The sequence below is a fragment of the Staurois parvus genome, unplaced genomic scaffold, assembly GCF_062004578.1.
Source record: "Staurois parvus isolate SC_StPar_1 unplaced genomic scaffold, SC_StPar_1.0 ptg000927l, whole genome shotgun sequence".
Taxonomy (NCBI): Eukaryota; Metazoa; Chordata; class Amphibia; order Anura; family Ranidae; genus Staurois; species Staurois parvus.
Window position 1 is genome coordinate 748,246 of NW_028318723.1, and position 144,179 is coordinate 892,424.

A 144,179-nucleotide genomic window follows, 5' to 3' on the forward strand; every position below is an offset into this window, starting at 1 on the left:
CCTTTTTCATAGGCTTTTTTGAGTTTGGGCTAGGACACAGGGGCCCCATGATCTGATATTGCCCGGGGGCCCCGTGAGTTGTCAGTCCGCCCCTGCTCCAAATCCCCCCTCCTAGCACAATACCCATCACCTCTCCAAATCCCCCCTCCTAGCACAATACCCATCACCTCTCCAAATCCCCCCTCCTAGCACAATACCCATCACCTCTCCAAATCCCCCCTCCTAGCACAATACCCATCACCTCTCCAAATCCCCCCTCCTAGCACAATACCCATCACCTCTCCAAATCCCCCCTCCTAGCACAATACATATCACCTCTCTAAATCCCCCCTCCTAGCACCATACCCATCACCTCTCCAAATCCCCCCTCCACAACACCACCAATCACAGAATGCTTTGTATTTCTTTGTATTTTTTCACTGAATGCAAGGTGTTGTCTGATTGGACAAGGTGGACAGGAGGACTCGGAAGATTGATGCTTTGGCCGTAGTATTGCTTGGACCTCACAAGAAGGGGGTGTACCCCAAAAGGCTCTTCCGAAGGCCTCGTGCACACGGGACATTTTCTATCTCTCTTAGTCGTCTTTCCTCTTCTCAGCAGCATTTTTGCAGAAAAACCGCTTGACGTTTGTAGACGTGTGTAAGGCGTTTTGCACATGACGGCACATCAAGCTCTTGAGCTTTAATTCAATTCATTGCACAGAATAATTTATCCTGGCCATGGAAATGAATTAACCCTCAAACACTGAATGCGACTAACGTTAACGCTCATTTAGACGCATTTACTCGCATCAAGCATTTTTTTTCCAAAACGCCGCTGCTCCTGATTGTGCTGGCAGTGGGGATTTTTCCTGCCTCTAAACGCATTTCTTCTTTTCATTGGCCATAATAATAATTTATTCTGGTCATTGAAATGAATTAATGATGAGGGCACCTAGACGGGTTTACATGCGTTTACAAGCATCAAGCATTGTTTTCTGCCAAAACGCCGCTGCTCCTGGACACGCTGGCAGTGGGTTTTTTTCTGCCTCTAAACGCCTATGTGTGCAAGGACACATAGGCTAACATGCAGGGTGTTTAGAGGCAGAAAAAAAAACGCCAGAGGCTCCTAAGGCTCCATGCACACTAGCGTTTTTTTAAGCTCCTAGAAGCTATTATCAGCAGATTATTTTCTGCTCCTAGAAGTTAAATAATGTTCTCCTATGTGTCCATGCACACTACTTTAGGCTGGTAGCGTTTTTTGAGCTTCAGCATCTAGGAGCAGGAAAAAAAGGTTTTTGGTGTGATTTTCCAGCAGAGAAAAAAAACGCTAAATGCTGCTAAACTCTGCTAAAAGGCTCCTAACAGATTTTTTCTAGCTTTTTTTTTTTTGTTCACTCTACATGTACTGTTAAAATGCTAAAAATAAAAAAAGAATAAATAAATAGTGCTGCGCTATTCATTAAACCTAACCATAAAGCAAAAAGTAAACACCTGACAGAGCCTTTTCTTTATTTAAAAATGCGAATAAAACGCTTCTGAACGCTACTAAAATGCTACTAAAAAATGCTATTACCAGCATTGTTTATCCAGCGTTTATCCCAGTGTTTTTTTAGCTTAAAAAAAGAAAAGCGCTAGTGTTCATGTTAACCAATACACGCCCGGCCAATAGCCAAAAGGCAGCGGGAAAAATGTATTGGATTTCCGGGTGGACGCCAAATGGCGTCCTCCCGCACATGCGCAGTTTTCGCTCTTGCAGAGCCGCGCGATCTGTCACTGGCCGTGTACCTCGGACACGGCCGATGACAGATCTGAGTATCGGCCCCGTTGCCGGTACCATGTGACCTGCTGTGACCAATCACAGCAGGTCACATGACAGTTGTATACAATGGATGGCTTCATTCATGCCATCCATTGTATACTAGTGTCTAGCTGTGAAGTCACAGCGATCACATGCACATGTCATGTGATTAGCTGTGGCCAAATCACAGCTAAGCACCAAAAAAAAAAAAAAACCTGAATGAATCGATGTCATTCAGGTAAATGCTTGCTTATAGCAAAGTAATTCTTTGCTATAAGCAAATTGTGTAAAAAAAAAAAAAAAAAATACTGATCACTTCCCCAAAGTAGTACAATGTTACTATGGTAACATTGTACTACTTTGGACATAGTGAAATATTAAAAAAAAATCTTAAAAAAAAGAAAAAAATAATAAAAAATTAAAAATAATAAAAAAATAAAATGTTTTTTTCATACTGTCACCAGTCAGTGTCCGTGATTACCGCCATGCCAGTTATATGATGACGCTGTACTGCACTGGTGACGGTATGTAAAAAAAAAATAGTGAAAATAATTTTTTGCATTTTTTCATTTTCCGAAATATTTTGACAAAAAAAATACAACTTCAAAAAACTCGCCATTCCTCTTATGAAGTACGTCGGACTGTCTACTCTACAAAAAGGGGTCATTTGGGGGATATCTGTACTGTCCTGACATTTGGGGGATATCTGTACTGTTCTGACATTTGGGGGATATCTGTACTGTTCTGACATTTGGGGGATATCTGTACTGTTCTGACATTTGGGGGGTATCTGTACTGTTCTGACATTTGGGGGATATCTGTACCGTTCTGACATTTGGGGGATATCTGTACCGTCCTGACATTTGGGGGATATCTGTACTGTCCTGACATTTGGGGGATATCTGTACTGTTCTGACATTCTTGGACCTCAAGAAATTAGATTGGCCGTTGGTACTTCAGGATTGATCAATTTTCAGATCTATCCCATAGTTTGTGAACTCTATAACTTTCCTACAAAATAAATAATACATCCTAATTTGGGTTATTTTCACCAAAGACATGTAGCAGAATACATCTCGGCCTAAATTTATGAAGAACAATTATGCAAACTTTTATAACAGAAACAAAGAAAAATTTGTTTTTTTTTCAAAATTTTCAGTCTTTTTCTGATAATTTAGCAAAAAATTAAATCCCCAGCGGTGATTAAATACCACCAAACGAAAGCTCTAGTTGTGTGAAGAAAATGATAACATTTTAGTTTGGGTACAGTGTTGTATGACCGCGCAATTGTCATTCAAAGTGTGAGAGCGCTGAAACCTGAAAAATGGCCTGGGCAGGAAGGTGTAAAATTGCCCGGTATTGAAATGGTTAAAAATGTCCGGTGTGCACTAACACCCCGGTCACACCGGGTGCGATCTGGCATGCGAATTGCACACCCTGCGACTTGCAAATCACATGGAAAGTCGCACCTATTGTCCGCAATTGGAGCGGTCATATCGGTGCGGTTCCAACTTGGTCGGAGCCGCACTGATTTCAAAAGTCTTACATGCACTACTTTTGGTGCGTTTTGCATAGACATCTGTATCAGATGTCTTGCTAATCGCACCTGAAATCGGCAGTTCACCCGACTTTGAAATTGTGCGACTTCGCTGTAAGTTGCACGATTTCAAAGTCGGGCTTGATGTGAAATTTTGCTGGTAGTGCAGATTAAAAAAGCAGCACAGACAGAACTCAGTTGTGTTCAGGGGCGGACTGACCATTTGGAAACTCGGGCACTGCCCGAGGGCCCGGGGTCAGTAGGGGGCCCCATGAGATGCCCCTGGTACCTTTTTCATAGGCTTTTTTGAGTTTGGTCAAGGACACAGGGGCCCCATGATCCCCTATTGCCTGGGGGCCCCATGAGTTGTCAGTCCGCTCCTGGTTGTGTTGTTGCATGTGCACTAAGTCTAGGTTCATACCTATGCGCATTCTACTGCATTTTGCAGAAACGCACTGCAGTCCACTTAACATGATTTCCTATGGGAAAGGTTCACACCTCTGCGTTTTCATTAAAAATGCACTACATGCTTTTCTGCAGTATCTCCATTGAAGTCTATAGAACCAAAAACGCAACATTTTGCATTTAAAAAAGTCCCTGACCCTTTCCAAAAAACGCACCAGGTGAAAACACGGTGATGTGAACGTGTCCCATAGGAAATCATGTTAAATGGACTGTACTGGGTTTCTGCAAAACACAAAACGCTGCGGAAAACACTTAGGTGTGAACCTAGACTGAAGCAGCACTATGTAGCAAAACAAAAGCGAGTTGCTGGGAGAAATTTACTTAACTTTTCTGCCCAGATTGAGGTGTATACAGGGGTGGACTGACAACTCATGGGGCCCCCTGGGCAATAGGGATCATGGGGCCCCTGTGTCCTTGCCCAAACTCAAAAAAGCCTATGAAAAAGGTACCAGGGGAATCTCATGGGGCCCCCTACTGACCCCGGGCCCTCGGGCAGTGCCCGAGTTTCCAAATGGTCAGTCCGCCCCTGGGTGTAAATTCAGTACTCTAGCTGTAAGGCTCTACACACACGGGGCGTTTTAGTAACGCTGGTAGCAATAGCTGTGTAAAGTCGCGTTAAAAATTTGAGTTTTGCTACATTTTTTAGCAATTTTGCATTAGCGTTCAGCTGCGTTTTTTTGCATTTCTGTTTTTAGCGTTTTTTTGCACAAAAACAAATTTTGCTCCAGAAATGCCATTTTGCTGCGTTTTTCAGTGTTAGTCCTCATGCACACGGGACGTTTTTACAGCGGCTGTTTTTGGCTTTTGACGTTTTTTTCTACAGCCAGTAAACCCCCCTGCATGTTATCCTATGTGTCCATCCCCGGCATGTTCTCCTGTGTGTCCATCCCCGGCATGTTATCCTATGTGTCCATCCCCGGCATGTTATCCTATGTGTCCATCCCCGGCATGTTATCCTATGTGTCCATCCCCGGCATGTTATCCTATGTGTCCATCCCCGGCATGTTATCCTATGTGTCCATCCCCGGCATGTTATCCTATGTGTCCATCCCCGGCATGTTATCCTATGTCCCAGCCAAAAAACGCTGATTCCAGTCTATGTGTATATGGACACATAGGATAACATGCCGGGGATGGACACGTAGGATAACATGCCGGGGATGGACACGTAGGATAACATGCCGGGGATGGACACGTAGGATAACATGCCGGGGATGGACACGTAGGATAACATGCCGGGGATGGACACGTAGGAGAACATGCCGGGGATGGACACGTAGGAGAACATGCCGGGGATGCACACGTAGGACAACACGCCGGGGATGGACACGTAGGACAACACGCCGGGGATGGACACGTAGGACAACACGCCGGGGATGGACACGTAGGACAACACGCCGGGGATGGACACGTAGGACAACACGCCGGGGATGGACACGTAGGACAACACGCCGGGGATGGACACGTAGGACAACACGCCGGGGATGGACACGTAGGACAACACGCCGGGGATGGACAGGTCGGAGAACACGCCGGGGATGGACAGGTCGGAGAACACGCCGGGGATGGACAGGTAGGAGAACACGCCGGGGATGGACAGGTCGGAGAACACGCCGGGGATGGACAGGTCGGAGAACACGCCGGGGATGGACAGGTCGGAGAACACGCCGGGGATGGACAGGTAGGAGAACACGCCGGGGATGGACAGGTAGGAGAACACGCCGGGGATGGACAGGTAGGAGAACACGCCGGCGATGGACACGTAGGAGAACACGCCGGGGATGGACACGTAGGAGAACACGCCGGGGATGGATACATAGGAGAACATGCTGGGGGGTTTACTGGCTGTAGAAAAAAAATGTCAAAAGCCAAAAACAGCCGCTGTAAAAATGTCAAGTGTGCAGGAGGACCGAAAAATGCAGCAAAACACGGTAAAATGCGGACTTTGGATTTTGTTTTGGAGCATAAAAATTTTTTTTTTGGTAACAAATGCAAATGTGAAAAAATGTGGAAAAACGCTAATGCAAAAAATGCTAAAAAAATGCGTTTTTAACGCGGCTTTACACAGCTACCAGTGTTATAAAGACGCCCGGTGTGCATGGAGCCTTATTGCTGCAGCCTTGCCGTCTCCTGACAGCGCATACGCTGTGCCTCCTGTGCCGCTGTCGATTATATTGTTGGCGCACTGCTAGGAGGGGACAGGGGGCGCTATTGCTGAGCTGTACCGACAACGCACAGGATGAGGGATGGCTAAACCTTCCTGTCACAGATCATAGATCGTCATACTTCAGTGTCACAACAACCAGCACATTTTAAAGAGAAATTGCAAAAAAAAAAACCCCCCAGAATGGGTTCATTGACTCAGGTCATGCTCTTCATTTACAAGAAACTCATTTACATCGGATGCTCGGATAAGCTCAACAAAACATTTTCTTTGCATCTGTACTGTATTACTATTATTGCTTTGGGCAGTTTTATTGTACTTCCTAGGATTGTGATTGGTCACCCAGAGGTGTGGTCAGGCTATAAATACACATAGTTCTGCAAGTTTGAAATTTCGTATAATAAATATAAAGAACACGTGGAACGGCATTAATGGGTGAAATAAAGAGCTGCGAGCACTCCATTGGATATCAATGGCCTTTAACCTCCCTGGCGGTATTCCCGAGCAGGGGCGGACTGACCATTTGGAAACTCGGGCACTGCCGGAGGGCTCAGGGTCAGTAGGGGGCCCCATGAGATGCCCCTGGTACCTTTTTCATAGGCTTTTTTGAGTTTGGACAACGACACAGGGGCCCCATAATCCCCTATTGCCCGGGGGCCCCATGAGCTGTCAGTCCGCCCCTGTTCCCGAGTGTAGCTCGGGGTAAAGTTTTTAGCACCACAAGCAGGAACCACGAGCTACACTCGGGAATACTCTGCAGCGTTGCTCCGGGATCCCTTCTACACTTACCTTGTCCTGCGCTCCCGCGATGTCCCCCCTGCAGTGTCCCCGGCAATGTCCTCCAGCCGATGTCGGCATCTGTTTTCCGGGTTCCGTTCCCTGCAACGTCAGGACGTACGGGGGACAGAACCGGCGGGAAATTCTAAAAATTTTAAAAGTGACATTCACTAAATACACTAAAATCACATAGTATAACATTCCTGTATCAAACCATTTCACATACATTTTGTCCCGAGCAGAGGCGGACTGACCATTTGGAAACTCGGGCGCTGCCCGAGGGCCCGGGGTCAGTAGGGGGCCCCATGAGATGCCCCTGGTACCTATTTCATAGGCTTTTTTGAGTTTGGGTAAAGACACAGGGGTCCCATGATCCCCTATTGCCCGGGGGCCCCATGAGTTGTCAGTCCCCCTCTGGTCCCGAGTGCTTTGTCCGGTGCCCTGCCTGCATTTTTACTGTTCTTTCTGCTTGGAAACTGAGAAACGTCCATGGCGTCCAAAAAGTGTCCCTTTAGGTCAAAAGCGGTTTTAGACCGGCTAGAGAACAGCGATAGTAAATCAGAACCACTTGCAGAATTGAGTGATAATGATTCGTGGGGGAAATTCCTCATCAGACACTGAAAACGATTCTGCGACTTTGCTCAGCGATGTGCGAACTTGGCGCTATATTTCACATTTCAGTGTTTTTGGTTTGATTATATTATTGAATTACATTTATTATTATTATTATTATTATTTATGATTATTATATTATAATTTATGATTTCGTGTTTCAAGTTTTATCCTACCCGGGATGTTTACTAGACTCTTGTTCGGACAGATTTCAGTGAGTTATTCCTGAGAATTACAGGCCTACAATAAAAAAACAACATTTCCATGCAAAAAAATGTACCGCTTTGAGCACAGAAATATGGACATAATCAGACTGCTGGGAAGGTTAATGTGCACATAAGGTTGTAAAGTGCTGCACTGCTAACAAAATGAAAAAAAAAAAAAGAAATGCTAAACTGTGTCAAATATAGCAAAAACACAAATAAACAAAAATGCTTAAAGAATAGCCGGGCGGGCTATTTAAATGGGCCACTGCTGGATCCAAATTGCCATATGGTCTTATTCCTCTGCCTGTGTTTCCTGAGTTGTTTCCTGTTGCCGAACTCAGCCTGCTCCTGACTATCGTGACCTTCTCCTGCCCTGACCCCTGGCTTGTCTCTGGATATTCTTCTGCCTGCTCCTGATCATTCTGACCTCCTGTTGCTGAACCTGGCCTGTGACCCGACTATCCCTCTGCCTGCTGCTCTGGTCCGCTCTGCCTTCTCAGATATCGAACCTGGCCCGCCTGACTCCGCTACCTGCCGCACGGATCCATCCGCATCCTGCTCTGGTCTGCTCTGCCTCTTCACGTCAGGCTCACTGCTAAAGTACGTGACACTAGCGGTCTCCTCTACCGCAGCTGGGCATGCCTGGGGGCCGCGACCTGGTCTCAGCCTGCTCCAAGTCCATCCCCACCATCAGGGGCTCTGGTGAACAAGCAGACTGGGACTTAGACCCTGGGGAAACCCCAAACTCTGGACATATAAAGCTACTGCTAGAGTCCTGACAGGAAGGCCAAAAAACCAAGTGCACTACATAGAGCAAAACCACTCGGCAAGTCTTTATTAAAATCAATAAAACTACTCACATAAGAATAAAACACAACACTGATTGTACAAGCCAGTCCCAAAGTGGAGAAGTCTTCTTCTCGGTTCATGGTGACTTCACGAATGCCAACTCTTTCCTACGCGTTTCGTCATTGATGACATCATTGGGAACACATATGCAATGCACATTTTGAAGAGGTTTATTACATTCATGCACCTTTTCACAAGTGGGATATTTAAAAGAAGACCTGTTTGTTTTTGTGGACTTATTTTTTTTAAATTTTTTGTTTGTGTGTGTTTTTGTTGTATTTGACGCATATTGACATTTCTTTGTTTTTTAATTTTAATTTTGTTAGTAGTACAGAACTTTATTTATACCTTACTTGGTATAATAGTCAAGGTTGCCAAAGGAAAAATCTGTATATACTCATATTCTATAGCAGGGTTGTACCTGGGCCCCCTGAACAACCACCAAACCCTAGGCTCCTACCAAGATTGCTTTGTAGATGATTTGGCTCTGTCTGTACCAATCACAATTTGTAATTGTTTGACTAGAGGCTGTCCTTTGCCTTTTGCACACAGTTCTGTACAGGCTCGTTTATGTAAGCATTGGCCTCTGAAGAGCTATATATGGTAGATCCTTTTTAGGGGGTGTTTGACAGGCAGTGAGGAGGAGATAAGTTGCCTCCTAACCTCCTTTTTAACCCCTAAAAATCTGCACCATCGCCCTGCAATTGTGTACATTGCCAACAGCTGCAGCATGGCCTCAATCACTTGAACAGGTTGTGGATGCAGCAAATATAGAACCCTGCCTTTGCAGCCTAAGGTGGCGTGGTTGGGGGGCAGTAAAAAAAATTAGCATAGACATCTGTGGAGCCAGCAAGTAGTTTTGACCTACTGCAGAGTGGCATGCAGTGGACAGAAGTAGCATGCAGGTAGGTGTAATGAAGCCAAACTCAACCAGGGTTCTGTGGAACTCCATGGTTGCTCCAGAGGTTGCTAGAGGTTTCTTGAGCTGTGGCTGTTTGACTTCTCATTTGATAGAGCCTACATAGTTCTGGGGCCAAATCCAGTTGGCAAAGCCAGCATCCAACTGGCCACCAATTTAAGGGTCATTTTTCCCATTGACCCCGATGAATTGGTTTTGGTAAGGGTTCCTCAAGACCTATGTAATTTTGGAGCCAATGCCAGTTGGCAAAGCCAACATCCAACTGACCATTAATATAAGGGGCATTTTTCCCATTGACCCTCGTGAATTGGTAATGGTTCCCCAAGACCTACATAGTTTTGGGGCAACATCCGTTGGCAAAAGCCAACATCCAACTGGCTACCAATTTAAGGGGCATTTTTCCCATTGACGCCGAGGAATTGGTTTTGGTAAGGGTTCCTCAAGACCTATGTAATTTTGGAGCCAATGCTAGTTGGCAAAGCCAACATCCAACTGACCATTAATATAAGGGGCATTTTTCCCATTGACCCTCGTGAATTGGTTTTGGTTAAGGTTCCCCAAGACCTATATAGTTTTGGGGCCAACGCCAGTTGGCAAAGGCAACACTCAACTAGCCACCACTGTAAGGGGCATTTTTCCCATTGACCCCGATAAATTGGTTTTGGTAAGGGTAACCTACATAGTTTTAGGGCAACATCTGTTGGCAAACCAACACCCAGCTAACCACTAATAAAAGAGGCATTTTCCCATTAACCCCAATGAATTGGTTTTGGTAAGAGTTCCCCAAGACCTATATAGTTTTGAGGCCAACGCCAGTTGGCAAAGGCAACACTCAACTAGCCAACACTGTAAGGGGCATTTTTCCCATTGACACCGATAAATTGGTTTTGGTAAGGGTTCCTCAAGACCTATGTAGTTTTGGGGCCAACGACAGTTGGCAAAGCCAACATACAACTAACCACCAATGTAAGGGGCATTTTCCCCATTGACCCCGATTAATTGGTTTTGGTAAGGATTCCCCAAGACCTAAGTAGTTTTGGGGCCAACATGAGTTGGTGAAGCCAACATCCAACTGACCACTAATGTAAGGGTAATTTTTCCCATTGACCCTGATGAATTGGTTTTGGTAAGGGTTCCTCAAGACCCAAGTAGTTTTGGGGCCAACGCAAGTTGCAAAAAGCCAACATCCAACTTACCAATGTAAGGGGCATTTTTCCCATTCAGCCCAACAAATTTGTAGGCGTTCCTCTGGGGTAAAAAGCTTGGGAAAGGCCTTCAACTGGCCTTAAGCTTTGCTGTAACCACTGCTGCTCTTTGATTCAGCCCAGTGTGCCTAACTGTACCTTACTATTGATAAATGTATACAGAGAGACCAAGAGAGGCACAGAGAGGTTTTGAAGTATTCAGTCTCTATCATGCGCTAGCATATTCAATTAGTGGCAGCAGTATGATGTCGTTCAGATGTTCCATTCCACCTGTTATTCTGCAGCTGAATGTACAGCAGTGAACAGCACCAGATCTTGTTCTTGGAACTGTATTTAAAGACAGAATTTGCTTCTGGGATAAAATGTCTGAATGGAATCTACAGTTTATTGACAAACTTGTCTTCCAGCCACCATGAAATATGAAGATATGGCAACTGAAGTATTTGGCAAGTTCAGTAGACTGCATTGGACTCAGTTTCTTCCAAGTATAGCCTTATGTTTTTTTGCAAGCCTTCATAGCTCAAGCAGAAAACTTGCATTATTAAGAAAGGGGTTAGTATACCCATACAGGTTATGGTGAAAAGAGACTAAAGAAATCAAGAACATGGGGGCATGACCTGAAACTAACTGGAGGAAAGTTCAAAACTAATCTCAGAAAGTACTATTTTTCTGAACAGGATTTAGTTATGTTTTGTCAGATTTTATTTAGTTATATGGAACTCTGATGCTGGAAAGCAGAAAATTACAAACTCAGATTTATGTTATTATTATCCTGTCACTTCTGATTTTTGTACCAAGATTGGAAACTTGCTGAACTGGAAAGAACTGCTGGGGTTCAGGAATACTTAGAAGACCAGAGGAGTCCCATGCATCATAATATTTGTGAAAGGCATCTCATAGATAGTCTGAATTGCATTACAGTAACCGATTACATTCAACCTTTGCATTAAAGCAGAATTATATGGAGAAACTAAGGAGTTGCTCTAGAAAATCAAAGCTTATCTGAGACAATTATTCATTACCCGGCGAGGCGCGGCGTTCACTAGACCCCTCAAGGTATGCTGTGGTATCTGCCTCCACCAGCTTGCCTTCTTCCCATACTGCATTCTGGTGCCATCTCTTTCCCAGGTAAAATGAGGATAGGTAGGTCTAAAAACTTGCACACACTTCTTACTGCACCAACCACCCCCAAAATGCCACCCAATCTGTGTGTTTGTAGCCAATGAGGTAGGATGGGCTGTTGCCTCCCTTGCTGTCAATACCCACCAGGACACCTGCACACCCCACCGTACCTGCATGGCATGCCTCACTCTGACCACTGAGCCTGACCCCCATCCCCTCAATGACCTTGGTTGAAAGGGTTCCCGCCATTGTCACCATCACACCTGCCACAACACCATCACCCATTGACTTAACCTCCATCCTTCAGAAAAAGGTATACACATACATCCCAGTGCTCAAGAGGCATAGACATCTGGACAGTGCCAACTGTGATTATGATGATCTCCAGAAGAGTCTTCAACTGATATGCCCCACAGATGCAGCCCTCCTCAGACAGGAAATCTTGACAGAAAACTGTAAAACCAAACAGTTTGCGCAAACGCTTAGTACATTGCCAAAAACATTATTGTAAAACACCCAACACCAAAAACATACGGGTGTGCCAAGAGGCAAGTGATGTATACTACTGTAGAGTGATCCAGTAGTGAGGAGGTGTCACCAGGGCCAAACTGTCACTCGAATTGGCAGACTTACGTGTTTTGGGGATGCACCTCCTTCCTCAGTGTTCTGAGGAAGGGGGTGTGTCCCCCTGAAACACATGAGTCTGCCTGGTGAAGGAGCACACTTTTGCTATTCTGAATCTCCAGCTTGGAATGGGAGTCCTCCATACAAGGTTTCAGCGTATACGGAAACATACAAGAATATCTACAATTGGCTTTTCTACGCACAGGAAAAAAGGATTCAGGAACAACCCCCCCCCCCTCTAAGAATTAATAAATTCATAAATCAAAGTGCAGCGCTAAAACAATCAAAGAAGTATCCGTATTATATGACCCAATAATATGTAATTCTGATATAATGAATAAAGTTAGAATGAAATGATAAAAGTTCATAAAGTGACAATAAAATATATGATAAAAGTTCATAAGGTGACAATTTGTGCTTTAAAGTGCCAACTGCAACGTTACTTCAGTGCTTGTAGGTGTAGTAAAATTACGCACTCACCAGATGCGCAATGGAAATGCGCATATAAATATATAATTCGAGGTCCTCTTAAGGAAAGCAAGGTAAGCCTTGTAACGGATTATCCTCCCTCTAGGTGGCGGGCAGCACAGCAAATACTCTTGGGTTATACAACAATCCAATTAGCCAAAGGTCCCCTTTAACCCCTTTTCGCCGCCGCCTCCCAGCCCTTTAAGAGTTTCAGACGCCGGGAGGCGGGGCGGGTGGGGTGTGGTTTAGGGATCATGTGACCGCCATGACGCGTCGGCACAGCGGTCACATGATCAGGAAAGGTCCCGATCGAAAGAGCAGACCGGGACCTTTCCATGAGTACCGGACATGTGTGCTGGGAGCGCACAGGGCGCGCGCTCTCAGCACATATGTTTTTTTTTTACATGAACGCAAATGTGCGGCTGCTCGGCGTCTAGGCCCAGATGCTGGGAAGCTGCACATTTGTGTGCGGCCGGCGTAAAGGGGTTAAGCTGCTTAAACTGTGAAACCTAAGTGGTTAATCCTCCGCATTGGACATTATCATGCTTCTTGCTACCATGACTTGAAATGCTGAAAGACTTACGTTAAGTAAGGTATGGTCCTGCTTACTCTTTGAATACATGGCTTCTCAAGTATTTTAGGTATGACCAGTAATAGGCAAGGGGTGACTGTTTATAATAGGGTGCAATTGTCTCTATAGCAAGCATTTGCTGAAACTACTTTAAGCAGCATTAACCAAACAAGAGTATTGCGGTGAAGAATGCCCTTTTCAATTCAAAATCTCGCAAGTCTAATGTGAAAGGGTTTGTTAGATGTCCATGAGGCTGTAATCGATTTGTGGACAGGATACATACATACAGCTTTCCTCAATAATACGTAACAAGTATTTTAGGACCATTGCTACATCATTGACCCAACTGTAGTTGAGTGGTGGACATGATAGATACATAATGCTTTACTATAATCATTGACTACTCCAGGAGAGTCATTTCCCTAGTACAAATTACTGTCACAACCCTCTCCTCTTCTAGGAGTGTCTATTTACTGTCTGTGCTGACCCAGCATCTCCACCCCTCACCTCCCTACATAACCTTTGCATTAAGGCAGGAATGAAAGTAAATACTATAGAGCAGGGGTCCCCAAACTTTCTGAACAGGCGGTCAGTTTACTGTCCTTCAGACTTTAGGGGGGCTGAAGAGTGGCCAGTGGAAGGAATGGTGTCCCACTGTTGGTGTCAGTGGGAGGTATAGTGCCTCATATCAGTGGGAGGAACAGTGGAAAAAAGCAAAGGGCCACACCAGGCACATAGGTCACAGTTTGGTGACTGCTATTGAGTGTCACTTGGGTGATATCTCTGAGTCTTCTGGGCTGCTGGTTTTAAATCCAAGATGGCGGTGCCCTGCAGCAGTCTTTGTAATGGGAGAAGCAGCTGTAATGGGAAAATAAAGCCACCAGTGGGCTTATAGCATGTGTGTATGGCCACACACGTATACACCCATGCATATAACCCAGTCTGACACTTGGAATTGCTGTTCCAAAACAAGTAAGAGGTATAGCATGTGGCTAGAAGTAGCTTTCATTGTCTCATTTCTCTTTCTACCAGTCCTGACCAATCACTGGGAAGGCAGACAGATATCTGGGCAGAAGAAGAGATGTTCAGGTTGTGCTCCCTAGGTTGGAAGGGTACAATAAGATCCATACTGGTTTTCCAACCTTTACTTTCATGCAAAAGCCTGCCTGACCCCATAGACTTAAAGTTGTCACCCAATTCAGACAATTATGAGCTGCTTAGGTGTGCAAAATGGACATAATTTTCAACAGTCCCAGTATATACACAGACATAACCTTACCTAATACTGAGCAGGTCCCCCTTTTGCTGCCAAAACAGCCCTGAGCCGTCAAGGCATGGAGTTCACTAGACCTCTGAAGGCAAGCCTCCACCGGCTTCCCTTATTCCCATACTGCATCCTAGTACCATCCCTTCCCCAGGTAAGTGACGCACACACCCGACCATCCAAATGATGTACTGTAAAAGACAATGTCATTCATCAGACCAGGCCACCTTCTTCCATTGCTCTGTGGTCCATTTCTGATGCTCACATGCCCATTGTAGGTGCTTTTTGCTATGGACACAGGTGGGCATGCTGACTGGTCTGTGACTACGCAGCCCCATACACAACAAACTGCGATACCGTGTGTTTTCTGACACCTTTCTATCAGAACTGACATTCACTTTTCAGCAATTTGAGCTACAGTAGCGCTTCTTTCAGATCAGACTATACCAGACAGCCTTCATTACCCCACTGGTATCAATGAGCATTGGCCGTCCCTAACCCTGTAGCTGATTCAACGGTTTTCATTCCTTGGACCACCTTTGGTTGGTCTTGACATCCCACAAGAGCTGCAGTTTTGGAGTTGCTTTGACCCAGTCATCTAGACATTACAATTTAGCCCTTGTCAAAGTCGCTCAGATCCCTACACGTCATACACATCAACTTTAGGGACAACATGTTCACTTGCTCCCTAATATATCTCAGCCACTTTCAGGTGCTATTTTAACAAAATAATTGTGTATTGTCTTAAAACAGCCTTTCTCAACTTTTTCAACACAGAGGAACCCTTGAAATAACTTTGCAGTCTCAGGGAACCCCTACTAAAAATTACTATATCTTCAGCTCCTGATACAGTACATTAGTGTGATGACCAGGAAGGAGAATGCTCCTTACACTTGTGGACATTGGGAAGAATTACCCCCTTACAGAAAGATAAAAAAAAACGATGATGTCCATGGGAATTTATCTGAGAGGCAGAAATTGCTTAAGGAACCCCTAGCAACATTTGAAGGAACTCTAGGGTTCCATGGAACCCTGGTTGAGAAACCCTGGCTTAATGGGTACCTACAACAAATCTTTTTTTTTTCTAGCTAGGATAGAGTGTGGAAGGTGTAGAACCCCAGTCATATTTTTCCACTGGGGAGATTTAACCTATTTGTCCTGGTGGCCATTGTCATCATCGGGACAAACAGTGAGAGAAATCTAATACATTACAATTGTCACTTGAACAGGAAGTGAGTAGAAATCTTCTAGTGTGCAATCCTGTTCTAGTGAAACCTGTCTAAGAGGAGATTTTCCTTCACTTGGGAGAGATTTTCTTTGGACGAGAAGTATGGGGTTGTTTTTTTCCCCCCATTATACTTACCTAGATGCAGGGGCGGACTGATTATTCGAGCACTCGGGCACTGCCCCATAGTAGGGGGCCCCTTGAGATGCCCCTGGTACCTTTCATTGTCTTTTTTCATAGGCTTTTTTGGTATGGGCGAGGACACAGGGGCCCCATGATCCCCTATTGCCCGGGGGCCCCATGAGTTGTCAGTTCGCCCCTGCCTAGGTGGATGAAGCATTGGTCTGATGCTTCATCTGTCCACCACCGGCTCTAAGGGTGAGAACTCAGCAATCACATGACCACTGATCACTGAGTTCTGTCCGCTCTGAGCAGAGAGTGGGACTGTCAGTCACTGCTCTCTGCTCATCCCCCCCCCAGTGCTTACTGGAGCCCTGGGCTGTGGAGGGGGAGGAAGCGGCTGGCTTAGGCTCTCAGCGCTTTGCTGAGAAGCTAAACTAGGTGCCGTTCCAGATTCTAGAGTGGATACTGACTGTGAAGTCAGCATCTTTCCCCAGAGTGACGTCAACCGACAGTAGACTTCAGTCCACTGTCAGCTGCGAATGGGTCACAGGAGTGCAGAACGAACTTCACTCCTATGATCCACATGAGAAGCAAAGCCAAAAGAGCTTTGGCTGTACTTCTCCTTTAATACCCTTTTCTGTTTTTGGAATGGACATTTCCCCAATGAGACACAAACTGCAAAAAAGCCGGACAGTTCCTGTCTATCCAAAATTTAAAAACCGGCTATAAATAATTTTATGTTTTGTGATTACCAATAGTTTTATTGTTTTTTTTTTTTACATAAACATGGAATCTTTAGGCACTAACAAGCTTCTGAAATAAGGCTCAAATATAGTAACCCACAGGAAGAAATCAGATTTCAGATTTTGCTGATCTATTCCAAGTAGACTGAAATAATTGTTATTGATGGCTACACTTTGCACATCATCATAGCTCTTTGAGCTGTTTTCTTCAGCAGGCCTGAGGGTGTTTTTCTATATACAGTATATTTACATTTATTTATTTCAAGTTTCTTTTTATCTTGGCTTTTGCATTCTAGTCCCTCAGAGTCTTCAGAAGATCTCATAATATACAGTAAAAAACATAACAGATTTCTTTACTGCAAAAATATTGGATTTACAGGAACTTTAGCTAGTTTGGTCCTCAAGCTGTGACAGCAGGATCTTAAAGAGTAAAGTGCTAAAGCAGTTTGCATTTCATTATATCTTCATTTTTTCAACTTTTCTAAACATTTACTAAAATGGAACACTTCTCCTTTGCAGTGCCAATAGTTCTTTATTCTTTTCTTTCTGGTTTTCAGTCCCTACATCTGATGTGTTTGAGATATTTCTAGGCTCCTTCTCCTTTATCTCTTGAAGAACCTCAGAAGCTTCTTGAAGTTGGGTCATCAGATCATTTAGAATGGTTTCTGGATTAAACTCTACCCCATTCTCTTCTGCAGTCTTTCCAAGTTGTCCTTTCAAAATCTGGTTTAGCAGAGTCTTTGTTCTCTCCTTTCCACAGGCTAGCTTCAACTCCACTTGATCTAAGTGGTCTTTAGTTAGATGTAGCACAGTGCTGTCCTTATCTGGTGTTGGAGATAAGAGGTCTCCCATGGAAGATGCTTTCATTTGACTTTTAATGTGATGTGTTTGCATTGTCACATGGCCAGTTTTCTTTTTATGTTTTATGTATCGGAACTTCTTCTCATCAATTGGTTGTGTAGTATTCTGTTCTTGGACATCACTTGTTGGTAAATCGTTCTTCTCCAACTCATTGTTGTCTTTATCCTTATTGCTGTTACATATACCATCTGCAGATGTCCCCTGAAGAGCTCCTTCATCTGTGTCCTCGTCATTCAGATATTGGGACACCCTCTTACATTCATCTTGAAGGCTATTTGAGCGACTTCTTAATCCCTCTGTTCGTAAGTCTTCTAATGACTCTACTTGATGTGGGACTGATGGGTTTTCCAGATCATCAGACTCAAACTCAACTAAGTTCTCTTTGCTTCCTCTCTCGTCCGCCATGATGTCCTCTTTCTCCTCCAAGTCTGATGCTGAACCGACCCACTTAATCCTCATTTTGTCAGAAAGAATTTTAGGAGGTGGTTTGGGAGGAGAGCTCATCACTTCATTTAGATTTTCTGTGCTCTCGCTTTGAAGAACATTAAATGCTGGATTTTCTTCCATGCTAGTCTGTTCATTTTCAGACATTAGCTTCTCACGAGCATAAACATTTTCTTTAAGATTTTTTGGAGGAGGAGCTGGTGCTTTAGGTGCTTGAACTTCACCGTCTACAGTGTCAGGAGCGGTAGTCTCTGTAGTTGGTGGAGGATTTGGCTTTGTGGGTGGCATAGGGATCTTTACAGGTTCCTTTTGCGGTTCTGGTTCTGGTTCTGCTGCCTTAGGCTTGGGTGCTGGGGGAACTATTGTTAATATTCCAGTGTCCAACGCCTCCAGACCCAACCTTAGAGAGTCATCAGTTGCCGCCTCTGCCACCTGAATAAGTTAAAATTAAAATCTATGTTAAAAATAATAAAGGCAAAATATCAACAACTACATGCATGTCTGAAAATGGAAATAAACTGTATATATATATATATATATATATATATATATATATACAGTCAGGTCCATAAATATTGGGACATCGACACAATTCTAACATTTTTAGCTCTATACACCACCACAATGAATTTGAAATGAAACGAACAAGATGTGCTTTAACTGCAGACTGTCAGCTTTAATTTGAGGGTATTTACATCCAAATCAGGTGAACGGTGTAGGAATTACAACAGTTGACATATGTGCCTCCCACTTGTTAAGGGACCAAAAGTAATGGGACAGAATAATAATCATAAATCAAACTTGCACTGTTTTAATACTTGGTTGCAAATCCTTTGCAGTCAATTACAGCCTGAAGTCTGGAACGCATAGACATCACCAGACGCTGGGTTTCATCCCTGGTGATGCTCTGCCAGGCCTCTACTGCAACTGTCTTCAGTTCCTGCTTGTTCTTGGGGCATTTTCCCTTCAGTTTTGTCTTCAGTAAGTGAAATGCATGCTCAATCGGATTCAGGTCAGATGATTGACTTGGCCATTGCATAACATTCCACTTCTTTCCCTTAAAAAACTCTTTGGTTGCTTTTGCAGTCTGCTTTGGGTCATTGTCCATCTGCACTGTGAAGCGTCCAATGAGTTCTGAAGCATTTGGCTGAATATGAGCAGATAATATTCCTGAAACACTTCACAATTCATCCTGCTGCTTTTGTCAGCAGTCACATCATCAATAAATACAAGAGAACCAGTTCCATTGGCAGCCATACATGCCCACGCCATGACACTACCACCACCATGATCACTGATGAGGTGGTATGCTTAGGATCATGAGCAGTTCCTTTCCTTCTCCATACTCTTCTCTTCCCATCACTCTGGTACAAGTTGATCTCGGTCTCATCTGTCCATAGGATGTTGTTCCAGAACTGTGAAGGCTTTTTTAGATGTCGTTTGGCAAACTCTAATCTGGCCTTCCTGTTTTTGAGGCTCACCAATGGTTTACATCTTGTGGTGAACCCTCTGTATTCACTCTGGTGAAGTCTTCTCTTGATTGTTGACTTTGACACACATACACCTACCTCCTGGAGAGTGTTCTTGATCTGGCCAACTGTTATGAAGGGTGTTTTCTTCACCAGGGAAAGAATTCTTCGGTCATCCACCACAATTGTTTTCCGTGGTCTTCCGGGTCTTTTGGTGTTGCTGAGCTCACGGTACGTTCGTTCTTTTTAAGAATGTTCCAAACAGTTGTTTTGGCCACGCCTAATGTTTTTGCTATCTCTCTGATGGGTTTGTTTTGTTTTTTCAGCCTAATGATGGCTTGCTTCACCGATAGTGACAGCTCTTTGGATCTCATCTTGAGAGTTGACAGTAACAGATTCCAAATGCAAATAGCACACTTGAAATGAACTCTGGACCTTTTATTTGCTCATTGTAATTGGGATAATGAGGGAATAACACACACCTGACCATGGAACAGCTGAGAAGCCAATTGTCCCATTACTTTTGGTCCCTTAACAAGTGGGAGACACATATGCAAACTGTTGTAATTCCTACACCGTTCACCTGATTTGGATGTAAATACCCTCAAATTAAAGCTGACAGTCTGCAGTTAAAGCACATCTTGTTTGTTTCATTTCAAATCCATTGTGGTGGTGTATATAGCCACAAATGTTAGAATTGTGTCGATGTCCCAATATTAATGGACCTGACTGTATACATATATATATATATATACACACACACACACACACACACACACACACACACACACACACACACAGTGTAGGAAATAAATATTTGATTCCCTGCTGATTTTGAATGTTTGCCCACTCACAAAGAAATGATCGGTCTAAAAATCAAATGTTCGGTGTATTGTAACACTGAGAGACAGAATGGCAACAAAAAATTCAAAAGAAGTGCATGTCTAACAAATTATGCACTGATTTGCATGTTTATGGGGGAAATAAGTATTTGATCCCATTCACAAAACATGACTTAGTACTTGGTGGCAAATCCCTTGTTGGCAATCACAGAGGTCAGGCGTTTCCTGTAGTTGGCCACCAGGTTTGCACACATCTCAGAAGGGATTTTGGCCCACTCCTCTTGGCAGATCCTCTCCAAGTCTTTAAGGTTTGGTGGCTGACGTTTGGCAACTCGAACTTTCAGCTCCCTCCATATATTTTCAATTGGATTAAGGTCTGGAGACTGGCTAGGCCACTCCAGGACCTTAATGTGCTTCTTCTTGAGCCACTCCTTTGTTGCCTTGGCCGTGTGTTTTGGGTCATTGTCATGCTGGAACACCCATCCACGACCCATTTTCAATGCCCTGGCTGAGGGAAGAAGGTCCTCACCCAAGATTTGATGGTACATTGCCCCATCCATTGTCCCTTTGATGCGGTGCAGTTGTCCTGTCCCCTTAGCAGTAAAACACCCCCAAAGCAGAATGTTTCCACCACCATGTTTGACAGTTGGGATGGTGTTCTTGGGGTCATAGACAGCATTCCTCCTCCTCCAAACACGGCTAGTTGAGTTGATGCCAAAAAGCTCGATTTTGGTCTCATCTGACCACAACACTTTCAACCAGTCCTCCTCTGCATCATTCAGATGTTCAGTGGCAAACTTCAGACAGGCCTGGACATGTGCTTTCTTGAGCAGAGGGACCTTGCGGGCACTGCAGGATTTCAGTCCTTGTCGGCGTAGTGTGGTATCAATTGTTTTCTTGGTGACTGTGGTCCCAGCTGCCTGGAGATCATTGACAAGATCCTCACGTGTAGTTCTGGGATGATTCCTCACTGTTCTCATGATCATTGACACTCCACGAGGTGAGATCTTGCATGGTGCACCAGACCTAGGGAGACTGACACTTGTTTTGTGTTTCTTCCTTTTGCAAATGATTGCACCAACTGTTGTCACCTTCTCACTAAGCTGCTTGGCGAGAGTTTGGTAGCCCAGTCCAGCCTTGTGTAGGTCTACAATCTTGTCCCTGACATCCTTGGACAGCTCTTTGGTCTTTGCCATGGTGGAGAGTTTGGAATCTGATGGTTTGATTGCTCCTGTGGACAGGTGTCTTTTATACAGGTAACACAATGAGATTAGCAGCACTCCCTTTAAGAGACTGCTTCTAATCTCAGCTTGTTACCTGTATGAAAGACACCTGGTAGCCAGAAATCCTGCTGAATAATAGGGGATCAAATCCTTATTTCCCTCATGAACATGCAAATCAGTGCATCATTTGTTAGACATGCATTTCTTTAGAATTTTTTGTTGCTATTCTGTCTCTCAGTGTTACAATACACCAAACATTTGATTTTTAGACCGATTATTTCTTTGTGAGTGGGCAAACATTCAAAATCAGTAGGGGTCAAATACTTATTTACTTCACTGTATATATATCTCCAGGAATCCATTTTAACTATTTGTCCTCTAAAAGGTTTTACCCCCTGTATGACCAAGCCATGTTATGCTATTCGGCACTCCGCTACTTTAACTGGATTGCTCGGGCATGCAACACTGTATCCAAATAAATTTTTTCCATACAAATAGAGCTTCATTTTGGTGGTATTTGATCACCACTGTCATGAATAATCACTGAACTGTTTCTTATATGCTTATTTTTTTATTATTGTCAGCTCCATCTATTGGCCATAATGCAGTATTTTCCTGAAATACCGCAACCAGGAAAATACCACAATATGGCCACTAGATGGGGCTACCGAGAAAATGATCATATTAGACACTTTATGGGGATTATCTGTGATGGATGTGCAAACACATTCACACAGCAAACCTGAAAAAAACCTAAAAAAAAATAAAAAAAAACCCTAAAATAGAGGGTCATAAGTTATAGAGGGTCCTCATCAGGTATTATTTACTTGCTAACAGCACTCTTTCACAGTCTTATCTTCTGCCTTCTTGCCAATGTAGTGCCCTCCTAGTTAGGTTGCTAGTAGGAACAAGATAAATATAGTTGTTGGCTCCTCTGTAGCCAGGGGAGCAGAGTGAATTCTTTTGGCTGTTCTGGGTTCTGCTGGTAATAGGCTCAACTGCTTCCTTTGCATTCTAGTGTGTTCTATAATGAAGTGGGTTGACCCTGGCCCTGCATAATTGAATAGCTTCAGCCAATCCCTGGGTAAAGAATGACCAGTAGGGGGCTGGGGTGTGTAGAAATAGTCTTGGGTCTGAAACAGCAGGGTCCTTGTCCTGGAGAAGAAGTCCCAGCCTGAAGTGCTGCTGCCTTTCTGGGCACGTTGGCTGAAGACTTCAGGAGTTTCATTGAGGTCCCAGCTCAGGGAGGGCAGGGAGGCCTATCTCTATAGTTGTTGAGAAGAGTTTGGTGGAAGTTCATTGAGGATCTGGCCTGGAGGTTCACGGTACAGGGTCTAGCTGGTACTAGAAGGAGGTATTCTTGTACCCAGGGACACAGTCAGTAGAGGCCTGGGAGAGAGACCCTAGTGACTGTTGGTGTTTAATCCATGGAGAGACTATTCCAGAGTTGCTGGTTTAGGGCTGCTTCTATAATTTGAGTCCCCTGGGTTGTATGTCCATCTACCACTAGTCATAAGGGGATTCACCCTGAAGAGTCTACTTATAATCAGAGTGTCTTTTGTTGTACGTTGCACTAAATTTGAAGCATCCCAAGGATCATCCAACACCGCCACCAACATTAAACTTCAAAAAGACACTCGCTATTTGCTTTTTGTATAGAGTCACTGTGGAGCTGCTGTGTGCCTGACTGCCAAACACCTAATAAGGAATAGAACCTGAGACAAGGTCGGTCTGGGGTATGTGCTACACAGGTCTGGGGTATGTGCTACACAGGTCTGGGGTATGTGCTACACAGGTCGGGGTATGTGCTACACAGGTCTGGGGTATGTGCTACACAGGTCTGGGGTATGTGCTACACCAATAAATTACAAGTCTGTTAATCCTGATACTGGTAGTCTAAGAAAAGCAGTCATAACCATGGCATCCTCAGCCAGGCCCACTTATCTGGCATACGAATAGGCTTTTTTTTCCCCAGCCCCCCCAAGGACTAATGATGCCTTTGAATGCAGCCTTTTTACTGGAAAATGTCTAAATATTTGAAGAATCGATTCCTGGAGAAAATACATTACTTGTTTGGGGGGAACCCCATGCTACCATTACCACTAAGCAATATATTATCTCTAGGAGTGAGATCTCCATACATGCCTGGGTCTGGCTTTATGGCTTCCACATGGGCGCTTGAAGGATATTGGTTCACTTCTGACAGTATGACCAATTGACTACCTCTGCAGATATGGCAACATGGACTCAAAGATCTTTCAGTCTATATTTGCTTTCAATTGCATACCTCTTTGAGGTGGATCCTGGTTGGGGGTCTTCTCTTTGCTGCTCCGACTTTAACTCTGTGCCGGGTCACATGTTCCAAAGAGCATGAAGTGTCTACCGTCACCTACCCAAAAAGATATACAAGTCCGCATTAGGTCATGTTAATGTTGGCCACAGGGGCAGACTGACAACTCATGGGGCCCCCGGGCAATAGGGGATGATGGGGCCCCTGTGTCCTTGCCTAAACTCAAAAAAGCCTATGAAAAAGGTACCAGGGGCATGTCATGGGGCCCCCTACTGACCCCGGGCCCTCAGGCAGTGCCCGAGTTTCCAAATGGTCAGTCCGCCCTTGGTTGGCCACCATCTTTACCGGTTAAACTACTGCTTCAGCTTTTTTTACTGCTGCTCAGTATAATCAATGACTCCACAGACTCTTCTGTGGGCTTCCTACAGACCTGGACCATTTGGATCCTATGTGGTCCTTCCAATAGCTACAAATCCCTCACGAGATTATGAGATCAGTGCAAGACTTTACTACCATACTTCTAATAAAGAGCCAGCACCCTCCCCATGCACTTCTGGCTTTCACTCCCACCATCTGCTCTTTTTTAGCACCTTTATACCCTCCCCAGGACACAGTTGCTGAATTTTAATACATTTCCCTTGGGATTTAACCCTTTTTGTGGTCAGAGCTGTTTTTGCATTTTTTTTGCACATTGTTAAAGTGGACCTTCTGCTATTCCACTGACTTGGCTCTAGACAGGAGCAGAACGAAAAAAATGAGTTTTGTTTCATTGTTTAGATTGTACGCCCCTTGAGGGTTAGGGACCTTAGATTGTACACCCCTTGAGGGTTAGGGACTGATGTGAATGTACAACATATATGTAAAGCGAGGCATAAATTGATGGCGCTATATAAGTACCTGAAATAATAATAATAATAATTGCTTAAATTATTTTGTTTAGTTAAATTCATTTTTGGAATTCGTTTTGTTTGTTTTTTAATTCGATTTACATTTTCAGAATTCGGTCAAATTGTACTCAATTAAACCGAATCAAAAATATTGTATCGACATTCAAACTTATTCTATTTAAAATTTGAATTTCAGAAGACGGTTATATTCTATTTTATTCTATTCTTGTTTTTTATTCTATTCTTTTCTATTCTAATCTTATGTGTTCAGTTTTATTCTATTCGAAATTTTAATTTCTGAAGATGGTTATATTCTCTTTTATTCTATTGTTTTTTCTATTCTAATAATTTCTATTGTATTCTTTTTTTTTTTTCATTTCTATTCCTTTATTTTCTATTCTATTTTATTCTTTTATTTTCTATTCTGTTCTGTTTTACTCTATTCTATTTCTTTATATTCTATTTTATTCTATTCTTGTTTTTGATTTCAGTTCGATTTTGGTTAAAATTTCGGTTCAATTTTGAGTCGAATTAGATTTTGAGTCGAATTAGATTTTGATTAAAATTCAATCCGGGTCAAACTCTATTCGAATTTTGGCCAAAATGTTGTTTTGCCATTTCGGATTCGTTTAAATTCATCACTATTGTAATTTTGGAAATTCGGATACATCCGAATCTCCAAATAAAGAACAATTTGTCTGAATTTCAGTTTGCAACTATACATGTCTACTTTGCTCCTCTGTAAGGAGAAAATATTTGGCACAATGAAGTGACAGCAAAGGTTATAGGTCCACTGGGTAGAATAGTCCTAGATCAGGGGTGGGCAAACTGTGGCACTCCAGCTGCTGAGGTCTGAAGAAGGAGCCTATTGAGCATGCTCTGAAATGCATTACCGCCCCCTTCACCTGCTACATCTGACTCTGCTCTTTAAGCTTCATTTTTGATGCACAGGCACATCCTGGACTCTACTTCCTGATCCTATAGGCATAGTTTGCTGCTGGACGGCTGGATGTCCCACCTGGATCCAATTACCACACAAGTCTTTTTAATCGTTTATCTTGTAAGTGCAAATTTTCCATTGTTTACTGAATAAATTGTCAATACCTGGGGCGGACTGACAACTTATGGGGCCCCCGGGCAATAGAGGATCATGGGGCCCCTGTGTCCTTGCCCAAACTCAAAAAAGCCTATGAAAAAGGTACCAGGGGCATCTCATGGGGCCGCCTACTGACCCCGGGCCCTCGAGCAGTGCCCGAGTTTCCAAATGGTCAGTCCGCCCCTGGTCAATACTGCACATAGAGGCGCTTTCCTCTCTTTTTCATGTATTTCCATGACAGCTGGAGGGCCGCAGTTGCCCACCACTGTCCTAGATGATAATAGTCCAAACAGACCATGTAGGTCAGTGACCAATAGTCCACTCAGACACAGCCTGGTCCACAGAGCAAGAAGCAACTCTGGAAGACAAGGAGAGGAGGAAAAGGGACAAGCGCCACCTAAGTGTAGTAAGTAAGAAAAAAGCTTTAATGGTCGAGGATTAAAATGCACTCAGAAACACAGGTGAAACCAAGCATGTAAGTCCCGGTCCAGATGGAACGGCTGCTATGGTCCTACTGACAGGCCGCTCCGGAGGCTTCCAGGGCTCCTGGTCAGTGTGGAATGCAGAGACAGGTGCATGCGACCTCACGTCGCGAGGTGACGGATGGATGTGACAACGCTTTGCGGAGCGTGCACTCCTTCCTCAGGCAGCCTGTTTGTTTTTTCATTCATGCTGTAAGATATTCTACAGTCAAAGAGACATTTACAAAGAGAAAATACAGTTTAAATGGCCAGTAAATTACATTCATTGCCGGCTTCTTTAAGGGGCGGTTCACACTGTAGAAATGCAGTCCAGATGCGTTCTGGATGCGTTTCCGCATGCGAGTTTTTGATGCGGTCCAGTGCGTTTTTATGCATTCCAGTTCATTTTTCTCCTCTTTTTCCTTCAATTTAAGTAGGGAAATGAGCGTTCCAGTGCATTTTTCATGAGTTCCAGTGTGTTTTTGATGCATTCCAATTCATTTTTTCCCCAATTTTTTTCTCTTCAATTTAAATAGGGACATGTGCGTTCCAGTGTGTTTTTGGTGCATTTTGGTGCGTTCCAGTGCTTTTATATTGCGTTTTACCATGTTCCAGTACAGTTCTGTGCAGCCTGTTCTCCTTTTTTTCTGCAACCAGAATGCACTGGAACTGCAAACACTGATGTGAACTATGACACTTACAACCATATAACCTACTTTCTGTGCGTTTTGGATGCAGAAAAAAAAGCAACTGATCCACATCTAGTGAGAACTGGCCCTGGACATGTGTGTTGCAAACACTGTTTACATATGCGTGCGGGACTTAGTTATGAGTTTTCCTTTGCGCACAGGCAGGGGGGTACGGGGGCTTTTTATTTTTTATTTTATTATTTATATATTTTATTTTATTATTTATTTATTTTTACACTGTCTCTACTTTTTTTTTTATATCACTTTTTAGTGCTATCACAAGGGATATCCCTTGTGATAGCTGGAGCTCATCATGGAGACCCCAGATCTCTATTAGACCCCAGATCTCCCCTCAAAATGATATTCCAGTCTTAATTTATTTTTGTTTTTTTTGTTTTTTATAAATAACAAACACATACTTACCTGCTTTCTGCTGGGGTTTTCTTCACAAAGCAGCTCAGATCTTCCTGTTCTTGGGTCCCCAGCCAGCACTCCTGGCCCCTCCCTCCTGTTGAGTGCCCCCACAGCAAGCGGCTTGCTATGGGGGCACCCGCTGCTCAATGTGTCCATTCACTTGGCTTGGTCCTGCCCCTCTCTTCTCATTGGCTTACTGGCTGTGATTGACAGCATGGCTCCCGCTGCTGTCTCAGCCAATGAGGAGAGGGAGTCCTGGGATAGCCGAGACTCCAGGGCACATTGCTGGATCGAGAGGGGGGCTTAGGTGAGTATTAGGGGGGCTAGTGCACAGAGGTTTTTTTTACCTTCATGCAGAGAATGCATGAAGGTAAAAAACCTTGAGCCTTTAGAACCACTTTAAAAGAATCTGATCAAACCAAGATCAGTTTCATCAGATGCTTTCACAAGCCAGTAATGGCTTGTTTACATGCTGGTGACAAAAACTTTGCCATTTCCATTTTTTTTATACCATATAGATGATTGGGAACGTTCCGCTCCTTGGTCATCTCTATGGTAAGCTGACTGGGACTGCTGGCTTCAGTCCCGGGCTCCCTGTTTCATCAGGATACGGGAAGGCGGTGGGAACCTGGGAAGGCACCACAAGGCCGCATGTAAAAGTGATCCAGTGGCTATTAAGCCGCTAGGTTCGCCTTTACATAAAAGCGCACCTCCGGCCAAAAAGTTTGATACCTGGATGATGCCTGCAGCTGCAGGCATCATTCCGGTATAACCAGGAGCGGACTGACAACTCATGGGGCCCCCGGGCAATAGGGGATCATGGGGCCCCTGTGTCCTTGCCCAAACTCAAAAAAGACTATGAAAAAGGTACCAGGGGCATCTCATGGGGCCCTCTACTGACCCTGGGCCTGAGTTTCCAAATGGTCAGTCCGCCCCTAGGTATAACCACTGAAAGTCCAGGACATCATATGTGGGTGGCAAGTGGTTAAACTGAACCCAGGGCAGTTCTCTACTCTCTACCCAACCAGTGTGAACAGCCCATACCTCATCGAGGACCTTGTTTTTTCCCCGGTTTATGCCGTCGTTCAGGGCTTGCATCCATATGTCTCGTTCCTCAGCACTTTTGGCCTGAAATTTGGCTTCTTGCACCTAGGACATAACAACATGACTGAGCATGTGCATTTATCAAAGGATGAAATGACCGAATGCAGATGGGAGGAAGAAGCTGTTTACAAGCATTAGCTACTGAATTCTTGTGACACGGTTTCCAAAAAAAAAGGCGCAGCTCGCGATTGCTTCACATCTGAATTTCCCCGTCCACTGCTGGCAATGGGCCTTGTTTTGTAGAGTTTATATGACATCACTATCAGTCACACTTTACAATAACAGCATTAATCTGCTTCCTTCATTAGGCGTACTGGAAATGTATACAAGCAGATACAAAGATGACAAAAGGAAATATTTCCTGGCAATGCCACTTGTGCATAATTAAAAAAAAAAAATTATAATCAAAGGAACAAAAATAAATACAAGTAGGGGGTCTTTAACTCCACAATCCCAGCATTCGGTGTACAGCTTCGCTTGTACATTTAGTCCAGGTTCACACCTAAGCGTTTTCCGCAGCATTTTGCAAAAATGCAGTACAGTCCATTTAACATGATTTCCTATCGGACAAGTTCACATCTTCGCGTTTTCACCCGGTGCGTTTTTTTGGAAAGGGTCAGGGACTTTTTTAAACGCAAAAAGTTGCATTTTTGGTTCTATAGACTCCTGCAGAAAAGGCTGTAGTGTGTTTTTGACGTGTTTTGCATTTTAAATCTGCCTAGCAGCAAGAAAAAAAAAGGAAAATAAACACAAAACGCATCAAAAACGTGACAAATAAGGCTAGGTTCACACATATGCAGTTTGTGTTTCACCTGTTTCTGCAGTGCGTTTTTGCTGCGTTTTGATCTGTCTAGCAACAAGAATTTTTTTAAAAATGCATGTGCCAAATGCACTGTAGAAACAGATAAAACACAAACTGCATAGGTGTGAACCTAGCCAAATGCAGGCCATAGATGGGTTGAAAATCGGCCGATTTTTCGGATCGTTTGTGGGTTAATTGTTCGGCCGTTTTTCAGTATTTTGGCAGATTTTTTTTATCTGTAAAGTTGGAAAAAGATCGGCCGATTTTGCCGATCGGCCGATTTTCGCAGCAATTATGGGCAAATCGGCCGATCTTTTTACCGATAAAATATCTGCGCATGGGCAGTGACCTGCAAGAGGAAGACAAAAAGAAGAAGAAAAAGAAGAAGAGGATGAAGAAGAAGAAGAGGATGAAGAAGAAGAAGAGGATGAAGAAGAAGAATAGGATGATGAAGAAGAAGAGGATGATGAAGAAGAAGAGGAAGAAGTTGATGAAGAGGATGAAGAAGAAGAAGAGGAAGAAGAAGAGGATGAAGAAGAGGAAGAAGAAGAAGAGGATGAAGAAGATGAAGAAGAAGAAGAGGATGAAGAAGAGGATGAAGAAGAAGAAGAATTCCATTCCGGCAAAAAGTGTCCCTGCAGAGAGCTCCGCTATTTCTTTGACAGTGCTTTGACATTTATAGCGGTTGCAACAATGTATCTATTTGTTTCCGAATAAAAACATCTGTATCCGAAATGGATACAAATAGATACATTGTTGCAGCCGCTATAAATGTCAAAGCACTGTCAAAGAAATAGCGGAGCTCTCTGCAGGGACACTTTTTGCCGGCTGAAGACGGGATGAAAATCGGCCGATTTTTTTTTTTACCATTCCTGGTAACGTCGACCGCTTAAACGACCGATTTTTCGTTTTTTGAAAGAAAAATCGGCCGGTCTTCTCCCCATCTATGGCCTGCATTATATACACTCACCGGCCACTTTATTAGGTCCACCTGTTCTATTGCTTGGTAACACAAATTGCTAAACAGCCAATCACATTGTAGCAACTCAAGGCATTTAGGCATCTAGACGTGGCAAAGACGACTTGAAGTTCAACTCGAGCATCAGATTGGAGAAGAAAGGGAAACTAATGGATATGTTCACATTTGGGAACATGTTACATATTCCACCCTCTCTAGGGTTTACAGAGAATGGTCCAAAAAAGAGAAAATATCCAGCGAGTGGCAGTTGTGTGGTGGAAAATGCCTTGTTGATGTCAGAGGTCAGAGGAGAATGGACAGACTGGTTGGAGATGATAGAAAGGAAACAGTAACTCAAATAACAACCAAGGTATGCAGAATACCATCTCTGAATGCACCAAACGTCAAAGCTTGAAGCAGATAGGCTACAGCAGCAGAAGACCACAGCGGGTGCCACTCCTGCCAGCTAACAGGAAACGGAGGCTACAATTCGTACAGGTCCACCAAAATTGGACAATAGAAGATTGGAAAAACATCTGGTCTGGTGAGTCTCGATTTCAGCTGCAACATTCAGATGGTAGGGCCAGAATTTGTCGTAAACAACATGAAAGCATGGATCCATCCTGCCTTGTATCTTGTAGGCCCCTTAGTACCAATTGAGCATCATTTAAACACCACGGCCTACCTGAGTATTATTGCCGACCATGTCCATCCCATCAATGTCCCCATCTTCTGATGGCTCCTTCCAACAGGATAATGCCCCGTGTCACCAGGGCCAGTGCTACCACTAGGCAAACTAGGCAGCTGCTGGTTTTCCTACTCTCCACCATGGCCAGATCTAGGGGGGTGATAGGGTGGGCTAAGCCCCCCCCCCAGGCTTCAGTTGTGCCCCCCAGGACGGTCTTTCCATGGACACTGTGCCTGACTGCTAGGTGCCTTCCCCCATTCCTGCACTTATGGCTGGTACAAGGGGACAGCAGCCTGGAGCAGTGAAGCCTGCAAAGGAGAAATGATAGGAGAGAGCTGGGTGGTGCGGGCTGTGCTCTCCTCTCCTGTCAGTGGAGCGATCCCCCATAAGGAAGATGACACAGGATCGCTCTTACATCACCTTCAGTGCTTGATTCATTCACTGGCTCCCAGCTGCCAAGAGATGAGCAATCATTGCAGGAGATAGGATTGGGATGGGTTGTGCTGGGGGGGGGGATTTGTACTGGGAAGGGTAATTTGGAGGGGGTTGTGTTAGGAGGAGGTATTTAGGGGTATTTGTGTTAGGAGGCAGAATTGGGGGGATTTATGTTAGGAGGGGGATCTGGGGGACAGGATTTGTGCTAGGGTAGAAATAGAATGTGTGCTAGGGGAAAGAGTATGTGTGCTAGGAGGGGTGAAGAACTACAGGTGAAGGTTTTTTTTTGGGGGGGGGGGGGGTTGGAGCTGGTCTTGCCTAGGGTGCAAAATAGTCTAGCACTGGCCCTGCATGTCACAAATCTTAAATCATCTCCACCTGGTTTCTTGAATGTGACAATGAGGTCACTGCACTCCAATGGCCTTCACAGTCACCAGATCTCCATCCAATAGAGCACCTTTGGGATGTGCAGAAAACACAAATGCTCCTGCGCTTGGGGATGGACTCGATGCAGGCTACAACCACATTAAGAATGTCCTGGAACATGCACACCTTGCTGCCCTCAAATGGACCGGGGGAATCCAAATATATGATGTGAATCTCCCGTTCCACCACATCCCAAAGGTGAATGAGGAAAGAACAAAGAGAGGGCGCCCAGGCCTAGTGCATTACCATAAAAAATGTTTAATAAGAAATAAAATAGGTGTTGTAATCACAAACAAGAATAAAGTCAAGGCACATCATAAAAGAACAGCTGGGTCAACACCGCGCTGAATAACAGTCCGCAATGGGGAGTGTAGACATCCAATAGGCTGATGCGTTTTGAGGACTTGCCACAGTGGCTCTGAGGAAGAGGCAAGTCCTCGAAACGCGTCAGACTATTGGATGTCTACACTCCCCATTGCTGACTGTTATTCAGCGCGGTGTTGACCCAGCTGTTCTTTTATGATGTGCCTTGACTTTATTGTCGTTTGTGAGTACAACACCCATTTTATTTCTTATTAAACATTTTATGGTAATGCACTAGGCCTGGGCGCCCTCTCTTTGTTCTTTGCTCATTCACCTTTTGGGATGTGGTGGAACGGGAGATTCGCATCATGGAGGTGCAACCGACAAATCTGCCGCAACTGTGTGATGCTATCATGTCAATATGGACCAAAATCTCTGCAAAATGTTTCCAATACCTTGTTGAATCTATTCCATGAAGAATGAAGGCAGTTCTGAAGGCAAAAGGGGGTCCAACCCGGAACTAGCAAGGTGGACCTAATAAAGTGGCCGGTGAGTGTAGACTTGTAATGTGGTTGCGGTGCATTTTGGCAATACTTATGAACTTTTTTTATGGACTAGCAATAAAGTGGAACTTTAGGTATAAAATTAAAAATGGGTGGACAGGCAGAATTTTTAATGCTTTCTCTTTTCTGCATTAAACCTACCTACCTGCCTGTACACCAGGCTCAATGCAGAGGATTAACCCCTTAGGTTCCACAGTGTATAACAAGAATGCTTTACTGCATCTACAGACTGATTTTACTGTTGTTGGTTTAGTAACATTTAATTGCATATTGTTTGATTTTGGGCCATGTTTACACAGTTTTGTGTGTAATATACAGTTGTGGCCAAAATTATTCAACCCCCACTGAAATTGAGTGTTTTGGCCAGTTTGACATTGCTTTTGATCATTCAGTCATCTTGCTTACATTTACATTAAAGAGGCACTTGTAGGTCAGACAAATATAACATAACAGTTATAATGAAATAACCACAAATGTCTTTTCTGTGCTCACAGCATTATCAGTTTTATTCAACCCCCAAGTGACATTCAATCTTAGTACTTAGTACAGCATCCTTTTACAGTTATAACAGCTTTTAAACGTGAAGCATAGCTTGACACAAGTGTCTTGCAGCGATCTACGGGTATCTTCGCCCATTCTTCATGGGCAAAGGCCTCCAGTTCAGTCACATTCTTAGGCTTGCGCACTGCAACTGCTTTCTTTAAGTCCCACCAGAGGTTCTCAATCGGATTTAAGTCTGGTGACTGCGATGGCCACTCCAAAATGTTCCAGCCTTTCCTCTGCAACCATGCTCTAGTGGACTTGGAGGTATGCTTGGGATCATTGTCCTGTTGAAAGGTCCAACGTCTCCCAAGCCTCAGGTGTGTGACGGACTGCATCACGTTTCCATCCAATATCTCCTGGTACTGAAGAGAATTCATGGTACCTTGCACACGCTGAAGCTTCCCTGTACCTGCAGAAGCAAAACAGCCCCAAAGCATGATTGACCCTCCACCATGCTTCACAGTAGGCAAGGTGTTCTTTTCATCATAGGCCTTGTTCTTCCTCCTCCAAACATAGCGTTGATCCATGGGCCCAAACAGTTCTAATTTTGTTTCATCAGTCCACAGAACACTATCCCACAACTTTTGTGGTTTGTCCACATGGCTTTTGGCATACTGCAGTCGACTCTTCTTATTCTTTGGAGACAGCAAGGGGGTACGCCTGGGAGTTCTGGCACGGAGGCCTTCATTACGCAGTGTGCGTCTTATTGTCTGGGCTGAAACTTCTGTACCCACATCTGACAAATCTTTTCTCAGTTCCTCAGCAGTCACACGGGGACTTCTCTCCACTCTACGCTTCAGGTAGCGCACAGCAGTCGAAGTCAGCATCTTCTTTCTGCCACGACCAGGTAGCGTTTCAACAGTGCCCTTTGCCTTGAATTTGCGAATGATGCTTCCTAAGGTGTCTCTTGGTATGTTTAACATCTTTGCAATCTTCTTATAGCCATTGCCCTTCCTGTGAAGAGAAATCACCTCTTCTCTTGTCTTCCTGGACCATTCTCTTGCCTTCACCATGTTTGTAACCACACCAGTAAATGTCTAGAAGGAGCTGAGTATCACAGTCATTTTAAAGCTGCCTAATTGGTGCTTATTATGCTTGATTGCTGCTCGGTGACATCCACAGGTGTTTTCAATACCTGATGGAAAGCACCTGTATGAACCTCTGTTCTTCAGAGTGGTAGTCTTTAAGGGGTTGAATAATTGTGGCAATGAAGAAACCACATAAGAACCATTTACTACTGTATTACATAAACAATTGATGTCATTTTAGTTGCATTTGGGTAGTTACAACGTCCTTGTAGGATTTGATTCTGAATACAATTCCAAATGTACACTATAGTCCCTAAACCCCTTTACAGCATTGGGGGTTGAATAATTTTGGCCACAACTGTACTTAGTCACATATATTTACAGTCACCTTATATGGTAGACTGGGGGGGGGGGGCATGTAATTTAAGTGTAGCACTACCCCCATAGTGATCGCTGAAGTTTTGATTCCCCTGATGAAGAAACAAAAAATAGGGTTTATTAAAATGCTAAAAGTGCATACTCACAAACCAAGGAGATATAAAAACGGAGACAAAGAGCTAGTGGGATCGGTTCCAAATTCCAGGCGACCCTGGATATGGTTAACTGACGCATTTCGGGAGATGTACTCCCTTCTTCAGAGCCCTCTATAGTCCTGCACAGCCAGGCAACACACATTTTCCATGCACACTTGCATCCAGGAGACAGTAACCAGTCCCTGAGCTTGTTTTTTTTTTAGGGAGGGGGGGATTTTATTAGGGGGGTATATATCTTGGATGGTGTAAGGGGTGTATGGGATGCCCAAAGGGAATAGACAGTGAGGACAACCTCCCTGGAACTGTATACAAGTCTCTTCAGACAGCAAAAAATATTTTCTGGAGAACTAGCCAGCATCTCCTGGTGTACCACCCCAGACCCCAGATGAATCCTCTCCTCTTCCAGCTGTACTGGGTGAATCTCTGGGCAGGGGATCCAGTGCCTGCCACTGCAGTGTGAAACCGTCCTGGATATCAGGTAATCCAGATTACCACAAGAGTGCTCCTTCCCCTTACTGGCCTAGGTGGTGCAGGTCTACTCACTCAGTCCTTCTCCTGAGCTGCTGCTGGGTCAGTGGCTGCTTTCAGGCTTTCTGCTGGGCAGCTCCCTCAATGCTACATAGATGGTCCTTGCTCTGGGGGCCAGCAAAATCTCAAGCTTTCTTCCTTCCAAGATCCTCTGCCTGTAGGTGAGCCCCTCTCCATCAGAACCCCTTCCCAAGTTCCTGCTCTCAAGCCTCTCACTTCCTCTCCATCTTCCACCTGAACTCTCCTGCTGCTGAGCAGGCTAAAACACTCTTAAGGGCTGTCCTGACCTCCTGCAAAGCCTCCCATTGGGGATTGGGCAGAATCCCTGCAGACCAGCCAATCCTTACCTCCACCCACTACTTCTTGAACTTTCCTCCAAAGTTCTAGTGCAGGGAGAAGTCTTAGAAAGCTGGTCTGAAGAGCCCCTGACCAAAATTTGACCTCCTGACTATTACACCTGGGCTGTTACTCAGACCTTCTAACTGGGAATAGGAATCTAGCTCCCCCTAGCTACCTAGGAGGGTGCTACATAAGGTTTCATTAGTGCAGCACTAACTACTTTTTTAAAGTTTTCAAAAGTGGAGGCTGCGCTTATCTGCCTTCTCCCCACCTCTGCTGCCATATTTGGTATCTTTTGGGAGGGAGGGGGGAACAGGTACCTGGTTTTGACAGGAACCCGCTCCCACTTCAGTCAGAGTTCACAACCCCCCCGCCCATGCAGCCCTCTGACACTGCACAGGTCCCAGAGGACAGCGGCCCATTTACAAATTGCCGCAGGCTTCGCACATGCGCAGTAGAAAACCGACTGTGAAGCTGCAGGGCTTCACTGCTGGTTTCCCTTAGTTAAAATGGCGGCGCCAGCACCCGGGGTGCTCAGGGTGAGGACATCGCTGGATCCCTGGACAGGTAAGTGCCCTAATATTAAAAGTCAGCAGCTACAGTAATTGTAGCTGCTGACGTTTAATTTTAAATTTTTTTTTGGGGGGGGGGGTGCAGAACTCCGCTTTCAGTACTCATGAAAGACATTCTTTTTTTTTTTAAGAATCTATATTCCATTTACAAACATTTTTGACTGCTATATAAAAAAAGGGAATAACATTAACATCTGTCATGTATATATAGTTTAGTGATTTCCCAGAGAGTATAAACAAGCATAATGAAATGTCAGGAAACGGGCCCTCAGGTTTCATTTTATTACCGCATTTACTTTTGCCTTAAAGTTCACTTGCTGAATATTCATTACCTTTGCGCCCGGGGACGGGATCAATGAGAAATGCCTTTTACGTTTTAGGAGGCCTTTTTGGTCCTGACATCGTTCATAGCTGGCAAGCTCCAATGTCTCCAAACACTTTTGATCTTCCTACGGAGACAGAAAAATTCAAGAGACGTTAAAGGGGGACTTCTGTTTGCTCACCCACCTCCTGGCCCATCTCCTCTTTACCCGCATCACTGGGCTCTCATCAGAAGGCATACTCACCTGCTCAGAGGATCCAACGCTGTCCTGCCATGATCTGCTGGTCAGGTGTCACAGTCTATGTCCCGCGCCACCATCCTGGTGCACTCAGTCACTGCAAACCCAGCTGCTTCTTCCAGGTTCCTCGCTGACGTGGGCCAGCTCAGGTCATCCTCCGCTCTCTGAATGGGTTCCTACCAGGGGCAGACTGACCATTTGGGAACTCGGGCACTGCCGGAGGGCCCGGGTTCAGTAGGGGGCCCCATGAGATGCCCCTGGTGCCTTTCATAGGCTTTTTTGGGTGTGGTTTGAGTGTGGGCGAAGGACACAGGGGCCCCTTGATCCCCTATTGCCCGGGGGCCCCATGAGTTGTCAGTTCGCCCCTGGTTCCTACAGCTTCTAAGGAGGCTACAGGGGTAGGACACGTCATTCTTGCCTAGGCATGATTGGCTTCAGGAGGTGAGACCACAGCAAAAAAAATAAAACATTTTGAACAAGCCACAAAAATATCAGGGGTCTTCAATCCTTTCAGTATAAGGTCCACGTATAATTTTACTATTTACAGGCCAAACAAATATGTTTTATAAAAAGTTCCTTCTTACATCCAGAAGTGCCCATCAGAGTCCCCCTCTACATCCAGGAGTGCCTATCAGTGTCCCCCACATCCAGGAGTGCCATTGGTGTCCCCCACATCCAGGAGTGCCCATCAGAGTCCCACCTACAACAAGGAGCGGCCATAAGAGGCCCTCCTAAATCCAGGAGTGCCCATCAGAGCCCTCCTACATCCAGGAATGCCCATCAGAGCCCACCTACATCCAGGAGTGCCCATCAGAGCCCTCGTACATCCAGGAGTCCCCATCAGAGCTCTCCTACATCCAGGAGTGCCCATCAGAGCCCTCCTACATCCAGGAGTGCCCATCAGAGTCCCGCCTACAACAAGGAGTGCCCATAAGAGGGCCTCCTAAATCCAGGAGTGCCCATCAGAGCCCTCCTACATCCAGGAGTGCCCATCAGAGCCCTCCTACTTCCAGGAGTGCCCATCAGAGCCCTCCTACATCCAGGAGTGCCCATCAGAGCCCTCCTACATCCAGGAGTGCCCATCAGAGCCCTCCTACTTCCAGGAGTGCCCATCAGAGCCCTCCTACATCCAGGAGTGCCCATCAGAGGCCCCTTTACATCAGGAGTGCCCATTAGAGTCCCCTTTATATCCAGGAGTGCCCAACAGATCTCCCTTTACATCAGGAGTGTCCAGCTGAGTCCCCCCTTACATCCTGAAGTGTTCATCAGAGTCCCACCTTAAAACAAGGCATGCCCATTGGAGCCCCTCCTTAAATCCATGAGTGGCCAGCATAGTCCCCCCTTACATCCATATGTAGAAGGGTCATGGCTGGCTGGACGGCAATGGATGCACCAATCTCCATATTATGATACACAGACCAGCACATCCACTGCCAGCCAGCCACCCAGCAAGGGTATTTTACAGGACAGTTACTGTGGGCCAAATAAAATCTCATCACGGGCCTGATGTGGCCCATGGGTTATAGTTTGGAGACCCCCGGTTTGGACAGCGGAGGGCATGGCAGAGACAGGGACTTAGAGCTCCTATCCACGGTGAAGCTCCACTTTAAACAACAAGCATACAATAAGTGGGAGGAAACAGAAGGTATTTTTGTACTTTTAATTGAAAGCTCATCAGCCATTTCCAAGCATGACTGGGCTAATAACACGCCCCCCACAGGTAGATGAGGGGATAAACTAAGTTTCACCTCCATTTACAGTTGTGTCCAAAATTATTCAACCCCCACTGAAATTGAGTGTTTTGGCCAGTTTGACATTGCTTTTGATCATTCAGTCATCTTGCTTACATTTACATTAAAGAGGCACTTGTAGGTCAGACAAATATAACATAACAGTTATAATGAAATAACCACAAATGTCTTTTCTGTGCTCACAGCATTATCAGTTTTATTCAACCCCCAAGTGACATTCAATCTTAGTACTTAGTACAGCATCCTTTTACAGTTATAACAGCTTTTAAACGTGAAGCATAGCTTGACACAAGTGTCTTGCAGCGATCTACGGGTATCTTCGCCCATTCTTCATGGGCAAAGGCCTCCAGTTCAGTCACATTCTTAGGCTTGCGCACTGCAACTGCTTTCTTTAAGTCCCACCAGAGGTTCTCAATCGGATTTAAGTCTGGTGACTGCGATGGCCACTCCAAAATGTTCCAGCCTTTCCTCTGCAACCATGCTCTAGTGGACTTGGAGGTATGCTTGGGATCATTGTCCTGTTGAAAGGTCCAACGTCTCCCAAGCCTCAGGTGTGTGACGGACTGCATCACGTTTCCATCCAATATCTCCTGGTACTGAAGAGAATTCATGGTACCTTGCACACGCTGAAGCTTCCCTGTACCTGCAGAAGCAAAACAGCCCCAAAGCATGATTGACCCTCCACCATGCTTCACAGTAGGCAAGGTGTTCTTTTCATCATAGGCCTTGTTCTTCCTCCTCCAAACATAGCGTTGATCCATGGGCCCAAACAGTTCTAATTTTGTTTCATCAGTCCACAGAACACTATCCCACAACTTTTGTGGTTTGTCCACATGGCTTTTGGCATACTGCAGTCGACTCTTCTTATTCTTTGGAGACAGCAAGGGGGTACGCCTGGGAGTTCTGGCACGGAGGCCTTCATTACGCAGTGTGCGTCTTATTGTCTGGGCTGAAACTTCTGTACCCACATCTGACAAATCTTTTCTCAGTTCCTCAGCAGTCACACGGGGACTTCTCTCCACTCTACGCTTCAGGTAGCGCACAGCAGTCGAAGTCAGCATCTTCTTTCTGCCACGACCAGGTAGCGTTTCAACAGTGCCCTTTGCCTTGAATTTGCGAATGATGCTTCCTAAGGTGTCTCTTGGTATGTTTAACATCTTTGCAATCTTCTTATAGCCATTGCCCTTCCTGTGAAGAGAAATCACCTCTTCTCTTGTCTTCCTGGACCATTCTCTTGCCTTCACCATGTTTGTAACCACACCAGTAAATGTCTAGAAGGAGCTGAGTATCACAGTCATTTTAAAGCTGCCTAATTGGTGCTTATTATGCTTGATTGCTGCTCGGTGACATCCACAGGTGTTTTCAATACCTGATGGAAAGCACCTGTATGAACCTCTGTTCTTCAGAGTGGTAGTCTTTAAGGGGTTGAATAATTGTGGCAATGAAGAAACCACATAAGAACCATTTACTACTGTATTACATAAACAATTGATGTCATTTTAGTTGCATTTGGGTAGTTACAACGTCCTTGTAGGATTTGATTCTGAATACAATTCCAAATGTACACTATAGTCCCTAAACCCCTTTACAGCATTGGGGGTTGAATAATTTTGGACACAACTGTAAGTCTCCCATTATCTTCTTTCTGGGTATATATAGTTCATACATTGCAGTAACAGGATTCAAGTAACAGAAGTCTCTTTTTCGTCTTAAGCTGGATAAGGGGAAATCATATTTTGTAGCTTCCCTGATTATCTTCCCTGAGCACCAATTAGTTGCAGGCAAGAAGATGCTTTCCACATCGGAGTTTATCTTTTTTATCTGCAGGCTCTTCCATGTTTCATTAAGTGCTATATCAGAACTCCGGAGATTAGGTTAAGGAGGAAAAGGGGATGACAGAAAGAGGCAGCAAAGTAGTCGAAGATAATTGTCGTCTTCATAGGTGTCATCAAAGAAAATGCTTAACAAGTATCAATTTCACACAGGCCAGCAAAAATGATTAACAGCCTAGGAGAGTCCTACATCAAGACGCAATGTATAAGCGGCTCCAGCCCTGGATGATGAAAGTGTGGACTTATTAATAATAATATAACATATACAATTGCTGCACAAGCCATATTGTAATGTAACCCATTCCTGCCAAGTGTACATATATATGTGGCCCCACAAAGAAGTGGGTCTTGTTGCTGCATATACAGTACACTATATTACCAAAAGGTATTGGGATCGCTGGCCTTTCCACGCACATGAACTTTAATGGCCTCCCAGTCTTAGTCCGTAGGGTTCAATATTGAATTGGCCCCGCCCTTTCCACGCACATGACCTTTAATGGCCTCCCAGTCTTAGTCCGTAGGGTTCAATATTGAGTTGGCCCCGCCCTTTGCAGCTATAACAGCTTCAACTCTTCTGGGAAGGCCGTCCACAAGGTTTAGGAGGGTGTCTATGGGAAGGTTGGACCATTCTTCCAGAAGCACATTTGTCAGGTCAGGCACTGATGTCGGGGGAGGAGGCCTGTCTCGCAGTCTCCGCTCTAATTCATCCCAAAGGTGTTCTATGGGGTTGAGGTCAGGACTCTGTGCAGGACAGTCAAGTTCCTCCACCCCAAACTGGCTCCTCCATGTCTTTATCGATCTTCCTTGTATTCACTGGTGCTCAGTCATGTTGGAACAGGAAGGGGACATCGCCAAACTCGTCCCACAAAGTTGGGAGCATGAAATTGTCCAAAATGTCTTGGTATGTGTCAAACACAAGCACATTTGTGAGGTCAGGAACTGATTATTATTATTATACAGGATTTATATTGCGCAAACAGTTTGCGCAGCGCTTTACAAAATGAAGGCGGACATTACAGTTACAATACAATTTGGTACAAGAGGAAACAGAGGGCCCGGCTCCTTATAGCTTACAATCTAGGAGGAAGGGTTGAGTGATACAAAAGGTAATAACTGTGGGGGGGTGAGCTGATGGAAGAAATAAATGGCAGTTTACTAGTTAGAAGCAGGATAGACTTCTTTAACCGCTTCTCGTCCACCCTATAGCAGAAATACTGCTACAGGGCGGCAGGACTGGCCTAAAGAGAAATGGCGAAACAATTTGTGGACTGATGAAAGTAAGATTGTTCTTTTTGGGTCTAGTGGGCGGAGACAGGTTGTCAGACGACCCCCAAACACTGAATTCAAGCCACAGAACACTGTGAAGACAGTGAAGCATGGTGGTGCAAGCATCATGATATGGGGATGTTTCTCATACTACGGTGTTGGGCCTATTTATCGCATACCAGGGATCATGGATCAGTTTGAATACATCAGAATACTTGAAGAGGTCATGCTCCCTTATGCTGACGAGGAAATGCCCTTGAAATGGGTGTTCCAACAAGACAACGACCCCAAACACACCAGTAAACGTGCAACATCTTGGTTCCAGACCAACAAGATTGACGTTATGGAGTGGCCAGCCCAATCCCCGGATCTTAATCCAATAGAAAACTTGTGGGGTGACATCAAAAATGCCGTTTCTGAGGCAAAACCAAGAAATAGAGAAGAACTGTGGAATGTGGTCCAATCATCCTGGGCTGGAATACCTGATCACAGGGGCCAGAAGTTGGGTGACTCCATGCAACACAGATGTACAGCAGTTCTCAGAAACAGTGCGACTACAACCAAATATTCATGAAGTCATTCAAAGGAAAGCAAAATCTTCAAACATTTCTCAGTTTATATAGTGAATGTTTGAGTTTGTAAAGAAGAATGCAAACACTGCGATTTTTTTGAACCGTCTAATATTCACTTTTCTTCAATTTTTTTAGAGGAACAACACAAATTTGATCTATTTTTCTTCATGTTTTGATTTGGAATAGAATGTGTCCTGTTCCCAATGCATTTGTGTGGATGGAAATAAAAGCTATTAGAAGGATTTTCAGCTTTTTCACTTTTTTCAACACATTGCTATTATTTTGAACACAACTGTATATACTGGATTCAGTGTAGCTCTGGAACGGACATGTTTTTCTTTTGTTTTATAGGAGTGACAGGTGTCAGCCAAATGAATCCAGCAGATCTGTCCTGTACAGAAAGCAGATTTATTTCCAGCCCGGCACTGCCAAGTTTCCTTTCACAAGAAAAAAAGTCCTTGGCAGCAGGTGCCTGAAATTCCCCGATGAAGAGGAGGCTGATGGTGACAGCCGAGGCCCTGTACCCACCCAGAGTTCCGTCAGTTTCCAGACATTACTGAGCCTTCCACACGTTTCCTGTCTGAGGTTTATGGAGATAAATAAATACTCCGGTTTAAAGCCGACACCGTTTGATGTAACAAGATGCTGATCTGCACTTCAAGCATTTTTTTTAAACCACTAAATAAAAAATCTCAACCATCAGTTTCCCAGCTAGACTGGACCCATCACTGATGTTGAAGTCACAATTTGGTACATCACAGTTCTCTAGTAATAAATGAATGATTAGAATTTTTCCTTGTTTCACTGAATGATTGTTCATATGCACTATGGGCATTCATTCAATAGATTGTAAGCTCCAAGGATCAGGGCCCTCCTTTCCCTCTTGTATTGAACTGTATTGTTGCTGTATTGTCTCCTGTTATATTGTAAAGTGCTGAGCAAACTGTTGGCGCCATAAATCCTGTATAATAATAATAATAATGTATATAAATCCTGTATAATAATAATAATAATAATAATAATGTTGTATATAAATCCTGTATAATAATAATAATGTTGTATATAAATCCTGTATAATAATAATAATAATAATGTTGTATATAAATCCTGTATAATAATAATAATAATAATGTTGTATATAAATCCTGAATAATAATAATAATAATGTATATAAATCCTGTATAATAATAATAATAATGTATATAAATCCTGTATAATAATAATAATAATAATAATAATGTATATAAATCCTGTATAATAATAATAATAATAATAATAATGTTGTATATAAATCCTGTATAATAATAATATTAATAATAATGTTGTATATAAATCCTGTATAATAATAATAATAATAATGTTGTATATAAATCCTGTATAATAATAATAATAATAATAGTAATAATAATGTTGTATATAAATCCTGTATAATAATAATAATAATGTTGTATATAAATCCTGTATTATAATAATAATAATAATAATGTTGTATATAAATCCTGTATAATAATAATATTAATAATAATGTTGTATATAAATCCTGTATAATAATAATAATAATAATGTTGTATATAAATCCTGTATAATAATAATAATAATGTTGTATATAAATCCTGTATAATAATAATAATAATGTTGTATATAAATCCTGTATAATAATAATAATAATGTTGTATATAAATCCTGTATAATAATAATGTTGTATATAAATCCTGTATAATAATAATAATAATAATAATAATAGTACTGTACATGTAAATCCGAACCTTAGAAAACAACCCATTCAATTTAAAATAGAAATGCAAGGCAAACATTTGAATTTGTATATCTAACAAAATTATAAATAAATGTTTTTGTTTCTCTTTTAAGTGATCACATGACCACTGCTCTCACCTGCGTAAGAAGTATGGGTGGAGACTGCAGGAAGGGGGGGGGGTTGTTAACATGAGGTAGAGAAAAAGCAGCACACTGATCTTCCCAGTGAAATGGCTGTGCAGAGGGGTATGTCAGCACAAGTCTTGGTCATTGTAGGACAGACAGGCTGTGCTCCCAGAACACTGATTACACTGGAATAGATGTGCTCTCATGCCTAGCATGGTCAGTTTAAAATAGGAAAGCAGACGGACTGGGATTTCACACAAATACCAGGGAATTTACACAAAGCAAGCAATACAAAGAGCAGTGGCGTTCATAGGCAGGTGCAGGGGGTGTGCGCCACATCGGGTGACTCCTACCTCATGGGGTGACACCAGACCCACTCCACGAAAAGGTAAGTTGTTAGGAAGCCTACGATCCCTGCAGGATGGATCGGATCTGTGGATTCAGCATAATGGATCGGAATCCGATCCATTATGCTCCCCAATAAGCAGATCCGATCCAACCTGCAGGGACTGTCAGCATGAAACCTATATGGGGTGACACCGGACCTGCTCCACGAAAAGGTAAGTCGTATAGCAAGCTGACGATCCCCGCAGAATGGATTGGATCTGTGGATTGAGCATAATTGATTGGAGTCTGATCCATTATGCTCAATCCGCAGATCCGATCCATTCTGCGTGGATTGTCGGAGGGGGTGTCACCAAGTGTTATTGCACCGGGTGACACCAACCCTAGGGATGCCCCTGAATAGGAGACTTTAACACAAGTACAGGAGGCACATATCAGGAATGTGAAATGCAGGGTTCGGGGAGTCCGGATATAGTGAATGCAGGGTCCGGGGAGTCCGGATATAGTGAATGCAGGGTCCGGGGAGTCCGGATATAGTGAATGCAGGGTCGGGGGAGACCAGATACAGTGAATGCGGGGTCCGGGGAGACTGGATATAGTGAATGCGGGCTACTGGGAGAGCGGATAGAGTGAATGCAGGGTCTGGGGAGCGCGGATATAGTGAATGCAGGGTCTGGGGAGAGCGGATATAGTGAATGCAGGGTCTGGGGAGACCAGATATAGTGAATGCAGGGTCCGGGGAGAGTGGATATAGTGAATGTAGGGTCCAGGGAGAGTGAATATAGTGAATGCAGGGTCCGGGAAGAGCGGATATAGTGAATGCAGGGACCGGGGAGACCGGATATAGTGAATGCAGGGTCGGGGGAGACCAGATACAGTGAATGCAGGGTCCTGGGAGACTGGATATAGTGAATGCAGGGTCGGGGAAGACCAGATATAGTGAATGCAGGGTCCGAGGAGCCCGGATATAGTGAATGCAGGGTTGGGGGAGACCAGATACAGTGAAAGCGGGGTCCGGGAAGACCAGATATAGTGAATGCAGGGTCCGGGGAGACCGGATATAGTGAATGCAGGGTCTGGGGAGTCTGGATATAGTGAATGAGGGGTCCGGGGAGTCTGGATATAGTGAATGCAGGGTCTGGGGAGACCAGATATTGCGAATGCAGGGTCAGGGGAGAGCAGATATAGTGAATGCAGAGTATGTGGAGACCAGATATAGTGAATGCAGAGTCTGGGGAGACCAGATATAGTGAATGCAGGGTCCGGGGAGACCAGATATAGTGAATGCAGGGTCCAGGGAACAGCGGATATAGTGAATGCAGGATCCGGGGAGAGCGGATATAGTGAATGCAGGGTCCGGGGAGAGAGGATATAGTTTATGCAGGGTCCGGGGAGACCAGATATAGTGAATGCAGGGTCCGGGGAGAGCGGATATAGTGAATGCAGGGTCCGGGGAGACCGGATATAGTGAATGCAGGGTCCGGGGAGAGCGGATATAGTGAATGCAGGGTCCAGGGTTTAGCAAAACTTTAATACAAGACGTTCTCTGATTGGAGGTGGAGAGACGGGGAAGTGATGTTACAACATCCACCTCGTCCAATCAGAGAACGACTTGCATCCATTAAAAAAAAAATACAACTCATTTTCTGAATGTTGGCTGTGCAGGAAGGGCAGCCACTCGGCAGAGGACCCTAAGATCACTGTAATAGCTCCGACTACTACAGCGATTGTCAGCTTCCATGGAAATAAAGAGGATGATAGGAAACCATTGTAATTACCGACAGTAGATGTTTTCAAAATACATTAAAAAAAATATTAACATTGGAAATGTATCAGTCCAGGTTTCTTGAACCCTGAGAAGACACAATTGTAATTTGTTTCCATTGTTCATCCTCCCACGTGTCCTTGGGATTCCTTACCTCATTGTCACATACAAGGAGCTGTGTCTTCAGTATCTGAATGTAGCGATCCTTCCATAGTCCCAGCAGCCCGCTGCTCTTCTTCAGCCATCCAACCTTGTAGGTCTTCGCAGGTTCTGGCGGGGAGACGCTCTTCCCGTTCACTCCCTGAGTACAAATACAGAAAAAGATGTCCTCATGAGCCAATGAGAAACCCAGAAATGAGAACTCACTATCACCCCGAGGCAGGGGCGGACTGACCATTTGGAAACTCAGGCACTGTCTGAGGGCCCAGGGTCAGTAGGGGGCCCCATGAGATGCCCCTGGTACCTTTTTCATAGGCTTTTTTGAGTTTGGGCAAGGACACAGGGGCCCCATGATCCCCTATTTCCCGGGGGCCCTATGAGTTGTCAGTCCGCCCCTGCCCCAAGGTTTCCTTATTAGTGCAGTATGGCTTAACCCTTTCACTGACAGAGCCTGGTTTGCAATTTTTTTTGCATACATGTTTTAGGCTGGTCATACACTATACAATTTTCTGTCCAATTTCCTTTAGATTTACCTTCAACTATGTAGTGCAAGGGCCTGCTTAATTGGATACAATTGAATGTGTTGTTAGTTTTGACCTCCTATTATATGGTTTTTGGTAAATCTAGACCATAAATCTCAAGAAAATTGTATAATGTATGGCCAGCCTTAGTATTAAAGATTACTTAACCACTTCCTGTCCGGACACTTTCACCCCCTTCCTGTCCAGGCCAATTTTCAGCTTTTAGTGCTATCAGACTTTGAATGGCAATTGCGCGGTCATGCAACACTGTACCCATATGAATTTTTTAGCATTTTTTTTTTTAAACAGATAAAACTTTATTTTGGTGGTATTTATTCACCGCTGGGATTTTTATTTTTTTGCTATATAAATGAAAAAGTCCAAACATTTTGAAAAATAAAGTGTTTTTCCTATAACATTTTGCAAATAAATAATCTTTCTTCATAAATCTAAATCAATATGTATTCAGTTATCTTTTTAGTAAATAATAATCCAAGTTAGTTTATAACTAAAAATTATAATTTTTGAAAACATTTTTTTACTTTTTTAATTTTTTTATATTATTTCTGTTTTTTTGGGTTTTTTTAACATACTGTCACCCTAGTAGTACAGTGTCACCATAGTGACACTGTACTACTTGTGGGGGGTGATGAAGATTTTTTTTTACACTGATTGCTTTTACACCCATAAAGGCTGTAAAATCAATCATTTCTCCTTCTCTCTGGCTGCATTCTTTCAGCCATTAAGAAATACTGTGAGAGCTGTGATTGATCACAGCTTGTCACATGGTACAAGGCTGTTGTGAATAGCCCTGTACCATGTGATCTCTGTGATCATTCAGATTTCACAAGTAGTAAGCAACGATGTCAATGATGTCAGGAAGTGACATCTTGCTTACTACTCTTCATGTGATCACTGATTGGCCAATCATTGATCACATGATCGGGACCTCACACCGAGGTCCTGTACAGCGATCGGTGTTCTGCTGTGTCCTCTGGACACAGCAGGCACTGGATCGCGGTGCTGCGCACTCCCAGGGAGCGCACACAGGCAGGGAAGCGGGAGGACGTTTATAAACAGCCACCTGCTCCTGCACTGCTCCGGTCCGGCCATTTATGCACATGGGCCGGACGGTAAGTGGTTAAAGCCATCCAAACATGATATATTTTCTGAAAGCAAACTAGAAAAGAATATAGATTTTTTTTCCAGATTTTTATGTCACATGCTATTAGCACGATGCAGCATTTCAGTAAAAAATGCACTATGGTTAGTTTTAGTCATGGCCAAAAATATTGGCACCGATAACGCACCACTTGTTGCAATTACAAATGTTTAGGTATTTTCATGTTTTTTTCCTTTTGTTTGTTTTGATATAACACAAAAAAAGTGGAGAAAAAAACCCCACAAAAATGGACTGAACAAAATTATTGGCACCTTCTCAAAATTGTAAGAAACAATTGCATTCTAATGGCAGGAATACACGGTAAGAAAATTGACCAATCGGTCATCCGACGACCAATCGGCGTTCGTTCGTGGTCGAAATCGTGGCCCACATTAACCAATCGCAAAAAAATTGTTCGGCCAGCAATACGTAGTGTTGACGTCTTCCGTGCAAGTGGAAGTGATGCAGTGTGCGTGTGACCTTGTAGCCACGCCCTTCCGCCCAGAAGGAGTGTTCAACACCCTGCCACCCAGAACGAGCGATTGGACATAAATCCTTGGAATAAATTGGATCTACGGATCCTTGGACATAATTGGAATAAATTGGATTTATGGATCCTTGGACATAATTGGAATAAATTGGATCTATGGATCCTTGGACATAGTTGGAATAAATTGGATCTATGGATCCTTGGACATAATTGGAATAAATTGGATTTATGGATCCTTGGACATAATTGGAATAAATTGGATCTATGGATCCTTGGACATAGTTGGAATAAATTGGATCTATGGATCCTTGGACATAATTGGAATAAATTGGATTTATGGATCCTTGGACATAATTGGAATAAATTGGATTTAAGAATCCTTGGACATAATTGGAATAAATTGCAATGCACCAATACAACGATCCTAGATAACTAACTAGATCCCAAAATAAATCTATTCCAGTACGTATTCTTAACCACTTCCAGTCCGGACACTTTCACCCCCTTCCAGTCCAGGCCAATTTTCAGCTTTCAGCGCTATCACACTTTGAATGACAATTACGCGGTCATGCAACACTGTACCCATATGCATTTTTAAGCATTTTTTTGAGACAGATAAAAATGTATTTTGTTGGTATTTATTCACCACTGGGATTTTTATTTTTTTTGCTATATAAATGAAAAAGTCAAAAAAATTTGAAAAAAGTGTTTTTCTTATAAAATTTTGCAAAAAATATTTCATCATAAATCTTGGCCAAAATGTATTCAGTTATCTTTTTAGTAAAAAAAAAAATAACCAAAAATTATATTTTTTTACATTTTATATTATTTTTTTATATTATTAGGTTGTTTTTTTCTACATACTGTCACCCTAGCAGTACAGTGTTACCATAGTGACACTGTACTACTTGTGGGGGGTGATGAAGATTTTTTATTTTTTTTTTTACACTTACATCTTGCTTACTGCTCTGCATGTGATCACTGATTGACCAATCACTGATCACATGATCGGGACCTCGCACAGAGGTCCCATACAACGATCGGTGTTCCACTGTGTCCGGAGGACACAGCGGGCACCGGATTGCAGTGCTGCGCGCTCCCAGGGAGTGCCCACAGTCCTGAATGGCGGGCGCCATTTATGAACGGCAACCCGCCCCTGCACTGCCACCGTCTGGCTGTTTATATACAGCGGCCAGACGGCAAGTGGTTAAGGTGTCACTCTACTTTTGTTGAGAAAAAAAACATTCCCCTCTGGGAGATCTATGTACATTGCAGGGACTTTACCAAACTTTGTGCAGATTCCTATGTTTTTGTTATTCTGAAGAACTAGCGGTTTGTCTGTGGAAAGCAAACGTAATGGGAATGGTTTCAGAATTATCAGTCATCTGCTGCACTTGCAGGGTTCTAAGCAGGAAAGTGGCAGGGTCTGCACCCCTTTACGCCAGGTTCACACCAGCATTTTGCAGAAACTCAGTACCGTCCATTTAACATGATTTCCTATGGGATATGTCCACCGGGTGTGTTTTTTGGAAAGGGTCAAAGACTTTTTTGAAACGCAAAAAAGTTGCATTTTTTGTTTCTATAGACCTCAATGGAAATGCTGCAGAAAAGCATGTATTGTGTTTTTGCTGTGTTTTGTACAGCGTTTTTGAGGCATTTTGCGTTTTAAATCTGCCTAGCAACAAGAAAAATGAAAAAATGAAAAAAAAGCTCACGCAAAACACATCAAAAACGCTGCAAAAATGCAAGTGCAAAAACGCAATGCAAAACGCAATGCAGAAACGGCTCAAACGCAACCTGCAATGCAGAAACGCAGTACCGTCCATTTAACATGATTTCCTATGGGACATGTGCACCCGGTGTGTTTTTTGGAAAGGGTCAAAGACTTTTTTGAATGCAAAAAAGTTGCATTTTTGTTTCTATAGACTTCAATGGATATGCTGCAGAAAAGGATGTATTGCTTTTTTGCTGTGTTTTTACAGCGTTTTTGATGCATTTTGCGTTTTAAATCTGCCTAGAAACAAGAAAAAGAAAAAGAAAACCCCACGCAAAACACATCAAAAACATGACAAAAATGCAAGTGCAAAAACGCAGTGCAAAACGCAATGCAGAAAAAGCGCAAACGCAACCTGCATAGGTGTGCACCTAGCCTTAGCCCGGGTTCACACTCATGCGGTGCGGTATATCGCATGTGATTCACACAGGAACCGCACCTCATTCCTGTGCGAATCACATGCGATTTGTGTGCGGTGCGATTGGAGCCAAACATTTTGTATGGCTCTAATGGCACCGCACTAAAAAGGTGCAGGACCTTTTTTTTTGGGTCCGCACCAGAATCGGATCGCACGGGTATTCACACCTATGTGATCCAATTTTGCACATCGCACCGCGTTTTGCAGACCGCTTTTGGGGTGTTAACATACACACCCGCAGAGGTTCGCATGAACGGGAGGCGATTCTGATGCGGTGCAGATTCCGCACCGGATCAGTGTAAACCAGGGCTGAGACATGATTTCCCTTTGGAAGTATCCCACCAAAAATTACTCTTTTGTTGCAGGGGATTCCCAAAATCTGATTGTATCTTAGTTCAGTAAGCCAATCACACAAGCAGGAAAGTCTGCTTCTGTTCTGTTGATCTCAGCCTCCTCCAAAGCTCCATATTCTTTTTTTCTTCCTGCTGTGATCTGACATCCTGTTAGAGAGTGGCTACGTTCGTGGTCCCACTGTATGTAGGAATGTTGCCACCCTCTCCTGCTCACAAAACAAAAAAAAACAACCCCCCCCCCCAAAAAAAAAATTGGGCAGACTTAATGGACCACTCTTTTTCTGCTGGCACTTTTCTATGTTTCTGCATGACCACACCAACATGGAAGAAAAATATATTTGAAATATATTTTAAAAATATTCTTCCGAAACCTATTGACATATATTTGAAATACTACAATTTTGGCCGTATTCAATATATTTCAAAATATATTTCACTAAAAAAAAAAAAATATATATATATCCTATCCCTCTTACATTGAACTGTATAGTTGCTGTATTGTCTCCCATTATATTGTAAAGTGCTGAGCAAACTGTTGGTGCGATATATAAATCCTGTATAATAATAATATATATATACTGTATATTGAAATGTGTTTTTTATATATTTCAAAATATATGAAATATTTTTTAAAAAATATATATTTTAAGTATATTCGTCAGATTTTTTTACCATTATATTATATTTATTACATTATATATGAAACATATTTTTAAAAATACATTTCAAATATACTTAACAAAAAAATCTGAAGAATATATTTAAAAAAAAATATATTTTTAAAAATATATATTTTTTAAATATACTCTTCAGATTTTTTTTAACATATAAAACAGTAATTTTACATATATATTTTTACATATATTTGTAAATGCATTCCAAAAACGTAGATCTGTATTTTTAAAGACATACAGGATATTTAAAATTTATTTTTAAAAATATTGTTCATATATTTTGTAATAAAAATGCATTTCAACATACAGTATATATATATATATATATATATATATATATATATATTGAAATATATAGAATATGGCCAAAATTGTAGCATTTCAAATATACGTCAATATATTTGGGAAGAATATTCTTAAAATATATTTCAAAATATATTTTTCTTCCATATGGGAGTAAACAGCCATTCGCTGATCTCCCCTACCTAGTAAGAATGTGGGAGCGGCCTGTAAAAATTCCCTTCCGGTTTCTGCTGTCACTTTCTCCAGTTGGTCTGGCTGGGGAAGAAGCTATTGGAATGCTATCTGCATGCTATATTGAAATATATTTTGGAATATATTGAATACGGCCAAAATTTTAGTATTTCAAATGCATGTCAATATATTTGGGAAGAATATTTTTAAAATATATTTCAAATTTATTTTTCTTCCATGTGGGCAACTAACGTGCACTACTCATTCCAAACAAATGGAAGTGAAGGGGGAAAAAAAGAGACTCTCCGGCTCAGGGAGGACAGAATTTCATGTTTGCTCTATGTTCTAACTCGCTGTCCACGATGAATTAGCAGAAGCAGGGGCGGACTGACAACTCATGGGGCCCCTAGGCCAGGGGCGGACTGACAACTCATGGGGCCCCCGGGCAATAGGGGATCATGGGGCCCCTGTGTCCTTGCCCAAACTCATAAAAGCATATGAAAAAGGTACCAGAGGCATCTCATGGGGCCCCCTACTGACCCCGGGCCCTCGGGCAGTGCCCGAGTTTCCAAATGGTCAGTCCGCCCCTGCCCTGGGCAATAGGGGATCATGGGGCCCCTGTGTCCTTGCCCAAACTCAAAAAAGCCTATGAAAAAAAGGTACCAGGGGCATCTCGTGGGGCCCCCTACTGACCCCGGGCCCTCAGGCAGTGCCCGAGTTTCCAAATGGTCAGTCCGCCCCTGCCCTGGGCAATAGGGGATCATGGGGCCCCTGTGTCCTTGCCCAAACTCAAAAAAGCCTATGAAAAAAAAGGTACCAGGGGCATCTCGTGGGGTCCCCTACTGACCCCGGGCCCTCGGGCAGTGCCCGAGTTTCCAAATAGTCAGTCCGCCCCTGAGCAGAAGTGGTAATGCACGTGGTCAGAATAGCACCAGTTGCACAGCTCTTGATATACACAGGGCAATGTCTTTTGGCACACTGACTTATGAAGGTCGGTGCTCCCCGTGACTGTGCATGCAGCTTTGGGTGTGTTACAAAACTAGTCTCAAACCTTTTTTGATACCACCTTGTATTTAGACGACAGTTGCTTATCCCCGAGTTTGTCTTTAAACAAAAATATTCTGTTACAGTTCTTTGTATATTTGATTTTGTTCTCTTAGATGCAGTATTTATAATGGGTGTGTATGTATCACATCAACCATGTATGTTCTCAGGTCGGGGGTGGGTATGAATGGTTGGGGGGGGGGGGACATACAGGCAGATGGAATTTCACGCTGTTGATGGAAAAGTGAGGGGAATATGATGTGGAAATGAGCAGGTAACAAGGACAAAGGGAAATCACTCAGAGGAAGCCGGATAAACAATGAGATATTGCCAAAAATAGCAGTAAGGAGTGGCAGTTAGTGTTGGCCGCATAGAGGGGTTACAGGGAGAGGCAACAGACAGGGATGGAAACTATTTACTGATTCCTCCTCTCTGGACTGACAGGAGTCCACACTTCATGTATCTCTGTGCAGCCATTCTAAGCCCTGTGTTGGGGCTACAAGTAGTATACAATCTCCGACCACTTTATTAACCCCTCGCCCTCCAGAGGATTCCCCCCTCCCCCCTTCCTGACCAGGCCATTTTTTTGGGATACGGCGCTGCGTTACTTTAACTGACAATTGCACAGTCATGCAACGCTGCACCCAAATTAATTTTATGAACTTTTATTCCCACGGGTTGAGCTTTCTTTCGGTGGTAATTAATCGCCTGTGCGGTTTTTATTTTGTGTACTATAGAAAGAAAAAAAAGCGACAATTTTGAAAAATAAAAAATATTTCTGACTTTTTGCTTTTTAACCCCCCTAGCGGTATTCCCGAGTGTAGCTCGGGGTAAAATTTCAATACCAAGAGCGGTAACCCCGAGCTACACTCGGGCTCACCATGCGGCGTTGCTGAGGGAGTCCCTGCAGCGCTTACCTTGTCCTTCGCTCCCACGATGTGTCCCCTGCAGCGTCCCCGGCCATCTCCTCCGGCCGATGCCGGCATCCTCCTCCTGTGTTCCGGTCCCTGTGACGTCGGGACGTACAGGCGGCGGCGGCGGGAAATTTGAGAATTTTAAAAAAATTTCATTTTTTTCAAAACGATTTTCCATAGTAAAACATTGCTGTTTCAACCCATTTCACATACATTTTGTCCCGAGTGCTTTGTCCGGCACCCTGCCTGCATTTTGAATGTTCTTTCTGCCTGGAAACTGAGAAACGTCCATGGCGTCCAAAAAGCGTCCCTTTAGGTCAAAAGCGGTTTTAGACCGGCTAGAGAACAGCGATAGTAAATCAGAACCACTTGCAGAATTGAGTGATAATGATTCGTGGGGGAAATTCCTCATCAGACACTGAAAACGATTCTGCGACTTTGCTCAGTGATGTGCGAACTTGGCGCTATATTTCACATTTCAGTGTTTTTGGTTTGATTATATTATTGAATTAAATTTATTATTATATTATTATTTTTTATGATTATTTATTAAATTATAATTTATGATTTCGTGTTTCAAATTTTATCCTACCCGGGATGTTTAATAGACTTCTTGTTCGGACAGATTTCAGTGAGTTATTCCTAAATATTACAGCCTACAATAAAAAAACAACATATTTCCATGCAAAATAATGTACCGCTTTGAGCACCAAAAATCTGAAATAATCATACCGCCAGGGAGGTTAATTGGTTTATGTGAAAGTTATAGCGTTTACAAATGGCGGTATAAACCGTGGGTGTAGGACTATAACTTTTTTTTTTTTCTATGGTTGAACTGGATGGACTTTTGTCTTTTTCCAGCCAGACTAACTATGTCACTATGTATTGGTATAGATACTGGGATTTTTAGTTTTTTTAACTTTTACTAGTAATGGCAGCAATCAGCGGCTGACTTGGTGTCACTGACATCCCCAGTGACACCAATACAGTGATCAGTGCAAATAAAAAGCACAGACACTGTACTAATGGCACTGGGCAGGAAGGGGTTAACATGAGGGGCGATCAAAGGGTTAACTGTGTGCTGGGTGTGTTTTACTACGGGGCAGTGTCTGTGTGCTTCACTATAAGCACACTGCTGTGGATGGCTGTGCTGTGTAGTGTGCCCAAGCGGACAGGGAGAACTGTTAGTAAACAAAACAGTTCTCTGTGTCTTTGCTAAAACAAAATCCCAATACGTGTAAAATTATTTGGTTTACATGAAAGTTATATCGTCACAAATGATGGTATAGATACTGTTTTTTTTTATTTTTACTAATAATGGCGGCGATCAGCGATTTATAGCGGGACTGCGGCGGGCATTCTGACACTGGGGGGGGGGGGGGGGGACTGAGTTGGTGTACCCGACATCCTCAGTGACACCAATACAGTGGTCAGTGCGAATAAAAAGCACAGACACTGTACTAATGGCAATGGGCAGGAAGGGGTTAACATGAGGGGCGATCAAGGGGTCAACTGTGTGCTGTTTTACATAATGTTCTGTGTTTGTGCTTCACTGTAAGCATGCTGCTATACAGAGCCATACAAAGCAGTGTGCAGGAGCTGACAGGGAGAACTGGTTTGTTTACTAACAGTTCTCCCCCCACCCCCCCGTTGGAGATCCTCGCCAATCTCCGGGCCAATCAAGGGTCCTTCATGTTTTTAGTGCGGGTGCGGTGCGATTTAAGCCATACAAAATGTATGGCTCCAATTGCACCGCACATAAATCTCGCTGCAAATTCCGCATCGCTTCAGGGTGAACCAGGGATTACTTCCACTTTAAGATGATTTCCTATGGATCTAGTTCACATCCGTGCAGGGGTGGACTGACAACTCATGGGGCCCCCGGGCAATAGGAGATCATGGGGCCCCTGTGTTCTTGCCCAAACTCAAAAAAGCCTATGAAAAAGGTACCAGGGGCATCTCATGGGGCCCCCTACTGACCCCGGGCCCTCGGGCAGTGCCCGAGTTTCCAAATGGTCGGTCCACCCCTGCATCCGTACATTTAGAGCCAGTGCGTTTTTTGCAAAGGGTCAGGGACTGTTTTTAAAAAAATATAATCTTTATAATAATTGTGTGTAATAGACTTCAATGGACTCGCAAAAATAAACGCAAGACACACGGCAAAATCGCACAATCTGCATAGATGTGAACGTAGCCATAGAGGCATAAAAAAAACCCACTGCTAGTGTGTCCAGGAGCAGTGTTGGGGCACAATTCCTAGCAATGTTGGGGCACAATTCCTACCAATGTTGGGGTACAATTCCTTCCAATGTTGGGGCACAATTCCTACCAATGTTGGGGCACAATTCCTACCAATGTTGGGAAACAATTCTTTCCAATGTTGGGGCACAATTCCTTCCAATGTTGGGGCACAATTCCTACCAATGTTGGGTCACAATTCCTTCCAATGTTGGGGCACAATTCCTACCAATGTTGGGGCACAATTCCTACCAATGTTGGGGCACAATTCCTACCAATGTTGGGGCACAATTCCTACCAATGTTGGGAAACAATTCTTTCCAATGTTGGGGCACAATTCCTACCAATGTTGGGGCACAATTCCTTCCAATGTTGGGGCACAATTCCTACCAATGTTGGGTCACAATTCCTTCCAATGTTGGGGCACAATTCCTACCAATGTTGGGGCACAATTCCTTCCAATGTTGGGGCACAATTCCTTCCAATGTTGGGGCACAATTCCTACCAATGTTGGGGAACAATTCTTTCCAATGTCGGGGCACAATTCCAACTAATGTTGGGGAACAATTCTTTCCAATGTTGGGGCACAATTCCTACCAATGTTGGGGCACAATTCCTTCCAATGTTGGGGCACAATTCCTACCAATTTTGGGGCACAATTCCTACCAATTTTGGGGCACAATTCCTACCAATGTTGGGTCACAATTCCTTCCAATGTTGGGGCACAATTCCTTCCAATATCGGGGCACAATTCCTACCAATGTCGGGGCACAATTCCTACCAATGTCGGGGCACAATTCCTTCCAACGTCGGGGCACAATTCCTTCCAATGTCGGGGCACAATTCCTACCAACGTTGGGGCACAATTCCTTCCAACGTTGGGGCACAATTCCTACCAAGGTTGGGGCACAATTCCTACCAACGTTGGGGCACAATTCCTACCAACGTTGGGGCACAATTCCTTCCAATGTTGGGGCATAATTCCTACCAATGTTGGGGCACAATTCCTTCCAATGTTGGGGCACAATTCCTACCAATGTTGGGGTACAATTCCTACCAATGTTGGGGCACAATTCCTACCAATGTTGGGGCACAATTCCTACCAATGACACCAACGACGAGGCATTGTTTACTCTAACTGATGCCGGGACATTTTCTACTCCCGCTGGGCACAGTCTGCTCCCCCTAAGGTCTGAAGGACAGTAAACTGGCCCTTTGTTTAGAATGTTTGGAGACACAGTCTTATAGTAACAATATAAGGAAACTTGATTGTAAGGACAGGCAGAAAAAAAACTGCATTTTTATCCTTACAGCAATTTTTTTACAGGTCTGAATGCAGCTGTATAGTTTTCTGTGGGCCCAAATGTGTAAAGAACAGTAAACGTGCTGCATCCGTATCCATAAAAAAAAAAAAGAAAAATCTGTGTCTGAGGTCCTGCATAAGAACAAGCGAATGGATTGAATGAAAAAATCCCAACTTGTACAACCAACATTTCATTCTCCTTCCAATTTTAATAAACATATACAATCATGGCCAAAAAAATCTCGTCCCTCCTGCATTTCTGTTAGATAACACCACTTCACCCAGAAAATTGTTGCAATTACAAATGTTTCGGCATTCTCATGTTTGTTTCTTTTGTTTCTATTGGTATGACACAATAAAGTGGAAAAACAAAAAGCCAAATCTGACACATTCCACCCAAAACCCCCCAAATGGACTGGACAAAATTATTGACACCCTCTATTTAATATTTGGTAGCACACCCCTTGGAAAATATACCTGAAATCAATGGCTGGAATTGTGGAGCGCTCTTCTTTCAGCAACTGCTCCAGGTCTCTCAGATTGGAAGGGTTCCTTTTCCCAACTGCTGTTTTGAGATCTCTCCACAGGAGCTCTATGGGATTGAGATCTGGACTCATTGCTGGCCAGTTCAGTCCTCTCCAGCGCTTTGTCTGAAACCATTTCTGGGGGCTTTTTGACGTGTGCTTTGGGTCATTGTCCTTCTGTAAGACCCATGCCCTCTGATGGAGACCCAACATTCTGACACTGGACCCTACATTGCACCCCAGAATTCTTTGGTAGTCTTCAGATTCCATAATGCCATGCACACGGTCAAGACATCCACTGCCTGAAGCAGCAAAGCAATCCCAAAACATCAGTGACCCCCCACCATGTGTGACTGGAGGGACTGGATTCTTGTCTTTAAAGGCCTCATTGCTTTTTATGAAAACAGTAGAATGATGGGATTTACCAAAAAGCTAGAATTTTGTTTTGTCTGTCCCAAAACGATTTTGGCTTCCTCAATTTTCTGTGTCAGCAGTGGGGTCCTCCTGGGTCTCCTATCATAGCATCCCTTTTCATTCAGATGGAGACATATAGTGCGAGCGGACACACTTGTACCCTGTGCCTGAAGGTCCGCTTGAATTTGAAAACTGATCAAGGTTCTTTATCCACTATTCCAACAATCCTTTGTTGCAATCTTTGATAAATTTTTCTCTTTTGTCCATGTCCAGGGAGATCAGCTACAGTGCCATGGGCTGTAAACTTCTTGACAATGTTGCGCACAGTGGACACAGGAACATTAGGATCTCTGGAGAAGGACTTGTAACCTTGAGATTGTCCACGCTTTTCCACCATTTTTTTTCTCAAATCCTCAGACAATTATTTGCTGCTCTTTCTCTTCTCCATGCTCAATGTGGCACACAGTGAGACACAACAGAATGGTGGAGTAATTTCTCACCATTTTAGCTGGTTGCTGTTGTGATTTTTATATTGTCAGCACTTGTTCATTGATACCGGGGAGTTTAATTACAAATTACAGGAGAATCACAAACTTGGAATGCAATTATTTCTTACAATTTTGAGAAGGTGCCAATAATTTTGTCCGATCCATTTTTGTTTTGCGTGGAATGTGTCAGATTTAGCTTTTTGTTTCTCCACTTTTTTGTGTCATATCAATAAAAAACAAAAGAAATAAACATGAGAATGCCGAAACATTTGTCATCACAACAATTTTCTGGGTGAAGGGGTGCGTTATCTGACAGAAATGCAGGGGGGACAAGACTTTTGGCCATGACTGCAGGACCTTATGTGAGGACACACTTGTATAGATTTCTCTAAAATTCAATAAGAAGTTAAGCCGGCCACATGCGGATCATAATTCATCTGGTTTAGCAGGGACAGGACCAGGGGCGGACTGACAACTCATGGGGCCCCCGGGCAATAGGGGATCATGTGGCCCCTGTGTCCTTGCCCAAACTCAAAAAAGCCTATGAAAAAGGTACCAGGGGCATCTCATGGGGCCGCCTACTGACCCCGGGCCCTTGGGCAGTGCCCGAGTTTCCAAATGGTCAGTCCGCCCCTGGACAAGACACATTTTAATCCATTTATGGGCCTCGATCTATCAATTAACGTCTGTACAACCAGCCTGTCAGGTTTTTCCCAAACAATAAGTGCCACCGGCTTTAGTCAGCAACACCAATCATTGTGTTCTGATGGTGGGGAAGGCTCTCTACTAGGGATGGGCTTCATGTTGGAGTTGATCCTAAGTTTGACTTATGGGCCGTTTGTGTGTTCAGTGAACACAGGAATGGTACGGGCGTTCGGCGGGCTGTTCGCCCACTGTGCTCCACAATGCACTGTGCCCTGACAGTGCATTGTGATTGGGCAAAGCAATGCACCTTACCACAGGTCAAGTGCAATGCTTTGACCAATCATGGCGTGTGATGACATCACAAGGGAGTGGGGTCAATCAGAAGGGGGTGGGGGTCAATCACAAGGGGGTGGGGGTCAATCACAAGTGGGTGGGGTCAATCACAAGTGGGTGGGGTCAATCACAAGGGGGTGGGGGTCAATCACAAGTGGATGGGGTCAATCACAAGGGGGTGGGGTCAACCACAAGGGGGTGGGGTCAATCACAAGGGGGTGGGGGTCAATCACAAGGGGGTGAAGTCAACCCACCCTTGTTACGCCAACCCACCCTTGTTACGCCAACCCACCCTTGTTACGCCAACCCACCCTTGTTACACCAACCCCGCCCCCTTGTGCCATCAACCCCCCCCCTTCTGCCATCGACCCTGTCCCCTTGTGACGTTGACCCTGTCCCCTTGTGACGTCGACCCGTCCCCTTGTGACGTCATCCCCGGCCCCTTGTGACATCGACCCCGCCTCCTTGTGACGTCATGACAGTATGTAAAAAATGTCATCAGGGTGCAGCTGTCAGCTGTCTTTTCTTGGGTCGTGGTGGTGGCGGGCAACGTGAATGACGTTGGATCCACTTCAGGGGACATTCTTTTTATTTTTAATAAAGGACTTGTCAAAGACCGTCAGACCATCTCCTGTCTTTTTTTTACACTAGATTTTTTTTTTTCGTGAATGGGTAACAGTACCATGTACCCCATACTCATTCACATGGAGGGGGGTACCGTCAGACCCCCACAACCACGGGCCACGGTTGCGGGGAAGAGGCCCTTGTCCCCATCAACATGGGGACAAGGTGCTTTGGGGGGTAGCCCCCTGCCCCACAGCACCCTCTCATGTTGAGGGCATGTAGCCTGGTATGGCTCAGGAGGGGGGGCTCATTTATCTCCCCCCTTTCCTGACCTACTGGTCTTGGTTTCCTGGCCCGAAGGGCTTGGTGTGAATGGAAGGGGCACCCAATGCTGTTTTTTTACATAAAATGTCAGCCAATGCCGACAATTTTTTTTACATTCAGCTTACAGCGGGGAACCCCATTGACAGCTGAAACATGAATGAATGTTTCACTACTAAAATACCGCGTGACTTCATAATATAACCCATGCTGGATTTTAGGACTGAGAGGTATCTTACCGTATACTCAGATGCAGTAGTATACCGCTCAGTTCAGTTCGTGTTCGCAGTTCGCTGCCGAGCATGCCATAGGTTCAGAGGTTTGACTGCGAACCGAACAGGGGGGTGTTTGGTCCATCATAACTTCCTACCTAGAGAACACAATAGCACAGGGGGAGCGATTCTCCCATCCACATTAAATGTGTGGATGCGACAGCATCTGGAAATGAAAGAGTTAAAAAAAAATTCCAACCGCTTATAAACGTGGTTAGCCGCGTTTACATACGTTTGAAATGCTGATAAAATCCACTCCTGAACGCAAGTCTGGTGCGTTAAAAAAAAACGACTGTACACTCAAATGTCTGTGAATGACGACATAGGAAAACATTAGGGAGAGTTCAGGGGCTGCTGAAAAAAATGCAGAAAAGCTCCTGAACGTCAGCTTGTCAGCTGCAGTGTACATGGAGCCTAAGAAGGGTCCTGGTTCTGGAAGCTTACAATCTAAAAGGGAGGGGCTGGTGGTACAAAACGTAAACTGATGAAAGAAAAGGATGTAAACTGATGAAAAAAAAGGATGTAAACTGATGAAAAAAAAGGATGTAAACTGATCCGTTTTTACTTGAAAAAAAAAAAAACGTGACTGAATTGATGAGAAAACCAGAATGCCCGTGTGAAAGGGGCCTTAGTAAGAACCAGGAAAATTTAGGGTACCAGAATTTGTTGCTGTTTTCTGGACGCATGCATTTTTAAAGGATTAATTCACGTTTAAAGAAAAATAATAAATACGCACATTTTTGTAAAAAAAAAAGTATTATTTTTGGTATAATTGAGCTTGCAGAGCATTGCACCAGTGAATAGTGAATCGCGGGTGCAATGTCAGGCTCCTGCAGAGGCTGCTGAGAGCTATCTGCCTGTATCCCCATATGGGCAGACAATTACTCAGATGCAGGAACTGTCAGTGCAATACCGGGGCTCTGATCAGCGCTCTGGTTGATCATTGAGAACTACAAGCCATCTGCTGTGATGGCACATGGGACTTGTAGTTCATTCATTCACAGAACTCTGAATGAATGACGCAACCGCGTGGGCGGAGCCCTGCAAGGCCACATGTGTGTTTAAATTGTCACTGGTGTGGAAAGAAGGTTCCCTCCCCACTGTCACGGGGGGGGGGGGGGGGTTTGAGGGGAGTATGAGAGTGCTGTTCTGTAACGACTGTAACATATTACATGTTACACCCCAAATACAGCTGTAAACATGTAACATGTTACAGAAGGTGAACTTATCCTTTAAAGCTTGACATGTTGGGGATCAATTTACTCGCCATAACCTCAGAAACAATTGGGTAATATATTGAATTTGCGCACCCTTAAAGTGTTTCTAATGGTAGAAGAGATTTTTTACCTTAATGCATTCTCCGCATTAAGGTAAAAAAACCTTCTGTGTGCAGCTCCCCCCTCCCCCAGCCTCCTTTATACTTACCTGAGCCCATTCTTGATCCAGCGCTGTGTACGAGAGCAGTGGCTCCCCTCTCTCTCTCTCTTCACGGGAGATTGAGGCAGCACTAGGAGGCATTGGTGCTGTCAATCACAGCCAGTGAGAAGAGTGCAGGGTGTGGGGTTGAGCCTCACTGTGTGTGTCAATAGACACACACAGTGCAGCTTGGGATCAGATGCGCAATATGGAGGCACTGGGCAGGAGGGAGGAGCCAGGAGTGCTGGCAAGGGACCCCAGCAGAGGAGCATAGGGGCTGCTCTGTGCAAAACCAATGTGACATGTTTATTATTATTAACTTTTTTTATTTCCTTTAGAATCACTTTAACTGTAGTGTATTTTTTTTTTACTTAACTTCTTCATTATTGGGCACCTTCACCCCCTTTCCTGACCAGGCCAATTTTCAGCTTTTAGACCTGTCACACTTTGAATGACAATTGCGCGGTCATGCAAAGCAGCACCCATATGAAATTATCACTTTTGTTTTTAGACAACTAGAGCATTCTTTTGGTGGTACTTAATCACCACTGGGGTTTTTATTTTTTCCTAAACAAATAAAAAAAGACTTAAAATTTTGAAAAAAAAAAAACCGAAACATTTTTCTTATTTTCGGTTATAAAATTTTGAAATAAGTAATTTTTCTTCTTTACTGATGTGCACTGATGAGGCTGCGCTGATGGCGCTGATGAGGATGCGCTGATGGGCGCTGATGAGGATGCGCTGATGGGCGCCGATGAGGATGCGCTAATGGGAGCTGATGAGATTTCGCTGATGGGCGCTGATGAGGCTGCGCTGATGGGCACTAACAAGCTGCACTGATGAATCTGCACTTATGAGGCTACATTGATGGGCACTGATGAAGCTGCACTGATGGGCACTGATGAAGCTGAACTGGTGAGTCTGTACTGATGGGCACTGACATGGCATCGATGGGCAATAATGAGGCAGCCCTGATGGGCACTAACAAGCTGCAATGATGAGGAAGCACTGATAGGCGGCACTCAGGCTGGGACAAGGGGTGGGCAGGAGGGGCTGCTGCCCTGGGCGCAGTGGTTTACTGTAGGAATGGGGGCACCTTCCTCCTGTTACAAGTCTAGCAGGAGTAGTGATAGCGGCACTGATTTTGACAAGCGGGTGATTGCTGGGCGCAGGATCCCCTAAGCTTGCACATCATGAATGGGGGGCACAGTTTGGCATCTTTGCCCTGGGCGCTGGATGGCCTTGTACCAGCACTGGCGGCACTGATAGGTGGCACTAATAAGCACTGATAGGTGGCACTGATGAGCACTGATAGGTGGCACTGATGAGCTGCACTGATAATCAGGGCACTAATGATTAGTGCCCTGATTCTCAGTGTAAATGTGCCCTGCCAGCTTTGGTGGTTATTGGCTCTCCTTTCCTCGCACAATCACAGCATGTGAGGAAAGGAATACCGATATCCAGCAAGTTTGTGATCATCTGTGATTGGACAGAGCTGATCACATGATAAAGGGCCGCTGTGATTGGCCCCTTACCCCCATCTATGATCAGCTGTGTTCAAAGGACACAGTGGTCACAGAGCGTGCCCAATAAGTGCCCCAGGAGCCACGCTGTAGCCATCTTTAGTATTGAGGTGGTTAAATTTTGCACTTGATAAACTATTGTGCTAATATCATAAGACATAAAAAATTGGAACGGCAACTATTTTATTCTCCAAGGTTTCTTCATTCAGAAAATATATAATTTGGTTGGGGGTTTAACTAATCTTCAGGCCTAAAATGTACAAAAAAATGCAAAAATGGCTCTGGCAGTGAAGGGCTAGGGCTCTGTTCACACCTATGCATTTTTTTAGTACTTTTGGCAGAAACGCTCTGCAGACCATTTAACATGGTTTCCTATGGAACACGTTCACATCTAGGTTTTTTTGAGATTTTTTGAAAGGGTCGGGGACTTTTTTTAAAAGCAAAAAGAAACATTTTTGCTACAATGGAGTTCAATGGAGAATCCGCTGAAATACATGGTAGTGTGTTTTTGCTGTGTTTTGCCTTTTGCATTGTTATTCTGCCCAGCAACAAAAAAAATTTCATTTTAACAAAAAAAAAACAAAAACTGAACAAAAACTCAAAACGTGGTAAAAGTATGTAGGTTAGATTATGCGTATAAGATTTATTCATTCAACTACTTATATAGTTCTGTCACTTTACACAGCACTTTACATATATATTGTACATTCACATCAGTCCCTAACCCTCAAGGGGTGTACAATCTAAGGTCCCTAACTCACATTCATACATACACATACTAGGGCCAATTTAGACAGGAGCCAATTAACCTTCTAGCATGTCTTGGTGTGAAAGGAAACTGGAGTACCTGGAGGAAACCCACGCAGGCACAGGGAGAACATGCAAACTCCAGGCAGGTGGTGTTGTGGTTGGGATATGAACCAATGACTCTAGTAACTGCCAGGTGGAAGTGCTAACCATTTAGCCACTGTGCTGCCCTGATGGCAAAACTCCGCCATATGGAGGAGGATAAAATGGAGAGATTTCGGGAAAAGTGGGATATCTATTTATCCATTCAGTGGTATCCGACCCTTGGTGATTGCATGGACCGTCACTCGTAAGCGACTTTTCCATGAATTCTCTTAGCAATTATTTTACAGGGTAGGTTGCCAGGTCTTTCCCAAACCCCCACCATGCAGGAGATCCCACATGGCCAGGGATGAAACTAGGACAATTTAGACAGGAGCCAATTAACCTACCAGCATGTCTTTGGAGTGTGGGAGGAAACCGGAGTACCTAGAGGAAACCCACACAAGCACAGGGAGAACATGCAAAATCTAGGCAGGAGGCGCCATGGTTGGGAATTGAACCCATCACCCATTTACTGCAAGGCAGACGCGCTAACCACTAAGCCACTGTGCCAGCCGGGATATGTATAGAAAATCATATAATGGAAGAGACAGAGGAGGAAATTGAGAAATTAAAGAGAGATAGGCGAACTAGGAAGAAGGAGAAGGGAGTCCCGAGAGTAATCTAGAAATGAAGAGGAACGGCCAGCTAGGGAGAAGAGAACATCAAAGTAGATAGGGCTTAGGATGGGTGGGAAAAAGGGTTGGAGGGGGGATCTGGGAGGGGAATTGTTTAAATGAAATGGTCTTTTGTATATGAATAATACGATAATTTATTGATGTTAAGTTGAAATATTAAAAATTAATAAAATATTTATTCAAGAAAAAAAAAACACATGTAGAAAAACAAACAGCAAAAAGCTATAAAAAGCAAAATGCATATACAGTGGGGCAAAAAAGTATTTGGTCAGCCACCAATTGTGCAAGTTCTCCCACTTACAAAGATGAGAGAGGTCTGTAATTGGCATCATAGGTAGACCTCAACTATGAGAGACAAAATGAGAAAACAAATCCAGACAATCACATTGGCTGATCTGGAAAGAATTTATTTGCAAATGATGGTGGAAAATAAGTATTTGGTCACCTACAAACAAGCAAGATTTCTGGCTCTCACAGACCTGTACCTTCTTCTTTAAGAGGCTCCTCTGTCCTGCACTCATTACCTGTATCAATGGCACCTGTTTGAACTTGTTATCAGTATAAAAGACACCTGTCCACAACCTCAAACAGTCACACTCCAAACTCCACTATTGTGAAGACCAAAGAGCGGTCGAAGGACACCAGAAACAAAATTGTAGACCTGCACCAGGCTGGGAAGACTGAATCTGCAATAGGCAAGCAGCTTGGTGTGAACAAATCAACTGTGGGAGCAATAATTAGAAAATGGAAGACATACAAGACCACTGATAATCTCCCTCGATCTGGGGCTCCACACAAGATCTCACCCTGTGGGGTCAAAATGATCACAAGAACAGTGAGCAAAAATCCCAGGACCACACGGGGGGACCTAGGGAATGACCTGCAGAGAGCTGGGACCAACATAACAAAAGCTACCATCAGTAACACACTACGCCGCCAGGGACTCAGATCCTGCAGTGCCAGACGTGTCCCCCTGCTTAAGCCAGTACATGTCCGGGCCCGTCTGAAGTTTGCTAGAGAGCATTTGGATGATCCAGAAGAGGACTGGGAGAATGTCATATGGTCAGATGAAACCAAAATAGAACTGTTTGGTAGAAACACAACTCGTCGTGTTTGGAGGAGAGAGAATGCTGAGTTGCATCCAAAGAACACCATACCTACTGTGAAGCATGGGGGTGGCAACATCATGCTTTGGGGCTGTTTCTCCGCAAAGGGACCAGGACGACTGATCCATGTACAGGACAGAATGAATGGGGCCATGTATTGGGAAATTTTGAGTGCAAACCTCCTTCCATCAGCAAGGGCATTGAAGATGAAACGTGGCTGGGTCTTCCAACATGACAATGATCCCAAACATACCGCCCGGGCAACGAAGGAGTGGCTTCGTAAGAAGCATTTCAAGGTCCTGGAGTGGCCTAGCCAGTCTCCAGATCTAAACCCCATAGAAAACCTTTGGAGGGAGTTGAAAGTCCGTGTTGCCCAGCGACAGCCCCAAAACATCACTGCTCTAGAGGAGATCTGCATGGAGGATGGGCCAACATACCAGCAACAGTGTGTGCCAACCTTGTGAAGACTTACAGGAAACGTCTGACCTCTGTCATTGCCAACAAAGGATATATAACAAAGTATTGAGATGAACTTTTCATATTCACCAAATACTTATTTTCCACCATAATTTGCAAATAAATTCTTTCCAGATCAGCCAATGTGATTGTCTGGATTTGTTTTCTCATTTTGTCTCTCATAGTTGAGGTCTACCTATGATGCCAATTACAGGCCTCTCTCATCTTTGTAAGTGGGAGAACTTGCACAATTGGTGGCTGACTAAATACTTTTTTGCCCCACTGTATGTGAACCGAGCCTAAAATGTGATGTTTCTTATAGGTATTCCTGTTACTTCACAGACGAGAGAAGAAAAGAGCAGCGATTTATTTTTAAAGATGGACATTTCAAATGTCAAGGACCTCTGACTACATAGAACAGGTCTGAGATAACTTTGTTCCACAGATGATGTTCTGCTGCGTCTTTGTCAGATGTAATGTGCTTAGCAAACATTTCCAGGAAAAACAGCTCAGTAAGAGTAAAAGCATCTCCTGGTCTCATTTCCTGTTTCTCTTTAAAAAATATCATTGACTAGCATGAAGATGGGTGAAGGGAAATCACTTTTGTTATAAAATATACATACATTTTTTTTTAATAGGAGCACAAATGTATACTTTTCTTGGTTGTTGTGGGGGCTGACTACAAGGTAGGGGTGACCCATGAAGAACAAACAAACAAACAATCTCTTTTCAGAAAACACTTCTTTATATAATTAACCAATATAGCTTGACCAGAACTGGTTCAACAGGTTCAGATCTTCAGTTATCCCCGAGTAGGGATGAGCTTGGGTTTAGCCCAAATCCAGCAAGCTGCCAATTCTGGGCCAATCACCCCCAAGTTGTGGATTCCACACCCGGCAGCTGCACATAAATATGACATCCTTAATATGTTAGTCGAAGCTGGTCGAGTAACTGGAGAAATGTGTTTTTACCAAGAGTGAAAGAAAATGACAAATTTCGGGTTGTCACCGGAACAAGTATAGAGGGGAACACTTTGTTTTGAAAATGTCAAAGAACTAATATTGGAAAAATAAGGAGTACTTTATCTGCATTTCGACAGTTTCTCGACTGGATGAAGATGGTCGAGTAACTGGTGAAACGTGTTGAGAATAAAGTGCCCTTAAAGTGTTACTAAACCCCGGACCCTGCATTCACTATACCCGCTCTCCCCAGACCCCGCATTCATTAAATCAGCTCTCCCTGGACCCCGCATTCACTATATCTGGTCTCCCCGGACCCTGCATTCACTATATCCGCTCTCCCCGGACCCTGCATTCACCATATCCGCTCTCCCCGGACCCTGCAGTCACTATATCTGCTCTACCGGACCCTGCATTCACTATATCCGCTCTCCCCGGACCCTGCATTCGCTATATCCGCTCTACCCGGACCCTGCATTCACTATATCCGGTCTCCCCGGACACTGCATTCACAATATCTGCTCTCCCCGGACCCTGCATTCACTATATCCGCTCTCCCCGGACCCTGCATTCACTATATCCGCTCTCCCCGGACCCTGCATTCACTATATCCGGTCTCCCCGGACCCTGCATTCACTATATCCGGTCTCCCCGGACCCTGCATTCACTATATCCGCTCTCCCCGGACCCTGCATTCACTATATCCGCTCTCCCCGGACCCTGCATTCACTATATCCGGTCTCCCCGGACCCTGCATTCACTATATCCGGTCTCACCGGACCCTGCATTCACTATATCCGGTCTCCCCGGACCCTGCATTCACTATATCCGGTCTCCCCGGATCCTGCATTCACTATATCCGGTCTCCCCGGACCCTGCATTCACTATATCCGGTCTCCCCGGACCCTGCATTCACTATATCCGCTCTCCCCGGACCCTGCATTCACCATATCCGCTCTCCCCGGACCCTGCATTCACCATATCCGCTCTCCCCGGACACTGTATTCACCATATCCGCTCTCCCCGGACCCTGCATTCACTATATCCGCTCTCCCCGGACCCTGCATTCACCATATCCGCTCTCCCCGGACCCTGCAGTCACTATATCTGCTCTACCGGACCCTGCATTCACTATATCCGGTCTCCCCGGACCCTGCATTCGCTATATCCGCTCTACCCGGACCCTGCATTCACTATATCCGGTCTCCCCGGACACTGCATTCACAATATCTGCTCTCCCCGGACCCTGCATTCACTATATCCGCTCTCCCCGGACCCTGCATTCACTATATCCGCTCTCCCCGGACCCTGCATTCACTATATCCGGTCTCCCCGGACCCTGCATTCACTATATCCGGTCTCCCCGGACCCTGCATTCACTATATCCGCTCTCCCCGGACCCTGCATTCACTATATCCGCTCTCCCCGGACCCTGCCTTCACTATATCCGGTCTCCCCGGACCCTGCATTCACTATATCCGGTCTCACCGGACCCTGCATTCACTATATCCGGTCTCCCCGGACCCTGCATTCACTATATCCGGTCTCCCCGGATCCTGCATTCACTATATCCGGTCTCCCCGGACCCTGCATTCACTATATCCGCTCTCCCCAGACCCTGCATTCACTATATCCGGTCTCCCCGGACCCTGCATTCACTATATCCGGTCTCCCCGGACCCCGCATTCACTATATCCTCTCTCCCCGGACCCTGCATTCACTATATCTGGTCTCCCCGGACCCCGCATTCACTATATCCGCTCTCCCCGGACCCTGCATTCACTATATCCGCTCTCCCCGGACCCTGCATTCACTATATCCCCTCTCCCCAGACCCCGCATTCACTATATCTGGTCTCTCTGCAGCAGCTGAAATCCGGTTTCTTCTCCTCTCCCTCCCGTTGGCAATGCTGCTGCAGAGAGAGCCATACAGGGGATCGTTTCCAGTAATTTCCCCCCATAGCACCCATCACCCTCCCTGTGCACCCTACGTTTCCCCCTGCTGCCCAGGCCCACCAGGAGGGTGATCGGCACAGTGTGGGGGTGATTATGGAATTGAACTGATCCCTTGTATGGCTTCTTCCGTTCTCCTTCCCTCTGGCTTTCAGCTGCTGCAGAGAGAGCCATACAGGGGATCTGTTCCAGTAACTGCCCCCCCCCCCCTGCCACCTCCCACCTTCCAAGTGCTGCCAGGCTCCCTCCTCTCCTTCCCACCAGCAGCTGCAAGCATACAAAATGATCCTTCAGGATAGAGGATAGGGTCCAGTGAACATGTTACATTTACCAGCTCCTTCCTTTCCTGAATGAACACAATGATTGACTGATACTGATCACTCACTGTGTTCATTCATACATGAACCCTAGTAAACTGTTTCTTTTTTTAATTTGGGGCCCTGTCAGGTTGTCTGTATGGGGGCCCATGGTTTCTAACAGCAGCCCTGGCTGCACATATACAAAGAGGCAGGGATGCATGTGACACCATCGACCTCATATGACCACATGACTCTATTGGCTCAATAACATTCACTTATTGCGGTTGGCCAATCGGCTGCTCACTTTGCAAGGAAGGTTGCACTTTGCAAGGAAATGTTCCCCGGAACTTAGTGTATGTGGGGCAAAGAATGCCCAATCCCATGCAAGGAAAAGAAATAAAAACATTTATGTTTTGGGGAAAATTCCCATGCAAAGTGCAACCTATTTCTGAACAGCAGATTTCCCTTTAGTAAATGAACCCCAACACTTCCATGCGGCCATATTGGGTCAGTTGATGTCAGGAGCATCGTCGCCCCTTTGTGTAGATCAGCTTCATAGCAGGGAGTCTCCCGCTCCCAGCCCATTGTCCCAGCTTCCGGGGGTGACCCCACCCAAGCTCGTCATTACTTATCCCTGACCATTCGGGAACTCGGGCACTGCCCGAGGGCCCGAGGTCAGTAGGGGGCCCATGAGATGCCCTTGGTATCTTTCAAAGGCTTTTTTGGGTGTGGTTTGAGTGTGGGCGAGGACACAGGGGCCCCATGATCCCCTATTGCCCGGGGGCCCCATGAGTTGTCAGTCTGCCTCTGTCCCCAAGACCATGTCTCACAAATCTGAATTTTATGAATATGTCGCCACTAACAATGAAAATGTTGCATGAATTTTATGCAAGACTTCCAACTGCTTGCCCAAAAAATGTGTTACAAATGTCGTATTAATTTGCCCCTCCCCCCACCCACCCATTGGTTGTAATAGGTTTACTTTTAGGGCCGGTTCACACTATAGAAACAGTCCACATGCGTTCCCCGATGCGTTTTTGGATACGTTTCCGCATGCGCATTTTTGGCATGTTCCGGTGCATTTTTCCCATGTGCGTTCCAGTGCGGTTTTGGTGCATTTTGGTGAGTTCTGGTGCATTTTTTATGTGTTTTACCGCGTTCCACTACAGTTCTGTGCAGGAAGGATGCAGCCTGTTCTACTTTTTTTTCTGCACCCGGAACGCACTGGAACTGCAAGCACTGATGTGAACTATGACACTGACAACCAGATCACCTACTTTCTGTGCACTTTGGATGCAGAAAAAAAGCGACTGAAACGCATGTCGTGTCACCTGAGCCTTAAAGCAGAACTACACTGTTTCCGGATGCGCTTTTGGCATGTTCCGGTGCATTTTTCCCCTCTCTTTTGAAATAGGGACATGTGCGTTCCAGTGTGGTTTTGGTACATTTTGGTGAGTTCTGGTGCATTTTTTGATGCGTTCAGGTACAGTTCTCTGCAGGATAAATGCAGCCTGCGCTACTTTTATTTCCGCAACCGGAACGCACTGGAACTGCAAACACTGATGTGAACTATGACATTGACCACAATATCACCTACTTTCTGTGCGTTTTGGATGCAGAAAAAAGCAACTGAAATGCATGGAGTGTGAACTGGACCTTAACCACCACATGGTAAAATTGTTGCAGAATGCATGCCAAAAAAAAAAAAAACACATTCCTGTAATACAGGTGAAACTCAAAAAAATTAGAATATGGTGCAAAAGTTCATTTATTTCAGTGCAGCAACTTAAAAGGTGAAACTAATATATGAGACTCATTACATGCAAAGCAAGATAGTTCAAGCCGTGATTTGTCATCATTGTGGTGATTATGGCTTACAGCTCATGAAAACCCCAAATCCACAATCTCAGAAAATGAGAATATTGTGAAAAGGTGGAATATTCTCGGCTCAAAGTGTCCCACTCTAATCAGCTAATTAAGCCATAACACCTGCAAAGGGTTCCTGAGCCTTTAAATGGTCTCTCAGTCTGGTTCAGTAGGAATCACAATCATGGGAAAGACTGCTGACCTGACAGTTGTGCAGAAAACCATCACTGACACCCTCCATAAGGAGGGAAAGCCTCAAAAGGGAATTGAAAAAGAAGTTGGATGTTCCCAAAGTGCTGTATCAAAGCACATTAATAGAAAGTTATGTGGAAGGGAAAAGTGTGGAAGAAAAAGGTGCACAAGCAGCAGGGATGACCGCAGCCTGGAGAAGATTGTCAGGAAAAGGCCATTCAAAAGTGTTGGGGACTTTCACAAGGAGTGGACTGAGGCTGGAGTCAGTGCATCAAGAGCCACCACACACAGATGGATCCTGGACATGGGCTTCAAATGTCGTATTCCTCTTGTCAAGCCGCTCCTGAACAACAAACAACGTCAGAAGCGTCTCACCTGGGCTAAAGAAAAACAGACCTGGGCTGTGGGACCAGTGGTCCAAAGTCCTCTTTTCTGATGAGAGAAACTTTTGCATCTCATTTGGAAACCGAGGACCCTGAGTATGGGGGAAGAATGGAGAGGCACAAGGACCCCGAGTATGGAGGAAGAATGGAGAGGCACAAGGACCCCGAGTATGGAGGAAGAATGGAGAGGCACAAGGACCCCGAGTATGGAGGAAGAATGGAGAGGCACAAGGACCCCGAGTATGGAGGAAGAATGGAGAGGCCCAAGGACCCCGAGTATGGAGGAAGAATGGAGAGGCCCAAGGACCCCGAATATGGAGGAAGAATGGAGAGGCCCAAGGACCCCGAGTATGGAGGAAGAATGGAGAGGCACAAGGACCCAGAGTATGGAGGAAGAATGGAGAGGCACAAGGACCCCGAGTATGGAGGAAGAATGGAGAGGCACAAGGACCCCGAGTATGGAGGAAGAATGGAGAGGCACAAGGACCCCAAGTATGGAGGAAGAATGGAGAAGCACAAGGACCCCGAGTATGGAGGAAGAATGGAGAGGCACAGGACCCCAAGTATGGAGGAAGAATGGAGAGGCACAAGGACCCCGAGTATGGAGGAAGAATGGAGAGGCCCAAGGACCCCGAGTATGGAGGAAGAATGGAGAGGCACAAGGACCCCGAGTATGGAGGAAGAATGGAGAGGCACAAGGACCCCGAGTATGGAGGAAGAATGGAGAGGCACAAGGACCCCGAGTATGGAGGAAGAATGGAGAGGCACACACTGCAAGATGCTTGAAGTCCAGTGTGAAGTTTCCACAGTCTGTGTTGATTTGGGGATCCATGTCATCTGCTGGTGTTGGTCCACTGTGCTTCATTAAGTCCAGGGTCAACGCAGCCGTCTACCAGTAGATTTTGGAGCCCTTCATGCTTCCTTCCACAGACGAGCTTTATGGGGATCCTGACTTCATTTTCCAGCAGGACTTGGCACCGCCCACACTGCCAAAAGCACCAAAACCTGGTTCAATGACCGTGGGATTACTGTGCTTGATTGGCCAGCAAACTCGCCTGACCTGAACCCAATAGAGAATCTATGGGGCATTGCCAAGAGAAATATGAGAGACATGAGACTGAACAATGCAGAAGAGCTGAAGGTCGCTATTGAAGCATCCTGGTCTTCCATAACACCTCAGCAGTGCCACAGGCTGATAGCTTCCATGCCACGCCGCATTGAGGCAGTAATTGCTGCAAAAGGGGCCCAAACCAAGTACTGAGTACATATGCATGCTTCTACTTTTCAGAGGTCCGATATTGTTCTATGTACAATCCTTGTTTTATTGATTGCATGGAATATTCTCATTTTCTGAGATTGTGGATTTGGGGTTTTCATGAGCTGTAAGCCATAATCATCACAATGATGACAAATCACAGCTTGAACTATCTTGCTTTGCATGTAATGAGTCTATCTCATATATTAGTTTCACCTTTTAAGTTGCTGCACTGAAATAAATGAACTTTTGCACAATATTCTAATTTTTCGAGTTTCGGTTTGCGTTCCACCGCGTTCCAGTACAGTTCTGTGCAGCCTGTTCTACTTTTTTTTCCTGCATCCGGAACGCACTGGAATGGCAATCACTGATGTGAACTATGACAATGACAACCATATCACCTACTTCTGTGCATTTTGAATGCAGAAAAAAAAGCAACTGAAACGCATGGCGTATGAACTGGGCCTTAAAGCAGAACTGCACTGTTTCCGCATGCGTGTTTTTGGCATGTTCTGGTGCATTTTTGATGTGTTCCAGTTAAATTTTAACTCTCTTTTGAAATAGGGACATGTGCGTTCCGGTGCGGTTTTGGTGCATTTTGATGAGTTCTGGTGCATTTTTTATGAGTTTTACCACTTTCCATTACAGTTCTCTGCAGGAAAAATGCAGCCAGTTCTACTTTTTTTTTTGCACCCGGAACGCACTGGAACTGCAAGCGCTGATGTGAACTATGACACTGACAACCATATCACCTACTTTCTGTGCGTTTTGGATCCAGGAAAAAAAGCAACTGAAACGCATGGAGTGTGAACTGGGCTGTAAAGCAGAACTACACGGTTTCCGGATGCATTTGCGCATGCGTGTTTTTGGCATGTTCCGGTTAATTTTTTCCCTTCTCTTTTGAAATAGGGACATGTGCGTTCCATTGCGGTTTTGGTGCATTTTACTGCGTTCCAGTACAGTTCTGTGCAGGAAAAATGCAGCCTGTTCTACTTTGTTTCCTGCATCCGGAACGCACCGGAACTGCAAGCACTGATGTGAACTATGACATTGACAACTATATCACCTACTTTCTGTGCGTTTTGGATCCAGGAAAAAAAGCAACTGAAACGCATGGAGTGTGACCTGGGCCTTAAAGCAGAACTACACTGTTTCAGCATACGTGTTTTTGGCATGTCCCGGTGCATTTTTTCCCTCTCTTTTGAAATTAGGACATGTGCGTTCCAGTGCAGTTTTGGTGCATTTGGGTGAGTTCTGGTGCATTTTACCGCGTTCCAGTACAGTTCTGTTCAGGGAAAATGCAGCCAGTTCTACTTTTTTTTCTGCATCCGGAACGCACTGGAACTGCAAGCGCTGATGAGAAATATGACATTGACAACCATATCACCTACTTTCTGTGTATTTTGGATGCAGGAAAAAACTGAAACGCATGGAGTGTGAACTGGCCCTTAAAGCAGAACTACACGGTCTCTGAGCACCGCAAACTGAAAACACTATTTTATTCATTTTTACCCACTTGCCTCCCAGGCACTTTCACCCCCTTCCTGTCCAGGACAATTTTCAGCTTTCAGAGATTATTTTTTGCTAAACAAATGAAAAAAGACGAAAAACTTTGAAACGAACCTATTTCTTCATTTCTGTTATAAAATCTTGCAAATAAGTCATTTGTGCTGATGGGCACTGACGAGGTTACACTGATGGGCACTGACGAGGTTACACTGATGGGCACTGACGAGGTTACACTGATGGGCACTGACGAGGTTACACTGATGGGCACTGACGAGGCTACACTGATGGACACTGATGAGGCTACACTGATGGGTACTGACGAGGCCACACTGATGGGCAGTGACGAGGTTACACTGATGGGCACTGACGAGGCTACACTGATGGGCAGTGACAAGGTTACACTGATGGGCACTGACGAGGCTACACTGATGGGCACTGACGAGGCTACACTGATGGGCACTGACGAGGTTACACTGGTGGGCAGTGACGAGGTTACACTGATGGGCACTGATGAGGCTACACTGATGGGCACTGTGGAAGCTACACTGATGGGCACTGACGAGGCTACACTGATGGGCACTGACGAGACTACACTGATGGGCACTGACGAGGTTGCACTGATGGGCACTGACGAGGTTACACTGATGGGCAGTGACGAGACTACACTGATGGGCACTGACGAGGTTGCACTGATGGGCAGTGACGAGGCTACACTGATGGGCACTGTGGAGGCTACACTGATGGGCACTGACGAGGCTTCACTGATGGGCAGTGACGAGGCTACACTGATGGGCACTGTGGAGGCTACACTGATGGGCACTGACGAGACTACACTGATGGGCACTGACGAGACTACACTGATGGGCACTGACGAGGCTACACTGATGGGCACTGACGAGGCTACACTGATGGGCACTGTGGAGGCTACACTGATGGGCACTGACGAGGCTACACTGATGGGCACTGACGAGGTTACACTGGTGGGCAGTGACGAGGTTACACTGATGGGCACTGACGAGGCTACACTGATGGGCACCGACGAGGCTACACTGATGGGCACTGTGGAGGCTACACTGATGGGCACTGACGAGGCTACACTGATGGGCACTGTGGAGGCTACACTGATGGGCACTGACGAGGCTTCACTGATGGGCAGTGACGAGGCTACACTGATGGGCACTGTGGAGGCTACACTGATGGGCACTGACGAGACTACACTGATGGGCACTGACGAGGCTACACTGATGGGCACTGACGAGGCTACACTGATGGGCACTGTGGAGGCTACACTGATGGGCACTGACGAGACTACACTGATGGGCACTGACGAGGCTACACTGATGGGCACTGACGAGGTTACACTGATGGGCAGTGACGAGGCTGCACTGATGGGCACTGACGAGGCTGCACTGATGGGCACTGGCGAGGATGCACTAATGGGCAGTGACGAGGCTACACTGATGGGCACTGTGGAGGCTACACTGATGGACACTGACGAGGCTACACTGATGGGCACTGTGGAGGCTACACTGATGGGCACTGACGAGGTTACACTGGTGGGCAGTGACGAGGTTACACTGATGGGCACCGACGAGGCTACACTGATGGGCACCGACGAGGCTACACTGATGGGCACCGACGAGGCTACACTGATGGGCACCGACGAGGCTACACTGATGGGCACTAACGAGGCTACACTGATGGGCACTGTGGAGGCTACACTGATGGGCACTGACGAGACTACACTGATGGGCACTGACGAGGCTACACTGATGGGCACTGACGAGGCTACACTGATGGGCACTGTGGAGGCTACACTGATGGGCACTGACGAGGCTTCACTGATGGGCAGTGACGAGGCTACACTGATGGGCACTGTGGAGGCTACACTGATGGGCACTGACGAGACTACACTGATGGGCACTGACGAGGCTACACTGATGGGCACTGACGAGGCTACACTGATGGGCACTGTGGAGGCTACACTGATGGGCACTGTGGAGGCTACACTGATGGGCACTGACGAGACTACACTGATGGGCACTGACGAGGTTACACTGATGGGCACTGACGAGGCTGCACTGATGGGCACTGACGAGGCTGCACTGATGGGCACTGGCGAGGATGCACTAATGGGCAGTGACGAGGCTACACTGATGGGCACTGTGGAGGCTACACTGATGGACACTGACGAGGCTACACTGATGGGCACTGTGGAGGCTACACTGATGGGCACTGACGAGGTTACACTGGTGGGCAGTGACGAGGTTACACTGATGGGCACTGACGAGGCTACACTGATGGGCACCGACGAGGCTACACTGATGGGCACCGACGAGGCTACACTGATGGGCACCGACGAGGCTACACTGATGGGCACTGACGAGGCTACACTGATGGGCACTGTGGAGGCTACACTGATGGGCACTGACGAGACTACACTGATGGGCACTGACGAGGCTACACTGATGGGCACTGACGAGGTTACACTGATGGGCAGTGACGAGGCTGCACTGATGGGCACTGACGAGGCTGCACTGATGGGCACTGGCGAGGTTGCACTGATGGGCAGTGACGAGGCTACACTGATGGGCACTGTGGAGGCTACACTGATGGGCACTGACGAGGCTACACTGATGGGCACTGTGGAGGCTACACTGATGGGCACTGACGAGGTTACACTGGTGGGCAGTGACGAGGTTACACTGATGGGCACTGACGAGGCTACACTGATGGGCACCGACGAGGCTACACTGATGGGCACTGTGGAGGCTACACTGATGGGCACTGACGAGGCTACACTGATGGGCACTGACGAGGCTACACTGATGGGCACTGACGAGGCTACACTGATGGGCACTGACGAGGCTACACTGATGGGCAGTGACGAGGCTACACTGATGGGCAGTGACGAGGCTACACTGATGTGCAGTGATGAGGCTTCACTGATGGGCACTGATGTGGCTGCATTGATAAGGTGCACTGATGGGAACCGATATGTTGCACTGATGGACACTGATAATCTGGGCACTGATTATCAGTGTAAATGTTCCCTGTCACAGAAAAGCCAGTTATCACTGTGATTGGACACAACTGATCACATGGTAAAGAGCCAACATCACTGACTCTACCCTGATCGGTGATGAGCTGTGTCCAACCGATCGCCGCGCTGAGCGCCCCTCTCATATGACGTGCTCCCAGACAAGTCCTATCCGGCTGTCATTGTACAATAGGCCAGGAACCAGTTAAAATTCAAAAGAAACGTCCCCATCCATCCATGTCTCCATGCTTTGTTCTGCTGAGAAACCACTTTGACTCACCCTTAGTATTTCTAGCCGTTTATGTACATTGGCCAATCAGTGATCACATGAATAGTAGTAAGCAATGATGTCACTTCTGACATCATTGCTTACTACTTGTGAAATCTGTGAATGATCACATGGTACAAGGCTATTCACAACAGCCTTGTACCATGTGACAAGCTGTGACCAATCACAGCTCACACAGTATTTCTCAATGGCTGCAGGAATGCAGACAGAGAGAAGGAGAAATGATTCCTCTTACAGCCTTTATGGGTGTAAAAGCAATCAGTGTAACAAAAGGAAAAAAATCTTTGTCACCCCCCCACAAGTAGTACAGTGTCACCATGGTGACAATGTACTGCTAGGGTGACCGTATGTTTAAAAAAAAAACAAATATTTATATATTTTTTAAAAATGTAAACATTTTTTTTTTTTAATTATAATTTGGGTTATTTTAGTTTTTACTAAAAAGATAGATGAATACATTTTGGCCAAGATTGATGAAGAAAGAGATTATTTATTTGCAAAATTCTATAAGAAAAACACTTTTTCTCAAAATTTTTGGACTTTTTCATTTATATAGCAAAAAAAAGAAAAAAAATCCCAGTGGTGAATAAATACCACCAAAATAAAATTTTATATGTCTCAAAAAATGCTAAAAAATTCATATGGGTACAGTGTTGCATGACCGCGCAATTGTCATTCAAAGTGTGATAGCGCTGAAAGCTGAAAATTGGCCTGGACAGGAAGGGGGTGAAAGTGTCCGGACTGGAAGGGGGTGAAAGTGTCCGGACTGGAAGGGGGGGAAAGTGTCCGGACTGGAAGGGGGGGAAAGTGTCCGGACTGGAAGGGGGGAAAGTGTCCGGACTGGAAGGGGGTGAAAGTGTCCGGACTGGAAGGGGGGAAAGTGTCCGGACTGGAAGGGGGGAAAGTGTCCGGACTGGAAGGGGGGGAAAGTGTCCGGACTGGAAGGGGGGGAAAGTGTCCGGACTGGAAGGGGGGGAAAGCGTCCGGACTGGAAGGGGGGGAAAGCGTCCGGACTGGAAGGGGGGAAAGTGTCCGGACTGGAAGGGGGGAAAGTGTCCGGACTGGAAGGGGGGGAAAGCGTCCGGACTGGAAGGGGGGGAAAGCGTCCAGACTGGAAGGGGGTGAAAGTGTCCGGACTGGAAGGGGGGGAAAGCGTCCGGACTGGAAGGGGGGGAAAGCGTCCGGACTGGAAGGGGGGGAAAGCGTCCGGACTGGAAGGGGGGGAAAGCGTCCGGACTGGAAGGGGGGGAAAGCGTCCGGACTGGAAGGGGGGGAAAGTGTCCGGACTGGAAGTGGTTAAAGTGGTTGTAAACTCTCACATATACCCAGTGAAGTGACTGGCCTCAGGTGATACACGGAGATGAAACAAATCCTCCTACATAAGTTGTACCTGTTTACCATAGTCTTCTCTTCTCTACATCTGTTCAAAGTACCAAATTTATACAGCTTGCCCGAGCTTTCAGAAAGCAGGGGGCAGGGAGCTGAGGTGGTACACAGATGAAACAAATCCTCCTACATAAGTTGTACCTGTTTATCTTATGAGTCTTCTCTTCTCTACATCTGTTCAAGGTACCACATTTATACAGCTTGCCTGAGCTTTCAGAAAGCAGGGGACAGGGAGCTGAGGTGATACACAGAGATGACACAAATCCTCCTACATAAGTTGTACCTGTTTGTCTTAGAAGTCTTCTCTTCTCTACATCTGTTCAAGGTACCAAATTTATACAGCTTGCCTGAGCTTTCAGAAAGCAGGGGGCAGGGAGCTGAGGTGATAAATGGAGATGAACCAAATCCTTCTACATAAGTTGTACCTGATTATCCTAAGAGTCTTCTCTTCTCTACATCTGTTCAAAGTACCAAATTTATACAACTTGTCAGAGCTTTCAGAAAGCAGGGGGCAGGGAGCTGAGGTGATACACGGAGATGAAACAAATCCTCCTACATAAGTTGTACCTGTTTATCTAAAGCATCTTCTCTTCTCTACATCTGTTCAAAGTACCAAATTTATACAACTTGTCTGTATAGCTGAGGTGATACACAAAGATGAAACAAATCCTCCTTCATAAGTTGTACCTGATTATCTTAAGAGTCTTCTCTTCTCTACATCTGTTCAAAGTAGCAAATTTATACAGCTTGTCAGAGCTTTCATAAAGCAGGGGGCAGGGAGCTGAGGTGATACACGGAAATGAAACAAATCCTCCTACTTAAGTAGTACCTGTTTATCTTAGGAGTCTTCTCTGCTCTACATCTGTTCAAAGTACCACATTTATACAGCTTGCCTGAGCTTTCACAAAGCAGGGGGCAGGGAGCTGAGGTGATACACAGAGATGAAACAAATCCTCCTACATAAGTTGTACCTGTTTATCTTAGGAGTCTTCTCATCATCTGTTCAAAGTACCACATTTATACAGCTTGCCTGAGCTTTCAGAACGCAGGGGGCAGGGAGCTGAAGTTACATTCTGCAGAGCTCAGTGAGAGCTGATCGGAGGGAAGGGACACCCCTCTCCCTTCACACAGCACACAGGTTAATCACACGCTGTGTGCTGGAGCTCTCTCCCGTCACCTTTTTTTTTTCTTGGTGTCAGGAAAACTTGTCAGAAATAACTGATAGAGGAAGGAGGCAGCAGACAGAAATGACACTTAGTGCTCTGGATTGAGACAAGTACACCCTATAGAGGGATACGCTTTGTTCATGTTTCATGTGTGAGGGTTGCAATCACTTTAAGCAGAGAAAAGGCAAGGTTCGTAAGTGTAACCCAAGTGTGATGTTCCTTGCTCTCCTCGGTGTACAGTCACAGTTTATTTCTTCTACACTGCATTGTATTAGGTGACACATATTCCTAGGCAGTTATGGTGTGACTCAGTGAGCGTGTCCGAGCACCAATCATACCGCAGGCCAAGAGCAGAAAATAGTACCCAACGCTGCACCCGTGTTCTGTATACATCCTGTTTGTACGCAGGCTGTCATTGGTTACACATTGCAAAATTTGCAGCACAGCTCAGTTCAAGCACAACCCTACTGAAATCACAATGTAGCGTCTACCTGCCAGCTGTACACTGAAATCACAATGTAGCGTCCACCTGCCAGCCGTACACTGAAATCACAATGTAGCGTCCACCTGCCAGCCGTACACTGAAATCACAATGTAGCGTCCACCTGCCAGCCGTACACTGAAATCACAATGTAGCATCCACCTGCCAGCCGTACACTGAAATCACAATGTAGCGTCCACCTGCCAGCCGTACACTGAAATCACAATGTAGCGTCCACCTGCCAGCCGTACACTGAAATCACAATGTAGCGTCCACCTGCCAGCCGTACACTGAAATCACAATGTAGCGTCCACCTGCCAGCCGTACACTGAAATCACAATGTAGCGTCCACCTGCCAGCCGTACACTGAAATCACAATGTAGCGTCCACCTGCCAGCCGTACACTGAAATCACAATGTAGCGTCCACCTGCCAGCCGTACACTGAAATCACAATGTAGCGTCCACCTGCCAGCCGTACACTGAAATCACAATGTAGCATCCACCTGCCAGCCGTACACTGAAATCACAATGTAGCGTCCACCTGCCAGCCGTACACTGAAATCACAATGTAGCATCCACCTGCCAGCCGTACACTGAAATCACAATGTAGCGTCCACCTGCCAGCCGTACACTGAAATCACAATGTAGCATCCACCTGCCAGCCGTACACTGAAATCACAATGTAGCGTCCACCTGCCAGCCGTACACTGAAATCACACGCATTCAATGGGCTCAACAAACCAATGTTCAGATTTCCAAATACAGGCGTACCTCGGTTTACAAATTTAATTCATTCTCCGGGGAGTTTTGTATTGCGAAAAATTTGTAAACCGAAACGCGGTTTCCCCTAGGAATGCATTGAAAACCAATTAATCCATTCCGGAGGTCAGAAAAAAAGTCAAAAAAAGTTTTATCTGTTCAAAACTCTTTATAAAGTGCACTTTAACCCCTCGCCTACCGGGCACTTATACCCCCTTCCTGCCTACATGGCACTTCTACCCCCTTCCTGCCTACCGGGCACTTCTACCCCCTTCCTGCTTACATGGCACTTCTACCCCCTTCCTGCCTACCGGGCACTTCTACCCCCTTCCTGCCTACAGGGCACTTCTACCGCCTTCCTGCCTACCGGGCACTTCTACCCCCTTCCTGCCTACAGGGCACTTCTACCCCCTTCCTGCCTACAGGGCACTTCTACCCCCTTCCTGCCTACAGGGCACTTCTACCCCCTTCCTGTCCAGGCCAATTTTCAGCTTTCAGCGCTGTCACACTTTGAGTGACAATTGCGCGGTCATGCAACACTGTACTCATATGAAATTTTTACCATTTTTTTGAGACAGATAGAGCTTTCTTTTAATAGTATTTAATCACCTCTGGGGTTTTTATTTTTTGCTAAACAAACCAAAAAAACTGAAAATTTTGAAAAAATAATGTTTTTTCTTAGTTTTTGTTTTTAAATTTTGTAAATAAGTGATTTTTCTCCTTCACTGATGTGCGCTAATGAGGCTGCAGTGATGGGCACTGATGGGCATTGACAGGCATCACTGATGGGCACTGATAGGCTGCACTGATGGGCACTGATGAGGAGGGACTGGTAGGTGGCACTGATGGGCATTGACAGGCATAATTGATGGGCAGCACTCATATGGCACTGATAGGCGGCACTGACTGGCACTGTTAGATGGCACTGATATGTGGCACTGAAAGGCAGCTCAGATGGGCACTGATATGTGGCACTGCTGGGGCTACACTGATCATCAGGCAAACTGATCATCAGTGTACATGTCCCCTCCAAAGGAATGCCGATTACCGGCTCTCCTCTCCTCTGTCAGTGTGACGGCTCGTGAGGAGAGAAATGCCGATAACCGGCATTTCCTTATTTACATGCGATCAGCATTAATTGGACACAGCTGATCACATGACCGAGCCAACATCTTCGGCTCTTTCTGTTCATTGGTGATCCGCTCTGTCCGAGGGACGCGCGGTTAGAGTGGGAGGACGTCATGTGACGTCCTCCCAGAATGAGAGTACCGCCTTGCGCCCGTCATTTCCTTATATGGGAGGCGGTTAAAAGGCATAAATACTGTACAGGGACATGATTAAAAAAAAATAGTAAATGCATTGAAAACCAATGTAATCCGTTCCGGAGGTCAGAAAAAAAAGTTTTTAAAAAAAGTCTTTTATCTGTTCAAAACTCTTTATAGAGTGCACTTTGAAGGCATAAATACTGTACAGGGACATGATTAAAAAAAATTAATAAATGCATTGAAAACCAATTAATCCAGGGCTTTAAATTTTCAAGTCCTGAGCTACTAGCCAGGCCTTAGAATTACCGTATTTGCCGGCGTATAAGACGACTTTTTGACCCTTGAAAATCTTCTCAAAAGTCGGGGGTCGTCTTATACGCCGGTACACATGTTAGGGGGGCTGCGGCATTAAGTACAGGGGTTTGCAGGGGCTGATGTCTCTTACCTGGATCCAGTCCCACGACGATCCGGTCCAGGAAGCGCGGCGTCTCCTTCAGTTCGGCCACTGGATGTTCGTGCGGCTGCTCGGCTCCGCCTCCTCACCGGTGATTGGCCGCCAGAACTGTAGCTCAGGAAAGGCACACAGGCGGCCAATAACCGGCGAGGGGGCAGAGCCGAGCGGCCCCGGGAAAATTGAGTGCCGGAGCAGCAGGTAAGTGTGCTGTGTAGAGGTGCTGCTGCAACCACATATGCTGGCTGCAGCAGCACCATACGAGAACAGGGTCAGCAAGTCTCAGTGGGAGGAATAGTGCCCCATCATTGGTGTCACTGATACCAACGATGGGGCACTATTCCTCCCACTGACACCAACGATGGGGCACTATTCCTCCCCCCCACTGACACCAACGATGGGGCACTATTCCACCCCCCACTGACACCAATGATGGGGCACTATTCCACCACTCACTGACATCAATGATGGGGCACTATTCCTCCCACTGACACCAATGATGGGGCACTATTCCTGCCACTGATACCAATGATGGGGCACCATTCCTGCCACTGATACCAATGATGGGGCACCATTCCTGCCACTGATACCAATGATGGGGCACTATTCCTCCCACTGATACCAATGATGGAGCACTATTCCCCCCACTGATACCAATGATGGGGCACTATTCCTCCCACTGATACCAATGATGGGGCACTATTCCTGCCACTGTTACCAATGATGGGGCACTATTCCTCCCACTGACACCAATGATGGAGCACTATTCCTCCACTGATACCAATGATGGGGCACTATTCCTGCCACTAATGCCAATGATGGGGCACTATTCCTGCCACTAATACCAATGATGGGGCACTATTCCTCCCACTGACATCAATGATAAGGCACTATTCCTCCCACTGATACCAATGATGGGGCACTATTCCTCCCACTGATACCAATGATGGGGCACTATTCCTCCCACTGATACCAATGATGGGGCACTATTCCTTCCACTGATACCAATGATGGGGCACTATTCCTCCCACTGACACCAATGATGGGGCACTATTCCTCCCACTGACATCAATGATGGGGCACTATTCCTCCCACTGATACCAATAATGGGGCACTATTCCTCCCACTGATACCAATGATGGGGCACTATTCCTCCCACTGACATCAATGATGGGGCACTATTCCTCCTACTGATACCAATGATGGGGCACTATTCCTCCCACTGACATCAATGATGGGGCACTATTCCTCCCACTGACATCAATGATGGGGCACTATTCCTCCCACTGACATCAATGATGGGGCACTATTCCTCCCACTGACACCAATGATGGGGCACTATTCCTCCCACTGGTGTGCATTGGAAGAGGAGTAGTCTTATACGGCGAGTATAGCCCAAACACTACATTTTAGCAGGAAAAGTAGGGGGGTCGTCTTATACGCCCAGTCGTCTTATACGCCGGCAAATACGGTACTCGCCACCAACAAACACACACAAACATAGATACCTGTACACACACACACAGACATGTACATATACACAGAAACATATACACAGACACACATGTACACACACACACATACAGACACATGTATACACACACAGGCACGTACAGACACGCATACACACAAATACATGTACATACACACAGACACATGTACATACATACACAGACACATGTACGTACATACACACAAACACACACATGTACATGCACCCAGACACATGTACACATACATGTACATACACACAGACACATGTACAGATACACACATGTACATACACACACACAGACACATGTACAATTGTACATGCATACACAGACACACACAAACATGGTACACGTACACCCCCCCCCAATAAAAAGTTGCAGTACTTCGTAGTTCACTCACAGAGCTGGGTACTGCACTCTAGGGGGAGGCAGAGAGCACAGCACACACTCCTTGCTTTGCTTTCACTGCGCTCAGCTATTGAGCAGTCTGACGGCTCCCAGTGCTAATGACAGATCCAGCCTGGGCTCCAAGCCTGCTCTGGGGGATACACTCGCCCCCACCATAATTTCCACTCACCATTGGCGAGCAGGCGAGTGGAAATTTCAAGCCCTGAATTAATCCGTTCGTATTGCGAAACAAATTCGTAAACCGAGACATTATTTTCAATGAATTTTCATTCGTAAAACCCAAAATTACGTTACGAGGCGTTCGTAAACCAAGGTAAGCCTGTAATCTCTTATGACTTTTAATAAAATCTTATGACATTTTTGCAATCGAAACAATGAAATTAATAACACGATAGTAACTGTATGCCTCCGGTATACTCTTGGTGGACAGCTTTTTGTGGACACAGCAAACAACCCACACTACCTACATGAGCTCATGGGAAATCTAATGCAAAGGCATCATTGGCCACACATGATCTGCAGCATTTACAGGAACCCTTCTGAGGTCACTGGGTCATTACTAAACTCCTCCATACTATGATGCAAAATTGCTTCCTCATTGTTCAAGAGCTAAAGACAGAACTTTTTGGTTTAAGGAAAATGGTGGAGAGGGGTTAGAACATCAGTTTTTTTTTTTGCCGTTTGTACAGCATAGAGCAGATAGATGAGTGTGATTTGAGATTTGAGTGGAGGAAATGAACACCTTTCCTCTATACACAGTCTCATAGGGAAACATGCACAGCTGAGGCTGCCCCACACACACACACATATATATATATATATATACACACATATATACACATATACAGTTGCAAGAAAAAGTATGTGAACCCCTTGGGATTACGTGGAGTTTTGCATGAATTGGGCATAAAATGTGCTCTGAACTTCATCTAAGTCACAACAATAGAAGAACACAGTCTGCTGAACATAATACTACACAAACATTAGATGTTGCCATGGTTTAATTGCACATAACATGTAAACATTCACAGTGCAGGGAGGAAAAAATATGTGAACCTTTGGACTTAATAACTGGTTGACCCTCCTTTGGCATCAATAACCTCAACCAAACGTTTCCTGTAGTTGCAGATCAGACCTGCACAACGATCTGGAGTAACTTTGGACCACTCCTCTTCACAAAACTGTTTCAGTGTAGCAATATTCTTGGGATGTCTGGTGTGAATCGCTCTCTTAAGGACATGCCACAGCATTTCAATCGGGTTGAGGTCAGGACTCTGACTGGGCCACTCCAGAAGGCGTATTCTGTGCTGTTACAGCCATTGTTTTGTTGAATGACTTGTATGCTTTGGGTCATTGTCCTGTTGCATCACCCATCCTCTGCGGAGCTTCAGTTGGCGGACAGATGGTCGTACGTTTTCCTGCAAAATGTCTTGATAAACTCTGGAATTCATTTTCCCATCAATGACAACAATCCGTCCATGCCCTGAGGCAGCAAAGCAGCCCCAAATCATGATGCTCCCTCCGCCATGTTTCACAGTGGGGATGAGGTTTTGATGTTGGTGTGCTGTGCCTTTTTTTCTCCACACATAGTGTTGTGTGTTCTTCCCAAACAACTCAATCTTGGTTTCATCTGTCCACAGTATATTTTGCCAGTAGTGCTGTGGAACATCCAGGTGCTCTTTTGCAAACTTCAAACGTGCTGCAATATTCTTTTTGGACAGCAATGGCTTCCTCCGTGGTGTCCTCCCATGTACTCCATTCTTGTTTAATGTTTTCCTTATTGTAGATGTGTCAACAAAAATGTTAGCATGTGCCAGAGATTTCTGTAGGTCTTTAGCTGACACTCTGGGATTCTTCTTTACCTCATGCAGCATTCTGCGCTGTGCTCTTGCAGTCATTTTTACAGGACGACCACGCCTAGGGAGAGTAGCAACAGTGCTAAACTTTCTCCATTTGTAGACAGTCTGTCTTACCGTGGACACATGAACATCAAGGCTTTTGGAGATACTTTTGTAACCCTTTCCAGCTTCATGCAAGTCAACAATTCTTGATCGTAGGTCTTCTGAGAGCTCTTTTCTGCAAGGCACGGTTCACATCAGACAGTGCTTCTTGAAACCAGTAAACCCAAAACAGGTGTGTGTTTTTTAAGGGCAGGACAGCTATCAACAACACATCCAATATCATCACACTGATTGGAGTCAAGGTTGGCTCACTCCTGGCTCCAATTAGCTCTGGGAGAAGTCATTAAGCTAGGGCCTCACATACTTTTTCCTCCCTGCACTGTGAATGTTTACATGTTATGTGCAATTAAACCATGGCAACATCTAATGTTTGTGTAGTATTATGTTCAGCAGACTGTGTTCTTCTATTGTTGTGACTTAGATGACATTCAGAGCACATTTTATGCCCAATTCATGCAAAACTCCACGTAATCCCAAGGGGTTCACATACTTTTTCTTGCAACTGTATATATATATATATATATATATATACACATACACACACTGCATGTTGAAATATATATTTATATATTACAAAATATATGAAAAATATATTTTTCTTATATATAAAAAAGTAATTTTAACATATATTTGTAAATGCATTCCAAAGATGTAGGTTTGTATTTTTAATGACATACAGTATATTTAAAATGCATTTTTAAAAATATTTTTCATACATTTTGTAAAAAAAAACACATTTCAACATGCAATATATACAGTGTGTGTGTCTATCTATCTATCTATCTATCTATCTATCTGTCTGTCTGTCTGTCTGTCTGTCTGTCTATCTATTATCTATCTATCTATCTATCTATCTATCTATCTATCTATCTATCTATCCATCTATCTATCCATCTATAAATATATTTATTGAAATATATTGCATATGGCCAAAACTGTAGCATTTCAAATATATTTTTATTCCATGTGGGCTATGTGGCCAAACAAATGTAGACACGGCTCCACATTACTGATTTCACGTGCACAAAGCCAACTACATAAAGAGCATGGCCACGAGTGAACGACTTTGGTGTGGAGGGAACAAAGCCCCGGCCTCAGCCCTATTGAACAGCTCAGCGATTAATTTGAACGCCAATAGCAAACCAGGTCTTCCATTCCAAGATAAGTACCTGACCTCAGATGCTCCTTTGGATGAATGGGCACAAATTCCCACAGGCATACTCCAAAATCTTGTGGAAATCCTTCTGCATCGTTGTGTATACTATAATGGCCAAACGTTGTGGACCATCTCACCTGAATGAGCTTATGGGAAGTCCTTTAAAACCATGGGCATTGGAGTGGAGGCTGTTAAACCATCAAAGAGGATTGGAGGGAAAGTCCAATTCCCTATTAATGCCCAAGGTTTTAAAATAGGATTTCTCACAAGCTCATCCCGGTGAGATGGTCCACAACGTTTGGTCATTATAGTACACATAGTGATAAAACACAATTTAACAAATAGATCCTTAAAGCCCAATTCTAGGAATTAAACAAAATCTACCCTGGTAGTGGAATCCCCCAGCCCCCCAACCCCCCAGCCCTACATTTCAATAGCTCTAGAGCTCTGGTGCCCAACCTGTAGCCTGAGGACCTCCTGCAGCCCTTTGGTATTTGATGTGCAGCTCTTGGACCTCAGCAGTCTATAGTGAAAGCAATGATTAGGGTAATAGCATCGATCTCTTCTAGCCGCATGTAACATGTTCCCGTTTTTGTATTGTTTTCTGCAGCATATCTCCGGCCAAAACTGTTTTCTGACCACACTCTCTGACCCTCATTTCCTCTATTATGTTTGCAGTTTCTGACAGTCCTCCCAAGCGTTACACATATTGTGCAGCCCTTTGGTGATGTTGGGGGCTGTGTTTGAGGCCCCCTTTAGCTCATAGGTTGACAACCACTGCTTTAGAGGGAGCTATAGAGACTGCATTACTTACCTTATCCCCGCTCTGGCCAACTCTAGCACTCTCCCTTCTCCCTTTTGGCGCTCCATTCTGTGGGTGGTCCCGCAATGTCATCACATACAGGGCTGTTAACCCAGTGTTGTACGTTGAGGAGACTGGACAGTGATCAAGGCTGGGAGCGCCACTGAAAGGACTGGCCCCACCACTAGAAGGGACTGGCTGGAGCAAGAAATACGGTAAGTATTTCTCCTTATTCCAGCACCCCTAGTCTGAACTAGCAGTTAACCCTTGCAGTGCAGGCGATGTGGGGGCCCACTACAAGGGTAGATTTGGTCTAACTCCTGGAGTTGAGCTTTAATGAAAAAGAAAGCCTTTTTAATTTACAAATGTATATATAATGCTTCAATATGATTTTACACGGTTATAACAAATGGGAATATTGAGGCTGAGCTTTCATGGACCACTGGGCTGCTATCCATGTTACCCCACCACTGTCTTCACATACAAAGGAATGTAGACCGAAAAAAATAAGCAAATGTCAAACCACCACTAAATGGACCACCATGGAAGATCCAATATAAACACCAAATTACCTATATCACAATATACCCAACTCCCAGCCATAAAGTCAAAAACACCTCTTTATTACATCTGCCAATTTGGATAAAAGCATACCATGGTATTAATTGGTCCCTCTAAAACATAACCCAGCATGCCATGTGTGGGACCCTGCCAGGGGCGGACTGACCATTTGTAAACTCAGGCACTGCCCAAGGGCCCAGGGTCAGTAGGGGGCCCCATGAGATGCCCCTGGTACCTTTTTCATAGGCTTTTTTAAGTTTGGGCAAGGACACAGGGGCCCCATGATCCCCTATTGCCCGGGGGCCCCATGAATTGTCAGTCCGCCCCTGGACCCTGCTACAACCTATGCAATATGAACAGAAAGGTACAAAGATATGCAAAGGAACCCTTTAAATGATCGAGATGTTGGAGGACACAACGATGACCCATGACCATACAAAGACAGACATTTGGAAGCCTTGTCATTTCATACAGGTCGGGAATTCCTGAGGAGCTTCTAATATACAGTATGAGTGTGTTACATTATACAAACACATTTCTATATTCCATCAAAGAACACCATCACAGCAAGTGAAATAAACCAGGGACAACCGATGCTCATCAAATCTTCTTATGTTTTACAATTGATTACATTGGGGTTGATCAAGTCTACTAAAGCTGGCCGTACACGTTTCAAATATCATTTCCACCTTTAGGTGGCCCTGTTGGCCCCCTCTCTCCCCACATCCCTCAATCCAAAAAATTAAAAGGAGCTATGCGGAAAATTGTTGTCTGAACAGCAGCCAACCAGATGCAGCCACTGTTCGGGTATACAATAGCCGGCAGTGGGAGATTCCTCCATTTACGCTGTTTAGCGTGGATGAGAGAATCTATGGATTCTTTTTCTTGAGACCAGTGAGTAATCTTCACATGTATGGCTAGCTTAACCACTTCCCGTCCGGCCCATGTAGATAAACGGCCGGACGGGAGCGCTGCCGAATTGGGTTGCCGTTTCTAAACGTCACTCACGTTCACTGCCTGTGCGCGCTCCCTGGGAGTGCGCGGCACTGCGATCGGTGCTTGCTATGTCCTCTGAACACCGATCACTGTACTGTGTGAGGTCCCAATTCATGTGATCACTGATTGGCCAATCAGTGATCACATGAACAGTAGTAAACAAGATGTCACTTCTGACATCATTGCTTACTACTTGTGAAATCTGTGAATGATCACAGAGGTCACATAGTACAGGGCTATTCACAACAGCCTTGTGCCATGTGACAAGCTGTGACCAATCACAGATCTCACAGTATTTCTCAATGATTGCAAGAATGCAGCCAGAGAGGAGGAGAAATTATTGCTTTTACAGCCTTTACGGGTGTAAAAGCAATCGGTGAAAAAAAAAAGAAAAACAAATCTTCATCACCCCCCACACGTAGTACAGTGTCACTATGGTGATATTATGTTTAAAAAAAATCAATAATAATATAAAAAAAACAAAAATGTAAAAACAAAATTAGAAATCTTTTTGGTTATACACTAATTTGGGATTTTTTTGTACTAAAAAAGATAGAGTAATACATGTTGGCCAAAATTTATTAAGAAAGATTATTTATTTGAAAAATTTTATAAGAAAAACACTTTCAAAATTTGTGGACTTTCATTTATATAGCAAAAAAGAAAAATCCTAGTGGTGAATAAATATATAATAAAGTTTTAACTGTCTCACAAAAATGCTAAAACATTCATATAGGTACAGTGTTGCATGACCGCGCAATTGTCATTCAAAGTGTGATAGCGCTGAAAGCTGAAAACTGGCCTGGACAGGAAGGGGGTGAAAGTGTCCGGACTGGAAGGGGGTGAAAGTGTCCGGACTGGAAGGGGGTGAAAGTGTCCGGACAGGAAGGGGGTGAAAGTGTCCGGACTGGAAGGGGGTGAAAGTGTCCGGACTGGAAAGGGGTGAAAGTGTCTGGACTGGAAGTGGTCAAAGAAGAACTTGAACTTGCACAGATACAAACCTAGCTACAGAGAGAGATTTCAGGTGGCTCACCCAAATGAGACACTACCTGCGACTGCAGAGGTTGTAGGTTCAGACCTGGTTCCTGACAGATAGATACATATATATGTGTATATATATATATATATATATATATATATATATATATATATAGCAAAACTTAAAAAAAAAAAAGTTAGAGTAGGGGAGGAAGTATAACCCATATAATTTTTTTTTGTTATTTGAAATATTTCTTTACTTCCTGTCCTATAGACTCAACTAGAAGTGAGAGGATATCTTTCCAATGGGAAGAAAATCCCCTCTTAGACAGTTGTTAAGTGAAGTGCCCCCACTGGAAGATCTCCCCTTCATTCCTGATCTGGTGGCAGCTCAAACTTTTGGATTTACCCCCATTTTCATCCCCGGTGACACTGGTGATCAGGGTAAGTAGAAAAGGTGAATTTCCCTAACGAGGACAGCAATACAAACCTGATGGGGGTTGTACCCCCTTACCACTCTAAATCTACAAGAAAGGTTTTCCCTTTAGTTATAATTGAAAGTACTGTATAGTTGTGGATAGAGAAGAGAGGAATTAGAACCCTTGTCATGTTTTTATTGCAGTCTGCATCCAGGGCCGTCTTAATAGCATCATGGACCCCAGGGCAAAAGTAATGCACTGGGGCCTCTACCAGCCTCCCCAAAAGAATGGCCTTGCGTGCCCGCACTAATCGCGGGGCGCACGACCGCACAGATGTGAACCAGGGCTTTGTGAATTTTTTGCTGACATTTTGGATTTGAGTGACATAAAAAAAATGGAACTGCCCTTAACCTATCCATTGATACATGTGTTCCTACTTTGGAGGCTTTGGAAATTTTAGTTAGATCCACAGTATACAGAAGACGCGGGACTGCTGCTTACGCATGTATTTGCAAATGTGTGCAAACAAAACCCTCTGTTTTTGATGCATACTGTTAGACGGGATCAGGGGCGGACTGACAACTCATGGGGCCCCCGGGAAATAGGGGATCATGGGGCCCCTGTGTCCTTGCCCACATTCAAAAAAAGACTATAAAAAAGGTACCAGGGGCATTTTATGGGGCCCCCTACTGACCCCGGGCCCTCGGGCAGTGCCCGAGAGACTGAATGGTCAGTCCGCCCCTGGATGGGACCAAATTAGTTGATTTGCAGGCTGGCTGGTAAGTGCTGCTGGGAAATCCTTTGTTTGTTGACGATGTGTATTGCCCCTCCATCTGCACCTTGCTGCTAAGGCTGGTTATAGGTTGGGTTCAGGGGCGAACTGACAACTCATCGGGCCCCCGAGCAATAGGGGATCGTGGGGTCCCTGTGTCCTTGCCCAAACTCAAAAAAGCCTATGAAAAAGTTACCAGGGGCATCTCATGGGGCCCCCTACTGACCCCAGGCCCTCGGGCAGTGCCCGAGTTTTCAAATGGTCAGTCCGCCCCTGGTTGGGATGGTTGTAATTTTTTGTGTAAAAATGGAACTATCACTATTTTATTCTCCAGGGCGTTTGCTTTTAGAAAATGTATAAAATTTGAGAGTTTTAGAAAATCATCAGGCCAAAAACGATTTAATTAAACATATGAGCGAAAAAAAAAAATATATGCAAAAATGGTTCTGGCAGGGAAAGGGTTAAAGTGATAATAAGGGCACTTTTACACTGATCTATGGTTGTGCCGCGCTTGAGGTGCATTTTTTAAACGACATGTAACTCAGAAACTGCACCAAAAACGCATCTCGGGGGCGTTTTTGAGATGTTTTCCTTTGATTTCAGTGGGGAGGTGCATTTTTGGTGTGTTTTTTTAACTGAACAAACATGCCCCAAAAATGCTGCAAACAGGATCTTTAACACCGCAATGGAAGTGTAACACCACAGTGTGAAAACATAGTTACTTAGTTAGTCTGGCCGAAAAAAGACAAACAGTTCAACCAAAATTAAAAGTTATAATCCTACACACACAGTTGATCCAGAGGAAGGCAAAAAAAACCAGCAAAGCACGATCCAATTTGCTCCTGCAGGGGAAAAAATTCCTTCCTGATCCCCCGAGAGGCAATCAGATATTCCCTGGATCAACTTTACCTATAAATGTTATATCCAGTTATATTCTGTGTATCCAAGAAAGAATCCAGGACTTTCCTACAGCAATCCACTGAGCTGGCCACAACCAACTCTTGAGGGAGTCTATTCCACATTTTCACAGCTCTTACTGTGAAGAAACCTTTCCGCGTTTTGAGATTACATTTCTTTTCCTCCAGATGTAAAGAGTGCCCCCTTGTCCTCTGTGATGACCTCAGAGCTCTACACTGAGTCACTATATGAACCACTGATGTATTTATAACATACATAGACAGAATTAGGGAAGTATTTTTCGTGAGCTTTTCTAGCACTTTTTGAAACACAAAAGTGTTTCGAAAACTCCTCAGTGTGAAAGGAAATTTAGAAAAAAAAAAAAACACAAAACAAGCATGTTATACTTGCCTGCTCTGATTCTCTTCTTCTCAGGTCCCCCCACTGGCACTCTTGGCCCCTCCTTCCTACAAGTAGATTCCAAGCAGGCTCGCCCCCGAGCTACTGTTCTGTGTGTTCATTCACACACAGAGCCATGGCTTGGCCCCGCCCTTCTCATCATTGGCTCACTGGCTGTGATTGACAGCAGCAGGAGCCACTGGTTCAACCAATGAGGAGGGCGAGTCCCCGTAGAGAGAAGGCTCCTGTGCACATGGCTAGGTCGTGATGGGGCTCAGGTAAGTATTAGGGGGGCTGCTGTACACAACTACTTTAAGGGCTTGATGTATGGATGTAAGTGGGGAAACCTCTAAAGAAAAGTCACTGCAAAAATGTAACATATATACATATATATATATATAAAAAAGTATCCAACATTTGCAACATTTTACATCATATATTTTTCTTAAGCATTCTCATCAAGACATCCTCTGTCCCTCTACAATAGCAGTCTTTTCCGGAGACCTACTACTATTTTATTCTCTAAGGCACAGGTGTCAAACTCAAAGCCCAAGGGCCAAATCTGGCCCTTCAGGCCATTTCATGTGACCATCAGACCTCTCCTGCAGCTGTGGCACTTCCTCGTTTCCACCTTGTCTCAGCAGTCAACAGAAGAGAGGACAGATCTCCTCAGCCAGATCCTGCTTTTCTCCATGCAGCCACAGAGAGGTTCATTTCTGCAACCCCCCCACCCTTGGTCTCAGCAATTGGCAGCAGAGAGCAGGACAGAACTCCTCCTACAGATCCTGCATGTCTCTGTGCAGCCGCAGCGCCCTCTTGTCTCCAACTCCCCTGCAGACTTCAGCAGCTGACTCCAGCCCTCCTTTGGTCCTCCTCCAGACACTGCACTTTCTGCTTCCCAGCTCAGCCTCCAGCTTCTTCCTGGCAGCAGCACAAGGTAAGGGGGGGGGGGTTCCCTGTGATGTAAGGGAGGATGGGGCGCTCTGGACATCTAGTCTTACAGATACAACCGGCCCATAATGCTGATTCGGCCATGAAATTGAGTTTGACACCCCTGCTCTAAGGCGTCTGTTTTAAGAGAATATGTAATGTTTGAGGGTTTTATCTAATCTTCAGGCCTAAAATTAGTTTTTTAAACGTGTGCAAAAAAAATGCCTCTGGATGCCGAAGGGTCAAGGACTAGTTCTATAGTTGTATGCGGGCAAAATGCTAAACAAAAGTCACTGCAACAATGTAACAATATTCAACTATACAAAAGTATCCACTTTTCCCCCTTTACATCTCTTTAGCATTCTTTTCTTAAAACGGTATTAGGGCTCATGTACACTGCAGATGATAAACTCACGTTTAGGAGCTGTTCTGCATTTTTTTCAGCAGCCCCTGAATTCCCCCTAATGTTTTCTTATGTCTCCATGTACACATCGTCGTTTACAAGCAGTTGAGTTTACAGTCGTTTTTTTGAACACAGAAAACTTGTGTTCAGCAGTCGATTCTCAGCGTTTCAAACACAAAACGCTTGTAAACGTGGTAAAACGCAGCAAATCGCGTTTATAAGCGTTTGTGTTTGAAAATGTTTTTTACCAGATGCTGTCCAGAGCCTTTTTTCATCATGAAAAATGCATGCAAAGCGTTTTACTGGTACTAAAGTGGACCCGGTACACCATACTTTGAGGTTTCTCATGAAATAAAATATGTTACACGGCTGCAATAATTTCTGCACAGAAATGAGCCGGAACACATCCAAACACCACAAAAAAAAAAAAAACAGCTAATCTCAACACATACTGCTCTCCCTGCTTCTGCTCTCTCTATTTCTCTCAAAATGTCTAAAATTGTTAATTTATTACTGTTTTTCAGTGCATTTTGGGCATCTCCTGAGGTTAAAAAACCCCTTTTAAACACAAATGCTCATAAACGCGGTATGCAAACGCGGCTAAACAGACGTTTTTTATCTACGTTTTCCAGCAGTCAGTTTCCATCGTTCAGAAGTGTCCCGTGTACATGGGGCCTAAAACCCAAAACCAAAGATGTAATATACAGTTGCAAGAAAAAATATGTGAACCCCTTGGGATTACGTGGAGTTTTGCATGAATTGGCCATAAAATGTGCTCTGAATGTCATCTAAGTCACAACTGAATGTCATCTAAGTCACAACAATAGAAGAACACAGTCTGCTGAACATAATACTACGCAAACATTAGATGTTGCCATGGTTTAATTGCACATAACATGTAAACATTCACAGTGCAGGGAGGAAAAAGTATGTGAGACCCTAGCTTAATGACTTCTCCCAGAGCTAATTGGAGCCAGGAGTGAGCCAACCTTGACTCCAATCAGTGTGATGATATTGGATGTGTTGCTGACAGCTGTCCTGCCCTTGAAAAACACACACCTGTTTTGGGTTTACTGGTTTCAAGAAGCACTGTCTGATGTGAACCATGCCTCGCAGAAAAGAACTCTCAGAAGACCTACGATCAAGAATTGTTGACTTGCATGAAAGGGTTACAAAAGTATCTTCAAAAGCCTTGATGTTCACGTGTCCACGGTAAGACAGACTGTCTACATATGGAGAAAGTTTAGCACTGTTGCTACTCTCCCTAGGCGTGGTCGTCCTGTAAAAATGACTGCAAGAGCACAGCACAGAATGCTGCATGAGGTAAAGAAGAATCCCAGAGTGTCAGCTAAAGACCTACAGAAATCTCTGGCACATGCTAACATTTTTGTTGACACATCTACAATAAGGAAAACATTAAACAAGAATGGAGTACATGGGAGGACACCACGGAGGAAGCCATTGCTGTCCAAAAAGAAGATTGCAGCACGTTTGAAGTTTGCAAGAGAGCACCTGGATGTTCCACAGCACTACTGGCAAAATATACTGTGGACAGATGAAACCAAGATTGAGTTGTTTGGGAAGAACACACAACACTATGTGTGGAGAAAAAAAGGCACAGCACACCAACATCAAAACCTCATCCCCACTGTGAAACATGGCGGAGGGAGCATCATGGTTTGGGGCTGCTTTGCTGCCTCAGGGCCTGGACGGATTGTTGTCATTGATGGGAAAATGAATTCCAGAGTTTATGAAGACATTTTGCAGGAAAACGTACGACCATCTGTCCGCCAACTGAAGCTCCGCAGAGGATGGGTGATGCAACAGGACAATGACTCAAAGCATACAAGTAATTCAACAAAACAATGGCTGCAACAGCACAGAATACGCCTTCTGGAGTGGCCCAGTCAGAGTCCTGACCTCAACCCGATTGAAATGCTGTGGCATGACCTTAAGAGAGCGATTCACACCAGACATCCCAAGAATATTGCTACACTGAAACAGTTTTGTGAAGAGGAGTGGTCCAAAATGACTCCAGATCGTTGTGCAGGTCTGATCTGCAACTACAGGAAACGTTTGGTTGAGGTTATTGCTGCCAAAAGGAGGGTCAACCAGTTATTAAGTCCAAAGGTTCACATACTTTTTCCTCCCTGCACTGTGAATGTTTACATGTTATGTGCAATTAAACCATGGCAACATCTAATGTTTGTGTAGTATTATGTTCAGCAGACTGTGTTCTTCTATTGTTGTGACTTAGATGACGGTCAGAGCACATTTTATGCCCAATTCATGCAAAACTCCACGTAATCCCAAGGGGTTCACATACTTTTTCTTGCAACTGTACTGCAGCTTATCAATCGTTAGATGTGGTGGCTGCATTAGTTTTCTTTTTAAAGGCTTTCCCCCCTCTATTTTCACCTGGTGATTTGGCCAGTACCACTCCCAGTGGTGTATTTAGGTTTTGTGCTGCCCTAGACAACACAAAGTTGGCCCCCCTTCCCTGGAGAGAGCCTGAAATTGACCAACAACACCCCTGCCCCCCCATCTGAGAGAGCCTTCCACTACCATTGCCCCCATACACCGGCCGCTCCCCTCCCAGCAAGAGAGAGAAAGACATTCACCTTCACAGCCCTGGACATCCTTGGGAACGAGAGTCAAGCAGCCCGCACCCTCTCTCAGATCCTACCCTGTCCCAAGCCGTATGTGTCCCCTCTTCTGTCCCTTCTTCCGGGGTGGTGCTGCCCCCCTGAAGAATGCGACCCTAGGCAAATGCCTTGTTTGCCTTGTGGTACATATGCCCCTGACCACTCCTCCTGTATTATGCGCCCCCACTCTGGATGAAAGAGCACAGGGGGCACCTTTTGGATAACAGCATTGTCAGTCTGGAGGGGGAGGGGAATGTTAACTATCAGAAGCGGACTGACAACTCATGGGGCCCCCAGGCAATAGGGGATCATGGGGCCCCTGTGTCCTCACCCACGCTCAAACCACACCCAAAAAAGCCTCTGAAAGGTACCAGGAGCATCTCATGTGGCCCCCTACTGACCCTGGGCCCTCGGGCAGCGCCCCAGTGCTCAAATGGTAAGTCAGCCCCTGTTAACTATATTAGCAGATTTAAATACACCAACAAAGTGAAGCCAACGTCCAGCTCACAGATAATCAGTTACGGCAAAGAGAGTGTTTTAGCTTTTGGAATAATGGTTTTGCCGGAATAAATAAAAGCCGATCATTGTAAGCACCCCAGCCGGTGTTAAGTGGTTTGTCTCATCCCTGTAAACTGATACATCAGGAGGAAAGATTGTTCTTTTGAAAAACTACAGACATACTGGCCAGATCACCAGGTGAAAATAAAGGAAAGAGAGCCTAAAAAAAGAAAACTAATGCAGCCACCACATCGAAGAATGGGTAAGCTGCAATATAATACTTCTTTAATAAAACGTCCTCTGCCCCTTCTATAATAACATTCCCTTTCAGAGAACTGCTCCATAATTGCCGGGTGAAAGTGCGGTGAACGTGTTCTGGGACGGAGCTGGAAAGTTTTAATCAGCTACAAAACATTTGTGATTTCAGAGCACAATCTGCTCGCTGTACGAGGGCGAAGCTACAACAGCTTGACGCACAGCTGTTGGGAGGGTAACCCTTGCTGTGCCGGGAGCTCAGGACGTCTTCCTCTCCTTACATGTGCCATTGGTTGTACAATGGTTCTCCGTCTCCGGGATCTTGTCCTAAAGCCCAGGAAGGACTAGTAAAGGGCGGATTCTCTGGTTCCTGGCAGCAGATGGCAATCTCCTATATATTTTATTTGATTTATTTATTTCAGGTACTTATATAGTGCTGTCAATTTACGCAGCACTTTACATACTGTATATATTGTACATTCACATCAGTCCCTAACCCTCAAGGGGCGTACAATCTAAGGTCCCTAACTTACATTAATACACACAGATACTAGGGCCAACATAGACAGGAGCCAATGTCTACCAGCATGTCTTTGGAGTGTAGGAGAAAAACGGAGTACCGGGAGGAAACCGGAGTACCCGGAGGAAACCCACGCAGGCACAGGGTCCTCTTAACCTCCCTAACGGTATTCCCGAGTGTAGCTCGGGGTAAAATGTCTGTACCAAAAGCGGTAACCCCGAGCTACACTCGGGCTTACCATGCAGCGCTGCATAGGGAGTCCCTGCAGCACTTACCTTGTCCTTCGCTCCAGCGATGTGTCCCCTGCAGCGTCCCCGGCCATCTCCTCCGGCAGATGCCGGCATCCGGCTCCTGTGTTCCGGTCCCTGTGATGTCGGGATGTACGGGCGCCAATTTGAAAATTTAAAAAAAATTTAATTTTTTTTCAAAAAATTTTACATAGTAAAACATTGCTGTTTCAACCCATTTCACATACATTTTGTCCCGAGTGCTTTGTCCTGTCCCCTGTCTGCATTTTGAATGTTCTTTCTGCCTGGAAACTTAGAAAAGTCCATGGCATCCAAAAAGTGTCCCTTTAGGTCAGACGCGGTTTTAGACCGGCTAGAGAACAGCGATAGTAAATCAGAACCACTTGCAGAATTGAGTGATAATGATTCGTGGGGGAAATTCCTCATCAGACACTGAAAACGATTCTGCGACTTTGCTCAGCGATGTGCGAACTTGGCGCTCTATTTCACATTTCAGTGTTTTTGGTTTGATTATATTATTGAATTAAATTTATTATTATTATATTATTATTTTTTATGATTATTTATTATATTATAATTTATGTTTTCGTGTTTCAAATTTTATCCTACCCGGGATGTTTACTAGACTCTTGTTCGGACAGAATTCAGTGAGTTATTCCTAAATATTACAGCCTACAATAAAAAAACTACATATTTCCATGCAAAATAATGGTACCGCTTTCAGCACCAAAAATCTGAAATAATCAGACCGCCAGGGAGGTTAAGCCTCTTGTGTTTTATTGTTGTACTGTTTCCATTTATATTGTAAATATTTGTTTTTACATTGTATAATAATAATGCAAACTCCAGGCAGGTGGTGCCGTGGCTGGGATTCAAACCAATGACCCTACTGCTGCCAGGCAGGAAGGCTAACCATTTAACCACTGTGCTGCCTGTATACATCTAATAGATTGTAAGCTCTTGTGAGCAGGGTCCTCTTAAGCCTCTTGTGTTTTATTGTTGTACTGTTTCTGTTTATATTGTAAATATTTGTATTTATATTTTATAATAATAATGGGCAGCACAGCAGCTAATGGTTAGCACTTCCGCCTGGCAGTACTAGGGTCGTTGGTTCGAATCCCAGCCACATCACCTGGAGTTTGCATGTTCCCCCTGTGCCTGCGTGGGTTTCCTCTGGGTACTCCGGTTTCCTCCCACACTCCAAAGACATGCTGGTAGGTGAATTGGCTCCTGTCTAAATTGTCCCTAGTATGTGTATGTATGAATGTGAGTTAGGGACCTTAGATTGTACGCCCCTTGAGGGTTAGGGACTGATGTGAATGTACAATATATATGTAAAGTGCTGCGTAAATTGACGGCGCTATATAAGTACCTGAAATAAATATTCATTTTGATGTTTGCTGTCGGCATCTTTATTCTATGCACAGCTGTACTGGTAGAGAGTCAATGTAGCCGTTCCTGTCCTGCCATAGAGGAAGTTCATTGTTTTTAAACAATTCAGAACTTGCATTTTTTTTTTAGCGAAAATGGAGAAAAGCTATACCACTCTGTCGCAATTAGTGGCACTGAACATGACCTATTCAAGTGAACGTGGCCACGCCGCCACCGCGCACATTGCTTCACATCCTGCGCTTATTTTACATACTTTACTAATACATCCCGAGCAGGGCTGTGGATAAGGGGGTACCACCAGTCCTTCTGTACGGGGCCCAGGCCAGCAGGGGGGCCCAGGAAGCTGGGTGAATTGGATGTGGGAAGGGAGGGTGATCAGCACAAGGGGGGCAATTATGCGATGCCCTGTATGGCTCTGAAAGCTGGATTCTTCCCCTCTCCCTCCCGCTGGTTTTCAGAGAAAGCCATACAGGGGATCGGTTCCAGTAATTGCCCCCACCAGGGGCGGACTGACTATTTGGAAACTTGGGCACTGCCCGAGGACTCGGGGTAAGTAGGGGGCCCCATGAGATGCCCCTGGTACCTTTTCCATAGGCTTTTTTGAGTTTGGGCAAAGACACAGGGGCCCCATGATCCCCTATTGCCCGGGGGCCCCATGAGTTGTCAGTCCGCCCCTGGCCCCCACCATGCCGGTAGGAAAAAAAGGAGGGAAGCCGGCATCACTGCAGAGGTGGGGGCACACCAAGGGGGGCTTGGGCAGCAAAGGAAACATATGGTGCACAGGTAAGGTGATGGGGGAGGGCAATTACTGGAACCGGTCCCCTGTATGGCTCTCTCTCCCTGCTGTAAGCCAGCAGGAGGCAGAGAAGAAGCCAGCTTTCAGCTGCTGTGGAGGGAGCCATACAGGGGATCAGTTCCAGTAATAGGTCCTCCCCCTCCTGCTGTGCCGATCACCCTCCCTGTATACATCTGATTCATCCAGCACCCTGGGCCCCCATAATGCCAGCTTCCCTCCTCAGGATGCAAGCACACAATAGGATCCTTCAAGATGGAGAGTGGGGGGAAGGGTCTGAGAAATACGTCACATTAGCCAGCCCCTTCTTTTTCTGAATGAACACAATTTAGTGATTGGCAGTGATCACTCACTGTGTTCATTCATAACTGAAGCATAGTAAAACGCAGGGGTGGACTGACAACTTATGGGCCCCCCGGGCAATAGGGGATCATGTGTCCTTGCCCAAACTGAAATAAACCTATGAAAAAGGTACCAGGGGCATCTCATGGGGCCCCCTACTGACTCCGGGCCCTCGGGCAATGACTGAGTTTCCAAATGGTCAGTCCACCCCTGGTAAAGTGTGTTTTGGTTTTTTTTTTAAGGGGGCCCTGTCAGGTTGGTTTTATGGGGCCCACATGGTTTCTAACAGCAGCCCTGATCCCAGGCTATAGGATGAGATCTAGAGATGACTTCCCATCAACCAATGGTGGATTCAGCTGGCCAGTAGAAAAAAGTCATTGCAACAATGTAACAATATCCAACTATACAAGAGTATCCATTTCCCTTTTATATTGTATATTTCTTTAGCATCCTTTCTTAATAAGCCGTCCCCTGGCCCCTTTGGGAGAACTAAGCAGTAACTGCCGGGAGATGATGTCCCATCGTACAACCAATGGTAGATATACCTGGCCAGTAAAAAAAAAAGTCTTTGCAACAATGTAACAATATCCAACTATACAAAAGTAGCAATTTCTTCTTTATATCATATATTTGTTTAGCACTCTTTCTTGGACACAGACCACTGCCCTCTATGGGGCGGTCGGATGGAAACAGACCGCCTGTCCCGTTCCGCCTGACTTCCATCCCATCCGCCAGATGGATGGGGAATGGATCCCCATCCGTCTGTTTTTGGCATACAGGATCGGATCGAATGCCAACAGGTGTTAGTGGACACTTGTCTGCTGACACCCGCCAGTCCATAGAGGTTTATGGAAGGTCCGATCGGGTCTGCCTGAAAAACTGGCAGGTGCACCTGATTGGACCGTCAGCATGAAAGGGGCCTTAATAAGTCCGTCCTCTGCCCCTCTACAATAACATTCATTTCCGGAGAACTGAATGTAGCTGGCCAGTATAAAAAGTCATTGCAACAATGTAACAATGTCCAGCTATACAAAAGTACCCATTTCCCCTTTATATCGTATATTTCTTTAGCATCCTTTCATAATAAGCCGTCCTCTGCCCCCTTTGGGGGAACTTTGCCGTAATTGCTGGGAGATGATGTCCCATCGTACAACCAACTATAGATGTAGCTGGCCAGCAAAAAAGTAATTGCAACAATGTAACAATATCCAACTATACACAAGTACCCATTTCCCCTTTATATCGTATATTTCTTTAGCATCCTTTCATAATAAGCCATCCTCTGCCCCTTTGGGAGAATTATGCCGTAAACTGCCGGGAGATGACATCCCATCGTACAACCAATGGTAGATGTAGTTGGCCAGTAAAGTCATTGCAACAATGTAACAATATCCAACTATACACAAGTACCCATTTCCCCTTTATATCGTATATTTCTTTAGCATCCTTTAATAAGCTGCTCTCTGCCCATCTACAATAACATTCCCTTTTGGAGAACTATGCTGTAATTGCCGGGAGATAATGTCCCATCGTACAACAAACTATAGATGTAGCTGGCCAGTATAAAAAGTCATTGCAACAATGTAACAATATCTAATTATACACAAGTACCCATTTCCCCTTTATATCATATATTTCTTTAGCATCCTTTCATAATAGGCTGTCATCTGCCCCTTAGGGGGAACTATGTCGTAATTGCCGTGAGATAACGTCCCGTCGTACCACCAACAGTGGATGTAGCTGGTCAGTAAAAAAAAGTAATTACAACAATGTAACAATATCCAACTATAAACAAGTACCCATTTCCTCTTTATATCATATATTTCTTTAGCATCCTTTCATAATAAGCTGCTGTCTGCCCCTCTACAATAACATTCCCTTTTGGAGAACTATGCCGTAATTGCCGGGAGATGACGTTCCATCGTACAACCAATGATAGATGTAGCTGGCCAGTAAAAAAGTCATTGCAACAATGTAACAATATCCAACTATACACAAGTACCCATTTCCTCTTTATATCGTATATTTCTTTAGCATCCTTTCATAATAAGTCGTCCTCTGCCCCTTTGGGAGAACTATGCCGAAATTGCCGGGAGATAACGTCCCATTGTACAACCAACTATAGATGTAGCTGGCCAGTATAAAAAGTCATTGCAACAATGTAACAATATCTAATTATACACAAGTACCCATTTCCCCTTTAGATCATATATTTCTTTAGCATCCTTTCATAATAAGCCGTCCTCTGCCCCTTTGGGGGAACTATGCCGTAATTGCCGGGAGATGACGTCCCATCGTACTACCAATGGTAGATGTAGCTGGCCAATATAAAAAGTCATTGCAACAATGTAACAATATCCAACTATACACAAGTACTCATTTCCCCTTTATATCATATATTTCTTTAGCATCCCTTCATAATAATCCATCATCTGCCCCTTTGGGAGAACTATGCTGTAATTGCCGGGAGATGACGTCCCATCGTACAACCAACGGTGGATGTAGCTGGCCAGTAAAAAAAAGTAATTACAACAATGTAACAATATCCAACTATACACAAGTACCCATTTCCCCTTTATATCATATATTTCGTTAGCATCCTTTCATAATAAGCTGTCATCTGCCCCTTTGGAAGATTTATGCCGTAATTGCCGGGAGATGACGTCCCGTCGTACAACCAATGGTAGATGTAGCTGGCCAGCAAAAAAGTAATTGCAACAATGTAACAATATCCAACTATACACAAGTACCCATTTCTCCTTTATATCATATATTTCTTTAGCATCCTTTCATAATAAGCCGTCCTCTGTCCCCTTTGGGAGAACTATGCCGTAATTGCCGGGAGATGACGTCCCATCATACAACCAATGGTAGATGTAGCTAGCCAATAAAAAAGTAATTGCAACAATGTAACAATGTCCAACTATACACAAGTACTCATTTCCCCTTTATATCATATATTTCTTTAGCATCCCTTCATAATAAGCCATCCTCTGCCCCTCTGCAATAACATTCCCTTTGGGAGAACTATGCCATAATTGCCGGGAGATGACGTCCCATCATACAACCAATGGTAGATGTAGCTAGCCAATAAAAAAGTAATTGCAACAATGTAACAATATCCAACTATACACAAGTACCCATTTCCCCTTTATATCATATATTTCTTTAGCATCCTTTCATAATAAGCCGTCCTCTGCCCCTTTGGGAGAATTATGCCGTAACTGCCGGGAGATGACGTCCCGTCGTACCACCAACGGTGGATGTAGCTGGCCGGTAACGAGAGCTGCCAGCATATCAGGGGTTACTCTCCCAACAGCTGTGCGTCAAGCCGGTGGTGCGGCATTTACAGGGTTAAAATAGGCGCCTCCTCACCGCCTGTCAAATGCAATGTTAGCCGCACGTCTAAACGTAGCCTTGCTCAATCAGGAGAAGGGATTAGCGAGGACTTCAGCTGTAGGACGGACGCAGGGATGCCAGAGCATCCTCAGCAGGGGAAGGGTTAAAGCGGGGACCAGGAGAAGGCAGGTGACAGAGCGAAAAGCTTGGCGAGGTGACTTACATCGTCCATGGTCAGCCTGTGGCCAGGATACGCAGATCTACGACCTGAGACTACAGGAAGGGAAGGCAGATGTCCTCCTCCATGCAGCCCCTTCCCTGCACACCCCACCCACCCAGGCTGGACCCTAGGCCCTGACAGGCTGAGCAAAGAGGAACCTTTCTAGCCCCGAACAGCTCAGCTCTCCACCCTCCGCTTGCCTCGATTCCTCTTTTCTCTGCAGCTACAAACCTCGGCTTTAAAAAAAGTTGGGTTTCCGGTGGTTGAGCTGAAATTGAGTCAGTGAACTGAAAGTGCGAAGCAGCTGAGTACATAGAGAGCCGTACACCGCCCAACAGAGACGTGCACAACGCAGCATAATAAATAGGGCTTTATAGAAACAAATTACGTTACACTAAATGTAATAAAAAAAGAAAGCAGTATTAAACCCAAAAACAAAGATTTATTATATTGCAGCTTACCAATAAATGGCTGCTTTTTTTTTTTTTGTTTTGTTTTTTTTTAGGCTTTCTTCTATTTTTACATGGCAATGCAGTGAGTAAGGCTGCGTTCACACCGAGGAGATGTTCAATCATTTTGACGTTAAAATAAACACTTGAAAAGCTAAAAATGTATATCTATGTATGTATAAATGTATATCTATGTATGTATAAATGTATATTTATGTATGTGTGTGTAACTTGCGAGCCACTAAAATATTCCTCTGGATCGCTAACATTTATCACATACTCAAACTGTGTAAAAAAGACCATATACCGTATTTTTCGTTCCATAAGACGCACCTGACCATAAGATGCACCTAGGTTTTAGAGGAGAAAAACAAGAAAAAAAATATTCTGAACCAATGGACTGCAAACACAGTACAGGGGATGACCAGACACTGCGGACACAGTACAGGAAGTGACCAGAGACTGCAGACATAGTACAGGAGATGACCAGAGACTGCAGACATAGTACAGGAGATGACCAGAGACTGCAGACACGGTACAGGAGATGACCAGAGACTGTAGACACAGTACAGGAGATGACCAGAGACTGCAGACATAGTACAGGAGATGACCAGAGACTGTGGACACAGTACAGGAGATGACCAGAGACTGCGGACATAGTACAGGAGATGACCAGAGACTGCAGACATAGTACAGGAGATGACCAGAGACTGCGGACACAGTACAGGGGATGACCAGAGACTGCAGACACAGTACAGATGACCAGAGACTGCAGACGCAGTATTTGAGACCAGAGACTGCGGACATAGTACAGGGAATGACCAGAGACTGCGGACACAGTACAGGAGATGACCAGAGACTGCGGACACAGTACAGGAGATGACCAGAGACTGCGGACACAGTACAGGAGATGACCAGAGACTGCGGACACAGTACAGGGGATAACCAGAGACTGCGGACACAGTACAGGAGATGACCAGAGACTGCGGACAGTACAGGAGATGACCAGAGACTGCGGAAATAGTACAGGAGATGACCAGAGACTGTGGAGATAGTACAGGAGATGACCAGAGACTGCGGAGATAGTACAGGAGATGACCAGAGACTGCGGAGATAGTACAGGGGATGACCAGAGACTGCGGACATAGTACAGGGAATGACCAGAGACTGCGGACACTGTACAGGGGATGACCAGAGACTGTGGACATAGTACAGAAGACCAGAGACTGCGGACAGTAAAAGAGATTACCAGAGACTGCAGACCTTTGGGGAGGGAGGGGAACAGGTACCTGAATTTGACACTTCCGCGGAGTTGTCCTTCCTTCTTCCCACGGCGGCTTCTGTGACAGCCAGGTGCCCACTGCGCATGCGCGAGAAGCGCTGCGCTTTGTGAATGGCCCGGAGCCTTCTGGGACCTGTCATGTGTCCCAGAAGACACCGGACCATTCACAAAGTGCAGCGCTTCTTGCGCATGTGCAGTGGGCACCGGCTGTCACAGAAGCCGCCGTGGGAAGACTGCAGCGCTGGAGCGAGGAACAGGTAAGGTCCTGCAGGAGAGAAGAGCTGAGCGGCCGGCCTGGTATTCTGACATGGTGGCGGCAGAAATACCGGACCGGCCGCTTTACATTCGCTCCATAAAACGCACTGACATTTTCCCCCCTTTTTTTGGGGGAAAAAAGTGCGTCTTATGGAGCGAAAAATACGGTAACTAAAAAATGTTGCGCTCCCAATCTCTAACAAACTTATAAATTAGTGACTTCAAATTATATATTCATGAAAAACAAACAATATGCCGTACATAAATAAATGAATATCAAGTTAAATGTGATGTGAATCAAATAAAATTAAAAAACAGTGCCATTACTCAATTACAACCCCCCTGATGAAGCCACGTGACCTATGGCGTAACGCGTAGGGGTGGGGCTACGATGTCACTCGGCACCAGAGAGCAAACGGCGAGTATACATGCTGTGCAGGGCACACACAGGCAAAGGATTTTTTAATACCAAAGCGCTTTTTAATTTTATTCAATGTGAGTGCATATACTGAGCATTTAAATAAAGGCAAGTCTTATGAGGATAAAGCGCTATGTCCACATTTCTTTTTTGCTTCATGACACTGAGGAACATCTAAGAGGAGTGAGCAGGGGATCCTGAGCAGCTGAAGGAGGGAGAGATCCCTGCAGGGATAACGTGTATAAGGAGAGAAGCATTGTGGAGTACATAGGAGGTATCCAACATCCATTCCATGCTGCAGCAAATTCTAGCAGGTTCCATGTATGTGAACAAAAAGTCTATTAAGCCTGTTAGGCTTGTAAGGAGGTGAGAGCACATCTTTAATGATTTAAGGATTCACGAAAAGTCACAGTTGGTGTGTTTGGATCAGGGGTGGACTGACCATTTGGAAACTCAGGCACTGCCCGAGGGCCCGGGGTCAGTAGGGGGCCCCATGACATGCCCCTGGTACCTTTTTCATAGGCTTTTTGAGTTCGGGCAAGGACACAGGGGCCCCATGATCCCCTATTGCCTGGGGGCCCCATGAGTTGTCAGTCCGCCCCTGGTTTGGATCACGTCATCACAAATCCCTTTTTTTGGACTATTATTTGAGTAATGGCACTGTTTTTTTATTTTATTTGATTCACATCACATTTAATCACATGCCGCCCAGCCACTGTAGAAATACGGCGGCAGGGCGGCACGGCTGGGCAAAAGCACATTTTAAAACTTGTGTTTTTAAAACGGGTAGGGGGCGCGCGCGAGGTGCGCCGCCGCCCTACCTGTCCCGCCGAACACAGCCGCGGATGTCAGTCGCCGGGTCACAGCCGGTCGTTTCTGGCTATGTCCCGGCGATCGGTGGCAATCACTGACAAAGAGCACTGCTGCAGTAGCTGTGTTTTTTGTCAGTTCCCTGACAGCTCCAGGACACGCTGATCGGGACAGAAGAGTTTCTCTCTCCTGATCAGTGATGTTCCCTGCAGTACACACCCCGCCCCCTAGTAAAACACTCCCCTCACACAATGGTATAAAAAAAAACAGCAGTGAGCGCTAATCCTGAAAGCGGCTGAGCACTCTAAGCAACCAATATAAACTTAAATGAAATAACATAAAAATAGTGCAGCGCTAAAAGTAGTGACAATAAGACAAATAAAAGTCCACTAAAAGTCTTGGTCATATGGACTTGTCCAGTGACAAATGAGGATTCAGAATTGGTGATCCGTGTGGAAACGGCTGAAAAACGCACTCACCAGAAGTAAGACACATAAACGCAGTGTGCATCTAGAGCTCATGGATCCTCAATCCAGAGGGGAGTAAAGCTGGTCCGGTTACAGGAATGGTGAATCCCTCCTCTGTGGATGCAGCAACAGATCCTCCTTCTCTCGATTAGGTGTAGAATTCCAAGATCAAGATTCTGCAAGCAAAAGCTCCTTAAGAGCAGCTCATTGGCTCCCCAACTATCTTAATTTGCATTAAGCAGATCTAGTGTTCTGATTTGCCGATGCTCTGTCTTACGCAACTCTACTCACACTTTGGCGTCTCGTGAATTTTATGGCTAAATTTGATTTTTTCATTTTTTTTTACTGGACATGTTTTATAGCAAAAAGTCCAAAATATTGTTTTTTTTCCTCAAAATTGTCAGCCTTTTTTTTATAGCTCAAAAAATAAAAACCGCACAGGCGATCAAATACCACCAAAAGAAAGCTCAATTTGTGGGAAAAAAAGGATGTAAATTTCATTTATGTACCGTATTGCATGACCGCGCAAGTGTCCGTTAAACTAGCGCAGCGCTGTATAGCAAAAAAATGGCGTAAATTGCAGTATCTATACCATAGTTTGTAGACACTATAACTTTCACACAAAGCAATCAATATACTGGGATTTTTTTTACCAAAAACATGGAGCAGAATACATTTTGGCCTAAATTTATAACCAACTTTGAGTTTACTATATATTTTTTATAGCTGAAAGTAAAAAATATCGTTTTTCTTCAAAATTTTTGGCTTTTTTTGTTTATAGCGTGAAAAATAAAAAGCGCACAGGTGATCAAATACCACCAAAAGAAAGCTCTATTTGTGTGAAAAAAAGGACGTAAATTTTGTTTGGGTGCAGCATTGCATGACCGCGCAATTATCAGTTGAATTAGTGCAGCGCCGAGTAGCAAAAAGAAGCCTGGTCATTAAGGGGGGTAAATCCTCAGGAGGGCAAGTGGTTAACTTGATATTCATTTATTTATGGTATATTGTTTGTTTTTCATGAATATATAATTGGAAGTCATTAATTTATAAGTTTGTTAGAGATTGGGAGCGCAACATTTTTTAGTTATATGGTATATCTATGTATGTTTTCACAAGGCGTTGCGCTTGCGGTGCGATGTAAAAATTCCTGCTTGCAGCATCTGTGAGGCATGTTTGGGGAGTTAATAATAAAAAGACTCAAAAACGACTCTTCATATTGAAATCGATGGTAACCACTCCAAAAACGCACCGCACATGTGGGAAGGTCTGTAAAAAGTCACATGATGTGAAAGGGGGGGGCGCTAACGCTGCAAAAATCCTTCACAAACACCTTATGTGTTGCGCTAATTATAACGCACCGCTCCAAAAACGCTAGTCATTTTTCAAGTGTTTTTGAGGCGAACCAGTGTGAAAGCAGGCTAAGTCAGGCAATAAAAACCAGGGAATCCGCGTAATGTATACCTAAAACCAATAGGATGGGCTGCTGCTGAACACCTTCCACCAACTCAATGAGAATTGTGGAAACAAAATATAAATACATTATTTCAGCGCTGCCTAAAGGGATACAGTTGCAAGAAAAAGTATGTGAACCCCTTGGGATTACGTGGAGTTTTGCATGAATTGGGCATAAAATGTGCTCTGAACGTCATCTAAGTCACAACAATAGAAGAACACAGTCTGCTGAACATAATACTACACAAACATTAGATGTTGCCATGGTTTAATTGCACATAACATGTAAACATTCACAGTGCAGGGAGGAAAAAGTATGTGAGGCCCTAGCTTAATGACTTCTCCCAGAACTAATTGGAGCCAGGAGTGAGCCAACCTTGACTCCAATCAGTGTGATGATATTGGATGTGTTGCTGACAGCTGTCCTGCCCTTGAAAAACACACACCTGTTTTGGGTTTACTGGTTTCAAGAAGCACTGTCTGATGTGAACCATGCCTCGCAGAAAAGAGCTCTCAGAAGACCTACGATCAAGAATTGTTGACTTGCATGAAGCTGGAAAGGGTTACAAAAGTATCTCCAAAAGCCTTGATGTTCATGTATCCACGGTAAGACAGACTGTCTACAAATGGAGAAAGTTTAGCACTGTTGCTACTCTCCCTAGGCGTGGTCGTCCTGTAAAAATGACTGCAAGAGCACAGCGCAGAATGCTGCAGGAGGTAAAGAAGAATCCCAGAGTGTCAGCTAAAGACCTACAGAAATCTCTGGCACATGCTAACATTTTTGTTGACACATCTACAATAAGGAAAACATTAAACAAGAATGGAGTACATGGGAGGACACCACGGAGGAAGCCATTGCTGTCCAAAAAGAAGATTGCAGCACGTTTGAAGTTTGCAAAAGAGCACCTGGATGTTCCACAGCACTACTGGCAAAATATACTGTGGACAGATGAAACCAAGATTGAGTTGTTTGGGAAGAACACACAACACTATGTGTGGAGAAAAAAAGAACAGCACACCAACATCAAAACCTCATCCCCACTGTGAAACATGGCGGAGGGAGCATCATGGTTTGGGGTTGCTTTGCTGCCTCAGGGCCTGGATGGATTGTTGTCATTGATGGGAAAATGAATTCCAGAGTTTATCAAGACATTTTGCAGGAAAACGTACGACCATCTGTCTGCCAACTGAAGCTCCGCAGAGGATGGGTGATGCAACAGGACAATGACCCAAAGCATACAAGTAATTCAACAAAACAATGGCTGCAACAGCACAGAAACGCCTTCTGGAGTGGCCCAGTCAGAGTCCTGACCTCAACCCGATTGAAATGCTGTGGCATGACCTTAAGAGAGCGATTCACACCAGACATCCCAAGAATATTGCTACACTGAAACAGTTTTGTGAAGAGGAGTGGTCCAAAATGACTCCAGATCGTTGTGCAGGTCTGATCTGCAACTACAGGAAACGTTTGGTTGAGGTTATTGCTGCCAAAGGAGGGTCAACCAGTTATTAAGTCCAAAGGTTCTTAATAACCTTTTTATGCCCAATTCATGCAAAACTCCACGTAATCCCAAGGGGTTCACATACTTTTTCTTGCAACTGTACTAAACTCTGGACCCGGCATTCCCGATACCCGCTCTCCCTGGGCCCTGCATTCACTATACCTGCTCTCCCCGGACCCTGCATTCACTATATCTGGTCTCCCCGGGCCCCGCATTCCCTATAACCGCTCTCCCCGGGCCCCGCATACCCTATACCCGCTCTCCCTGGGCCCCGCATACCCTATACCCGCTCTCCCCGGGCCCCGCATACCCTATACCCGCTCTCCCTGGGCCCTGCATTCACTATATCTGGTCTCCCACAACATGAAAATGCAATTATTGTAGTAAATATAAACTGCTAAGTACCTTTTCTCATCAGCAGTATATAGCAGTCTTGTGACTTCTATCAGTGTCCAGCAGAGCACTGATTAATCTTGTAGGAGGAGTTTTCATTCTGCTCTAGAAGGATTCAGGACCTCTGACCTCTGTCTGGACAGTGCTGATTGGCCCTGTGCTGATCACATGCACTCTCCCAAGAAAAAAAACCTCTCTAGCAATACACACCAAACTGAGCATGTGCAGAGGGACTCCACACGATATGTCTTATCAGGAGATAAGAGGGGGCCACTGCAAGAAGGGGAGGATCAGAGAATTCAGAGATCAAACAACATTTTTACACGGAGGATTAACCCCTTAGGTTCCACAGTTAGTATAACAAGAATGCTTTACTTCATATACAGACAGATTTTACTGTTGTGGGTTTAGAAACAGCTTAACTGATAGCGCTTGTTCACTTCCCCTCTACTAAATGTGTGATACAAAATGCCTAATGTCAAATGGCGCTACAGTGCACCTCCCCCACTGCAAATTAACTCTTATCCGTGTGTGAGCTCCTATTAATTATACACACACCTCCTCCCGTGCATAGACAAATCAAAATACAATGTCGAAATTCAGAAAAAAATATATAAATGAACCAAAAATGCTGGTGCTGCACCTAAGTGAAATGACAATGTGAGTGCTCAGTTTCCTATTGTGTCAATACCAAGAATAGATCGCTTTTCAGAGGTGCAACAGTGACAGCTGCTAATGTAACATTGGCCTACAGGCTCATTCATGCATGTAGCTATACTGCTGCTCCTCTGAAAGAGGATCCATGGACGATCATACTTCTTGCCTGCTTTTATCTGACCCTTGGGGAACTATATCATCTGCTGATACCAATAACGGGGCATAATTCCCCCCCACTGAGTCCAATGAAGGGGCACAATTCTTCATGATGACACCAACAATGGGGCCCAAAGACACCAATGATGGGGCACCATTCCCCCCACTGAGACCAATGAAGGGGCAAGATTCTTGATGACACCAACAATGGGGCCCAAAGGCACCAATGATGGGGCTCTAGTCACGTTTTTAATGCTGCTTTTCTCTCAGGAGAAAGGCGTTCAGAAGAGCCCACTGTGCATGAGGCCAAAGACAGCTCTGGGTGTAGGACAGTGGTCTCCAAAATGCAGCCCAGGGACCAGGTGTGGCCCTTTGCTTGCTTTTATCTGGCCCTTGGGGCACTAATTTCATCTGCTGATACCAATACCAACACCAACACCAACAATGAGGCCCAAAGACACCAGTGATGGAGCGCCATTCCCCCCCACTGAGAAGACCAATAAAGGGGCACGATTCTTCATGATGACACCATTAATGGGGCCCAAAGACACCAATGATGAGGCACCATTCCCCCACTGAGGCCAATGAAGGGGCACAATTCTTCATGATGACACCAGCAACCGGGCCCAAAAACACCAATGATGAGGCACCATTCTCCTCACTGAGACCAATGAAGGGGCACAGTTGTTCAGGATGACACCAACGGGGCCCAAAGACACCAATAATGGGGCACCATTCCCCCTTCTGAGACCAATGAAGGGGCAAGATTCTTGATGACATCAACAATGCGGCCCAAAGACACCAATGATGGGGCTCTAGTCACGTTTTTAATGCTGCTTTTCTCTTGTCAGGAGAAGGGCATTCAGATGAGCCCACTGTGCATGAGGCCAAAGACAGCTCTGGGTGTAGGACAGTGGTCTCCAAACTGCGGCCCGGGGACCAGGTGTGGCCCTTTGCTTGCTTTTATCTGGCTCTTAGGGCACTAATTTCATCTGCTGATACCAATACCAACACCAACAATGGGGCCCAAAGACACCAGTGATGGAGCGCCATTCCCCCCCACTGAGAAGACCAATGAAGGGGCACGATTCTTCATGATGACACCATTAATGGGGCCCAAAGACACCAATGATGGGGCACCATTCCCCCCTACTGAGACCAATGAAGGGGCATGATTCTTCATGCTGACACCAGCAACCAGGCCCAAAGACACCAATGATGAGGCACCATTCCCCTCACTGAGACCAATGAAGGGGCAAGATTCTTGATGACATCAACAATGGGGCCCAAAGACCATAATGATGGGGCACCATTCTCCCTACTGAGACCAATGAAGGGGCAAGATTCTTCATGATGACACCAACAATGGGGCCCAAACACACCAATGATGGGGCTCTTGTCACGTTTTAAATGCTGCTTTTCTCTTGTCAAGAGAAAAGCGTTCAGAAGAGCCCACTGTGCATGAGGCCAAAGACAGCTCTGGGTGTAGGACAGTGGTCTCCAAACTGTGGCCCAGGGACCAGGTGTGGCCCTTTGCTTGCTTTTATCTGGCCCTTGGGGCACTAATTTCATCTGCTGATACCAACACCAAACACCAACAATGGGGCCCAAAGACACCAGTGATGGAGTGCCATTCCCCTCCACTGAGACCAATGAAGGGGCAATATTCTTAATGATGACACCAACAACGGGGCCCAAAGACACCAATGATGGGATGCCATTCCCCCCACTGAGACCAATGAAGGAGCACGATTCGTCATGATGACACAATTAATGGGGCCCAAAGACACCAATGATGGGGTGCAATTCCGCCCACTGAGACCAATGAAAGGGAACAATTCTTTATGATGACACCAACAACAGGGCCCAATGACACCAATGATGGGCCACCATTCCCCCCACTGAGACCAATGAAGGGGCAAGATTCTTCATGATGACACCAACAATGGGGCCCAAAGACACCAATGATGGGGTGCCATTCCCCCCACTGAGACCAATGAAGGGGCAATATTCTTAATGATGACACCAACAATGGGGCCCAAAGATACCAATGATGGGATGCCATTCCCCCCACTGAGACCAATGAAGGGGCACAATTCTTTATGATGACACCAATAACAGGGCCCAAAGACACCAATGATGGGGTGCCATTCCCCCACTGAGACCAATGAAGGGGCACAATTCTTCATGATGACGTAATTAATGGGGTCCAAACACACCAATGATGGGGCGCCATTTTCCCCCACTGAGACCAATGAAGGGGCATGATTCTTCATGCTGACACCAGCAACCGGACCCAAAGACACCAATGATGAGGCACCATTCCCCTCACTGAGACCAATAAAGGGGCACAATTCTTCATGATGACACCAACAATGGGGCCCAAAGACACCAATGATGGGGCACCATTCTCCCTACTGAGACCAATGAAGGGGCAAGATTCTTCATGATGACACTAACAACGGGGCCCAAAGACACCAATGATGGGGCACCATTCCCCCACTGAGACCAATGAATGGACAAAATTCTTCATGATGACACCAACAATGGGGCCCAAAGACACCAATGATGGGGCACCATTCCCCCTACTGAGACCAATGAAGGGGCAAGATTCTTCATGATGACACCAACAATGGGGCACCATTCCCCCTACTCAGACCAATGAAAGGGCAAGATTCTTCATGATGACACCAACAGTGGGGCCCAAAGACACCAATGATGGGGCTCTAGTCACGTTTTTAATGCTGCTTTTCTCTCAGGAGAAAGACGTTCAGAAGAGCCCACTGTGCATGAGGCCAAAGACAGCTCTGGGTGTAGGACAGTGGTCTCTAAAATGCAGCCCGGGGACCAGGTGTGGCCCTTTGCTTGCTTTTATCTGGCCCTTGGGGCACTAATTTCATCTGCTGATACCAAGACCAACAATGAGACCCAAAGACACCAGTGATGGAGCGCCATTCCCCCCCCCCTGAGACCAATGTAGGGGCAAGATTCTTCATGATGACACCAACAACGGGGCCCAAAGACACCAATGATTAGGCACCATTCCCCCACTGAGACCAATGAAGGGGCACAATTCTTCATGATGACACCAACAATGGGACCCAAAGACACCAATGATGGGGCACCATTCCCCCTACTGAGACCAATGAAGGGGCAAAATTCTTCATGATGACACCAACAATGGGGCCCAAAGACACCAATGATGGGGCACCATTCCCCCTACTGAGACCAATGAAGGGGCAAGATTCTTCATGATGACACCAACAGTGGGGTCCAAAGACACCAGTGATGGGGTACCATTCCCCCCACTGAGACCAATGAAGTGGCAAGATTCTTCATGATGACACCAACAATGGGACCCAAAGACACCAATGATGGGGCTCTAGTCACATTTTTAATGCTGCTTTTCTCTTGTCAAGAGAAAGGCGTTCAGAAGAGCCCACTGTGCATGAGGCCAAAGACAGCTCTGGGTGTAGGACAGTGGTCTCCAAACTGCAGCCCGGGGACCAGGTGTGGCCCTTTGCTTGCTTTTATCTGGCCCTTGGGGCACTAATTTCATCTGCTGATACCAATACCAACACCAACAATGAGGCCCAAAGACACCAGTGATGGAGCGCCATTCCCCCCCACTGAGAAGACCAATGAAGGGGCACGATTCTTCATGATGACACCATTATTGGGGCCCAAATACACCAATGATGAGGCACCATTCCCCCCACTGAGACCAATGAAGGGGCACAATTCTTCATGATGACACCAACAACGGGGCCCAAAGACACCAATGATGGGGCACCATTCCCCCCACTGAGACCAATGAAGGGGCAAGATTCTTCATGATGACACCAACAATGGGGCCCAAAACACCAATGATGGGGTGCCATTCCCCCCACTGAGACCAATGAAGAGGCAATATTCTTAATGATGACACCAACAATGGGGCCCAAAGATACCAATGATGGGATGCCATTCCCCCCACTGAGACCAATGAAGGGGCACAATTCTTTATGATGACACCAATAACAGGGCCCAAAGACACCAATGATGGGGTGCCATTCCCCCACTGAGACCAATGAAGGGGCACAATTCTTCATGATGACGTCATTAATGGGGTCCAAACACACCAATGATAGGGCGCCATTTTTCCCCACTGAGACCAATGAAGGGGCATGATTCTTCATGCTGACACCAGCAACCGGACCCAAAGACACCAATGATGAGGCACCATTCCCCTCACTGAGACCAATAAAGGGGCACAATTCTTCATGATGACACCAACAGTGGGACCCAAAGACACCAATGATGGGGCACCATTCTCCCTACTGAGACCAATGAAGGGGCAAGATTCTTCATGATGACACCAACAACGGGGCCCAAAGACACCAATGATGGGGCACCATTCCCCCACTGAGACCAATGAAGGGACAAAATTCTTCATGATGACACCAACAATGGGGCCCAAAGACACCAATGATGGGGCACCATTCCCCCTACTGAGACCAATGAAGGGGCAAGATTCTTCATGTTGACACCAACAATGGGGCACCATTCCCCCTACTCAGACCAATGAAAGGGCAGGATTCTTCATGATGACACCAACAGTGGGGCCCAAAGACACCAATGATGGGGCTCTAGTCACGTTTTTAATGCTGCCTTTCTCTCAGGAGAAAGGCGTTCAGATGAGCCCACTGCGCATGAGGCCAAAGACAGCTCTGGGTGTAGGACAGTGGTCTCCAAAATGCAGCCCGGGGACCAGGTGTGGCCCTTTGCTTGCTTTTATCTGGCCCTTGGGGCACTAATTTCATCTGCTGATACCAAGACCAACAATGAGACCCAAAGACACCAATGATGGGGCACCATTCCCCCTACTGAGACCAATGAAGGGGCAAAATTCTTCATGATGACACCAACAATGGGGCCCAAAGACACCAATGATGGGGCACCATTCCCCCTACTGAGACCAATGAAGGGGCAAGATTCTTCATGATGACACCAACAGTGGGGTCCAAAGACACCAGTGATGGGGTACCATTCCCCCCACTGAGACCAATGAAGGGGCAAGATTCTTCATGATGACACCAACAATGGGGCCCAAAGACACCAATGATGGGGCTCTAGTCACATTTTTAATGCTGCTTTTCTCTCAGGAGAAAGGCGTTCAGAAGAGCCCACTGCGCATGAAGCCAAAGACAGCTCTGGGTGTAGGACAGTGGTCTCCAAATTGCAGCCCGGGGACCAGGTGTGGCCCTTTGCTTGCTTTTATCTGGCCCTTGGGGCACTAATTTCATCTGCTTATACCAATACCAACACCAACAATGAGGCCCAAAGACACCAGTGATGGAGCTCCATTCCCCCCCCACTGAGAAGACAAATGAAGGGGCATGATTCTTCATGATGACACCATTAATGGGGCCCAATGACACCAATGATGAGGCACCATTCCCCCCACTGAAGCCAATGAAGGGGCACAATTCTTCATGATGACACCAACAATGGGGCCCAAAGACACCAATGATGGAGCACCATTCCCCTCACTGAGGCCAATGAAGGGGCAAGATTCTTCATGATGGCACCAACAACGGGGCCCCAAGACACCAATGATGGGGCACCATTTCCCCCACTGAGACCAATGAAGGGGCACAATTCTTCATGATGACACCAACAATTGGGCCCAAAGACACCAATGATGGGGCACCATTCCCCCTACTGAGAGCAATGAAGGGGCAAGATTCTTGATGACACCAACAATGGGGCCCAAAGACACTAATGATGGGGCTCTAGTCACGTTTTTAATGCTGCTTTTCTTTTGTCAAGAGAAAGGCGTTCAGAAGAGCCCACTGTGCATGAGGCCAAAGACAGCTCCGGGTGTAGGACAGTGGTCTCCAAACTGCGGCCTGGGGACCAGGTGTGGCCCTTTACTTGTTTTTATCTGGCGCTTGGGGCACTAATTTCATCTGCTGATACCAATACCAACGCCAACAATGGGGCCCAAAGATACCAGTGATGGAGCGCCATTCCCCCCACTGAGAAGACCAATGAAGGGGCATGATTCTTCATGATGACACCAGCAACCGGGCCCAATGACACCAATGATGAGGCACCATTCCCCCCACTGAGAAGACCAATGAAGGGGCATGATTCTTCATGATGACACCAGCAACCGGGCCCAACGACACCAATGATGGGGCACCATTCCCCCCACTGAGACCAATGAAGGGGCAAGATTCTTGATGACACCAACAATGGGGCCCAAAGACACCAATGATGGGCTCTAGTCACGTTTTTAATGCTGCTTTTCTCTTGTCAAGAGAAAGGCGTTCAGAAGAGCCCACTGTGTATGAGGCCAAAGACAGCTCTGGGTGTAGGACAGTGGTCTCCAAACTGCAGCCCGGGGACCAGGTGTGGCCCTTTGCTTGTTTTTATCTGGCCCTTGGGGCACTAATTTCAACTGCTGATACCAATACCAACACCAACAATGGGGCCCAAAGACACCAGTGATGGAGCGCCATTCCCCCCCACTGAGACCAATGAAGAGGCACGATTCTTCATGATGACACCCACAACAGGGACCAAACACACCAATGATGGGGCGCCATTTTTCCCCACTGAGACCACTGAAGGGGCACAATTCTTCATGATCACACCATTAATGGGTCCCAAAGACACCAATGATGGGGCGCCATTCCCCCCACTGAGGCCAATGAAGGTGCACAATTCTTAATGATGACACCCACAACGGGGTCCAAACACACCAATGATGGGGTGCCATTCCCCCCCACTGAGACCAGTGAAGGGGCATGATTCTTTATGATGACACCAACAACAGGGCACAAAGACACCAATGATGGGGCACCATTCCCCCCACTGAGACCAATGAAGGGGCAAGATTCTTCATGATGACACCATTAATGGGACCCAAAGACACCAATGATGGGGAACCATCCCCCCCACTGAGACCGATGAAGGAGCATGATCCTTCATGATGACACCATTAATGGGACCCAAAGACACCAATGATGGGGAGCCATCCCCCCCACTGAGACCAATGAAGGGGCACAATTCTTCATGATGACACCCACAACGGGGTCCAAACACACCAATGATGGGGCGACATTCTCCCCCACTGAGACCAATGAAGGGGCACGATTCTTCATGATGACACCAACAACGGGGCCCAAAGGCACCAATGATGTGGCACAATTCCCCCACTGACACCAAAGAAAGGGCATGGTTTACTTCTACCGACATCGGGACCTTTTCTACTTCCAGTGGCCACAGTCCGGCCCACCTGAAGTCTGAAGGACAGTAATCTGGTCCTCAGTTTAGAAAGTTTGGAGACCCCTGGTGTAGAAGATATGTGGAAAGCACTGACAGCCGCCATGTATTGATTCCGTTACAAAGTTTCTTTCTTACGTAAGCAAGCAGAAATGAAACAATCAGGAACTACTACTCATAGATGCTGTACATGGAGAATAGACTTTCTTGTTTGAGGAACATGAAACTCGGCAGCCAACAATATGGTCATCCAAGGAAAGTGGCCTATGAGGGCAAAAGACCAAAAATATCACAACTCCAGACAAACTAATACATACATACGGTGCAAAAAGTGGAATGGCCACACACACCACTGAAACTCCAAATCCTTAATCGAAGGTGTCAAAAACTCAACAACGTTTCAGCACACCGATAATTTATTAAATATACAAAAGGTAAGTGTTCCAATTTATACATTTCCAGCTTATACTCCCCCTGTATATCTCTAAAAGACATATAAAACGAATTCATTCAACAACGGTCTTACAATACAAACACATCAAGAACTAGGAGACATTAAGTGTTACTAAACCCCCCACAGTACAATCAGTCTGTAAATGCAGTAAAGCATGCTTGTTATACTCACTGTGGAGCCTAAGGGGTTAATCCTCCGCATTGTGTAAAACGTCTGTTTGATCCGGTCTTCTCTGATCCTCCCCTTCTACTGTTCCCAATCCATCTGCTGATAGAACAGAGCCTTGGGGGCAAGCTGCACATGCTCAGTTTGGTGTGTATTGCTAGAGAGATTTTTTTCTTTAGGAGAATGCATGTGATCAGCACAGGGCCAAGCAGCACTGCCCAGACAGAGGGTCAGGGGTTATGCAGCCTCATAGGACAATCAGGGGAGAATTAAAACTCCTCCTACAAGTTTTAACCAGTGCTCTGCTGGACACAGATAGAAGTCACAAGACTGCTCTATATTGCTGATGAGAAAAGGTATTTAGTGGTTTATAGGTACTAAAATAATTGCATTTCCATGTTCAGTGTACTGTGGGAGAGCAGATATAGTGAATGCAGGGTCCAGGGAGACCAGATATAGTGAATGCAGGGTCCAGGGAGACCGGATATAGTGAATGCAGGGTCCGGGGAGAGAAGATATAGTGAATGCAGGGTCCGGGGAGACCAGATATAGTGAATGCAGGGTCCAGGGAGAGCGGATACAGTGAACGCAGGGTCCGGGGAGAGCGGATATAGTGAATGCAGGGTCCGGGGAGATCGGATATAGTGAATGCAGGGTCCGGGGAGACCGGATATAGTGAATGCAGATCCGGGGAGAGCAGATATAGTGAATGCAGGGTCCGGGGAGAGCAGATATAGTTAATGCAGGGTCCGGGGAGAGCAGATATAGTGAATGCGGGGTCCGGGTAGAACGGATATAGTGAATGCCGGGTCCCGGGAGAGCGGATATAGTGAATGCAGGGTCCGGGGAGACTGGATATAGTGAATGCAGGGTCCGGGGAGAGAAGATATAGTGAATGCAGGGTCCGGGGAGAGCGGATATAGTGAATGCAGGGTCCGGGGAGAGCGGATATAGTGAATGCAGGGTCCGGGTAGAGCGGATATAGTGAATGCAGGGTCTGGGGAGAGAAGATATAGTGAATGCAGGGTCCGGGGAGAGCGGATATAGTGAATGCAGGGTCCGGGTAGAGCGGATATAGTGAATGCAGGGTCTGGGGATAGAAGATATAGTGAATGCAAGGTCCGGGGAAAGTGGATATAGTGAATGCAGGGTCCGGGGAGAGAAGATATAGTGAATGCAGGGTCCGGGGAGAGCGGATATAGTGAATGCAGGGTCCGGGTAGAGCGGATATAGTGAATGCAGAGTCTGGGGAGAGAAGATATAGTGAATGCAGGGTCCGGGGAGAGCGGATATGGTGAATGCGGGGTCTGGGGAGAGCGGATATGGTGAATGCGGGGTTCGGGGAGAGCGGATATAGTGAATGCAGGGTCCGGGGAGACCGGATAGAGTGAATGCAGGGTCTGGGGAGACCAGATATAGTGAATGCAGGGTCTGGGGAGAGCGGATATAGTGAATGCAGGGTCCGGGGAGAGCAGATATAGTGAATGCAGGGTCCGGGGAGTGCGGATATGGTGAATGTAGGGTCCGGGGACAGCGGATATAGTGAATGCAGGGTCGGGGTAGAGCGGATATAGTGAATGCAGGGTCCGGAGAGAGGGGATATAGTGAATGCAGGGTCCGGGGAGAGCGGATGTAGTGAATGCAGGGTCTGGGGAGAGAGGATATAGTGAATGCAGGGATCGGGGAGAGAGGATACAGTGAATGCGGGTTCTGGGGAGAGCGGATATAGTGAATGCAGGGTCCGGGGAGAGCGGATGTAGTGAATGCGGGGTCTGGGGAGAGCGGATATAGTGAATGCAGGGTCCGGGGAGACCAGATATAGTGAATGCGGGGTTCGGGGAGAGCGGATGTAGTGAATGCGGGGTCTGGGGAGAGCGGATATAGTGAATGCGGGGTCCGGGGAGAGCGGATGTAGTGAATGCGGGGTCTGGGGAGAGCGGATATAGTGAATGCAGGGTCCGGGGAGACCAGATATAGTGAATGCGGGGTTCGGGGAGAGCGGATGTAGTGAATGCGGGGTCCGGGGAGACCAGATATAGTGAATGCAGGGTCCGGGGAGAGCGGATATAGTGAATGCAGGGTTCGGGGAGAGCGGATATAGTGAATGCGGGGTCTGGGGAGAGCGGATATAGTGAATGCAGGGTCCGGGGAGACCAGATATAGTGAATGCAGGGTCCGGGGAGACCAGATATAGTGAATGCAGGGTCCAGGGAGACCGGATATAGTGAATGCAGGGTCCGGGGAAAGCGGATATAGTGAATGCAGGGTCCGGGGAAAGCGGATATAGTGAATGCGGGGTCCGGGGAGAGCGGATATAGTGAATGCAGGGTCCGGGGAGACCAGATATAGTGAATGCAGGGTCCGGGGAGAGCGGATATAGTGAATGCACGGTCCGGGGAGAGCGGATATAGTGAATGCAGGGTCCGGGGAGACCAGATATAGTGAATGCAGGGTCCAGGGAGAGCGGATATAGTGAATGCAGGGTCCGGGGTTTAGTAACACTTTAGGGGTACTTTATTCTCAAGCATTTCACCAGTTACTTGACCAGCTTCATCCAATCGAGAAACTGGTGAAATGCAGATCAAATTCCCCTAATTTTTTCAATACTAGCTCTTTGACATTTTTGAAACAAAGTGTTCCCCTCTATTCCTGTTCTGGTGACAACTCAAAATTTGGGATTTTCTTTCACTCTTGGTGAAAACGGTAAACTGGACTAATAGAGAGGGTGAATCTCCCTAACGGGGGGGCACACACAGCAATAAAAACTGACAGGGGGTCTAACCCCTCTCCACTTTATACAAAACTAAAGAAAAAAGGTTTCTCTTTTAGTTATCCTTTAACGTGCGTCACTCAGACTCCGGTTCTAGCACATGACTTATTCAGGAAGCGGTGACGGTCTCTATGAATCCGGCAAACATAAAATCTATACAGTTGTCAGACTTTATGTGTGTTTATTGTTTTTATTGGCAAGAATAATGTGTTCTGAGATTTATTACGTTTCCTGTTGGTCTTTTGATTTGTAGGAGATGCGCTTAGATGATTCTCCAATCCCACAAGTGAATGCAGCGGTACATGTGTACAACGTTCAATATACTATAGCAAAGGGAATATTGACCTGAGAATGTGTCTTCATTAACCCCTCTGATCACAGTTTCAGTCTCAATTTATGTGTTTACCTATACGGGGTGATTGTGTCCATTAACGTGGCCTCTGCAAGATTTTACCCCTTTCGTGACCAGGGCATTTTTTTTTTTGCTATTTGGCACTGCGCTACTTTAACTGGCAATTGCGCGGTCATGCAACGCTGCACCCAAATGATATTTAGAAAATAAAATTCACAAAAATAGAGCTTTTCTTTTGTGGTATATGATCACTGCTTGGCAGGGGCGGACTGACCATTTGGAAACTCGGGGCACTGCCCGAGGGCCCGGGGTCAGTAGGGGGCCCCATGAGATGCCCCTGGTACCTTTTTCATAGGCTTTTTTGAGTTTGGGCAAGGACACAGGGGCCCCATGATCCCCTATTGCCCGGGGGCCCCATGAGTTGTCAGTCCGCCCCTGCTGCTGGGTTTTTTATTTTCTATTGCAGGGATCTCCAAATTTTCTAAACAAAGGGCCAGTTTACTGTCCTTCAGACATCAGGGGGGCGGTCTGTGGCCACTGCGAGTTGAAATTGTCCTGGTGTCAGAGGGAGTAAATAGTGTATCTTTGGTATTAGGGGGGAGGAATATTGCCCCATTGTTGGTGTCAGTGGGAGGAATAGTGCCCCATTGTTGGTGTCAGTGGGAGGAATAGTGCCCCATCATTGGTATCAGTGGGAGGAATAGTGCCCCATCATTGGTGTCAGTGGGAGGAATAGTGCCCCATCATTGGTATCAGTGGGAGAAATAGTGCCCCATCATTGGTGTCAGTGGGAGGAATAGTACCCCATCATTGGTATCAGTGGAAGGAATAGTCCCCCATCATTGGTATTAGTGGGAGGAATAGTGCCCCATCATTGGTATCAGTGGGAGGAATAGTGTCCCATCATTGGTATCAGTGGGAGGAATAGGGCCTCATCATTGGTATCAGTGGGAGGAATAGTGCCCCATCATTGGTATTAGTGGGAGGAATAGTGCCCCATCATTGGTGTCAGTGGGAGGAATAGTGCCCCATCATTGGTATAAGTGGGAGGAATAGTGCCCCATCATTGGTATCAGTGGGAGGAATAGTGCCCCATCATTGGTGTCAGTGGGAGGAATAGTGCCCCATCATTGGTATCAGTGGGAGGAATAGTGCCCCATCATTGGTGTCAGTGGGAGGAATAGTCCCCCATCATTGGTATCAGTGGAAGGAATAGTCCCCCATCATTGGTATAAGTGGGAGGAATAGTGTCCCATCATTGGTATCAGTGGGAGGAATAGGGCCTCATCATTGGTATCAGTGGGAGGAATAGTGCCCCATCATTGGTATCAGTGGGAGGAATAGTGCCCCATCATTGGTGTCAGTGGGAGGAATAGTGCCCTATCATTGGTGTCAGTGGGAGGAATAGTGCGCTATCATTGGTGTTAGTGGGTGGAATAGTGCCCTGTTGTTGGTGTCAGTGGGAGAAATAGGGCCCCATTGCTGGTGTCAATGGGTCCCATTGCTGATGTCAGTAGCAAAATTTATGCCCGATTGTTGGTGTCAGTGGGAGGAAAAGTGCCTCAAGGGCCGGATAAAACGAAAGCAAGTGCCTCTGGGCCACAGTTTGGGGGCCACTGTTCTATTACGTATATAAACTAAAAAAGACAGAGCATTTAAAAAAAAAATTATATATATATATAATTTTGTTTTCTTTCTGCTATAAAACATCCAATACATTTTGTTTTTTTAAGAAAATCACATTTCTTCATACATTTTGGCCAAAATGTATTCTGCTACATGTCTTTGGTAAAAAACAAAATCCTCTAACTGACACTAGGTGGGAGGGAGACTGATACTGACATCACCAATGATACTAATACAGTAATAATCATAAAACAGGCAGCACAGTGGCTGAATGGTTAGCGCTTCCCCCTGACAGCACTGGGGTCATTGGTTCAAATCTCACCCACGGTGCCACCTGCCTGGAGTTTGCATGTTTTCCCTGTTCCTGCATGGGTTTCCTCCCATACCCAAAAGACTTGCTGGTAGGTACATTGGCTCTAGTAGGGTTGAGGGTTAGGGACTGATTTGAATGTATAATGTACAGTCAGGTCCATAAATATTGGGACATCGACACAATTCTAACATTTTTGGCTCTATACACCACCACAATGGATTTGAAATGAAACGAACAAGATGTGCTTTAACTGCAGACTGTCAGATTTAATTTGAGGGTATTTACATCCAAATCAGGTGAACGGTGTAGGAATTACAACAGTTTGCATATGTGCCTCCCACTTGTTAAGGGACCAAAAGTAATGGGACAGAATAATAATCATAAATCAAACTTTCACTTTTTAATACTTGGTTGCAAATCCTTTGCAGTCAATGACAGCCTGAAGTCTGGAACGCATAGACATCACCAGACGCTGGGTTTCATCCCTGGTGATGCTCTGCCAGGCCTCTACTGCAACTGTCTTCAGTTCCTGCTTGTTCTTGGGGCATTTTCCCTTCAGTTTTGTCTTCAGCAAGTGAAATGCATGCTCAATCAGATTCAGGCCATACCCGCGCTGCCATTGGCTGTCAATCAATGGGTCTTGCCCGGTGATTACTCACCAGAACCAGATTGCTGAATATCTCCAACAGGGGAGAGACCTGCATGCAAACAATTCAGATCTCTCCCCTGTCAGCTCCTGCACACTGCTTTGTATGGCTCTGCATAGCAGCATGCTTACAGTGAAACACAGACACAGCCAACAGAGTGAAACAGCACACAGTTAACTATTTTGATCGCCCCTCTTGTTAACCCCTTCCTGCCCAGTGCCATTAGTACAGTGTCTGCTTTTTACTAGCACTCATCACTGTATTGGTGTCACTGGGGATGTCAGTGACACCAAATCAGTTCCCCCCCAGTGTCAGAATGCCTGCCGCAGTCCCGCTAAAAGGTGCTGATTGCTGCCATTATTAGTAAAAAAAAAAAAAATTCCAGTATATATAACGCCATTTGTAGAAGCTATAACTTTCACGTAAATCAATTTACACGTATCGGGATTTTGTTTTTTTTTAGCAAAGACATGAAGCAGAACACATTGTGGCCTAAATTTATGATGAAATTTGATTTTTTACATTTTTTACTGGACATGTTTAATAGCAAAAAGTCAAAAACTTATTTCAACATGTAGTACATGTATGTATATACGTACATACATATATATATAAATATACATACATACACACATATATATTATATATGTATTGAAATATATTGAATATGGCCAAAATTGTAGCATTTCAAATACAGTGGGGCAAAAAAGTATTTAGTCAGCCACCAATTGTGCAAGTTCTCCCACTTACAAAGATGAGAGAGGCCTGTAATTGGCATCATAGGTAGACCTCAACTATGAGAGACAAAATGAGAAAACAAATCCAGACAATCACATTGGCTGATCTGGAAAGAATTTATTTGCAAATTTTGGTGGAAAATAAGTATTTGGTCACCTACAAACAAGCAAGATTTCTGGCTCTCACAGACCTGTACCTTCTTCTTTAAGAGGCTCCTCTGTCCTGCACTCATTACCTGTATCAGTGGCACCTGTTTGAACTTGTTATCAGTATAAAAGACACTTGTCCACAACCTCAAACAGTCACACTCCAAACGCCACTATGGTGAAGACTAAAGAGCTGTCGAAGGACACCAGAAAAAAAATTGTAGACCTGCACCAGGCTGGGAAGACTGAATCTGCAATAGGCAAGCAGCTTGGTGTGAACAAATCAACTGTGGGAGCAATAATTAGAAAATGGAAGACATACAAGACCACTGATAATCTCCCTCGATCTGGGGCTCCACGCAAGATCTCACCCCGTGGGGTCAAAATGATCACAAGAACGGTGAGCAAAAATCCCAGGACCACACGGGGGGACCTAGTGAATGACCTGCAGAGAGCTGGGACCAACGTAACAAAGGCTACCATCAGTAACACACTACGCCGCCAGGGACTCAGATCCTGCAGTGCCAGACTTGTCCCCCTGCTTAAGCCAGTACATGTCTGGGCCCGTCTGAAGTTTGCTAGAGAGCATTTGGATGATCCAGAAGAGGATTGGGAGAATGTCATAACGTCAGATGAAACCAAAATAGAACTGTTTGGTAGAAACACAACTCGTCGTGTTTGGAGGAGAGAGAATGCTGAGTTGCATCCAAAGAACACCATACCAACTGTGAAGCATGGGGTGGCAACATCATGCTTTGGGGCTGTTTCTCCGCAAAGGGAGCAGGACGACTGATCCATGTACAGGACAGAATGAATGGGTCCATGTATCGTGAGATTTTGAGTGCAAACCTCCTTCCATCAGCAAGGGCATTGAAGATGAAACGTGGCTGGGTCTTCCAACATGACAATGATCCCAAACATACCGCCCGGGCAACGAAGGAGTGGCTTCGTAAGAAGCATTTCAAGGTCCTGGAGTGGCCTAGCCAGTCTCCAGATCTCAACCCCATAGAAAACCTTTGGAGGGAGTTGAAAGTCCGTGTTGCCCAGCGACAGCCCCAAAACATCACTGCTCTAGAGGAGATCTGCATGGAGGAGGAATGGGCCAACATACCAGCAACAGTGTGTGCCAACCTTGTGAAGACTTCCAGGAAACGTCTGACCTCTGTCATTGCCAACAAAGGATATATAACAAAGTATTGAGATCAACTTTTCTTATTGACCAAATACTTATTTTCCACCATAATTTGCAAATAAATTCTTTCCAGATCAGCCAATGTGATTGTCTGGATTTGTTTTCTCATTTTGTCTCTCATAGTTGAGGTCTACCTATGATGCCAATTACAGGCCTCTCTCATCTTTGTAAGTGGGAGAACTTGCACAATTGGTGGCTGACTAAATACTTTTTTGCCCCACTGTATAGCAATATATTTGGGAAGAATATTTTTTAAATATTTTTAAAATATATTTTTCTTCCATGTGGGAAATAAGTCCAAATCCATAGAAAAATGTGACGTGAAGGAATCTGTCTGTTCCAAAGTTCTCAGCACCCAAATGTGCCACCTCCTTGAATAGACAAGACTTTTGCCAAAACATACAGACCCTTATGGAAAAAGAGTCATGAAAGCTTATGAATGAATATGCCATTTGTAGGTGAACGTGTGTCACCACCACATCTCCCCCTGTGGTCACCAGGATCTCCCATCCAGTAACACAAGATGTTTCACTGAAGTACAAAAAAAACAAAAAAAAAAAGAACCAGGAAGGCCCACATATATGTCATTTATTGATAAGATAAATGACTAGCCACTCACAATGATAAAAACAATAATCGCTTGACAGTAAAATACTGTTCCCAGAATGCCATCTGACAGCTGCCTGACTACAGCATGCTTGCACGGCTGGTGCTACCACTAGGTAAACTAGGCAGTTGCCTAAGGCACACTGCCACCTAGGGTGCAGCCACAGCTGCTGGTTTCCCTACTTTTTGCTATGGCTGCATCGAGGGGGAGAGGTGCTGGGGGGAGGGGAATTGGGGGTGACGTGCTAAAGGGGGGGGGGGTTGGTAAAGTGGGAGGATTTTATGCTGAGACGGGTAATCTGGAGGGGATTTAGCTAGAGAAGGGATTTGGGGGAATTTTTTTTTTAGGTGGGAGGATTGAAGGCAGAGGACTGGTGCTGAGAGAGGGGATTTGTGCTAGGAGGAGGGATTGGGGGGGGGGGGGGATTTGTACTAGGAGAGGGCAGCACAGTGGCTAAATGGTTAGCACTTCTGCCTGGCAGTACTCGGGTCATTGGTTCAAATCCCAACCACGGCACCACCTGCCTGGAGTTTGCATGTTCTCCCTGTGCCTGTGTGGGTTTCCTCCAGGTACTCCGGTTTCCTCCCACATTCCAAAGACATGCTGGTAGGTTAATTGGCTCCTGTCTAAATTGTCCCTAGTATGTGTATGTATGAATGTGAGTTAGGGCCCTTAGATTGTACCCCCCTTGGGGGCTAGGGACTGATGTGAATGTACAATATATATGTAAAGTGCTGCGTAAATTGACGGCCCTATATAAGTACCTAAAATAAATACATTTTGGGGGGGATTTGTGCTAAGAGAGAGCATTGGGGGGATTTGTGCTAGGAGGGGGGATTGGGGGAGGGGTTGTGCTAGGAGGGAGGATTGGGGGAGGGGTTGTGCTAGGAGGGAGGATTGGGGGAGGGGAATTGTGCTAGGAAGTGGGATTGGGGGGGGGTTGTGCTAGGAGGGGGGATTGGAGGGGGAATTGGTGCTAGAAGAGGGGATTGAGGGGCGTTGTGTTAGGAGGGAGTATTGGGGGGGGGGATTTGAGCTAGGAGAGCATTGGGGGGATTTGTGCTAGTAGGGGGGATTGGTGTGTGTGCTAGGAGGGAGGATTGGGGGGGGGAATTGTGCTAGGAAGGGGGATTGGGGGGGGTTGTGCTAGGAGGGAGGATTGGGGGGGGGGTTGTACTAGGATGGGGGATTGGGGGGGATTGTGTTGGAGAGAGCATTGGGGGGTTTGTGCTAGGATTAGGAGGGATTTGGGTTAGGACGTCATTGGGAGGCTGTGTTGGGTTCAGATACACTATAGCCTATGATGTATATTTATATGTACATTTAATGAAAACAAACACAAAAATGTGATATTAAAGTCAGAAAATACACTCATCCTCAAAAAGTGATTTAAGTGTTAATCAGTCCTGACGAACCCTCTGGATGGGTGGGGGGTCTCCCATGGGAGATGTAGAACAAGGGCCCCTATGTCTGAATGGCTTTGGATGTTCGTGACGGCCGGAGGCTAAGCAATGCAAATGCTTCCCTTATTGCTTAAGAAGAGAGCCATCAATGGCGTAATATACTGTTCCTGATGTCTGTGCCAATAAACTGCTGGAGACCTCATACATCCATTTGTCTATACATTATGTATTCACACTTTCCATAGAATCTAAAATGCACGAGGGAATCGGCAGAACCCTGTGACCCTCATCACACACAGTCATGTGCTTCATAGAAAAGAAAATGGAGTACAAACTTAGTGAGCGCCTATTGTGAGCTAAAATTGCACCATCAATCCATTTCTAAAGAACAGGTTCACTTTATATTACCAAATCCCTGACTCCCTCCCTGTCCCTCTAACCCAGGGGAGCGGAATTAAAATTCAAGGAGATCCAATCAGTAAAAGTTTCTTCCTGGAGAGGTAAGAATTTCTTGTTTGTGCCACTGTGTGTACAATTTACATAGCATTTCAATATTAATTTTGTCACTTTTCAGTGTGCTCCCTTACAGGTGTCCCTGTCAGAGTGCCCCTTTATGTCAGGTGTCATCAGAGTGCTCCTTTACATCAGGTGACTCCATCAGAACGCCTTACATCAGGTGTCACCTTCAGAGTGCCCCCTTACATCAGGTGTCTCCATCAGAGTGCCCCCTTACATCAGGTGTCCCCATCACAGTACCCCCTTACATCAGGTGTCCCCATCAGAGTGCCACCTTAATTCAGGTGTCCCCATCAGAGTCCACTATTACATCAGGTGTCTCTGTCAGAGTGCCCTCTTATATCAGGTGTCCCCATAAGAGTCCCCCATTACATCAGGTGTCACCAACAGAGTGCCCCCTTACATCAGGTGTCCCCATCAGAGTTCCACCTTAATTCAGGTGTCCCCATCAGAGTCCACTATTACATCAGGTGCCCCCATCAGAGTTTCACCTTAATTCAGGTGTCCCCATCAGAGTCCACTATTACATCAGGTGTCACCAACAGAGTGCCCCCTTACATCAGGTGTCCCCATCAGAGTGCCACCTTAATTCAGGTGTCCCCATCAAAGTCCACTATTGCATCAGGTGTCTCTGTCAGAGTGCCCCCTTACATCAGGTGTCACCAACAGTGTCCCCCCTTACATCAGGTGTCACCAACAGAGTCCCCCCTTACATCAGGTGTCCCCATCAGAGTGGCGGCTTGCATCAGAGTCCCCTCTTACATAAGCTTTTTCCATCATACTGCTCCCTATCATTGGGTGTCCCCCTACATTAGGTGTCCCCACCAGAGTGCCCTCTTAGATTAAGTATCTCCATCAGAGTGCCCCACTTCTCAGAAAGGGCTGGTACTGGGAGGTGAGTAAGGGTGGACCCAAGGGATGGTGCTCGGAGGTGGGTAGGGGGCGGAGACAAGGGATGACTCGAAAGAAGAGAGTTCCTGCACCTAATAAAAAAGCCTGCCCAGGGGCGGACTGACCATTTGGAAACTCGGGCACTGCCCGAGGGCCCGGGGTCAGTAGGGGGCCCCATGAGATGCCCCTGGTACCTTTTTCATAGGCTTTTTTAGTTTGGGCAAGGACACAGGGGCCCCATGATCCCCTATTGCCCGGGGGCCCCATGAGTTGTCAGTCCGCCCCTGAGCCTGCCTACCACAGATTCAGTGAGAATGTAAAAACAAATGTGTAAATAAAATTGTGTGGGTCTATTGTTGCTGGGAAGGTCTGTTTTTGATGCTGCTGGGAGGAGTCTTATGTTTCTGGGGGGTTAATTTGTTGCTGAGAAGGATCTACTGCTGAGGGAGAGGTCTATTGATGATTGGTTGCTAGGAGATCTGTTGTTGCTGCTGGGGGTCTATTGTTGCTGGGGTAGTGTTTTGATTTTGGGGGTCCATTGTTGCTGGGGGGGTCTATTGTTGTGAGGGGATCTATTTTTCCTGGGGCTTGCCTACTGTTGCTGGGGGGAAGGGGTATCTATTGTTGCTGACTACAGGGGTTCTATTTTACTGTTTTTCTTGTTATCTTTAACAAATTACTTAGCACCACAAATTGATACTTGGCTCTGTACTCTCACCTGGTTGCCGCCACACACGCTTGACACCATCTGAACCAAGTAAGTTGATCTTGGTGTCATCAGACCACAGGACACGGTTCCAGGAATCCATGTCCTTAGTCTGCTTGTCTTCAGTAAACTGTTTGTGGACTTTCTTGTGCATCATCTATAGAAGAGGCTTCCTTCTGGGATGACAGCCATGCAGACCAATTTGATGCAGTGTGAGGCGTATGGTCTGAGCACTGACAGGCTGACCCCCCACCCCTACAACCTCTGCAGCAATGCTGGCAGCACTTCTATGTCTATTTCCTAAAGACAACCTCTGGATATGACGCTGAGCACGTGCACTCAACTCCTTTGGTCGACCATGGTGAGGCCTGTTCTGAGTGGAGCCTGTCCTGTTATACCGCTGTATGGTCTTGGCCATCGTGCTGCAGATCAGTTTCAGAGTCTTGGCAATCTTCTTCTTCTTCTTATTATTATTATACAGGATTTATGGCGCCAACAGTTTGCTCAGCGCTTTACAATATAATGGGAGACAATACAGCAACAATACAGTTCAATACAAGAGGGATAGGAGGGCCCTGATCCTGGGAGCTTACAATCTAGGAGGGAGGGGCTGGTGTTACAAAAGGTAGTAACTGTGGGGGATGGACTGGTAGGAAGAGTAGAAGATTCCATTATTAGCTGAGGGCAGGATAGGCTTCCCTGTAGAGAGGTTTTCAGAGATCGCCTAAAAGTGAGCAGAGTAAGCGATAGTCTGATAGATTGGGGTAGAGAGTTCCAGAGAATGTGGGAAGCTCTGGAGAAGTCCTGGAGACGAGCATGGGAGGAGGCGACAAGGGAGCTAGAGAGCAGGAGGTCTTGTGAGGAGCGGAGAGTACGATTTGGGTGATATTTGGAGACAAGATTGCTGATGTAATTTGGGGCGGAGTTATAAATGAACAATATAAATATCCTCCTACGCTCCACAGAATAATTAAATATAACTAGCTGCTATCATCTATACCCTATACCATAGGACAAAGGAAATCATAAAATCTGGATGAAGCGCTCAGCTATGAGGGTACTACACAGAAAAATATATAATATAAATACATAACAAATTAAAATCGAAGTGACTAGTGCTTCAAATATAATACAACTGTGTAAATCAAATGGGAACAACCAGTCTGCCACCAAGTGGCTGAAACTGGTTGTACATGTGCACACACAAACGTGTATATAAAGTGACAAAGTGCTCTCAGGATAAATATCAAATCAATAAAATTGTGAAAAATCACAGTGAACAATCTTAAAAAGTGACAAGTGTTAAGATGCAATCAATATACAAACTATATAATAACGTGCAAAACCATGCTATCACTCTCCTGTGATAAACATTAATAAATATTTAAAAGTGCTTCTTCTTCTTCCACTTCAAATATGTGCTTAAGCCAAAGTGTCACTCTAGTGCATCGTTTTTCAACCACTGTGCCGCGGCACACTAGTGTGCCGTGAGATATTGTCTGGTGTGCCGTGGGAAAAATTGCAATTTCATCCATAACATGTGGCCTCGGCTCACAAATAGACCAATCATTAGAACAGCAATGGGCAAACTACGGCCCGGCGGACCTTTTAATCCGGCCCGCAGAGCGTGATACTGTCAGGATGATCTGTCCCCCTCGACGTATCTGCGCATGTGCCGGAGATCGCCGATCGGCTGCTAATGCCTGAAACTGGCACATGCGCAGATACGTCGAGGGGGACAGATCCTCATAGGAGACAGATTTTCATGCTACACCGGAACGGTGAGAGGAACGCGCGGAGCAAAGGTAAGTGAATTGACACAGGGGGGGCTTGGGGACTTAATATGGGGGATGAATTAATATGGGGGATGAACTACTATGGGGGATGAATTACTATGGGGGATGAATTACTATGGGGGATGAATTACTATGGGGGATGAATTACTATGGGGGATGAATTACTATATGGGGGATGAATTACTATGGGGGATGAATTACTATGGGGGATGAATTACTACGGGGGGATGAATTACTACGGGGGGATGAATTACTATGGGGGATGAATTACTATGGGGGATGAATTACTATAGGGGGGATGAATTACTATGGGGGATGAATTACTATATGGGGGATGAATTACTATGCTTACTATGGGGGAATATTACTATATTTACTATGGATGACACATACACATCATTCATCTACTCTTGGTCCGGCCCCCGGGTCCAATTATATAACTCTTTTGTGCCTTTGCACAAAAAAGGTTGAAAAACACTGCTCTAGTGCATCACTCCTCCAATAGCCCGAGTGGCCCCTAGGGGTCGAATGAAGGAGGTGAGGAGTTATAAATGGATTTATATGTTATTATTAATGTTTTGAATTTTATCCGTTGGGCAATGGGAAGCCAGTGGAGGGATTGGCAGAGAGGGGTGGAGGACACTGAGTGGAGGCCAGTGGAGGGATTGGCAGAGAGGGGTGGAGGACACTGAGTGGAGGTCAGTGGAGGGATTGGCAGAGAGGAGTGGAGGACACTGAGTGGAGATCAGTGGAGGGATTGGCAGAGAGGGGTGGAGGACACTGAATGGGAAGCCAGTGGAGGGATTGGCAGAGAGGGGTGGAGGACACTGAGTGGAGGCCAGTGGAGGGATTGGCAGAGAGGGGTGGAGGACACTGAGTGGAGTCCAGTGGAGGGATTGGCAGAGAGGGGTGGAGGACACTGAGTGGAGGCCAGTGGAGGGATTGGCAGAGAAGAGTGGAGGACACTGAGTGGAGGCCAGTGGAGGGATTGGCAGAGAGGGATGGAGGACACTGAATGGGAAGCCAGTGGAGGGATTGGCAGAGAGGGGTGGAGGACACTGAATGGGAAGCCAGTGGAGGGATTGGCAGAGAGGGGTGGAGGACACTGAGTGGAGGTCAGTGGAGGGATTGGCAGAGAGGAGTGGAGGACACTGAGTGGAGATCAGTGGAGGGATTGGCAGAGAGGGGTGGAGGACACTGAATGGGAAGCCAGTGGAGGGATTGGCAGAGAGGCGTGGAGGACACTGAGTGGAGGCCAGTGGAGGGATTGGCAGAGAGGGGTGGAGGACACTGAGTGGAGGCCAGTGGAGGGATTGGCAGAGAGGAGTGCCTGATACAGAACGGTTAGTAAGGTGGATGAGTCTGGCAGCAGCATTCATGATAGACTGAAGAGGGGATAGCCTGCGATGAGGTCGGCCAATGAGGAGGGAGATACAATAGTCAAGGCGAGATAACCAGGGAGGGAATAAGTTGCTTAGTAGTTTCCGTGGTTTTCTTATAGCCTAGGCCATCTTTATGTAGAACAACAATTCCTTTTTTCAGATCCTCAGAGAGTTCTTTGCCATGAGGTGCCATGCTGAACTTCCAGTGACCAATGTGAGCGATAACACCAGATTTACCACACCTGCTCCCCATTCACACCTGAGACCTTGTAACATTAAGGAGTCACATGACACCGGGGAGGGAAAATGGCTAATTGGGCCCAAGTTGGACCTTGTCACCTAGGGGTGGACTCACTTTTGTTGCCAGCGGTTTAGACATTATTTGCTGTGTGTTGAGTTATTTGAGGGGACAGCAAATTTACAAGTTATACAAGCTGTACACTGACTACGTCACATTGTAGCAAAGTGTCATTTCTTCAGTGTTGTCACATGAAAAGATAGAATCAAATATTTACAAAGATGTGAGGGGTGGACTCACTTCTGGGAGATAATGTATGTTTGTTGTACAAAAGAAACTCATGTACCTTTTGGGCGATGAGCTTCATGCAATTCCGACAAGTACATTTTTCCGCAATCGCCAAGCATTTTTGATGTGCAACAATTGTGGCAAAATTAAGCTCCAGTCATACTTGTGCAACTTCAAAACTGTGCAATTTTCAATGCGACTTTACATTGCAGACAGACATGACTTTGACGTGACTTTGGCTTTAACCAAGGATGATTGATTGTGCTGTACAAAGTTGCATGTATATCATTCAGGTGCGATTTTCATTCGACTTCGGAGGGTTTACATTGAAGTCTATGGCCCTCAAGTTGCATGAAAGTCGGACCAAAGTAGTGCACAAAGTACTTTCAAGTCACAAATATGAATGGTACTTTTTGGGAAGCATGGGGTGTGACCAGGGGCGGACTGACCATTCAAGCACTCGGGCACTGCCTGAGGGCCTGGGGTCAGTAGGGGGCCCCATGAAATGCCCCTGGTACCTTTTATAGGCTTTTTGGGTGTGCTTTGAGCGTGGGCAAGGACACAGGGGCCCCATGATCCCCTATTGCCCGGGGGCCCCATGCGTTGTCAGTCTGCCCCTGGGTGAGACTTGTCATGTGACTTTGGACCCCAAAGTGTGAATGGGCTCTTAAGAATGCATATCACCCAAATGCGAGTTGCACCATTTGCTGCGATATCAGCACGATTTGGAACCACGTGCATAATGACACTGATTTTGCCTGCAATTCCAAATGGTGTGAATGGGGCCTCAAAGGACAGGTTCACGTTAGTGCGGTTCTGCGTGCGGCATTTGCGTGAGCACAGCTGCCTATTCATTTCAATGGGCTGCTGTGCCAGCATTCCCCTGAAGGAAAAAGGCTCCTGCGCCTTTTTTAAAACGCAGCCACACAGAAACCACATGGTGCTTTGACATTTGATTCCATGTGCGAGAAACTGCACCACGTTTTTCAGGGTAAGGGGGTACCATTAAGAGTTCATGTTTTCTTTAATGCGCTGCGATTTGTGTGCAGTTTTCATGCATTCCTGCAGCTGCAGGCACAGCGCACATCAGGCTCATTGCATTGTCTGAAAAGGGAAAAGAAGGTGCTACTACCCATCCAATGCTCATCCCAGGATCTGGGCAGGTGTGTGATCCACAGTTGGTTATCCATTCCAGAATTAAATGAAATCGATCCGCACTACCGCCTTTGCTCTAAAATCTTCGTTTTATTAAATCGACCACAGTAATAACATCGCAGGTGCAAATGTTGACGCGTTTCGGCTTAACAAGCCTTAGTCATGTCTACATAATAAAAAGTAGAAAAAAATGAATACTTCGGCCTGGCAGTACTAGGGTCATTGGTTTGAATCCCAACCATGGCACCACCTGCCTGGAGCAGGGGCGGAATGACAACTCAAGGGGCCTCCGGGCAATAGGGGATCATGGGGCCCCTGTGTCCTTGCCCAAACTCAAAAAAGCCTATAAGAAAGGTACCAGGGGCATTTCATGGGGTTCCCTACTGCCCCCGGGCCCTCGGGCAGTGCCCGAGTGCTCGAATGGTCACTCCGTCCCTGCACCTAACCCTCCTATAACCAATTAATCTGCACAGCAGCCATTTGGAGAAGGTAGAGAAGGTAGAGATTGTTTCAATTAGGAAAGAACTTAACGTGGAACTACTCCGGATTTGGGCACCACAAATTGCCCAATCGTCCTTGCCCAAACTCAAAAAAGTCTATGAAAAAAGGTACCAGGGGCATCTCATTGGGCCCCCTACTGACCCCGGGCCCTCGGGCAATGCCCGAGTTTCCAAATGGTCAGTCCGCTCCTGGCCTGGAGTTTGCATGTTCTCCCTGTGCCTGCGTGGGTTTCCTCCGGCCACTCCGGTTTCCTCCCACACTCCAAAGATATGCTGGTAGGTGAATTGGTTCCTGTCTAAATTGGCCCTAGTATGTGTATGTATGAATGTGAGTTAGGGACCTTAGATTGTACGCCCCTTGAGGGTTAGGGACTGATGTGAATGTACAATATATATGTAAAGTGCGGCGTAAATTGACGGCGATATATAAGTACCTGAAATAAATAATAATATTTATTTTATCACAGAGTAACTAAGTAAAATACTGGGAGAGGTCTCTGAAAATAAGATCAGGTCTTTTCTATACCAGGACAACATTCCTGGCCAAGGGCGGACTGACAACTCATGGGGCCCCCGGGCAATAGGGGATCATGGGGCCCCTGTGTCCTTAACCACACTCAAAAAAAACCTATAAAAAGGTACCAGGGGCATTTCATGGGGCCCCCTACTGAGCCAGGGCCCTCGGGCAGTGCCCAAGTTCTCGAATGGTCAGTCCGCCCCTGGTCCTGGCAGTCTATACCAGCTTACGCCTTTTCTGTTACCATCCTGGTCATGTCAGCCAGAGGGGCTTTTTTTTGTTGTAGTAGAGCACCATCTAGTGGTTGTCGCTGTCATTCCATTGCAATAAAACTTCAAAGACAGAAATGGGAATTGTAGAAAATATTTTAAAAAATGATCTTTTATTTGTTCTTACCCACTGGAGCAAACAACATTCTGAACACAGTAAACACTTTTTTTTTTGCACCTTTATTTGGCCAACTTTGAAAAGTAATGCTTAAAGCTGTAGTTCAGGCATGACCTTAATTGCATAGATAACCACTTAAAGTGTTACTAAACCCACAAGAGTAAAATCAGTCTGTAGATGCCGTAAAGCATGCTTGTTATAGGTGTGGAACCTAAGGGGTGATCCTCTGTATTGTGTAAAAAGGCTGTTTGATCCTGACTTCACTGATCCTCCCCTTCTTTAACTGTCCCCAATCCATCTGTCATAGTACAGAGCAGCAGTGGCAAGTTTGCACATGCTCAGTTTGGTGTGTTTTGCTAAAGAGTTTTTTTTTTTAATGGGTGCATGCAATCAGCGATCAGAGGGTCGGGGGTCATGCAGCCTCATAAGACAGTCAGAAGAGAATGAAAACTCCTCCTACATAATCAGAGCTCAGCTGGACACTGATAGAAGTTACAAGACTGCTATATACTGCTGATCAGAAAAGGTATTTAGAAGTGAATTTACTAAAATAATTGCAATTCCATGTTCTGTGTACTGTGGGAGACCAGATATAGTGAATGCAGGGTCTGGGGAGAGCGGATATAGTGAATGCGGGGTCCGGGAAGACTAGATATAGTGAATGCGGGGTCTGGGGAGAGCGGATATAGTGAATGCAGGGTCCGGGGAGACCAGATGTGCTGAATTCAGAGTCCGGGGAGAGCGGATATAGTGAATGCAGGGTCCGGGGAGAGCGGATATAGTGAATGCAGGGTCCGAGGAGACCAGATATAGTGAATGCAGGGTCCGGGGAGACTGGATATAGTGAATGCAGGGTCCGGGAGAGCGGATATAGTGAATGCAGGGTCCGGGGAGACCGGATATAGTGAATGCAGGGTCCGGGAGAGCAGATATAGTGAATGCAGGGTCCGGGGAGAGCGGATACAGTGAATACAGGGTCCGGGGAGAGCGGATATAGTGAATGCAGGGTCCGGGGAGAGCGGTTATAGTGAATGCAGGGTCTGGGGAGAGCGGATATAGTGAATGCAGGGTCCTGGGAGAGCGGCTACAGTGAATGCAGGGTCCGGGGAGAGCGGATATAGTGAATGTAGGGTCCGGGGAGAGCAGATATAATGAATGCAGGGTCCGGGGAGAGCGGATATAGTGAATGCAGGGTCCGGGGAGAGCGGATATAGTGAATGCAGGGTCCGGGGAGAGCGGATATAGTGAATGCAGGGTCCGGGGAGAGCGGATATAGTGAATGCAGGGTCCGGGGAGACCGGATATAGTGAATGCAGGGTCCGGGGAGACCAGATATAGTGAATTCAGGGTCCGGGGAGACCAGATATAGTGAATACAGGGTCCGGGGAGACCGGATATAGTGAATGCAGGGTCCGGGGAGACCAGATATAGTGAATGCAGGGTGCGGGGAGACCGGATATAGTGAGTGCAGAGTCCAGGGTTTAGTAACACTAAGCTCATGAAGATTTTACCCCCTTAATGACCAGGGAATTTTTTGCTGTTCAATGCTGCTTTAACTGGTAATTACTCAGTCATGCAACACTGTACCCAAAATAAATTAATATCATTTTTTTCACACAAATAGAGCTTTTTTTGGTGCTATTTGAACACCACTGGGTTTTTTATTTTTTTATTATATAAACAAAAAAAACAAGTCCAAAAGATCAAACTTCTTTACAAATTGAGGCTAAAATGTATTCTGCTACATGTCTTTGGTAAAAAAAAAAAATCCCAATAAGTGTATATTAATTGGTTTGCGCAAAAGTTATAGCATCTACAAACAATGGTGTATATATACTGGAATTTTTTTTTTAAAGTAGTGATGGTGGTGATCAGCAACTTATAGTGGGACTGTTATAGTGCGGTGAGCAATCTGACACTAACTGATGTTGGGTGGGAACTGACTAAATGACACTGACATCACCAGTGACACTAATACAGTGATCAGTGCTGATACTATACACCAGGGGTACATCAACACACCCCCCCACACACACACACACAGCACTGCCCCCCTTCAAACACACCCTAGTAGTATACTCTGCCCTCCTCACATCAACCCCACCCCCCACTTCACATCCCTACCCCACTGTACTATCCTCTGCCCCTTCACATCCCCCACCACAACACTACCCCCCCCCCCTTTACATCTCTCTCTCCACAGCATTACCTCCCTCCTCCCATTGCAAATTCCCCCCCAAAAGTAGTATTCTCTGCCCTCCTCACGTCATCAACCCCCCCCCCCCCCACCGCACTGCCCTCTCCCCTTTTACATCACTTCCCCACCCTTTAGAGTAGTGTCCCTGGCCCCCCTTCACTCTCCTACCTGAGAGCGGAGCGCGGGAGGCGGAGCATTTCTGGATCGGATGCATGAAGCACAGGACTGAATAGAGCGCAGGAGCTGGGATACTTTTTGTATGAACCAGCAGGTGATTGGCTGCTAGGACTGCCCTGCTTCCAATCAGCCGCAGGTCCCGCGCCCTATTCAATACTGTGCTATCATTCCACACTCCCTCCAGAAATGTTCTGTCTCCTGCTGTCTGCTCTGTTAAACACAGCGACGGAGGATAGGGGGGGAGAAATGACTCCTAAATGGGGTGACCGAGTCCGGATGAAACAGTGGTTAGGTCAGCATCCAGACCGCGGTCCGCCATTTAGTGATGCCGGCTATACACTATCACTGTACTAATGACCCTGGCTGGGAAGGGGTTGCAATAGGATGCTTTTGCACTGTATGCGTGGAAATGTTATCACAAACGTTTACATGTGAGCAGCATACAATACAGTCCTTACACATGTGCATTGCATGAGCCTAACATAGTGGAGATTTGCTATACGGAAAATGTACACTTTTTAATTGTACCCAAACAGCACCCTGAAAATGTACCTTTTTGTCTGGAATTCCCCCTGAAAAAAAAAAGTAGTCTCCTCCTGGTATGTAAGTATCTAGGCACTTCTGTGTCTACAGCCTCACAGAAGTACATCCGCAGTGTGAGATCTAAGGCACTGTTGCCTCCGATTGCTCTTCTCAGAAGAGTTGGAGCACGATTTGGTGATGTTACATGAAGTTGCCCAAAATAAAAAAAATACAAAAACAGACATCTCAAGTAGGGTCCCCACGCTCACTGTTCTCCTTGCTGGAGGTTGTGACATGAGGAAGCAAAGCCCTGTCTCTACCAAGATGGCCGACCCACCTCTACCCAGAGACACAGTGCAGAAAAAGACATGGCAAGTTAATAATGGGGAAAAGATCAGCTGGAGAGAGATTATAGGCAATAGTGGTAACTAATCTTTTGCCCTCTCCCTGTTTTTTGGGGGAGGGG

General features: G+C 45.5%; 1 protein-coding gene across 1 annotated transcript; it reads right to left on the reverse strand.

The window, feature by feature from the left end:
- Positions 1–16,643: 16,643 nt before the first annotated feature.
- Positions 16,644–107,075, reverse strand: PLEKHO2 (pleckstrin homology domain containing O2). Its single transcript, XM_089656669.1, has 6 exons — positions 106,919–107,075; positions 46,278–46,424; positions 36,484–36,600; positions 28,374–28,478; positions 23,780–23,881; positions 16,644–18,390 (listed from the first exon to the last, which is right to left on the reverse strand). The coding sequence occupies exons 1-6, from the start codon at positions 106,925–106,927 to the stop codon at positions 17,146–17,148; spliced, it is 1,725 nt and encodes a 574-aa protein (XP_089512795.1). The 5' UTR covers positions 106,928–107,075; the 3' UTR covers positions 16,644–17,145.
- Between the last annotated feature and the right edge of the window lie 37,104 nt (positions 107,076–144,179).

What these genes read in the sequence shown, in the direction of transcription:
- PLEKHO2 (XM_089656669.1), bottom strand. An exon ending in AAAACAAGGTCCTCGATGAG is followed by an intron (nt 23,882 to 28,373) that starts GTATGGGCTGTT and finishes CTTTTTGGGTAG; the next exon opens with GTGACGGTAGACACTTCATG. An exon ending in CCAGGATCCACCTCAAAGAG is followed by an intron (nt 18,391 to 23,779) that starts GTATGCAATTGA and finishes TAACTTATTCAG; the next exon opens with GTGGCAGAGGCGGCAACTGA.